At 37.9% G+C, this 141,765-nt stretch overlaps 1 protein-coding gene and 1 pseudogene across 1 annotated transcript; both read left to right on the top strand.

Annotated features, from left to right (window-relative positions):
* Positions 1–25,263: 25,263 nt before the first annotated feature.
* Positions 25,264–112,127, top strand: Slc13a1 (solute carrier family 13 member 1). Its single transcript, XM_045159972.1, has 15 exons — positions 25,264–25,391; positions 47,344–47,472; positions 54,825–54,961; positions 57,510–57,697; positions 58,358–58,415; positions 58,502–58,544; positions 79,161–79,312; positions 89,971–90,090; positions 94,120–94,218; positions 94,619–94,720; positions 97,904–98,010; positions 100,374–100,483; positions 105,487–105,648; positions 107,510–107,647; positions 109,218–112,127. Exons 1-15 carry the CDS (start codon positions 25,296–25,298, stop codon positions 109,353–109,355), a joined length of 1,779 nt encoding a protein of 592 aa, XP_045015907.1. The 5' UTR covers positions 25,264–25,295; the 3' UTR covers positions 109,356–112,127.
* Positions 112,128–114,526: 2,399 nt separating this feature from the next.
* Positions 114,527–116,901, top strand: LOC123464076 (annotated as a pseudogene).
* The last annotated feature ends 24,864 nt before the right edge of the window (positions 116,902–141,765 follow it).

Genomic DNA, 141,765 nt, shown 5'->3' with positions numbered 1-141,765 from the left:
AGTTGGTCTATGGTGGTCCTAGAATTTATTAACAACATTTAAGTAAATCTACTATGCTGTCTCTGTAATGGTGGAAAACAGAAAATGCAAGGTGCCATGAGGGCATTTACAAGTTCTCTGGTATCTATAATGGAAGGGAATTCTGGTTTAATTATTCTTTTTTATTTTATTTTATTTTATTCTCAATCTTTATTAACATTTTCCATGATTATAAAAAATATTCCATGGTAATACCTTCCCACCCCTCACTTCCCCTTTTGAAATTCCATTCTCCGTCATATCCCCTCCCCATCTCAATCAGTCTCTCTTTTATTTTGATGTCATGATCTTTTCCTCCTCTTATGATGGTCTTGTGTAGGTAGTGTCAGGCACTATGAGATCATGGATATCCAGGCCATTTTATGCCTGGAGGGAGCACATTAGGAGTTCTACACTTCTTCTTGGCTCTTAAATTCTTTCTGCCACCTCTTCCGCATTAGACCCTGAGCCTTGGAAGGTGTGATCGAGATGTTGCTCAGTACTCCAGTCTCTTCTTTCCAGCACTATGATACCTTCTGAGTCATTCCAAGGTCACTGCCATCTGAAAAGAGAAGATTCTCTACCAAAAGTGAGAGTAGCATTAATATAAAGGTCTAAATATTAAAAGAAGTGCTTACTAGGCAGTTTGATAAGCATAGTATATACATTTTCCAGATATCAGCAGATGTTACACCCCTAGGGCTCATGACTACCCCTGTTTTAATTTTTCAGTGTCAGGGATGTATTCCCTCCCATGGAGTGGGTCTCCAGTCCAATTTAAAGCTGTGTGAGGGCAGTTGGTTTCCACCATGACAGATGTGCCACTATTGCACCCGGTTGGCTCATTTGGCCTGGCCGGCCAATTATAAAGCTTGCAGTGTCCATTATTGTGTATCTTCACTGGTGGTATCTCTTTCTCCCATTGAACTACATGTCAAATGGCTTCTTCTAGCTTTCTGTCAGCTGGTCTACATGGAGGACATTATCAGCTCAGTTCCAGCAGGATTTCTCAGTGGCCTTGCAGCCCAAGAATGTGGAGTCTTCAGCAATAGGGTCTTACCATCTATTCCTGGTGGGAAACCAAGGGCCTTGGCAATGGCCTATAATGTTTTCAGGGCATCTGGGACCTCCATGCCCAACAACTCACTGGCGGTATCCCATCCCTGGCACTGAAAATTTTCTAACAACAACCTATGGCTCCCAAGTGTTCCATTGTCCGAAACTGGAGGATTCCATATGATTTATTTGCATCCTCTTAGATTTTGATTAGCTATCCCTCCACCTTTCCTTTACTCAAACTCTTTCCCTGACCTCACTTTGGGCCTTTTCACCCCCGTTAGGATACTTAATAGGTTGGTATTATATATATGCAAGTAGAAGAATAGATTACTGCGGTGAAATGGTTTAATTATTCTATTAAGAAGAAATATCCAGGCAAAGCAGGGAGAATGTTCTTACCATCACCAATACAAGGTATGAGGCAAGTGGTAGGTGTATTCATCAGTGTTTCCTCTATAGACTCATTGAGGCTTTCTATGGCCCAGACATAGTTGAAAGATCTGTTAGTTAGATCTCAAAAATTGACAGAAATCACCCTTGTTATTACAGAAACTATAATGGTTGACAGTGACATTACATCATTAAAAACAATTATTAAATTACAATTCTGAAAAGTGTTATAAAGCAGAAGTACCAGAGCTGAGGTTCTGATTGGATGAGACTCCACTCAAGTGCATTGGAAGGGTCATCTAAAGATTAATAGTTATGATGTAGCCAGCAGAGCTGGGGATGTTAGGTAGAGTGTTTCTGACAGAGAGAAATCTTGCAAAGCCTTGAAGCAGATTGTGTGGTTTCCAAAGAATCATGAGTTAAGAACAAGCCTTGGAAGGAGAGGGAATATTGAATTTCCTGATAGTGGTCAGATTACCTGGGATTTTAGGCTATTTTCAGTCCTCAGTGTGTCACATGTCTTGATCTTGTTGGCATTCATGACATATCTATGTACCTCTCAGAATTTAACACAGCATTTCCATCAGTATCTCAACATTTTCACTATGATCCTGTCTTTTAGACAATGGTTGATGATTGTTGTAGTTAAAGCTGTGTGCTACAGAAGTTGTTACAAGGAGTGGGGTAAGATGAACCTGACTATGTGAGATTTTGATCTTTTGGAACCTTTGTTTTGGAGGAATAGGTATGGTCTTGGTGCTTGCAACTAAAGATGCCTTCCAGAGTGGTAAGCCAAGTTTTATGATCTGTTCTGATGACAGTTTAATAATGCTAAACAGACAGTATTGAACTTTGAGGCTTGGCTTATGAACATTCTAAAGGGAAGGAAAGACTGCAGAGGACTTTGTTGGAACTGGGATACTGGCATAAAGGCTGGCTACATTCTGCTGCACAGGCCCAGAGAGTTTGATCAAGGTTAAATTTGTAATTGGCTGACATGCTTGGCTAAAGATAATTGGACGAAGAGATTTAAGATTTTTAAGTGGAAAACCTCAAGCAAGTTAAAATTATAGGCACTAAGACTGGTCTTAGCTTACTGAGCATGCTGTTGTCAAACACATTAGCAATCTTAAGGAAGATGGCCAAGCTGCTTTACATTAAAATAATGAAGAGGATGCCTGGGGAAAGACTATCATAGCAATACAAACTCTTTGGAAAGAGCTAACTGGAGAAGGAAACTGATTTTCAAGATTACCATTTATTTTGTCCCTGGATTAAGAATATGGCTGTCGGGCTGGAGAGATGGCTTAGTGGTTAAGCGCTTGCCTGTGAAGCCTAAGGACCCCGGTTCGAGGCTCGATTTCCCAGGACCCACGTTAGCCAGATGCACAAGGGGGCGCACACATCTGGAATTTGTCTGCAGCGGCTGGAAGCCCTGGCTCTCCCATTCTCTCTCTCTCTCTCTGTCTCTCTCTGCCTCTTTCTCCGTCTGTCGCTTTCAAATAAACAAATAAAAGTAAACCAAAAAAAATTAAAAAAAAAAAGAATATGGCTGTGTCCTGCACACCTGGTATTGGTTTCAGAAACATGAAAATGTGAGGAGTGGTCATGACTTGCACAGGGTTCCAGGAGCTACCTCTGAGATGCAACATGAGGCAGGGCATGATGCTCTGATAGGCTGATAGAGTCTTTGGAAGAAGGACTGTGGTTTCCATGAAGATATTTTGGATACACCAGGACTATGCCAGGGCTACCAAGGAGCATACTGTTGGCCTGGGATGGATGTGTTCCCTGGCTACTCTGCTGAGCTGGAGGGGCAAAATTGGAAAATCTGGAGACTGTCAGTCTTTGGTTACATTGAACTTAAACTGCAGAAGTTTAATGTTTTTTTAATGGTGGCTGAGTCTGCATTGTTTTAGTATCTCCTTGCTATGCATACCAGTTGAAAATGTTTACTCTGTTCCTTTATTTGTTGGAAGTATTTATCATGCTTGATTTCACAGGACTCACTATCTTAAATTGGTGAAGACTGTGGGGACCTTTGAAATTGGACTGAGTACAATGTGTGATGGTTATATATGTATTAGGGGCCAGAGGCAGAATATTGTAATGTAAATAGATGGCCCCCCAATATATTCAGTGTTTTATTAGTTTGCAGTTTACATCTGTAGCCACCTGGCTGGAGGCAGTGTCACTGAGAAGATGTTAAGGTGTGGTGGTGGGTTTGAAATTTCAATCTAAAGATGTGCAAAGTGTGCCTAGCTGGAGTTCCTGAAGTTGCTGTGCTGTGTGACCTTTGGCTTTTGGCTTTTAGGCTTGTGCTTCTCCACCCCCGCCCCCCCCCGTGTGTGTGTGTGTGTGTGTGTGTGTGTGTGCATGCATGCATATGTTTGGTCCTGCGAGAGCAGGCCAGATTCTTCTGCCATTATGGAACTTTCCCTGGATCTGTAAGCTTTAATAAATCCCTTCCTCCATAACTGTTCCTAGTCTGGAAGTTCATCTCAGTGAACCTAAAGCTGTATGCTACAAAGATGGTAACTGACTTGCCCAATTCACAGTTCATAATCAGTCGGCAGAGTGAATATCAGAACCAAAGTCTGAAGACTCCAATTCCAAGTCTCTTCTCAACATATCACAGTTAATATTTTGTTTATTAGATTATGCATTTTATATGCAGCTCCAAAAAGATTGCTCTGACAAACCTAGAATCACTAGTTTGTGCTTTATGACAGTATAAGGGTGTTGGAAGCACTTTGTGTTTGGTCATTTGTTGTTATAAACATGACAGAACCAAAAGATGAAGTGAAGACTTTTCAGCCTGTATAACAGCATCTAGGCAGAACTAACTGCTATATGAAAGGAATTTTAGTGTGGAGCTTGAGGACTCTTATTTCACACTAACTGCTTCTGAACAGATATGATGTCTCCACGCTGTAGACACAAATGTAAGGAAAGAGAGGCTTGTCAAAGCCCATATGCCACTAATGAAAACTACAGTGTTGTCTGGTCAAACAAAGATCCTAAGGAAGCCGGGGAGCTGTGAGGAAGCCATCAACATACACACAGCCTTTGCACTACTCCAGGGCCTATCTTTGTCCATGTTTCAAAGCTGACCCTGACAATCCAGGCTGCCCAGAGCCATAGAGATCTCTGGTTGGAATAGATCAGCTCTTATTGACACCCTCATGAAATTCATACAGTGCCTCCATGATGGAGATGGGATGAAAAGTAAATCATTCTGGTTTGAGCTTGGAGTCCACACTGGCTGATTTTAGTAGCTACTATGCCAAAATAATACAAAGGGAACTGCTCTATATGGATCTTCACAGGTACACAAACTGAACATTGAAATAAACAGACCACTAATTATTAAGTCAACCACAGATAGAACTGCCAGGAAAAGTACCATTTGATGACTTATTGAAATATTTTTATTTTAAATATTCTTTGTATAAATAACCTAAATTTGCAAAATTAAAATCCATATCTACTTCAAAGAAAAAGAGATTTGAGTTTACGTGACCATAACAATACCTTGAACACAACCCAAAGCTTCATGAATATATGAATATTTCAATTAGTCAGTGTTACTGAATGACAAAATAGGTAATGAACAGACTTCCAGATCACTAAATGCAAATCCAAAATACATATTTCCTCCTTCTGCCTTTCTTATCCTTTAACATAAACACTTCTTTTTCCTAGTTCTACTTAGGAATACTATTTTTTCTGTCCTTTAAGATAGAGCCCATGAGCCCATTTCCTTTCTGATCTCTTTTTCATTATGCTTGTTTTGTTCTTTGGGCTCTGTGGTGGTTTGATTCAGGTGTCCCCCATAAACTTAGGTGTTCTGAATGCTAGGTTCCCAGCTGATGGATATTTGGGAATTAATGCCTCTTGGAGGGAGTGTATTGTTGGGGGCGGGCTTATGGGCCTTATAGCCAGTTTCCCCATGCCAGTGTTTGGCACACCCTCCTGTTGCTGTGGTCCATCTTATGTTGGCCATGGGGTGATGTCCACCTTCTGCTCATGCCATCATTTTCCCCTGCCATCGTGAAGCTTCCCCTCAAGCCTGTAAGCTAAAATAAATCTTTTTCCCAGAAGCTGCTCTTGTTGAGTAATTTCTACCAGCAATGTGAACCGGACTGCAACAGTAAAGTGGTACCGAGGAGTGGGATTGCTACTAGACACCTGACTATGTGGCTTTGGCCTTTTGGAGATGATTTTCAAGAGGAATGTGGGAGGATTTGAAGCCTTGGCCTAAGAGATGCCTTACAGTGCTGTAAGTACAGCTTGATGGACTATTCTGGTCTGAGCTGAAAGACCTGAAGGCAGTAAGAACTATGGACTGTGAGGTTTGGCTTATGAGGGTGAGAAAAAGCTTTGCCTGGACTAGGCTAGCAGTTTGTGTGAGAAGCCTGCTCTTGTGCCCATGTCCTAAGTTGTGCAGGGTTGCTTTGCGTAGAAATGGACTGGTGTGAGCAGTGGGAGATGGCACAGAAAGAAAAATCTTTGGGTGAACTGCTGCCCGTTCAGCTGCAACTGAGAGATTACAACCTTTGAGACTGGGCTAGCTGACCTGAGCTGGGGCAACAAGAAAAATGTAGACTCTTTTGAAGGGGCCTGAGTGCTCAAGGAGTGTCCTATTCTTCAAAGTCTGCTTTATTCCCCCCTGGATTAAGAAATTGGCACCCTACCTGGTATCGTGGAGTATAATAAATGCTGGAAAGAGAGTCATTGAGTTTGCAACACGGTCTTGTGTTTTGGAAATGGCCATGGGCAGTGTGATGCGGGCTTGCTGGTTGCCTGCATAGAGACCCCATGGGGCCATGAGGATGAACTGTCGATTGCAGTGGAGACCCAGTGGAGATGCCAGGACCATGAGATGGCGGCCAAGGAGCTGCCGGCCCGATGAAGCTCCCAGGACTGTGAGTAGCCTAGCTGGAGGGGCGGAATTGGAATGCCAGAGACTTGTTGCTGGTTAGAATTATTGGAATTGAAGATTTGTCACTGGCTAGAGTTGCTGGACTTGAAGCTACAGAGTTTGATATTTGCCCTGGTTGTTTTAAATCTTGTATTGGTTGAATGTTTCTTTGCTATGCCCAATGCCATCTTTTGCAGCGTGAATATTTATTCTGTGTCATTATGGGTTTTTTGAGGTTATATTTTGGTATTATGGCTCACTTAAAAGATCTTGGATTATGGGAATGTATGAACATCATTGTGATTGATTAAAAACTATGGGGACTTTTAAAATGAGATGAATGCATTGCATTTTACATCATGTATGATGATTATCAGTTTATGGGGGCCGGGGGCGGAATGTGGTGGTTTGATTCAGGTGTCCCCCATAAACTTAGGTGTTCTGAATGCTAGGTTCCCAGCTGATGGATATTTGGGAATTAATGCCTCCTGGAGGGAATGTATTGTTGGGGGCGGGCTTATGGGCCTTATAGCCAGTTTCCCCATGCCACACACCCGCCTGTTGCTGTGGTCCATCTTATGTTGGCCAGGGGGTGATGTCCACCTTCTGCTCATGCCATTGTTTTCCCCTGCCATCGTGAAGCTTCCCCTCGAGCCTATAAGCCAAAATAAATCTTTTTCCCAGAAGCTGCTCTTGTTGGGTAATTTCTACCAGCAATGTGAACCGGACTGCAACAGGCTCCTAAAGGCTCAGGTTTTCAGCTTTGATTTCTCTTTTCCATCCCCACTGTTGGCATCAAGGTCCATGCATTGGCTGAACTACTTTCCAGTGCTTTGAACTCTTCTCAGAGGGGTCTTCTTCCTGTTTGTGATGAAGCCTATTGCCAAGTTCTATAGCCATAAGCTGTGACAGTCCAGCTTCCACAGGCCTCACTCCTACCATTATTTGGATCATTTACATCTTTCCATACTCAGTTTTCCTTGGGTGGAATTCTAAAATCTACCTTCTTTGGGTGTTCAGTAATAAGAAATTAGACGTAAGACCTGGGCTACAGTAATTATGTTCATTTATAAGCAGCTAGACTCAAAATGAGTAAATGAAGGAAAAAGGCTTCTCGTGGAATCCATTTGCTGTTGAATGTTAGGGCAGAATTCCAACAGTGGTCACTGTAGTACCCAGTGGCAGCAGCATCTTAGATGGCTGTCCTCTTTGAAATCTGTTCTGTGTGTGATTTGGGTGTCATTCTTTCAGTTAGCTTTGAATCAAGTTCTTCAGCTCTTCTGGGGGTAGGTTATCCATACATCACCCAAAGGCCTACCAGGGAGTTCACCTGCAACTTCTTGAATATAATTTAAGAATAACTCTGAAAGGTAAACCTGGCCTTTTTTTTCCTTTAGTTAATTCTTTCAAGCGTCTCTACTGCTTAACAATAAAGTTCAGATTAAAAAATATATTTTTACTTATTTATTTGCAAGTAGATAAGGATAGAAAGAATGGTTGTGCCAGGGCTGTCAGCCCTGTGGGGTGTCATTTTTGTTTTCCTGATTGTGTCTTTGTTTTATTTTTATTTTTATTTTAGAGCAAATGTGTATGTGAGAGAGAGAGAGAGGATTGGCATACCAGGGCCTCAGCCACTCCAATCGACCTACAGATGCTGTGCCACCTAGTGGGCATGTGCAACCTTGTGCTTGCCTCACCTTTGTGCATCTGGCTAACGTGGGTTATGGAGAGTTGAACATGGGCCCATAGGCTTTGCAGGCAAGAGCCTTAACTGCTTAGCCATCTCTCCAGCCCAATTTATTGAAGTTAGTTTTTGTATGCACTGTGAGTCAAGAGTTTCAAATTCAGCTTCTTACATGTGACTAACCAATTTTCACAGTACTACTTTTTTAAAAGACTATTCTTTTGTCCAGAGGATTGTCTAGATCCCATCTTAGAGTAGATTTACTTTTGCCCCAATTTTTCTTGCTTCTAGTCTTAACTAGTTGTTCCTGTAGCTCAAATCCAAAGGGCACCATCTCAGAACAAACAGATATTTACTGAAAACATGTAGTAATGAATTCAGTTCCAGGAATCATCTAATTCATTGTTTATGAAAATATTTTCTGGGAAAAGTGACTATAGCAGGTTACACATAATTAGGTTTCTGTTATATAGGCTGGAGTTCCTGGTGTCCTATCAGTGGCTTGTGCTAAACCTATTTTCATGTAGCAAATTTCTTAACTATTTGTTTTGATTGGCTTCAAAAATTTCTCTTAAAATTGTTCAGTTTTTCATTTTTAGGGGAAATATAGTCTTTAAGGTTATTTTTCAATAGTTTTCAGAACTGTGTTTATTTAATGAAATTATTCTGAATGTATAAAATATTTTTTGAATATATGTGAGTTCTGGAAAAGATAAGAGATGTCAACATATAAACCTTTGATTTTTAGAAGGGTAATGGTGAAGCCATTTGCATGTGAAGACACATATAATTTGGAATAACATAAAATAAAAATAAATGAGGAAACTCAAGGTAAAGGGGGAAAGGGCAGCATGGAATAAAGCCTATCATGAGATCAGCACTCAAATTCCTACAACTAGGTCCTGCCCCTGAAATAGAGGTGGACCACAGTCCTGGTTCACTGATTTTAGCCATGAGAAGCGATTTAATCCTGTTGTGGATCACAACAAAACCCAACAAAATGCCTGTTGGCCAAGCCAGGTTCCTTGTTCTGTGAATCCTAAGAGAGAGAGAAATTAGGGTAGAGTCTTACAATAGTACTCACATAAATACCCATGGTCTTCTCCCACATAAACTATTCTAAACAACTTATGTCTGTAGCTTACTTCAAATATCTGTGAGAACAGTTTTATTATCCTCTCCATGGAAAGAGAGGGAAACTGTGATACAGAGAAGTTAGTCCTCTTGGACTAGAAGTGAAGGCAGGATTTAGATACAGGAATTCTAGATTCAGAATCTTACATTCTTCAAATCCAATTGGAATTTATCCGAATCATTCAGAAAAGGCAGTTTTACTTAAACAAGAGAGGACTCTGTGGAGAAGTAGCTCTGTGCTGCCATGGCCTTATTGAAGAACATAACAAGGATTTTCATACTTTGATTTGAGAAAAAAACTACCTTTACAGTTATCAAAGTCACACTCAGAGTTGTAATCCAGGTAGGCCATTTGAAAACTACTCTACTGGAATGGGTATGTAACAAAGTAGCAGAGTACTTGCCTAGTATGTACAAAGTCTTAGGTTCAATCACCAATGCCATGAGAACAATAAAAGCCTTTCTACCAGAGTGAACATTCTATAATTTATAATGGATTCAAATTACCTCAAACACTTGCATTTAACAAGCCCTGTTTTCTTTCTTTTCTAACTCTGATTCATTAAGCCAGATAGGTTCATAGACTTACTTTTCCAACAAGGTCTGAATCTAATGCTGCTGGTCTTAGAATCATACTAGATGTAAGAGTTTAGCTTGACTACCATATTGATGGTATTAGAATCATCATGGAAACAAATATGTAGACATGTCTGTGAGGGAGTTCTTAGATTAGGCAAATTCAGTTAGGAAGACCCACCCTAACTGTGGACAGCACCATTCTGTGGGATGGGGTTCCAGACTGAGTGACAAAGAGAAAGAATGCTGAGTACTGGCATTCATCCCTCTGCTTCCTGACTGTGGTTGCCATGTGACCAGCCACCTTCCACTCCTGTCAGTATGTCTTGCCTACCATGATGAATAATATCCCCTGGAACTGCAAGCCAAAAACAAGCCTTTCTTCTCTAAGCTGCTTCTTGTCAGTTACTTGATCACAGTAACGGGAAAGGTAACTAATTACAACATGCCAACCATGCCAGCCTTTAGAAATCATTAATCATATTCCCAAAACACTTAATCCCCTCAAAGGGATTAAGTGTTAAGCCACAAATGCCAAGTTCAGTTTTTCCTTGAAATATCAAATTTATCTCTTGTGCCATTGGGACAAATACTACAAAAGAAAGGCTGTCCTGAGTGAGGCACATCATACATATGTCTTGTAGATACAACTATGAAATTTGCTTTCAAGCTGGGAGATTGAACTATGTGACTCAATTGATAACATGCTATATGGTCTTTTGGAAGTCACTGCCAACCCTAATCCATTTAGCAATGATTTCTTTCCAGCTGTCAACTGGACTCTCTCTAGAGATACTCCCATTGGTATTTTCCTTTTGTCCATTACAAACAGTTTTAAAGGATGAAAAGGAATTTTACACATAGACAAGAATTTTATACATGTTTGAAGAATTTTCCAAGTGAAATGAAAATCAAGTATAGAGGCGTGAAGGTTTAAGAGCTCATGGTTTGATTTTTTTTTCCCCTGAGGAATGAGGGCTTCTTTATAGAAAAGTACCAAGGAAGCACAAATGAAGCTTATTTAGGAAGAAGAGGCTGGAAATATAGGTTGGCATTAGATTCCACAATGACTTTTAAATTTTGTGCATGGACTGGATTCTCACCATGGAGGGTCTGTCTCCACAGGAAAATGATGCACTGGCTTTTGTTTGAGAAGATCCCTCTGGTGGCCTTGTGGAGCAGATAACATTATGGAGAGTACCAGTGAAGGAAATATATGAGTTAAGATTCTAGTTAACAATCAAGGATGGCAAGAACCTGAACAGAAACAATGATGAAGAAAATGGGGGAGACAAGTTGATTTTGAGAACAAAATCACCAGACTTTGAGGATGGGTGGAAGGAAGGTTGAGACTGAAAGGAGTCAATGCTATCTCTACACTTCTGGTTCAAAGGGCAGGGCACCTTCTTAGTTCTATGGAAGAGTGACCACATATTCTGGCTTGTCTGCAGATCTCATAATGTGGTGTGTGTGTGTGTGTACGTGCACACGCATGCCACGCACACATTTGGTCTGGCATGTGTTTGTACTCACATACCCTGAGCACACACAATGCAAACCCCAGAAGACGTAGGGAGTCCTCTATTAATCTTCTGCCTTGTTTCCCTGAGTCAAAATCTCTCACTGAACCTGGAGCTTCCTGTTCTCCTGGTTGTTTGTTTGTTTGTTTGTTTGTTTGGTTAGAATGGCTGACCAGGGAGCCCCAAGGATACTCTTATGTCCACTCACTCAGCGCTGGGGTTACAGACATGAGAAACCATGCCCAGCTTTTTACATGGGTGCTGGGGATCAAACTCAGGTCCTTATGCTTATGAAATGAGTATTTATCTCATCAGCCCAATCTCCTAACTGAAGGTGAAAAATCCCATGTTCCAGTAAGCCCTCAGCCCTGGGTAGACTACTATAGTTTGTCATTGTAGCCATGGCACTAATGTGTTGGTTCATGAGGTAACCAGTAATCACCTTCCTGGTTATTGAATAGCCATCTCACTCATTTTTGAAGTTTAAAAAAATAATTTACTGGCATTTAAACCTCATTTACTGATCCAAGAACAGATTACTCACCTGGCTAAGACAGCTGCTTGGCCTAAGTGCAATATCTGGAGGATACAGTAGTACCCCTTCTAGTAGCTGCAACTTACATTATGGTCAGAAAGACCAAATACAACAGTCTTCCCAGAAGCAACACAGGCTTTCTAGCTTTAAGTATTCTTGCATCTGGAGCCTGTGCTCTAAAACCGGATAGATGTCACTTGCTTTGGGGTACAACACGGCTGAATCTGACTTTGAGTGAGTGACTTCAATGGCTTATTAGTGAAAGTCAGTGACATGAGGGGCAAAAAGTGCTAGCCATAAGTCATTTGAATGTTCTTTCCTTGGATCTTTATAATCTCACATAGTGCCTTTTCTCTAAGGGAGAGTTGGAGTCAGGATCTGGGTCAGGGTCTTAGAAGAAAGATGGAGTGTGTTCTTCAGAGATGTAACCAGGATTGTGAAGACAATTAAAATTGAAACATTGGGTATATTTCCAATGAGAGAATAAGGGAAGCTTCATGTACATAAAGGTTGTCCCATAGAAGAGGAGCTCATCTTTCTATTCAGTGACTGTAAGAATCATTAAGATAGTAGTTAAAACTATAAAAATACAAATATTGGCTCACTGTTAGTGGAAAAACGAGATGGCCATAAAGTAAGAGGTGTTTAAATGTGGAAGGAGGAATGAGTGAAGTCTTCAAGAGTATGCTGGGAAAAAACAGGCTGTTTGGCATGGAAATTTCAAGGGGCCTAGAATACTACTCCAAACCAGAAGTCCTATAATTCTAAAAAAATCATACAAGAAACCACATTATGACAAAACTTGTATGATAACTTAAAATTAATTATTTTAGACAATATATAAATGAGAATTATTATGTAACCAAAATCAATTGCTCTTCAATAGCAATTGTCTTATATATGCTCTACAATTCACTCAGAGTCCGTTGCCATGTTCAGGTTGTCTTTATCTTGAGAAGAGAATAGCATCTTGTTTGTATCAATTCACTTGCAAGAAAGACTTATTTGAGTCTTTTTTATTAGCTTCTTGTTAACTGTGTGCTCTGTTGCTAAAACAAGATGCCCGAGGCACTATATAAAGCACTGCATAGAGAATAGGTTTGTTTTGGCTCATATCTTTGCAGGTAGGGTAGTTCAAGAGTATAGCACTGCCAAATGCTTGGATTCTGATGAAGACCTTGTGGTTTAAGGGCAGTCACTGAGTATGTGCTGAGGGTAGGTCACATGACCACAGAGAGGCAAAGGGAGGCTGACCTCTTGATGAGAAATCACTCTCATTGTATCCAATTCAATCACAAGATGCCTAACTCTCACAAAACCTGGGCCAATCTCAAGACTTCTAAATCCTATCTCTTGAGAAAGACATTAATTTATGAAGGAAGTACCCTTATGGCTTAATTATCTCTTTCTGGTTTCCAACTTTTCAAGGTCCTGCACCACCTCTCCATATTGTTTCATTAGAGACTAAGCTTCCAGCCTTCAAACTTTTCAGAGAAAAATTGTATCCAATCCACAACCACCTCACTTTGTTTGAAACCTCCCTGAATTCACACCGCTCCTCACTACTGTGGTTGTTCATCCATGCTGACAGTATAAACTCTGCTGGGTGTCCATGGCTTTTCCATTAATGTGGCCTAACTGTATGATGATGTCAGTTAAGAATAAAATGTTGTTCTGAAAGCATACCTCTTCCTAAGTCTATGATAAAGAAAGAGGTATTTGCCACCAACCCCATACAACCCAGGAAGGCAAGTGGTGAAGAACATAGAATGCTGTAACTATGCCAACAGAAAATTACTGCACAAGGGCAGCCTGGCTAGATCCATATTCACATTAATAGCATATTTCAAAATACTCTACACTTAGACACAAATAATTTCTGAAGGAGACAGGTCAGCTTGACAGAGAACTGGATTGTGTCAAGGCCATTTATGACATTTAAAATAAAAATCGCCATTAGGAACCATGTTAACATTTTATATTTTCATCATCATCCGGGACAAGAAATGTTTCAAATGGACAATATTTTTGGTTTTAAAATGTAGTGGGAGAAGTAGGAAGGAGTTTTCTTTCCTCTTTTACAGAAAGGGATACATAGACACATTTGACTATGAGCAATAACAATTTTGTAGCAGGACTGCAAACCCCATGGGGAAATGTTGACCTCAGACAATGTTTTAAACTTGTCTCTGTAGCTTTACTCAGAAGTTAGTGTTGACTGACTAAATACACCTGTGTACAAAAGCCTTCTGCCTTTAAGAGAGGGAGATATGAGTGCTCAGATCATTTGGGATTATATGATAGGTTCCTGGCATCCATTGCTTCACATCCGCAGCCTCCCTTGCAGAGACCTAGACGCACTGAAGTGTTCTGAGAGCACCACAAGCTCTATTTGCTTTTCCATCCATGTGAAGACTTAATAAAGTCTGAATTCAGGAGTCCTGTGTTCACTCCTTTATTAAAAAATATTTTATTTATTTATCTGAGATAAACAAAAGCAGAGAGAGTGAGGGACAGAGAATGGGCATGCCAGGGCCACTAGCCACTGCAATAAAAACAAATAAAACAAAACAAAATAACTCCAGAGAAACCTACAAGGTTTCCCAAAAGGAGACAGATTTCTCTCAGAGTAGTTGATGACCCACCAAAAGCTAGTGGTAAGACCCTGTTGCTGAAGACACCATATGCTGTTGGTATGGAACATGGAGTGACCTGGCTGGAATCTGGAAGAGAGTCAGTCCCCAGACAGTAAGCTCATCTAGTGCTAGAAGGTGCTACATGAGTGACTGGGAGAAAATGACCATCTGTCCAAGCAACTCGTGGTCTAATCTAGTCAGCAGCAAACAACCTGACATGATGCTCACACAAGTGCAATAGTGGCACACAGCCATGGTGGGAAACCAACTGCTCTTGATTTGGCTAACTGATCTGCTCTGTGGAACAGAACCCATAGCTGGAGCTGGGAAAGAAGTCAGAACCATATCCAAAAACAAGCCTGCTCTCCTTTATCAAGTTTATACCAATTGTGGGGTACAAAAGGGCCTACACCTATTAAATTCTCCCTAAGAAAACAATGGTTATCTCGTTTACTTGGCACTAACTTCACTCTCCATTGGAGAATTTGCTTCTCTTTTTCAGATGGATACAGATCCTAAGGAGAGAACCAGCACATCACACCTCAAAAGGGCTCCAGTTGAAACTAAGAATAATTAGGGAAATGAGCAAGAGTGCTGCTTTCTTGGTGAACCTGGTATGTGAAGAGACAGACACAGAGAACACTCAACTCCTACCAAACCAGATATCCAGAGACACAGAGACTCCTAAGACCTCATCACTGAAGCAGACCTAAAATGAACTCAACATGGCTCATGGAAATTTGCGGAAGAGGAGTTGGAAAGAATGTCAGAGACACACCTTGGGTCATTATGCACAGAGACATTGCCTCCTACCCATAACTGATAACTAACCCCACAATGAACAATCCATATTCCCAATGAGAGGGTCCCTGAGGAGGGGAGGATAGAGAGGAAGCTAACGATGGTATCAACATAACTGTATACATACTGTGTACATAACTAATTAAAAAATCTCAGGGCTGGAGAGAGGGCTTAGCAGTTATGCACTTGCCTGTGAAGCCTAAGGACCCCGGTTCGAGGCTTGGTTCCCCAGGTCCCACGTTAGCCAGATGCACAAGGGGGCGCACACATCTGGAGTTCGTTTGCAGAGGAAGCCCTGGCGTGCCCATTCGCTCTCTCTCCCTCTATCTGTCTTTCTCTCTCTGTCTGTCACTCTCAAATAAATAAATAAATAAATAATTTTTTAAAAATCTCAAAAAAAAAAAAAACCCTCCAGACACATGTGCCACATTATGCATCTGGATTTACATGGGTATTGGGGAATCAAACCTGGGTCCTTTGATTTTGTAGGCAAGAGCCATACCTGTTGGGTTCTCTCCATCCCTTGGGTTCACATCTAAAAGCAGCAGAAGGTTTCATTAGGACTAAAGGCATTTTGAGACAGGGTCAGAGTCTCTGCATGGAGGCCCTATATGTGTGTGTGTGTGTGTGTGTGTGTGTGTGTGTGTGTGTGTGTGTATTAGGCTATGGAGAGTATCCCTAGGTTGCAGTGGAGACTCCAGGATGTTGGAGATACTAGGACTGTGGGATGTCTGCTGGGAAAAATGTGGGCTTGAGGCAGAACCTACCAAGGAGAGGGGTTACAAGAAACACAGGTGGAAGGACAGAATCATCCAGGACTTCTGGAGCCCATATGATGCCATCAGAAGCCCCAGGTGACAGATATAAAGTGGTAGGACTTGGTATTCAACTTGCATGCATTGTCTTTCTTTGTTATTTCTTTTGGGAATGGGAATGTTTGCTCTGTGTCATTACATGTTAGAAGCATGTAACTTTTGTTTTGACTTCTTAGGATTCAAGAGTTTGGAGACTGCCTTGAGACTCAGATAAGACTTTGGACTTTTGAACAGTGCTGATGGACTTTTGAACTGATGGAGACTATGGGGACTTTTGAGGCTTGACAGCATGGGTTTTGCATCATGAGATGGCCTTGAGTCTATAGGGCCCAAGAGGGAAATGTGGTGGTTTCAATTAAATGTTCTCTATATACTCATGAGTTTTAAATACTTGGTTTCCAGATAGTGGCAATTTGAGCAGGTGGAGCCTTGCTGGAAGAGGTATATGAATGGGGATCAAACTTTAGGGTGATGTATCCTGATTGTAGGCCCAGTGTACAGACTCCTTTCTCCCTGCCGAGGTGAAGATGTGTCTTGTTCAGGCTTGTCATGCTTTCCTGGCCATGATGAAATTTTCTCTCAAAACTATAAACAGAGCTAAATCCTTTCCTTCCATAAGCTGTTGGGAATTTTGTGCAGCAGTGAGAAAGTAACTGCTACAGGGATGATGAAACAGAATATTATTTATTCCCTCTTCAGACTATGTGCTAACGTTCCAGGATGCTCCTCTCTCATCCTCCTTATATCTCCACACACCTCTTGTCATCTCTGAATTTCCCACTTTTCAACTTCATGAAAACCCATTATAAAATTATGTTAAAACTCAGTTCACAGAAACTACTCCCTCCTCACTGAAGCACAGGGTGTGGCCAGTTCAGCCTTGGCCCCAGGGCTGATATATTTTGGCGGCCACAGTTTTCACTGGAGTAGTTGCTCCTCTTTTGGAATTTGCTTCTCTTCTTGGTTCACAGAAGACTGGGTACTCATCTCTCAGGACACAGTTCAATTTTTATATCTCTGGTCAAACATTTACTTCATGTTACTAGAGGAATGATTGTTGAAGTCATGGTTAATAAATTATACCAATTGAAGTATTTGAGGACTTGTGTCTGAATATATAACCTCTAGGGTAGACACTATGTAATATTATACCCTAGATAATTATTTTACCCTTTATTTTAGTACATGAAAATAAAAATTAACATAGCTAATAGATATAGGCCTACAAATTTAACAACATTGTTTATTTATCTTTGAAATAAGGTTTCACTGTATTTTCTATGTTTTCCAGGCTAGCCTTGAACTCTCAATTCTTCTGCCTCATCCTTCTTAATAGCTGGGGTTATAGATACCCACTCTCTAGGTAACATACATTATCAATATGTTTCACTTTCATCAAGAGAATTCATCTTAAGGTGTTGATGGATGAGCTTACTAAAAGGAACTGAGAACTCTGAAAAAATATCAAGGTAAATGCCAAGGCTTCTAGATGCTGGTAAGAGAAAGAAAAGTCCTGAAGTGTTAATAGTATCTAAAAATGTTTTGGGGCTCAGCTTACATATAATACTTCCTTTCCCCATGTAGTGCTTACAAGTTTGGAATTTTTGAAAGCATTTATAATACATAAATAGGAACTCACTATGAGTAAATTTTAGATTTCAGTGCTGGTGGAGGTTTAGGAGAATACTTGCTGAGAACATGGGCTATATTCCTTGACCAATAGTCTCAGTGATGGCAACTGACAAACAATGATATGTATTTTGTACTTTTGAAAACTCTAGGAGTAAGGATAACCAAGTCTGGCACTGGTATATACCAGCCAGTGCCCATGGTTTTTAGTTTTAGGATTAAACCTTTTCCACCCTCCAGAATCCTTCTGCCACGGTGATTCCCTCTCCACCCCACCCTTGATTTGTTAAAGGTCATATCTTTTAGTTTGCCATGCATGAGGTTTGCTATCAAGGTTTCTATGGTACTGATTCATGATATCATTAGTTTTATATATTCTCCTTGCCACACTATTTTACTCCTAGCCCCCCACAAGACTATTCTACCTCTTGTGCTTTGTCCTTTACCTTGCTTCAAACAAAGTTCTCAAAACAATGCATGTCATTAACAAGGCACTTAACCTGCCAGAGCTAAATTGTAACACCCTATTGCTGAAGACACCACGGGCTATAAATATAGGACATCACACTGAACCTTAGAAGGTAGCCAGTTCCTTGATAGCCCCCTCTCATAGTGTTAGAAAGTGCTATGTGAGCTGCTGGGGGATAATGGTCACCAATAATATGAACAAGTAGGTGATCCTGCAAGCTATGTACTCAGACAAATAAGGTGCACATACCTGTGCAATAATGGTACATAGCCTATGCCAGTAATCAACTGTTCTCTGACTGGATATGAAGGCTGCTCAGTGAAAGAGAACTCATTTCTAATACAAGTCAGAATAAGGTTATAGACTCCAGAGAAGCTCCCTCTGGTCTTTGGCCAAAAAAAGTGGCTATGCCCATCAAAAAGTTCTCTTAAATAACTACGATTTATGCCATTTAATCCATGCCACTCTCAGTCTTGGTTAGAGAATCTGCTTTAATAGATAGCAGTGAAAACCAAGTTCCATCAACACAAGAAAAGATAGCCAACTGTGTAGCATGAGATAAACCAACTCTATTACATCTGCCAAATCCCAGGAGAGACACTACAGAGAAAGTAGCCATTTAAATAAGAGTACTGCTCTTACTGCTGGACTGACAACCAGCTCCAAGGAAAGGGTTATAGACACTGAGAACACTCTAAACTCATCAATGCAGAAATTCAGAGGTTGCAGAGATCTGAATACTAAAGTAAATTTATAACACTGGCAAGGCTCAGGGAACATTGTGGAATAAGGGATAGAAAGATTGTAAGAGCCAAAGGGTGGGAAGCAGTGTCCTGAGACATTACCATCCCATTGACAGACTGACTGATACATTCATGACTCCACAGTGAATACAAATAACCCCACTAAGGAAGGCCCTCAGTGGAATGGGGGTGAGGCAGAGGGGATATAAGAATATAACCCAATGGGAATATGACAAACATGTGATTTGTTCATACAGTAAAATTGATAACTTAATTAAAAACTATAATGAGGTTATGCATATGGCCCCATTTTACTCTCTTTTTATTAAAGTACATTTCATCTTTGTAAAAAGAACTCTAAAATGGAAAAACAACAAAATCAAAGTAAATGCATTTACTACCTTTTTATATATAAACACATAGCTGCATTCACAGATCATAAAAGCATAAGACTAATATGTGTTGTTTTTTTCCTACTAAAAGTTATATTGAATATACACAATGTTCTATCTAAAAGTTGTTGAAAATCCATATCTTTTTAAACTTGAATGCCCTTGCTAATAAACTGCTGCTGTTAGCCACAATATAAAAGAAGTGTGTCTACTTTACTTCTACCACTTAAAATCATAGGTGAGTTTAAGAACTCTATGGAATATTGATTTGTACCTTGCCTTTGCTAAGGACTTAGCAATGTGATAGAAATAAATGAATGTACCCTCTACTCTGAGATTTAACTTTTTTTTTTTTAATTTTTCAAGGTAGGGTCTCTCACTCTAGCTCAGGCTGATCTGGAATTCACTCTGTAGTCTCAGACTGGCCTCAAAATCAGTGTGTTCCTCCTACCTGTGCCTCCTGAGTGCTGAGATTAAAGGCATGTACCACCATGCCCATCTTGAGAATTAACAATTATTGTAGTAAGGTTCACATGGCTGTTAGAAATCACCCAACCAAGAGCAGCTTTTAGGAAAAAGGGGTTAATTTGCCTTTCAGACTTGAAGGGAAGCTCCATGATGGCATGAGAAGAGGGTGGCCAACATCAGGCGAACAACAGCAACAAGAGATTGTGCCAAACACTGGCACGGTGAAACTGTCTATAAGATCCATAAGCCCACTCCCAACAATCCAAGAGGCATTAATTCCCAAATCTCCATCAGCTAGGATCCTAGCATTCAGAACACCTAAGTTTATGGCAGAACACCTGAATCAAACCATCACATTCTTTCCCTAGCCCCCATGATCTGATAACCATACATGATATAAAATACAATGCATTCATCCAACTTTAAAGGCCCCATAATTTTTATGAACCACAATAATGTTCAAATATACCCATAATCCAAGGTCTTTTAACTGAGCCATAATACAAAAAAAAAAAAACCCTCCCCAAAACCCATAAAGGCACAGAATAAACATTCACACTCCAAAAGACAGTATTGACCATAGCAAAGAAATATTCAACTAGCACAAACTTTAAACAACCAGGAAAAACATCAAACTCTGTAGCTCCAAGCTCAACAACTCTTGTCAGTGACAAATCTCCAAGTCGTATAATTCTAACTAGCAACAAGTCTCTGGAATTCCAGTGCTTCCTCTCCAGTTAGGCTACACAAAGTACTGAAAAACTTCATCTGGGGCTGGCATCTTGCCTTAACAGCCATCTCATGATTCTGTCATCTCCCCTGGGTCGCTACTGCAAACCATGGTCCATCCTCACAGCTCCACTGGGTCTCCATGCAAGCATCTAGCAAACCTGCTTCACACTGCCCATAGCCATTTCCAAAACACAAGATCGTCTTGCAAATTCAATGACACTCTCTTTTCTGCATTTCTTACACTTCATAATACCAGTTAGGTTTCCAATTTGTTAATCCAGGGGGGAATAAAGCAGACTTGGAAGAACAGGACACTCCTTGAGCACTCAGGCCCCTTCAAAAGAGTCTACATTCTTCCTGTTGCCCCAATGCAGGTCAGCTGGCCCAGTCTCACAGGTTTGTAATTTCTCAATTGCAGCTGAATGGACAGCAGTTCAACCAAAGATTTCTTTTTTTTTTTTTTTTCTGTGCCATATCCCTCTGCTCATACCATTTCATTTCTATGCAAAGCAATCCTGCACAAATTCTCAGGACAGGGGCATAATAGCAAGCCTCTCACACAAGCTGCTTCTAGCCCAGTCTAAGCAAAGCTCTTTCTCACCCTCACAAGCCAAACCTCACAGTCCATAATTCTTACTGCATTCAGGTCCTTCAATGCTGACCAGAGTAGTCCATCAAGCTGTACTTACAGTACTGCAAGGTGTCTCTTAGGCCAAGGTTTCAAATCCTTTGACATTCCTCTTGAAAATCAGCTCCCAAAGGCCAAAGCCACACAGTCAGATGTGTAATAGCAAATGACAGCACTCCTCAGTACCAACTTTACTGTTGCAGTCAGGTTCACATTGCTGACAGAAATCATCTAACCAAGAGCAGCTTTTGGGGAGAAGGGGTTTATTTTGGCTTACAGGCTTGAAGGGAAGCTCCATGATGGCAGGAGAAAATGATAACATGAGCAGAGGTTGGACATTATCCCCTGACCAACATCAGGTGGACAACAGCAATAGGAGAGTGTGCCAAACACTGCCAAGGGGAAAATGGCTATAATACCCATATGCCCCCAACAATACACTGTCTCCAAGAGACATTAATTTCCAAATCTCCATCAGCTGGGTACCTAGCACTCATAATACCTAAGTTTATGGGGGACACCTAATTCAAATCACCACAGCAACTTATTGAGAATTTAAGACGTATACATTATTAAAATAGTGAATAATTTAAGTCATTCTACTTCTGGGCTAAAGTGTATCTTACAGGTACTGAAACAATGATTCTCAAAATTTAGGGTGGAAAATTATGTTGGGAGCAAACTAAACATTCTCTTATTGATCAAATAGAATGGTATTTACATTTTTGTTTATCATCCTAGAGTATTTTAGTGGGGTTGGTCCAAAAAGCACCAGGGGGTGAGCATGCCCATGGAAAGTTAGAGAGTGAGGCATAAACATTAGCTGTCAGGATTAATTTACAGAAATTGACTTACAAAGAGATTGAAGGTGAATTTGTAAGATCAAACTTCAAGGGTGGGTGGGGTTTAAAGAGAGAAGAGATGCCTATTTTTTTTAATTTTTTTTATTTATTTATTTGAGAGCCACAGACACAGAGAGAAAGACAGATAGGATGCCTATTATTGAAAGGCTTAAGGAAAGCCAATTTGACAGTGAATATGACATAAGAAAGACACAATCAGAAAGCAGGACTGAGAGAAACTAGTTTCTCCTCTATTCCTGTTGACTATCTGCAGAACTCAAGGACTGTGGGTTATTAAACTACTTACAAAAGATAAGGAGCCCTACTTTCATTCTGTGCTTGAAGTTGATTGTCAGGTCACCTATGTTCAGTCATAGTGCTTAGCAACAAACTGTGGCCTGTGAGCCTACCAAACCATGCTACATATCTAAGTGCAAGGTGTAGATTTGATGAACTGAATTAATAGGAGTACAGACATGTGACATAGTCTTATCTCAAGAAAGGGAAAAGACATTGCCTTAGGAGCCAGAAAAAATTGGAATATTTTACTTGACCTCTTTGAATTTTCCAAATATGTACAACATAAATAATAATGACCATACAATCAAACATAATTTGCATATGTTTGTGGTAGTAGTTGTTGAATCTAGGGCTTCACACTTGCTAGGCAAGTGCTCTACCATTGAGCTTTACTTCTTGCCCTCTTTTTGCTATTTAATTTTGAACTACCACTAAGTTGTCTTCAATTTACTTTGAGGCCCAAGCTGGCTTTGAACTTGCCTCCAAAATAATTGGCATTATAGGCATTATAGGCCTATATCACCTTCCTGACTAGTTTGCATTTTAAAGATTAACTGAAGTGGTGATTGTAAAATCCCTGGTGCATATTAAATACAGATATATATATATATATATATATATATATATATATATATATATATATGGCATATATATATATATATATGCAATATTTACCAGAGTTATAATTTCTAGATTTGGACATACATTTTAAGTGGACTAAGCAATATTCATACAATGTTATGGTGTTTATAAAATATAGCACAATTATGACATGTTTTTAAAGGGTTCTTGTTTCTCTGTACAAATAAGACGCAAATGTTGACACGTGGGGATAATTTATTTTTGACCTAGAGCTGGCTAACAAGTGATATAATTTCAAAGATGCCTTGAGATATGAAGAAACCCCAGTATCTCTTGAAGTTTCATTTCCTGGTGACTTCTAAGTGACATTCATATCTTAATCATTTTTGTTAAATGCGAATTAGTTTGTGAAACCTTTTCACTCTCTGACAACAAGAGGATGTTACTGAAAAAGAAGAGAATGGTGCTATGGGTGATGTAAAGAGAAGGGAGCCATTTTGCAATTATGAACTGAGACCTTATTTATAGATACCACAGTAGATAGAGGAGGCTTTAACTTTAGGATACAATAGACGGTCCTGGGAACCTTGCTCTGGTGAGAAGTGTACACCAGAAGAAAGATGGGGCACTGAAAAATGTTCAATGCTGTTTCTTACTTTAGCCTCTGGTTGACAAGCCACTGTTCCTTATACATACTTAGAGGCCCTTATCTCCTTTAAATGTCACACAAATGCCTTTTCGTTTTTCCTATCATCTCACAAAGTAAAATCTTCCAAGATGAAAAAGTGAAGTTCAAATAGTCTCTCCAGGTGGCTTACGGAAATCTGAGAACAGAAATGTTTTTTTTCAAAAATAGAAGGGAAAAAAAGCATGCAATGAACTATGCAAGGTGCTGGTAAGAAAAAAAATAGGCATTGTAACTCTTTTCAGCCACTCAGTACCTTCAGTCCATTTAACCATTATTATTGCTACCTACTTATTGTCACTTATTATTTAGAACTATTAGTTTCATACGGTAATTACCCTTTCTTTTTCTTTCATCTGTGAAATTTTGGACACAATATGCCTTTCTAAGTTGGAAGCTTATGTATTTCTGTTTACTATCATTTTTTTTACCACTACATGTAATTTGTCTAGAATTTGAGACTTTTAGAAGAAACAATACTTTCTTATTTACATTAATATGATTTGTTGAAAGGAATTTTTTACCTTTGAGAAAAAGAAAGCAGAGTTAGAGTGCAATGGAATTAGGAATGAAGTCTTAATGCTAACCACACATTACATAAGAGTGAAATTTTGTCAGGAGAAATTTGCTGGCTGGAGTTCTATTTGTTTGTACCTAGGGCTGAGTGCACAATAATTTCTTAGTTCTGATTTATTGGATAATTAATTCCCAAAGCAATGTGAACTAAACCATAGTCCCTAGCTGTGGGGAGTTTTAAAAACATCCTCCACATCACTGTTGACACACTTTCCATCATTACGCATGCTCATACATTCATGCGCATGCATGTGCACACATCCACACACATGCACACATACACAACCTGCACATAACTCTAGTCATTTATATTTGTGCAGTTTTCCTGATAACTTCATAGTCAATATGAGAACAATAGTAATAGAAACAAATAGTAAACAATTCAAGCCTATAAAGGTTTTTAAAGGCGAGGGCTCATGTAAGATTTATGGGTACTTTTGGTTTCCTTCTGAAATAGGAAATAGGATATAGGACATAGAACTTTGCTTTCAATTCATAGAGAAAACTTTCTTTCAGTTTTCCCGAATGATGGATGAACATAGGGTCTAAGAGTCCCTAGGGAAATCCATCAGCACCAAAACAAAAAAACAAAATAAACAAACAACAACAGCAGCAACCACAAAATGAACTATCTTCTCTCCGGTGCTCTGAAACTCCTGCTACTGGAGTTGCTATGTCAACGTAGACACTGGCAATACACTTCCATAGACAGAGCTGTGGAGACAGCATGGAGAAATACTCAAAGAGCCACAATACAGTGGTGGAAACTCCAGTTAGGGGAAACTAGGGGATGTCAAATGGGGCAGAGGAGATTCAGTGTGACCAAGCCCCACCAATTTCCCAATTCTGCCTTTTCCTGGACTTTCCAGGCTATAGTTCAGTTATTGTGCACAAATGAAAGAAGGAATGGAGGAGAACGTTTCACATACTCCGTGAGCAAATGGTCTTTGCTTCCTCTCAAGTACTCTTGAGTTTATCACTCTGTTTTAATTGTGATAGTAAAACAATAAAACCTGAGATTTAATTTTAACTACCTTGGCTGTGCCTCTTAAGGCAGTAAGTTAAGATGATGTGCTGGGAAAATATTAATCCAGCCTGGTTATTTAACATCTGCCTAAGCTGGAGGAAGACGCTGCTGAGGGCACCTGCTCAGAACAATGAAACTCAGTTATGTTTTGGTTTATCGTCGCTTTCTGCTTGTGATTTTAAGTGTACTGGTTTTCCTGCCACTCCCTCTTGTCCTACATAGCAAGGTAGGTGAACTGGGGAACAGACCCATACAATTCTTGTTCTCTCTTAGTTGCCCTTTAGGGTTGCAATCTCATGGTCTGGTTCATAGCTGAATGAATGGCTAATGCACCGTGCTTGACATGAATTCCTTATGTTCTTCTACTTCCTTCATTTTTAATGGTTAGTGTTTTTTGATTATTGGTAGAATTAACTAAAATAATTGATCATAGTCAATCAGTTTTTTTTTTTCTCTACCTGTCAACTATCTGAGAAGAAGAAAAGAAACATACCTCTTTAGATCTGGTCATTCAAGTTATGAATCTCCAGGGAGCACACTGGTGACAGTTCCTTCCCTTGAAAACAGGCAGCTATGTTTCCCTGCATGAAAGGGGTAGAGGAACAGCCAGGAGCCAAGGGTCCAGAGGAGACTCTTTGACTGTCAGCTCTGTAACTTAAAGCCAGTCATAGAATTTCTTAGAAATGTAACCTCCTCCTGGAAGAAGTTATTGAAAGCATGGAGTCATTTTCTTTGGCTAATTGGAAAACATAAGAACTCATTATACCAAGTTTTGATCACCTAAGTTTTTCATGTGCTTGGGTATGCTCAAGAGCATTTTCATTTTTTTATTTTTAGAAGTGGTCATGATTTTAAGTCAAGAATATTGAGGTCAATACATTTTTTATCTCTTAGTGAAATGATGTGATTTAGCCAAAACTTAAGTGATAACCTTCTCTGTGTCAGGCACAAGTGTCACCTGGTAGTAAGAGCAAACACTAGAGATGGGCTTTCTATTTCAGATGGCAGACACATGACTTACCAGCTATGTGACCAGGACCAGGGATGTAACCTCCTTGTGCTTCTGTTTTCTCATGACATGGGGACCATTGTAGGTTTACTGTGAGGATTAATTGAGTAAACACCAGGCAGTCAATGAGGCCATGCAAGTCTCATCAGCTGTGTTGCTTGCACAGCTGAGGCAGGACTCACCACCCCATGAAGCACAATTCCTTCCTGTCACAGAAGAGAGATCCACCAATACACTTCTCTAACAAGTACTACTTAATTAATAAATTACAAATCACATTAATTATATGCTGCAACCTCCAGCTTCCCTCAGAAGTGTTTGCTATTTCTCACAGGATCTCTGTAGGAAATTCAAACAAGGTAATAAAAAGTTCTTTTGCATTCTGGGCTGGAGAGATGGCTTAGCAGTTAAGGCACTTGGCTGAAAAGATAAAGGACCATGGTTTTACAGGACCCATGTAACCCGGGTGCACAAGGTAGCACATGCATCTGGAGTTCATTTGCAGAGGTGCCCATTCTATCTCTCTCTCTCTCTCTGCCATTTTCTCTCAAATAAATTAATAATATTTATTTTTTAAAAAGTTCTTTTGCATTCTGCCAAGGTCTCCTCCACCTGTAACACTGGTGGAGGGAGTGGACCTGCTATACGGCTGCGGCTCATCTTCTGCCAGGTGTAATCTTTCAGTTGTATCTCTAAAGTTTGAAGACACTCATACCCATAAGAACAGGCAGCAGGTAGCCATGGGAGCCAGCCCGGATAACAAAGTTGAGTCAAAGACACAGTACCCCAATCTAGAAAGTGGTGATCCTTTCATTCTTAGCGCTCTTCATGAGTCATGACACTAGATGGCTATCTTATCTTAGTGTCTTCCAGTTGGAAGAGCACTTTGAGGACCTGCCACTCCGTCTAATGTGTATGATAGCCTTCTCTTTCTAAGCCCTCTTGGACTTATGTGTCACCTCACTGTGGCTGAATCTTCCAGTGAGCACATCTCAGTTCATACCTGGATGCCTGGAATATTTTAATATTTTTGTATTAGCACTTTACAGCAGAGAACACAGGAAATTAAAGCAGGCAAGGCAATCTTGTACCATGACTACATATCATCTGAGCTGCTCCTTTGACGAACAAATGCATCAGACTCTAATCATTATCCATAGCTTTTAGAGGAAATAAACAGAAAAATTGCTTTGGAAGAAAACAAGAATATAAATAACAGGCAATAATGGGTGCATATGATGCACTAACTGAAATGTATATTATTGCTAAGAAATGTAACCATTAATTCTTTTTTACCTCAACATGCTATGACAAATGTGTATTAGGTCTGTACATTAGCTTGGGTACAGTAAGTACAAATCCAGGAGCTCAATACCAAGTTGTACCTATGAATGGATATATTTCTCATTTGTTTCCATCTAATTAACAACTCCTTTGTTAAAACTCAATGTTAATGAGAACTTTTCCTAGTATGTTATTACATGATTTCATTTTTGCCCATTTTGCATATTTGATCATTCAACCAACAACTAACTAAGCATAAAGGATACTATTTAAACTCTTCTTTACAGTGTAAATAGGGGAGAAGATACAAAATTTCAGAGGCTTACTTTGAAATGACTGCAAGTTGATTAGTTAGCTTTTAGGTTACTGAATTAAGGGATCCTATGCTGACATTCACAGCAATATTAAATAATTTAAGCAAAACAAAAAGGCAAGTCTTTTAAAAAAACACAATAAACTTGCATGATATAGAACTGACAAATAGTGAACTATTGACTGATAATTTCATTTTCCTACTGCTTATTGAGTTGTTCCAGATGGGCCTTAACTCACTCCTATTTTAATTCAATCTCCATCAAACAAGAAGTCACAACAAAGAAATATCCTAAGAGGAATTTCAAAGTAATGTTGAAAGGGAAGGAGAAAGGACTTACTTTACAGCACACTCCTCTCTTCTAGGCATTCTGCCAAGTGCTAAACACAAAGCATCATATTTAACCTTCTGACAAGCCAGCCCCTGATTAGTGATGTGCGCGCATTCTCATTTTGCATTTGCTCAGAGACACTAACAACAACAAACGCTGTAGAGACTTACAACGAACTTGGATTTTGTTGGAAAGTAGAATTCATGTTTATCAGTCCCTTTGTTTTAGACTTTTCTGTATTTTGTATTTTGGAAGGTTGAGTCCCTGTGGTTTATCATCAACACAGGCTGCTCTCTTCTTGATATAGCTCCAAACAAGTAAAAGGGCAAAGGAGGCCCATCCTCACTATTTCCTCAGCTGGCATCATGCTACTCTTTGATGCTTTTAAAGCAAGAAGTTGATGCAGTGCTGAACCCTGGGAATGGGTTTTTAAGAACTGAAACAATGAAGGCCACTCAGAAGAATTGCGTTGCTGAGTGTCACCTGGTCCTCATGACACAAGCCAGTCCCTGTCAATGTGTCAGAAAGTGGTAATCCTTTCATTCTTAGTGCTCTTCATGAGTCATGACACTGGATGACTATCTTATCTTAATGTCTTCCAGTTGGAAGAGCACTTGGGACAATGGTTTTCAACAAAATGGTATTATGTAGCAAAGAAGACTGTGCCTCACATTAGACACTTAGGACTTAAGTCAATCAGAATCTCAAATTTAATCCTTGAACACTGAGCACTTATTATTAATTCATTCAAAAATTTTAGTGTAGAAATAGAGATAAAAATTAGCTAAGGATCTCACTATAATCTCACTTTCCAGATATCTGTTTTCTAGGTCTGAAATTAGCAATATTATTTGAAAGATCTGTGTCTTCATAGCTTCCACCCTGTTATGAAATATATTCACAATACACTAGTGTTACGATCCTTTTGATAAAGAAGTTGACCCCTAGACACAAAAGTACTCTCAGTTCTTCCCTACTTAGTTGTTAACAATCAGGAAACATATTTATAATATTTACTTGAATGAAATTATCACAGTAATATTGTTTCAATTTGAAGAGGATATTTCTTAAAAACCTACTAATACTGTTCTAAGGTACATACCATAGTTTCATTTGTATCCTCTATGTAACATGTTTGTGTTCTTAAGACTGTTTCTAGAATTTTGTTAATTTTCACTCTGTTCTGTACATTTTATTTTTATACTTATTTTTACACTGCTTGACTTTTGTTTCTATTTATATTCATAAAACAAAAAGATAAAGAGGACCAGATTTGTTTGATGAATAGCATGATGAAAAAAACTAAACAACCACCTATTATGTTATTGGCTGTATTTCTTCCAGATATGTCTCATACCATCTAGTTGACTAACTAAGTAGGAAAACTTTCTTCAAAGTTAGACATAGAAACAACACCACAGGACCTATAGCCGAATTCTCTCATTGATGGGTTATAAAACCAAGACCATGCTTCAGTTGTCTCTTAGTTACTTTTGGTTTTCTGTAGAAAATATTTGACATGACAATAGACTCCAAGAGAGAAGAGAGTGTGAGTGTGAATACAGAAGTGCACCAGAGCCATGGTGGGGAACACATTTGAAAAGGCTAAGTGTACTTCTGCAGGGGTCATACATAACCCTCCTCCAGGATACAGTCCCATGAAACATCATTAATTTCAAAGCTAGAACATATATTATCATTATATGAAATAAATAATGCATAATGAAAGATTTCAGGTGCTAAATTAAAGAAAAAAATAATACACAGGTGAGGGAAGTATGGTGGTAATAAACTAAACTTTATGGCGATACTGGATCTAGTTGTGGAAGGCAGTAAATCCAAAAGTCTGTCAAAGAAAATTAAATGAGTGGGACAGAATTTACAAACTAAGAATGCAAGAAGAGGGATGGAAAAATTCTGTTTAAATTTTTTTGTTCATTTTTATTTATTTATTTGAGAGCAACAGACAGAGAGAGAAAGAGGCAGTTAGAGAGAGAGAGAATGGACGTGCCAGGGCCTCCAGCCACTGCAAACGAACTCCAGGTGCATGCGCCCCCTTGTGCATCTGGCTAATGTGGGTCCTGGGGAATCGAGCCTCAAACTGGGGTTCTTTGGCTTCACAGGCAAGTGCTTAACCACTAAGCAATCTCTCTAGCCCGAGGGATGGGATAAATTCTAAGAAAAAGAAACTAGAACTTATAAAGTGACAAATCAAATACTAAATATATTAATGGACATAATTAATATGGTATTAAAATTTTTCATTTGAAGATATTTTAGGAGTTTAATATACAGGAGAAAAGGCTGTAACATGAAGAAGGTGACTATATAGACACAGAACAGAAAAGAAATTATGGATAGATATGAGAAAGCAAATAAAAAGAAAGAAGGGCTGGAAAAATTGCTCAGTGGTTAAAGGTGTTTGCATGCACAGCCTGATGGCCTGGGTTTGGTTCCCCAGTACCTATGTAAAACCAGATGCAAAAAGTAACACAGGCATCTGGAGTTTATTTGCAGCAGCAATAAACCCTGGTATATATTTTCTCTTTGTCTCACTCTCTTTCTCCTTGCAAGTAAATAAAGTTTTTTTTTTAAGAAGTGAAGGAAATAATCATAAATTATGCATAAATAATGTGGAAGATGAAAAAACAACAAATATATATTTCATACATTTTATTTCATGAATATTTTGTGCAAAGTGTTGGGTCTAAGTTAGCTGTATGGTATATGAAGTTAGTAATGCATATGCTTTCAAGTAGCTTGCAGGTTTGTTGAAACATCAAGATATATGACAAACAATGCAAATAAATCTCATATAAATATGTGGCCAATGACTGAAACAATCATCTGTATATGGATGTGTAATTCAAGATGAACAAACCACAAGGAGTCATCATACTCTGGCCCTGCCACTCGCTCATGTACATCCCACTTGACCATGATCAATTTGCTTTGTCTTAAACAAGAGTCCTTCCTTTTATCCCATTCACAGTCCTGTGAGTCTTCTCTGATACTTCAACTTTTCAACAACCACCAGCATTCAGATTATGTATTCTCATCATGTAGTCCTCCTACGTCTTCCTTCCCTTTCCCATCCTCACTGACACCACTTTTTTAAGTCTGTATCCACCTTTATTTTTTTTTTCATACATCTTCTCTTCACATCCTCACTTCTAAAACTCCCTCAAGAGTGCTAGTTTCACAATGCTAACTGGTCCATTTGTGACCTTATGCAAGCGTCTTTGATGACAGTCTTACCCACAGAGGGAAATGATCTTTTAAAAAGATGCATACGCTCATGAATATTTACAATTTTCTTATTTGTTCTAACAACCTCCTACAAGCCCTTAACATCTGTCTTCTCATATTCGCTTTTTCTCCTTCAGCAGTTCTTCAATACTTGCATTCCCTAGATTACCCATGACTACTCCTGCCCCTTTGCCTTTCACATGCTGTCATGAGCATTTTCAAAGAGGTCTTCTCACTGGACCCTGTCCTACTTGGAAAGGGAGTCTTAGACCTTGGAGTGAGCTGAGAACCACCCTTATTGCTCTCATTTGTATTACCACATATATTCCATCCATTACCATGTGCCTTCCATCCATTATAGTGTGAGCTCCGTATGTTACAATATGGATAACATCTGGCTGTTATCTTTGCCTTCCTCTCTAGACCATAAAGAGCTTAAGAGCATGACACAAGACTCCATCAGCTACAGACACAGGACTTACCACATAGATGGTCCATAACTATGCTAAGTGTAGGCATGGATGGTCTCAGCTGGAAGATATGAGTTTTAAGCTAGGAAGGACAAGAAAGTGATGAAATGTAAGGGCCTTCAATACACAGGAAAGAATGGTTAAAAGACAGAACAAGAACAAAAGTGTAACAGGGGAATGTCTTTCTTACAAAGCTTATTTTTCTTTTCTTAATTTTTTTATGTTTTTATTAATTAGTTTTGTACTCAGCAAATACAGTCAGTTTGGTACCATTATTAGGCTCATCCGTGATCTACCCCTTCCCCTTGGCCCCTCCTTGTTGAGGTATACGGGTCATGCATTGTGGAGTTAGACCAGTTATTGGTACGATAAATGTCTCTGCATATCATGACCCAACATGTGGCTGTGACATTCTTTCTACACCCTCTTCTGCAAAATTTCCCTGAGTCATGTTGGGTTCATTTTTGGTCTGCTTCAGTGATGAGGTGTTGGGGGCCTCTGGGTCTCTGTCTGATTTGGTAGGAGTTGATTTTTCTCTGTGTTGATCCATCACCCTTGTGCTGGTATCTGGTTCACCAGGAAAACAGCACCTTTGCTTGTTTTGCCAATTGTTCTTAGTTTCAGCTGGGGCCCTTTTGAGGTATGATGGGGTGGCTCTCTCCTTAGGATCTACATCTATCTGAAAAAGAGAGGCAGATTCTCCAACAGAGAGTAAGTTAGCACCAGGACAAATGAGATAACACTTACTTTTTTTTTATAGAGGATTGAATAGGTGTAGGCCATCTTGTAGCTCATGATTGATGGTAGCTTGATAATGGAGAGTGGGCTTATGTTTGGATATGGTTCTGACTTGTTTCCCAGCTCCAGCTATGGGTCCCACACCACTGAGGGGATCAGTTAGCCGAATCAAGAGCAGTTGGTGGGGCTGGAGAGATGGCTTAGCAGTTAAGCGCTTGCCTGTGAAGCCTAAGGACTCCGGTTCAAGGCTCGGTTCCCCAAGTCCCACGTTAGCCAGATGCACAAGGGGGCGCACGCGTCTGGAGTTTGTTTGCAGAGGCTGGAAGCCCTGGCACGCCCATTCTCTCTCTCTCCCTCTATCTGTCTTTCTCTCTGTGTCTGTCACTCTCAAATAAATAAATAAATAAATATTTTTTTAAATGATCTTGAATGGTGTTAGGGTTATATATTTAAAGGATGTGCTCATTTTTGCCTTACTCCATTGCTTCTGCATTTGGACTCACAAAGTGCTCATTGAGATGTCCTTCTCAGCCTGTAACCATTGTCTGGACTCATGATGAACCCATGATGCATCAAGGGACACATTTCCATTGCTTTAAGCTGCCAAGATCATGGGAAACTTGTCACAATTTAGCCTAATCTGTCTTGTGTACTCTAGTAGATTCTGATGTTCTCCAAGTGAGTCTGACATGCTACAAACTGGTCCATTTCCTAATCATAAAATTAACAAGACTCTCTTTTAAAAATTTTTCAGATGTTGTCTATAGATTAGTTGCTTGAGATTCTTATGTAAAATCCCAGGTTCTGGGCAGTGAAGCAAACTCCCACAGTGATTCCAAAGTTAATTCGTGAATGACACCTTGATTGCATCCAAATACATAGGATGGAGAACTAGGTAGTCTCTATGAGTATTTCCAATTCATGTGTGTGTGTCTGTGTGGTAAGCTATATAGCTCAGGTGCTTCCTAGTTGTAATGGTTATTAAATGGGAAGCTAATTAAAATCCCTGTTACAGCTGGAAGGCACGTAGTTCAGTGGATAAAAGCCCTGTGTGCAAGTATGAGTACCTGAAAGGATCTGAGTCCCCCCAAGTACCCATATAAAAAGCTGGCATGGTCATGTATGCCTATAACCCCAATCCTGTGGGGCATAGAGAGAAGAATCTCTAGGGCTACTTAGTCAGTCTAACTGGAAAAAAAAAAAAAAAAGCTGGTTCTGGGTACAGTGAGAGACTGTCACAAGGAAATAACATGGAAAGGCAATACAGGAGATCATCCAACATGCTCCTCTGTCCTACACACTCATGTGCACATAGTACATGCATATATCTGTACACAAAAAGTTGCATGCATGATACATACATACCCATACCGCACTTACTATACAAACACACCAAATGAAAAAAAAAAAATCCTGGCATAGTACAGGCATCAATTGTCTGTCCTTGCTATCCATTTTAAAGTCTAAACACTTTTAAGAAATAGTAGTTATTTCTCCTTGATGTTGCAGTTGAGCCCCATACTTCTCATTGCCTAAGATGCAAACCTTTCAAAACATTTTAAACTAGGGCATAAGTATGGATTGAGCCTGAGAAATCATGGCTGCAGTGAGGTAGGTGTATCACAAACCACCTAAAGCTCTCTCAGGCTCTGTCAGGTTATAATAGTATTTTCCTCATAGCATGCAGACTTAGAATGCATTATTTTTCTCCTTTCTTATTTGCTTTATGTTCTTCTTAGAAAATCAATTGTAGTGAGTGAAACCTGTGATTGGTCCTACTTTCCTCATGCTAGGCTGAAGAGAGAGCATACCTACTTATGTACCAATTCATCAACCAAATTGCTCCCTAATATCAGTCAGTATGTGTCATTTAAAAGAGGAAAAATGAAAAAAATAATTCAAAGAAAATTTATATTTCAATTCTATCGGGAACTATAAATTAAAAGAGAACTAAGGTGATTTTAAAATATTTCAGCCACACTTCCCAAGATAATTTAACAAAACTTAGCAAGAGAAATGAATTCATTATTCCAATGGCCAAATCATCCCTGCACTTACCTTGGCTGCTCTTTGTCGAGGTGGTTATGACAAGGTATGCTTAAGTTATGATATGCTTAAGTTGGGGCTTGAAGTTTGGAAGAATATCAGCTGTACAGGTTAACATTTTAGTTAGAATTCTCTTGGTAGGCAAGATGAGGACTCTGAGAAAAGGATGTAAAATATTCTCTCACTGGAGTGAGAGTCAAGATATCCAGTCTAGGCAAGCAGAGGAGGACAAAGAAGAGGGGACAAAGTGCAGAGAAAGGGATGACTGTGCTAAGGGATCCTGCATTTAGGGTGGAGACTGAGTGTTCAGTATAGGAACCAAGGCAAATGACTAAACATAATGGTAGAAAAAACATAAGTGAGAGAATGAACATGTGGTCAAAAGTGTCCCCTAGTAAGTATGGTGTCACATCCTGTTAACTACCAGAAACTAAAGGCCGATACGGGGGTACGTAGATGTCTTGAATCCATGAAAGACAAAAGGAGAAAGTCTGACCATACCTCATGTTCTGTAGGAATCAGATGCCATCTGGCATCCTGCACTACATACAGCAAGACTCCCAGTTCCCTAACACAGTCATATGATGATATCTTGTCATCCTGGCAGGCCAGGAGCCTCAACTGCCAAGATGAGACCCATTGTGGACAGAGAACTAAGGGCTAGTGAAGGTGTCTATCTGTAAATCTGTTAGAGGTAAAAACCTTGAGCATAGAAAGGGAACACACAAAAATAATACAAGTACCATTCAGGATAGATCTATAAATAAAATCTAAATGCAATAGGATAATTAAGAAAGACACAAGGGCTGGGGAAATGGCTTAGCGGTTAAGCACTTGCCTGTGAAGCCTAAGGACCCCAGTTCAAGGCTCCGTTCCCCAGGTCCCACGTTAGCCAAATGCACAAGGGGGCGGACGCGTCTGGAGTTCGTTTGCAGTGGCTGGAGGCTCTGGTGTGCCCATTCTCTCTCTCTCTCTCTCTCTCTCTCCCTCTTTCTCTATCAGTTTCAAATAAATAAATAAACAAAAAAATGTTCTTTAAAGGCCACAAATACCAATACAGATGAATCATTGTAAATGGAATGAAAATAATCTTAAATGAGGAAAGGAAAAGGGAATTCACAAAAGGAAAGATGAGCAGGAGACTAGCGACATGGCCCAGGTACAGTCAGGCAAGCAACTGACTCAAGGTGTCCTTCCAGAGCCCATTCTTAACCGGTGGCCTTTTTTTTCCTTTTCTTATACGTGGGCTAACAAGAGTCAGTTACTAGGTTTTGCTTTCATACAAGGAGCAAGTTATTCTTTTAAGGGTACAGTTTCTTTTATCCTTGAGAGTCTGCCAGAGCTTAAAACTGTGCCCTGTGGTCTGCAAAATATTAAGGAATACATCTTCTTTATAGGAGGAGGTTCTGAGCAAAAGAGTGTTGAATGCCCTTGAGGCTATGGGCTCCAACTTGGAGAAAAGCCAGAGAAAAAAAAAGGCTTCCTCAACATGGGTGATGATCTGGGTAATATTGGTGTTTGCTTAAAATCATAGACCACCTGAGGTTCTGATGTGCATAATCTACCCAGTAAACAGCAGGAGGCATTGATCAGGGAACAAAAATGCTCTCTAGGATGTCAATGAAAACAATGAGATTGTCTAAGACCACAGCCAGTGGAAGGCAGTGAGGATCTCCAGGGCCTTTGTTTTTCAACAATAGCTGATAAGATATATCCTGGGCCATGGATGTTTTGGCTTGAAATTTCTGATTTTTCTGACATAAGAAACATCTACTGCCCCAAACATTAGAGTCTCCAAAGTGGCCACCACAATTGCCCTTGGCCCCCTTACTCAGACGATGTGGAAGAGTGAGGAGCCTGGAACACTACTTGCCTGCAAGGAAGTTCCAGCTGTGGCTAAGGTAAAGAAAAATTGCTAAAAACAGACCAACATGACCGGTTGGGGCCAATCTAGTGAGAAGCGTGTCAGCAGCCAGACTAGAGGATACAGATGGAATTAAGGGGTCCTGAAGGTACAATTTCCTGCGATAGTAAGATAGGAAGGTGGGCATCCTCAGAACAATCTATTGGAGAGGGGCTAAGCTATGTAGTTGGTAGAGAGGGAAAAGTAGAACCAGCGTCCAGCTGAGTAGTAAGAGGAGAGGAGAGTGAGGCTGGGCACTGGATCTGAGGCAGACATCGATAGTAAAGGAAGACTGGTTAACAAGTAAGTACCCAGGTGTTTTGGTTGAGATACAGTTTGAGTGTCTACTCAGGGCTCTTATGTTGGCAGATTGGCCTCCATGTGATCTTAAGGGTTGAAAGGCTGTTTAAGAAGTGAAGACTAGTATTAGATAACTAGGTAACTGAGGGTAGAACCATCTGAAGCGACCAATAGGATTCTCATGAGGCCTCAATCAAGCCCCGTGAGAGAAAGTTGCTATAGAAAGAGCAAGCCCGGGGCCTCCCTGGTCTGGGAATTCCTATTTGGCCATATGATTCCTCTTAGAGGCACACTTTCTCCCTTGGGATGCCACCTATAATGAGACCCCCACCAGAGGCAAAAGAGGGACTTTTACCTATCAAAACTGTGGACTATATGCACCTCTTTCTTTTATCTGTTACACAGCATTAGACCTTTCATTAAACAATGGATTACTAACACACTAGGGTGTGGGCTAGTGTCAGAAGTCCAAGAAGACCCAGAATGAACTTGTGAGTCTTATTTTTACTTAGAGTAAAAGCCTAAGACTATCAAGACACGTTTGAAAAAATATATAAGATTAATGACTTTCTAAATAGATCACAAACCAAATTTTAAAGGGCACAGAAATTAAATGAATGAAAATTATGCAAGAAGTAGCAACAGGAAAGGGGGTAAGATTGTTTTACATTGTTGTGCCAACATAAATTAGTACAACCATCTTTTTAGAAAAATATTAACAGCTAGTAAAGTTTAAATGAACTCTCTCATTCAGAAGTTTTGCTTGTTTTCTACACTGGGATAGAAAATCTTTTTCTATATCCATGTACTGCTTAGGTATTATGTTCATAGCCTGATAACATCGAAAATTCAAAGAAGGCTGCCATCCTCATATTCATAAAAAGTAATTTTAGATTTTCTTTAAAAGATATAATAATAGTTATGCATATTACAGCATAAATGCATTTGAAACATACAATATTGAATTTAAAAACAGCTCAAAATCATACCCAGATGAAACATTGTTTTGTTTTAAAATCATATGTTATTTAAAAATATTAACATCTAAATGTAGCAAAATACAAAAACCATGGATGGGAAATATAAACCACATTCTAGATAGTAGTTAATTTGAGGAATAGGAAAATGAAAATAATATGAGGGGATGGCAATCACTAATTTTTCACCAGGTTGTTCTATTTCTTTAAAAAATATTTGTATAAGTGTGAAAAAATGTACATTTCTTAAAATATAAGCAAATGCCTATCATATTATTTTCTGTTATAAATATTTTGTAGTTTTAAAAAAAATTTTTTATTAGTTTTCTATTCAGCAAATACAGGCAGTTTGGTACCATTATTAGGCTCATCCGTGACCTACCCCCTTCCCAATGCCCCTCCTTGTTGATGTATGAGTCATGCATTGTGGAGTTAGACCACGGTTATTGGTACGATAAATGTCTCTGCATATCATGACCCAACATGTGGCTGTGACATTCTTTCTGCCCCCTCTTCTGTAAAATTTCCCTGAGCTATGTTGGGTTCCTTTTTGGTCTGCTTCAGTGATGAGGTGTTGGGGGCCTCTGAGGCTCTGGCTCTCTGATTTGGTAGGAGTTGATTTTTCTCTGTATTGGTCTCCTTCCCCCTTGTGCTGGTATCTGGTTCATCAGGAAAACAGCACCCTTGCTTGTTTTGCCAATTTTCCTTAGTTTCAGTTGTGGCTTTTTTGAGGTATGATGGGGTGGCTCTCTCCTTAGGATCTGCATCTATCTGAAAAAGAGAAGTAGAATCTCCAATGGAGAGTGAGTTAGCACCAGGACAAATGAGATAACCTTTACATTTTTAGTAGAGAGTTTAATAGGTGTAGGCCCTCTTGTACCCCATGATTGATGGTAGCTTGATATTGGAGAGTGGTCTTATGTTTGGATATGGTTCTGACTTGTTTCCCAGCTCCAGCTATGGGTCCTGCACCACTGAGGGAATCAGTTAGCCAAATCAAGAGCAATTGGTTCTACACCATGGCTGTGTGCCACTATTGCACTTGTGTGGACATCACAATAGGTTATTTGTTGCTAAGTAGGTTAGACCATGAGTTGCTTGGACAGATATTGGTCATTTCCCCCAGTAGCCCATGTAGCACCTTCTGGCACTAGACAAGCTGACTGTCTGGGGACTGACTCTCTCCTGGCCTCCAGCCATGCCATTCCATTTTACATGTCAGCTGTATATGGAGTCTTCAGCAATAGGGTCTTACCACTGACCTTTGGTGGGTCATCAAGTACTCTGACAGAAATCTGTCATTCTTTTAGGAAACCTTGTAGGTTTCTCTGATCAAAAGCTCATTGTGGATGATAGCCCCATGCTGGTACTGGGAGTTACAGGTCAATGCCCACTAAGAAAATGAGGAAAAAGATAACTAATATACAAGAGTTAGAGAGGAGAAAGAGAGAGAGAGAGAGAGGGAGGGAGGGGAGGGAGGGGGATGGAGGGGGAGAGAGAGGGAAGGAAAATGTAGAAGATTTAGTTTAGACTTGTTCCTACCCTCTCCAGTGTCTTGTGGTTCATGTGTTTCCTGTAAGGGCCTAGTGAAGGTTCAGCCATTTGGTCTGCCTTTTAGGAAGTAGAAGTTTATGGCACCATTGCCATTTGGGTCTAGATTAGTGTTTCCCACCCCTTTGATGCCCTCCCCTCTCTCCCCCTTCATCCTAGTATCTAGTCCATGAGATGCTTGCTGGGTATGAAAGGTATCTTGGGTATATTAAGGTTACGTGCTATAGATGACTGAGACTATGTGGCGATTTTTTTCTGTGATTGGGTAAGGTCACTGAGAATCATCTGTTCTAGGCTCAACGATTTTTCCTCAAATTTTTTTGTGTCATTTTTTCTTACTGCTGTATATAATCCCATTGTGTAGATATACCACATCTTTGTTATCCATTCTTCTAGTGATGGACATCTGGATTGATTCCAGCTCTTAGCTATTATGAATTGTGCTGCTACAAACATGGTTGAGCAAATCTCTCTGGCCTGTGCTTTGAAGGTTTTAGGGTAGATGCCCAGCAAGGCAATAACTTGGTCTGTTGGTATCTCTATAGTCAGCTTTTTCAGGAGTCTCCATATTGCTTTCCAAAGTGGTTGTACCATCCTACATTCCCACCAACAGTATATGAGTGTTCCTACTTCTCCACATTCTCACCAGCATTTATTTTCATTTGATTTTTTGATGTTTGATATCCTTATTGGGGTAAGGTGGAATCTCATAGTTGTTTTAATTTGCATTTCTCTGATGATCAGGGATGATGAACATTTTCTTAAGTGTGTGTTTGTCATTTGTGTTTCTTCCTCTGTGAACTGCCTGTTCAGCTCTTTGCCCCATTTTGTGAGTGTGGTGTTTGACTTCTTACTGTTTAGATTTTTGAGTTCTTTGTAGATTCTAGAGATTAGGCCTCTATCAGTTGGATAACCACAAATATTTTCTCCCATTCTGTGGATAATCTATTGGCTTTGCTTATTGTGTGCTTGTCTGTAAAGAAACTCTTCAGCTTCATGTGATCCCATTGGTTGAGTGACTGTTAAAGATCTTGAGCTACTGGGGTTTTATTTAGGAAGTCTTGTTCCATTCCTATATCATGGAAAGTACTTCCTAAATTTTCTTCCAGTAGTAGTCGAGTTTCTGGTCTTATATTGAGGTCTTTGATCCATTTGGATTTGAGTGTAGTGTATGGGGAAATGTGTGGATCAAGTTTCAGTTTCTTGTATGTGGTTATCCAGTTTGTCCAGCACCATTTGTTGAAGATGATGTCTTTTTTCCAGCCTATACTTTTCGGGCCTTTGTCGAATATCAAGTAGCTATAGTTGCTTGACCCAAAGTCTGGGTCCTCAAGTCTATTCCATGTGTCTATACTCCAATTTTTATGCCAGTACCATGCTGTTTTTATTACTATGGCTTTGTAATATAGCTTTAGATCTGATTTGGTGATGCCACCAGAGGTATTTCTTTTGCTGAGGATATGTTTGGATATGCGAGGCCTTCTGCCTTTCCATATGAAATTTGAGATCATTTTTTCTATCTCTGTGAAGAACACTGAAGGGATTTTAATTGGATTTGTGTTAAATCTATATATTGGCTTGGGTAGGATTGTCATCTTCACAATGTTAATTCTACATATCCAGGAGCATGGGAGGTCTTTCCATTTTCTCAAGTCCTCCTCAGTTTCTTTTTTGAGTGTTTTTGTTTTCTTTGTATGGATCTTTCACTTCCTTGGTTAACATTATTCCAAGGTATTTTTGTTGTTGTTGTTGCTATTGAAAATGGGACTATGTCTCCTATTTCTTTCTCTGTATCTTTGTCATTTGCATATAGAAATGCTGCCGATTTTGTGCATTGATTTTGTGTCCTACTACTTTGCTATAGGAGCTAATCACGTTCAGGAGTTTTGAGATGGAGTCTATCGGGTCTCTTACATATACAATCATATCATCAGCAAATAGAGCTAACTGATTTTCTTGATGATTCTTGGAATTCATCCTTGCATTTCTTTATGTCTTCATTTAGTGTGGCCAGCTGATTTTTAAGGTCCTCTTTTTTTTTCACTCTCCCTCAAATCTCTTAATTCTCTTTGTACTCCTTCCAATGTCTTATCAATTTTTTCTAGCTTAGTGATGGTAGCATCCACACAATTATCGGTCCTTTGTTGCTTTCCTGCAAGTTCTAGCAGTAGGTTGGTCAGGGTTGCATTGCTCATAGCTTCCATTTGATGTTCTGATCCTAATGACTCTTCTATGTTTTGGTTAGATGTATTCCTGTAGGACTGGGCTATCTACCTGGATTTTCTTGCATTTGATTTTTCATGGTATTTCTTTTGTGCTGTGTTCCACCCATGACAGTGTATGGCCAGGTAGGTGAGTGGATCAGCCTAGACTCTAGTGCAATGGGAAACTGAGACAGCCTGGGGCAGTTGCCAAGCAACCTGGGCTTTGGCTCTCACTTGCCAAAGCCGCCTATCTACTGCCTGACAGGGTCGCCAAAGTTGCCTGAATTCTCAAGCCCTAATGCTGCCAAAGCTGCCTGCCTTACGCTTGGAGGGGGACTGAGGTACCAAGCCCTGAAGCTGCCCAAACTGGCTGGGAACACTGGGACCTGGAAACAATCTTTGCTCCCCAGCCATAGAGGAGTGGGGGATGGCACCTGAGCTTCCACTAGTGAGAGACTCAGTCTGGGCTTGTGTAGCCCTTGCTGTGAGACTGGGCCTGCTGAAGTGCGATCAGAGTGCAGAGGCACCTGCGGCCGCAGGCGCACAATCGGAGCACAGTACAGTGCGATTGGAGCACAGCAGCAGCTGGCCCAGGGGGCTCACGATTGGAGCACAGCAGTGGCTGGCCCAGCAGGCATGCAATGGGAGCACAGAGGTGGCTGTTTGGAGGAGGGGGGTGCACCCGCCCAAGAGGGGATCCACGATTCCCTGTTTTTCCCCCACTCTGTGCCCTCCCACTGACAAGAAGACCCAGAAAACCCTTAATGTCTTGCCTTTCTTTTCCAGTCATTTTTCAGGGCAGCTAGGCGGTGGCCATCTTGGCCAGAAGTCATATTTTGTAGTTTTGATAGCTCCTTTAAAACACAGTCACTGAGATTTTATTTAAATACTTTGTTTTTTTGTTGTTGATTTGAGTTAGGGTCTCACTCTAGCTCAGGCTGACCTGGAATTCACTATATAGTCCTCTCGAGGGCTAGGATTAAAGGCGTGCACCACCACGCCTGGCTACTTTGATATCATGTAAAGGAACAAGATCTGTCCACAATAACTTCATCACAGTATGAATGGGAAAGCAGTTTCTTGCAGCAGGAAAGGTGGGGAAGGCTAGAATGGGACCAGGAGGCACAGTGCCCAGGCAGAGCAACTCTCCAGGACGCACAGACGTCATTCCTCTCATGATCTGATGAAATACATGGCAGCTATCTTCCTTACCACCATCTCTGCCTGGCTGAGTATAGTTCCTGAATTTCATGATGGAACTTTTTGGAAAATGTGGGGCATCTAGAGACTTTTGAACACATAACAGATATTTTTATTTTTCAGGATGTTCCTGAGATTTATTCTCCTTTTATCCTCCTACTCCCACTCCTCTTTGACTTTTTTTTTCTTGTCCCATATTTACTATTTTGAGAAGGAATCAGGACATTAAAAAGTGGAGGATTTTTTTTTTTAGGTCTTTGATGATGATAATTCCAAATATGGTTTTATCCTATTTCCCTTCATAACATATAAATACAATAAAAATAGACAATACCCTCTTTTCTGGTATTCTTTTCAATAGTTTATAATACTAATGTATTTTGATATCCATAGAGCAAAATTTGATAATAACAGTAATATCACAAGCACACTTATAAAATAATACCATAATAACACTATATTATGGCGTTTTGAACATACAAATTCCCTCTATAGCCCCATGTGTTTGTGATTAACCTTCCAAATTATTCCCCAACTGGTGGACCCTTTGGGAGGTGGAGCCTTGATGGAGACAGGTGCATCACTGGGGATGGGCCATGAGGTTCACTAGTTCATCCCATGGGTTCTCAGAGCTAATACACTCAGATAGCACCAGCCCTGCTGCTGATGTATGAAGATGTGAGCCACTTGCTATGTTTGAAACATGCCCCAGGAAACTATAAGCCTGAAATAAATGCTTTACTCCCATAAGATTCTTCTGGTTGGGTGTTTTGTCACAGCATCAAGAAGGTAACTGCTAAAATGATCATAAGAAGAATAACACAACAATAATGTTCACACATGAACATGATAAGAGGCTGTCTTGTTCTTTTGTGCTGATGGTAGTGATGTTCACCATAGGGAATGGTGGTTGACCTTGTGTGGTTGTTTTATCAGTAGGTCAGTTGAGACAGTGGAGAAAGAGTATGTTTAAAAATGCAAAAGAGGTCAGTCAGAGCAAAGGCAGCATAGCTTGACATAATGGGTAATTCTATGAATTTCCAGTAACAGAGTGATACTGTTTTATTCTTTGCCTTGGCATGAGTTTTAGGTATGAAATATCCAGGATTGGATTTCAGCTGTAGCAAAGTTAGGCAACTTCTAGGTGTCCCCTCACCAAATGAGACAGTTTACCAAAAGTCACTCACCTTCATATTAGTATTTTGGAATAGATTAGAAGAATGAAATTATCATTTCCTTTATTTTTGTACTTCTCAAATTTAATGGAAATATTCTTTTCTTCATTTCATTGAACTTTGATTTCAAAAGAATAATCCTGTATATTTCAATGAGATAATCTTTTAAAGAATACTTTCAAATATGAATGGGTTGATCTTGATTTGCTGAATGTCTGAATTGAAAAATAATCATGTATATTTCAATGAGAAAATGTTTTAAAGAATACTTTCAAATATGAATGGGTTGATCATGATTTACTGAATGTCTGGGTAGCATTGAATTGTAAAGATGCATTCTGGCTCAAAACCCTAAGAAGTATCACAGAGTAGAGAGAAAGGGAATCAGAGAGCACATATTCTTGTGATGGACCCATTAATAGAATGAATATATAATTTATCAGCCAAAGAAAACACTTTTGAGAACAGATGGAGCTGTCAGCCAAAGGGAACAGCAGGTATAAACCAGCACTGCTGAGGAAATTGGAGTAGTTGACCATCCTACACATTAAAGAAAATTCAAGTGACTCAAAACTTCATAGGCTCCCATAAAAAGACCCCAAATAGCCAAACTACTCCTGGGCAGGAAGAAGAAAGCCAATCACCCTATTTGACTTCTCAACATGTATATAGCATCAAGGACACAGAGCAGTGCATTGGAATAGAGACCACAGACATAAATACTGCTTTTGTAACAAGCTGATTTTCACCAACGATATCAAGAACATATAATGAGTAAAGGATGCAAAAAGAATAAAATTAGGCCAATATCTTGTATCACACATGAAAATTGACTCAAATGGACCAGACACTTAAAGTTAAGACCTGAAACTCTGAAACTGCTATAAGAAAAACAACTAGGTATTAGAATTATCCATATGTGGACCAGATTCCACAGCCACAAAAAAAATAATTAATAAAACATAGACAAATGAGATTATATAAAAATTTTAAAATTACATAGCAAAGAAAAAATTTAAGAGAGATGAGACAGATACAGCCAGAATCTAGCTCTTAAGGAAATCAGGAGGCACACTGCCACACAGTGTGACTGAACAGTATAAATTAAATTTCACTGAAAGTGTAGAAATAGAGGTCAGAGTTAAGTATTAGAAAGGTGTGTGAAGAAGATTTTGGTTGGTTTATTTGAGACACAGTCTTACATTGTAGCCCTGGCTGACTTGGCACTCACTGTATAGCCCAGGTTGGTTTCAAACTCATGATAATCCTGCCTACACCTCCCTATTGATGGGATTTCAGGTATGTGCCACCATAGCTGGTCAAGAATTTTCTTCACAAATAGAATTGATTTCAACAAGGATTATAGCTTTCTTATTGTAGCATGAAGAAGACTGAAGCAAAATGAGTATCCTGAATTGCCAATACACCCAAAAGTCAAGGAGTCTTATCATTTTAAATCAAGGCTGGGCTTCTTAAAATATGAAAGTTACACATTCAAATCAATAACTAGGAATGAGACAAGGAGAGAAAAGAGGGTAGTGGAAGAGAAATACAATCAAATTATATAGTATTTTCATGTATTAAAATTCTCGATTGAAACAAATATGAATGTTATCCAGTCATCATTTAGTACTTGAAATTTTTCATGTTATTCCATCATCAAAGATGTCCATTCTGAGCAAATTAGTACTGTGAATGTGAGAATTAGATCTTTATGGCAGGGTCTTAAGAAGAGATGAGAATTATTAGCTACAACCACATATTCTGCATCATTATGATGATGATGATGTGGACCATTACAGATAGCCACTCTGTTATATAGGTTTTTCCAAGAGAATGACAGAATCATAGTGGATTCATAGACAATATTTTGACTTGGGGCCAGGCTTGCTTAAAGTCCAGGAGCTGGGTGAAGGCGGAGCAGAGTTGAGGTGTCAAGTGACAGAGGAGTAAATGGGACCAGGAGATTGGTTGTGACAAATGAGCACCACAGTAAAAGGGTCCATTTTATCTTTAAAACCTAGGTTCTTGCAAGTATGACAGAAAACATAAAGTTGTAAAATAGGAAATTTAGGGCCATCCTTGGGTTCATAATACAAGAAAATGTCCAGCCTTCATTTTACACTGGCACATTAAATTAAACGAGTACCCACAAATTCTCTAAGGCAGTTTAGGAAGACTGTCAAAGCTCGGTGTTGTTTTGCTGTTTTATTGTTTGTCAAAACAACAGAGGCAGAAGCTGTAAAAACTGTCAGCATCTTTCTTCTTTATCCTTAAAATATTACACAATAAAGATATGACACTGTCTGGTTTATTAATAATCTCTTCAAAATCCACTGAAAAAGTTGGGATACTGGAAAGTGAATGCCAAGCCTGATGTCAGTGAATCAGAGACAGGAGAGGTAGGTGCTATATAAACCTCAGGTAAAGTCCTCAGAAAACCCTCATGGCAATTTTGATAAATTTTCCAATGTAATTCAGAATTCTCAGACAGTAAGTATACACACACACTCACACACACACACACACACACACACACACACACACACACACACACAATATATATATACATGTGTATATGTGTGTGTGTGTGTACATACACATACATACAGAGAAAATTTGCATTTAGCATATTTAAGGTGATTTTATACCAAAATTATGCAAATCACATAAGATGATACTGCATCCTTTTCCTATAAATTCTCTAAAACAAGAACTGATAGTTTCATAGTAATAGAATAGATTTCACTGAGTCACATTCCTATGGAGTTTTCCTGGGTCTTCCATTGTAACGCAGTTCTTTCTCAACAAGATGGGCAGATACCTCTTTACCTCCATGTCTGGGTCACTTGGAAGCTAAACTCAGACTCATCTGCATTACCTTATTTACCATCCTGCTTCCTCTGAGATAAAGTACAGCATAAATTTTCCCCTAAGTTGATTTCCTACTTATAGTTAGAAATAAAATAAAAAGGAACTGGCAGAGTCATGTCCTTCCCAAGCAGGTACCAAAAAATGCAGTCAAAAAGCAAGTGCACTGCAGAGAAAAATCCACTGCTTGCTTGTTTCTGCATTCCAACAGCACTTGGGGATGCATGTGAGAGACTGGACGAAAGTGAATACAAACATCCATTCTAATTGAGCACAGAAACTTTATTATATGGTATTCAATTTTGATGCAAATATGAAAGCAAATAACTATATTTTTTTAGATTTTAGTTTTTCATATTTATTAAGTTTGGCTCTTAGAACCCCTAAAAATGAAAATGACTAAATGACTATTGGCTAGCAATGCCAAGATACAAAACTCTCCTGAGTGTTCTGTCTCTCCCTCCCTCCTTCCCTCCCTCTCTCCCTCCATTCGGCAAATCTGATCATGATTTGAGTGATAAGTTATTGTTATTTCACCTTGTGTCTTGCCTCTGCAGGAAGCAGAATGTGCCTACATCCTCTTTATCGTTGCCATATTTTGGATCACAGAAGCATTGCCTCTGTCAGTAACAGCTTTGCTGCCTGGCTTAATGTTCCCCCTATTTGGGATCATGCCTTCCACACAGGTAATTTCACCTGCAAATGCTAATATCATTTGATTGCTTGTTTTGTGCTGTGACTTCTTTTGAGAACAGGTGATTTTCAAAGGAGCAATAATCCTGTGAGAAAGTTTCTTTATGAAGCCCTTTCATTGTTTTCTCCCCGCCCCCACCTTCTCTCTCGCATTCTGCACATGTCCACCTTCAAGGAACAAACAGATTGCAACATCTTGAGTCATATACCTGTGGGAAAAATGAGTGTCCATCTCCTATGGCTAACCTGCAGCTAGCTGGCAGCTCCTTGCCCCTCCCCAGCCCCTGCCCAGAAAAACGGGGCAACCATTCACATCATACATAAATTTTTACTACTCACCCGCATTTGGTCTCACAGCACTGAAAAAAAAAAAAAACAAAACAAAACATTTTGCTTTTAATGAAGAAAATGATTTGCTGTTTTCTTTTCCAGAATCCTGGCATTTTGAAAGATAAAGCCAAATTAACTTTCATATGTATTTCTATTTGGTTCTTGCTGAGAGGCATTTGTTCATGCTGGGAGCTGTTTCTTACCTTTATACAATCTAAGGGCACCCATCTGAAGAAAATGGATTCAGTTCCCCCTTAAAAGCATGAAACACACTGAAACCAGCATATCTCCATTGCTGTCTCCAGCCATGCAGCAAACAACTACCTAAACCATTTCTCAGGAAAGATGTCAAGTGCAAGTTGCCAGTCAGTTCAATTTATCACTTTTGAACTTTTGTTTTCTGACAGAGTCTACACTGGTCTCTTGAGGCTCACATGTCTTTTGGATGGATGGAAATTTTTCTTTGTAACTCTTCCTGATTATTATCCTTCATATGGGAGGAATTGTTTCTTACTTTATTTTAATGTAGTCTTTCCCCCATATTGTAGTCTAAATCCTTTGTTATTTCTGTTCCTCTCTGGTTCCCCTGCATTTCTAACTTTAACCCAAATGTAAGTGTCATTGATGTTCAAGAGACTATGTTCAAAACCGTCTTTCAGTTCCTCTTATCCACAAATAAAGGTTTGGTTTCCAAGGAATCTGAGACTGAAAACCCAAATTTCTTAACATGCACAGCATGCTTTTTGTTGTCTATGGGATTGACCAGTGACCACAGATTTGTAGGTATTCAGAGTGGCCATGCACTAGGTATGCTAGTACCTGCCTAGGATGTTTTATTTCCAAAGGTCCAAGATCAACAGGCCATCAAGCTTAAACTTAAAGGAAGTTCTGGATGATGTCTCACAAGGGGCAGGGATCCCTTCCACAACATCTTACATAGATGAGATTAATCCATACTTAAAAATTTTCTGGGCTGTGGGCCTCTGAAACCCTCAAGAGATAACTTTAACTTTCCAGCTTTGTTTAGTCTGAGTCTGAAATTTAGTCACATTGATTTATAACTCTTCTACCTGTCATCTAATTATCTGAAATAATCTTTGTTTTTCATGAGAGTGTTACCTTTTTTAATTAAAGTGAATCCCACCTTCAGCCTTTATGAATTCTAGACTTCAGCTATCTTCTTCAAACCTGAAACCTCCAACCTTACGACCATCACCAAACCATTTTATTTTTATTCTCAGAACTCTAGGTTGTCAACAACAATTAAAATTAAGTTAGTTAATAAAGTCTGGTACCTTGTAAGCATTCAAGATATGTGGACAATGATACTATTTGACATCTAGAGAAACATTCTGAATATTTTAAAGGCACTCTAGCATCAGTCTGCTTTAATGCTTTATGTGAATCTCTTCAACCAATAAAGCTGCAATGGAGCCTAAAAGAAGTCAAAGCCATTGGGACTATTAGTGGACATGGGGCATCTCATGATCTTTTTCCAGACACAGCAACTGACCTTTAACTTATAAATAGTTGACCAAACCTACAGGGTATCATAGACAGAAATTTAGTCAAAACATCTGAGCTTCATAAATGATATTCACCCTAACACCTTGTATAATCCTTCTCCTTCACTAAATAACTCTACTGACCATCTGTGCATGAAACACAATGAAGCTCCTACATCCCATGGGTTATAACAATTAATTTATATGTGTCACATGTCATTATTAATACCAACAGTTCTGAGAGTTAAAGTCCTCATCCAAAATAAGATGCCTAAACACTTCTCTCTTTGGCTACCACAGTTCTAACTTTACTTTGCATATTTATTAAGTCAATGTTGCATTCCATAATCTTGCTATGTGCATTATTGTACTTGAAAAGTATGCATAAATACTGGGTTTTACATCATTTCAATTAAATCTGAAGTATTAAGCAATTAGAATGTGACAAAATTGTTATCGAAAGCAGTTATCAATTTACTATTATTGAAAAATTCATATATATATAAATTACATATATGTACAAAGGTATACATATGTGTATATATATATGCATGTTACATTGTAGTTATTTAGTAATATAATAAATAAGTGGTAGGCTCTGCCAAGTACTTGGGAAAATATCTATGAATAAAAACAGACAAAAAATTTTGGTAACATGGAAAGAATGCCAAGTGTTGGTGGGAATCAGAGGGTAGCAGTTGTCTACTCTGGTAGGAATTGGTGGGGTAGATCAACCTGTTTACCTGAACACAGACCCCCTGGAGATAAGGAAGTCAGCCATTTGAACATCTGGGAAATACCCACTGCAGAAAGAGGAAACAAAGGCATTATGGTCGTTCCATGCCTGCAGAGAAGCTAGAGCAGAGGGAGTGAACAGAGAATGACTACAGTTAATGTCAGGGAGGGAATGAAAAGGGGTTGGACCATTAGGACCAAAGGTCATTATAACTTTTTAACACTTAATGAAATAGGATCTCCTGGTGAATTTTGAGCAAGAGCATGACATGATTGACTCAAGTATCATTTGAGCTGCAATATTGAGAAACAAGGCAGAATGAAGGAGGTGGATGTGTGTTTCAGTTACTTTCTTGTTGCTGTGAAAAAATACCTGATTTTCAGCAGTATATTAAAGGAAAGGAGTTTCAGTCAGCTTATACTTAAAGATGATAGAGTCTATCATGGCCAGGAAAGCAGGAACAGGAGGTTGCAGCAGAGACAGAGAGAGAGAGAGAGAGAGAGAGAGAGAGAGAGAGAGAGAGAGTTTGAGAGAGAGAGGAGCACAAATGGAGCCAGACAGTAATACTTCCAGACCTGCCCCAAATGGCACACTTCCTCCAGCAAGTTCTACCTCCCTAAGGTTCCACAAGCTTCTCAAAAAGCTGGGGACTAAGTTTTCAAACACATTAGTGTATGGAAGACTTTTTTACATCCAGTCCACCCACAGTAGGATATTCCAAGCCAAGGAAAAGATGGTGACAATTCAGACCAGATATGCTAATACACATATTGCCTATATTGTTGATAAATTTTAAAGGAAAAAACTCTTGGTTTATTGAATATGGAATATAATTAGAAGAAGATAGTCAAAGATGTCTCCTAGTTTTGTAACCTGCCAATTTAAAAAATATAGTTGCATCTAGTGAAATGGTAATAATTACAAGTACAACAGTCTTACTGTAGAAGAACTGAGGCCTGGAGATCAGTGCTGGACATGTGAATTTCCTGTTAGGCATCGATACTGCATATGCAGGTGGATATGGCTCATCAACAGTACAGAGTTCACTAGAAGTGGCTGATCTGGAGACATTAGACCTGTCAGTTATCAGCATACAGATGGTACTTAAGGCAAGACTTGAGTGAGTAGGAGGTAAATAAAGATAGAGGACCACAAAGGACAAAGAACATAGTCCTGGGTAGCTGCAAAGTCAAAAGGTCAGTGAGGATAGGTGTGGTGGCTCACATGTGTAACCACAACACTCTGGAGGTTGAGACAGAGCGGTTATGCAAGTTTGAGACTAACCTGAGCTATAAACTGAGTTCAAGAGCATCCTGAGCTACATAGAAAAACCCTTTCCCAAAACTTCAAAAAATTAGTTTAGGGAGAAAATAAAGGTCTAGGCAAGAAGATAAAGAAGAAAAAGTTATTGAGGTAGGAGGACAATAAGGAAGGTGTGAGGGCTTGGAATCCAAGTGAGGCAAATATTTTAAGACTGAAGCAATGACCAGGCTTGTCAAATCTTCTGATAGGTCAGTTTTTATGAAGACTAGAAATTTGGTTGTTGCATTTATCAAAAGAACTTAAGAAAATAGTTTCTTTTAAAAAATATGGGCTTAAAAGTCATATACATTATAACTAATAAAGTACTTCTTAAGAAATGTTCAAATTTAATTTGCAAGCTTAATATGAGGAACTATGCAGTTTTTATGACTTTTAATTGATTTGTGCAAAGGTTGCTCCATGGGCAAACTAGAAAGCTGAGAAGGAGCCCAGGTACTCTGATTATAACATTCTGTACTTTTAGATAAAATTCCATTTGGGGTCAGAAATATGACTTGATCTTGCAAATCAATTTCAAATCTCATTAATCTTACCTGACATATCTACTTTCCTCTTCAAATAGTTATGTTTATCAATGTCACCTCTTTTAGAGTAATGGAGTCTCATGTATCCCAGGGTGTCCTTGAACTCTCATTGTAGCCAAGAATGTCCTTAAATGTCAGATCCTATTCCTTCTACTTGATAAGAGCTAGGATTACAGATGTGTACCATCATCTCTAGTTTGTGTAGGGCTGGCATCAAACTTCTGGATTCATGAAAGCTAGGCAAGCAGTGTGACACCGAGTCTACAGCTCCAGGTCCTAAACAGAACCTTCTTCTATGATCTCTTGGAAAAGTAAGTTGCAAACAATATTCTTCCTCAAATATGCTTACTTTCACAAAAAATAAAGAATGTAGAACAAGCCAGGTGTGGTGGCACACACCTTTAATCCCAGCATTCGGGAGGCAGAGATAGGAGAATCACTGTGAGTTCACGGCCACCCTGAGACTCCATAGTGAATTCCAGGTCAGCCTGGGCTAGAGTGAGACCCTACCTTGAAAAACCACCCCCCCCCAAAAAAAAAGAATGTAGAACATATAACAAGTGAAGAATATACTGTCTTTGGCTCTTGCATGCCATAACAGAGTTGAGTGACTGTGACAGATAACAGGCAGCCCACAATGTTTTCTGTAACATTTACTATCCAGTCCTGTAAGGAAGGGTGATAATTTCTTATCTACTAAAGAAGCAATACATGGTACTGAACTTACTCTTTTGTTAAATCATTATCCTCTTGTCTTCTGAAGATATCTTCTAAGATTTACAATATTTGCCTAAAACTTCCCATGGCACTAATATTTATGTACTATGATTGTTTTCCTATGTGATGTGTAATGCTGCCATATAGTTCCAGAGTTAGCTAACCCTTCCATATTTTATACCCTTATGTCTTCTCTGAAGCAATATTCTTTTAGTTAGGGGCTATTACTAAGTAAAATAAAGACTGCCTAACATGAGTAGTGGCTTACCACAACTGTTGATCAGATAATCAAGAAGGTGGCAAAGTGACTAACTTGCAGAAAATATATACAGCATGGATAAAATGAATGAAAGGATGATTGACATCCTGGGATAGATGGAGCAGGACAATGTGTGATATCATTAAGTGACCCTGAGAAGTGCATAATGTTAAAACTAAGAAATGTTTATGGGTAAAAACTTCCATGTAATCTTTTCAGAATGTAGTTGACTATGAGTAACTAAAAACTTAGAAAGTAAAATCATGAATGCAAGGGCCTACTTGCATGCTTGCTTCTGAGTGTTCCTTTGCATTTTTTACAGTAATTCTATTCTCATTATCTCATTTACTTCTAAGGCTACTGATAGAATAAAGCCAGTGTCTTAATTCATCCAGGCTGCTAAGACAAAACACTGTAAGTTGGAAATCTATTGCCAATAGCATTTTTGATGCATGGCCAGATGCATTTTCAATGTTATAAATTAATGAATAAAATAATATATACAATTTTTTTACCCAATTGCCAAATATCAGGAAAAACATATACTTTAAGGCATCAAAAAGCAAACATTATAATTACATGTAGAGAAGGTGTTTACCTGTCTGTTTTTAATTTCTAAGGAAATTATAACTAACCAACATTTTCCATTTGCTGGAACCAAATAAAACATAGGTAGGACTTAAAATAGAGAAGTCATGATCAGAATTCATTTTCATGGCATTGGAAGATTTTTGTTCCAATACTTCTATTTCTTCTCATAGGTATGATTGGGGTTAGAAGGAGATTTCCTCGAAGAATGCCCTCCTTTTAGCACAAGCTTGTGATTAAGTTTGGCCAAGTGTTTCCCAAAGTCAGTTCTCTTGAATACTTGTCACATGAGGTGCTTCATACACACAGAATAACAAATAAGTTGTTATGGTTAAATAAATCTAAAACATACACTATATGCTAGCCCACTCTTTGAAAATCATTATTCACTATTATTAAAAGAACATATAAAGGCCTATAGGAAAAAAAATACATTATATGAAAATAAAATTTTAACTTAATTGCGCCCACAATTCTCATAAAACAAAAAAAATTACCATTTTAGGATGTTGTAGGAAATTACTGCTGCAAAAGATTGCTGAAAGAATCTGGAAGGTTTACTAATCACTGAATGATAATGAAGAGTTCACAATGTTGACCTTTATTTAAGAACATTCATTTTATAATAAGAGCTTTGAAGGTAGAAACATTTAGCTATGAAGGGGAGAAGCTGCAGTTTGGGTCAAATAAGTGGTGATGAAGCAGTGTTTTTGCCCTGGTGGTGAGGCAGATGTTGTAAGGTTGGGGCTTGATTCAGAATTTTGCTCACATCATGGTCATGCTACTCTACCACAGGAACATTACAAGAGTTTCAGTTCACAGATGGAGAAATGGAGTCATAGGATCACTTACATGAAGTTACTTGTATATGAAAAATGTAGTGTTGTTAGTATACTTATTCCCCTGTGTTTATTTAAATAGTAGTATTCCTGGGTAAAAAATATCGAACATATGTAAATTTGTATCCAAACATAACTGCATGATTCTTGACACAATGGAAGAATATGTAGTCAAAGTTCAAAATTAAGAATAAGGCTGAAGAGATGGCTTAGCAGCTAATGTGCTTGCCTGCAAAGTCAAAGAGCCCAGGCTGAATTCCCCAGTATCTATGTATGTAAGTCAGATGCACAAGGTGATACATGTATCTGGAGTTCATTTGCAGTGGCCAGAGGCCCTGGTATACCCATTTTCTCTCCCTATCTGCATCTTTCTCTCTCTCTCTCTCTCTCTCTCTCCCTTTCTCAAATAGATAAATAAATAAATAAAATATTTTAAAAAGCAAGAATATCTTAATAATGCCTTTGTAGTACAATGTTATTCCCTAGCACCACAGTTTATAATCATGGTTTTAATGTAATTTCAGGTGGCATCAGCTTATTTCAAAGATTTTCACCTACTGCTAATTGGAGTGATCTGTTTAGCAACATCAATAGAAAAATGGAATTTGCACAAGAGGATTGCTCTGCGGATGGTAATGATGGTGGGTGTGAACCCAGTATGGTAAGTGTTGTGCTGGCTGTAGCCAGTTTGCATTCTAAACAGACCTTTTTGGTGTGTGCAGAGCTGGTAACCATATAACTAGCACACAACGAGGGATTTGCTCGAATAACAATAAAATTCGTGACTTTTTTTCCATCTGAAATTTTGAAAATGTTAAAAAGTCTGCTTGAGTAGTAGGAGGAAAAACAATCACTTTCCTTTCACTGCACACCTAATTACAGGGAGATCTGAATAAATGTTCACAATTCTTTCACCTCTAATGCACCACTGGAGTCAAAGATGAGAGAAGCTTTGAAACTCATCACATGAGATTGATAGACTGCAGAGTAGATATCATTCGTTCCTTGTTTATTTGGCTGATTCAAATATTCAAATATGCAAGGCTTGTTCAAGAGCATCCTATATCAACAGGAAGGATGTTATAAACCAAAGACGAAGACGTTCCTGACAAAATATAAATGTGTACAGAACAAATTCAAGGTGAAGATTTTTTTCTTTTTAAATCAACTGCTGCAAAGTGACATAATCAATTAAGAACTTTCATGTATATGAGCAATTACTCATTTCACTGCATTTCCCTGCAGTGAAATGATTTTTTTTCCATTAAATTAATTAGCTATTTGGGTCTATTCCGCCTCTTGTTAAGACCATGACTATAAGCTAAGGACAATTTCCAGTGGCATCATCATTTTCATGATGATATTTTGCTTTAAAGTCATAGGTGGGTTTCCCCTTATCTTTCTTTGGAAAAATAAGAAAAAATTTTTGCCTTCTGTTACATAATTCATTCAAGGGAAGAGCATATTATGTGTTTACCATTTGTGGGACAAATTGCCTTGCTAAATACTAATACTGTGTGTGTGTTCGTGTGTGTATGTCTGTGTGAGTGTGAATTCAAATGCATTTGAATATATATAACACATATGAGAGGAATTTGAAAAAATGTTACTTGAAAAATTTATAGCATAAATATACTTAAAATATTTCACCGTTTAAAAGAAATAATGCCTCATGCCTCTTGGTTGTTATAAGAATGCATCTTCTCTGGCCATCTGGGCATTGCTTTATAAGTGGGAACTATACATTGTGCAGCAAAACAGGTGTCCTGTCCATTAGGTCACTATATCGCTTTTCAATTTAAGGCATTTTCATGAAGAGAAGCTTTATCTGATCCAAATCTTTTTGTATCAAATATTTCACAATGTACAAATGAAATAAGTAAAATGTTTTCTTTTTTAAATTAAGAATCTTGGTGCTTGGGAAATGGCTAAATGGGTAAAGTGTTCACTGTTCAAGTTGGAGTACCTAAGTTGGATCCCCAGAACTTATGTTAAAAAAATAAAAAATAAAAAGTTGTAAGCTATAATGAGCTTCTGTAATATTAGTACAATGATATAGTCTGTGAGATGGGAGTGAAGACAAGAGAATTTCCTTGAAGCTTAGGAGCTCATAGTGAAGGCAGAGAGGTACAGCAAAACAAGAATTCAGAGTAAGAAACCCTGCCTCAGCTGAGTTGGTTAGGTGAGGACTGACTGGAAGTTGTCCTCTGACCTCCATACGTGCACACTATGGAATATGTACCCACACATGAACATGCACACCTACATGCAGACAAATTTAATAATAAATAGTAAAAGAAAATAAAGAAGTGATATTTCTTTTTCAAGCAGATTTATGAGTGTTATTATATTTTGTTTCATAGATAGAAAATGTTCACCATGTGGTACAGAATTGTTATTTTAAATCTATTTAACAAAAGAGATGGGGACTTGTTGAAATGGCACTACATGGAACGAAGTGCTTCTGAATGATTTTCAGGGTCACCTACTCAGATCACATGTTTTGTTTTTTTTTTTCTTTAGTGTGATTTTGAAACTTTATAGAGATGGTCAAATATCCTAGAGTCTTAGATACGTTATTTTAAGGATGAATGACTCTATTCATAAGAGAAGACAATGTAATGAATCCAATTCTGACAGTAAGAAGGATGTCAGGTTGAGGAGAGCATAAATTAAAAAAAAAAAGCTATAGAAAATTCTGAAAACTCATTTTAGCATGTAATGTTAACCATTTCTCCACCCACCATATATTGAACCAGAAGAGTGAACAAATGAAAGGAAGATTGATAAATACTAGTGTCCTTTTTTTTTGTCTTCTTGGCACACATGCTGTACACACAGAAATATGATCAAAAGATAAATTAAAAACACAGGACTCTGATTTCAAAAGTTGGCTCCTTTTTCATTTGACTCATCTCAAAGAAAATGGCCCTCCATAAGAGGTACTCAAGTATTAGAGTCACTTTGCATATATCCCATCTTGCAATTGAGTGAAAGTTTAATCATTTACTTGGGAGCCAAATTCCTGAAGAACTCTACTCTTACAAATGCTACTTGGGTTTCTACCTGGCTATACCATCTGGGGAGAAATATAACCTTCAATGTTTTGAAAAACAGAATTCCCAACTCACAAGCAATATACCTTACAGTAAGTAATAGAGAGCTCCATGAATTGGAGAGCATATCTCACAAAGATCCTCTCATTTCAGGCTGACTTTGGGGTTCATGAGTAGCACTGCCTTCTTATCTATGTGGCTTAGCAACACCTCTACCGCTGCCATGGTGATGCCCATCGTGGAGGCTGTGGCACAGCAGATCATCAATGCTGAAGCAGAGGCTGAGGCCACTCAGATGACTTATCTCAATGAATCTGCCATCCACGGACTGGAAGCTGATGGTATCATGTGTTGATATGGCCACAGTGGGGTCTGGTCATTTGGGCAATAAGTATAAAGTCAAGAATGCTGGGGTACATTTTTAAGTTAACTATATATGCATGAGATGCGTAAAACTTTCTCATTATCTATACAAACATTTTATTTTAAATTAACTACTGAGTTTGTATTCTCTGGCAAAAAGGAAAAGGATGAATTTTGTGCCCTCCAGCCAGTCCTACAGAATAGTTCTGTGTCTTTTTCAGTAGATGCCCAAGTTACTCTTTGCTATCCTGAAAGGCTTTCTTGCATAATATGAGAAATTTCTAATTCCTAAGACCTATTTAGGCTCAACATGAAATTTCAGTATGGTTATTTCTGGCTCTGATGAACTTTTCTGATACAATGATAAAAATGTTGACCAGATATTTGTATTTGTAAATACAAATATCTGCATATATATATATATATATATATATATATATATATATATATATATGTGACAGATTATGCCATTTTATCCCTTTGTTGCAGCTTCTGTTATCCTGAGGGCCCTCTTCAGAGGATATATGTTTTATTTTCTCATAATGCTTCTGTCCTTTCTTGTATGCAGATACACATACATGTAAACTAAATACTGACCCCTAATTTAAATTGTTTTTCTTTTATTTACAATTTTTCAGAAACTGCTATTGGACCAGAAACAAATGAGAAGACAGAGAAAATGAAACCAATTCCAGGGTAAAGAATACTGAAATTTTAATAAGGACTACCAAATTACATTTTTACAAAAGTATAAACTGCATCAATTTATGTTTCAATCACAGTAATGATGCAGTGGAGACTTCCAGCAAGATGGACACAGAAAAGGTATGGTAAATCTGATTCTTTCTAAACAATTATAGATTAAATGATATTAGAGCTGCAGCTGGATGCATATGCACTTAAAGTGTTTTGCTCGCATTTTCATTAAAAAACTACTTTACAATGCTAAGTCAAAGTGTTGTCTAATGATATGATAACTGTTTTGCATAGATATCCAGACAGAAACCATTTAAGGCTCTGAAATTTATCATCATTATAAGTTTTTCTTTTATTGGAATTATGGTGGTGACAGCCAATAGTATTTAATGCAATGCAGTCTACTCTCAGAATATTGATTCAGTGTCTTACTCAAATCTTGGCTGAGAATATAGCGTGGTCTTCATTAGGAACATCCTTACTTCTTCCAGGTTATGAACTCAGCAACATACCTCAAGTAATTACAAGTGATCGTGTAACTTTGGCATTTTCCATTGCCACTAAAAAAATTCAGTGCAGCATTCATAAGTTGCATCTGTCAAATCCAAGTGAAAAAAGATGTTGTAGCTATTCCACATATTAAAAGAAGGGAAGGAGAACTTTGTAAACTATTCCATATAATTAATTTCTTCAAAATAAATCAATATACAACACCATCCTAGCTGTATTGGAGCGATATAATTCACAGCCCCTGAAAATAATTCTGCATAGAAATAGGCCTACAGTAACCATGGCATTAAGAGGAGGAGACTGAAGCACATGTTCTTTCCTCAGGCTATCATACATTAGCATGCAACTCAATGGGAAGAGGAACATTCTTGTTGTTTATAGAAATCTTCAAGGAAAGAGCAATTTCTATGTGAAGAGAAAATAAATACAAAATAAGTTTTAAGACATTGGCTAGGTCTTCATAAAGGATTGCTGGAGACAAATCTCATATGTAAATATGAAAACTTTTGGCTGTAGGGCTATAAATAATTCTTTGAAACAAACTAAAAATCAATAGAAAGATAGGTATATTACAGAAAATATGTTAGAAAATGGACTTTACAAACTCTTTTGAAAGTTATCAAGCCTAAATAGAACGATTATACATGTATGCCGTAACTTGTTTCTAGATGTCTTTAGAAACCAACTTTTTTTCTGGCACAATACCTAAGTTTGATTTTATATCCAATTGTACCCTAATGTTGTAGGGCTATTGATGGAAAGGGCTATCTTTATTGCAAGCACCTCAGAATCTACTGGGGAATAAAGACTTAAAATCTGACATAAGTGGTATAACAAAGGTATGCACAGAGGCCAAACCTTCCAGGAACCGGCACATTTAGTTTAATTAAAGCACAATGAAGGGAGGGACCATAAGACCAAGAAGTTTGAGCCATGAAAGAAGGCAGAGTGTGCAAGAAAGGAACATGTCTACTTTACACTGTTTTAGATCGCAGCACTTCTTTTTTTTTTTTTTTAATTTTTTATTTATTTATTTGAGAGCGACAGACACAGAGAGAAAGACAGATAGAGGGAGAGAGAGAGAATGGGCGCGCCAGGGCTTCCAGCCTCTGCAAACGAACTCCAGATGCGTGTGCCCCCTTGTGCATCTGGCTAACGTGGGACCTGGGGAACCGAGCCTCGAACTGGGGTCCTTAGGCTTCACAAGCAAGTGCTTAACCGCTAAGCCAGCTCTTCAGCCCAAGATCCCAGCACTTCTATTGCCTGACACAGAGTTGATATTCAATAGATAAAGATTTGCATCTATCAATTAATGAATTGTGAATGTACAGAGTGAAAAAAAGGAAAACAATTCTAATCAGAAGACTCACTTCTGCAAAGATCAGGACACATTTGCAGGGTGGGTGTGAGAGATGAGTGGCTGTTGTGAGTGAAATGGTTGGATTGTTTCAAGCGAGATCAGAGGTAGCTCTTTGGGCTATGCAAACAGATGTGGAGTGTATCTTCTGGGAGGAGGGATCCTTGAGCTTGTGTGCAGCCTGGTCAGTAGTTCTTTGGAGATGCTTTTCCTCTGTCACCAACTTGAAGGCCCAGGGTTTAGGGACCTGACTCAGATTTTTGACTAATCAGACAATGGACATATGAGAAAACTGTAGGAAATGTCTTCACTGCTCTAAACTAGGTAAAGATTGATGAAGAGGTACTAGGTTGGGATGGGAAAAAGGTAAGAAGAGCTTTCTCATGGTTAAAAGTAAGGTAACTGGGGTGCATTATAGTAGGAAAGACTGATATATGAGTATAGGAAAGAAAAGCAAGACTTTGTATGCTAATTCTATGGTCTTTTCACAACCCAGTGCTAAAAGGAATGGTTTTGGAAAAGGAGATTACACAAAAGTCTTACTTTATGGATTTTACATTTAACATATATTTTGAATTGTTTAAATTATTTTTTATGAGAGAGAGAGTGGGCAAGTGGGAGAGCAAGAGAGTTGGACAGAGAGATAGAAAGAGAGAGAGAGAATTGGCATGCCAGGACCTCCAGCCACTGCAATTGAACTCCAAATGCGTGAGATATCTTGTGCACATGTGCAACCTGTGTGTCTGGCTTATGTGAGACCTGGAAAGTTGAACTTAGCAGACAAGCACATGAATGGCCAAGCTATCTCTCCAGCTCATTATATATTTTGATTTTTTAACAATTATATCTCTCTTTTCTGGAATAAACATATCATATGGGTTTTTCTACAACTATAGTAACATGCACCTGCTCTATCAGGTTTACCTAGATGGTCCAACACTGACTGTGTGGAATAAACTATTCCTACTTTAAAACCTATTCCTGCTTTAAAATAGAAGATGCACTTAAATTCATAATGGTTGCTCTTCTACTCTCTTCTTGAAGTATGAGGGACGTTCTATTAATTGAAACAAATTCAGTATTTTATCTACATGTTATAAAAGATAAAAGTATGCCTTTCTTTTGGGGAAGTGTGGGTTAAAGTAAATAAAGATTTTTTTTTTGTTTTTTTAAAAAAAGGCTTACATTTGGTATGGTGGCTCATATCTCTAATCCCAGCACTGGGGAGGCTGAGGCAAGAAGACCACTGTGATTCTGAGGCCAGTCTGAGCTACAGTGAATTTTGGTTGCATGTGGCAAGAAAACTTCTGTGAGCTTGAGGCCAGTTCAAATTTTAGGATGGTCTGTGCTATACATTGTTATTATAACAGACCCTGTCCCAAATTAAAATAAAAAATTAGAAAAGCTTAGTTTTTTTCACAAATTTGCATCATTGTTTCATGTTTCTACACAAAACAATTAAATTTGATATCTAGTAAAATTTATACTGTTTGACCAATTAAAGAACCACTTGTTTAGTACAAAAGTAAGAAGTTTCATATTTCTCTTCAAAGGCAATAACATGGAGACTGATTCAGTTTATTGTGTAATATATAGATGCTCACCATTAAGTAGAAGGAAAATTAAGAATTATAGCTCAATAAATTCTGTAGTTACAGTAATAATAATGTTGATTTAGAACTATACATTTAACATATGCATCTTGTCAATGAAGCAGAGTTTAACATTTCTACTTTATATATATATTTTTTATTTAGTAGAAATTTTGTATGGATGCTTCGTGTGTTGGTGCCATCATTTCTCTCCTCCCTGCCCCCACTTCACTGAGTGCCCTCCTTAGTGGGATTGCTCCTATTCAACATGGGGTATGGGTTATGAGTTGTGAGAGCAATAGTCAGTCATTGTGTGGGGGGGGGGGCAATGTCTTTCACCCTGTGGCTCTTACCTTCTTTCCACCCCCTTTTCTGCAAAATTCCCTGAGCCTTGATGGGTGTGCTTTAAGTCTACTTTAATGTTGAGCTCTCGGCAGCTTCTGGATTTCTGCTTTGGTGTGTTTTGAGTATCCTTGGTGCTTGTCTCCATGGTATAGATTGTCAGGCTTACCAAGTTGAGTACTCTTGTTCAACTTGCCAGTGTTTCAATGGTTTCACTTGGGCCCTGGCTGCTGTGTGAGGAGTGGTTTGTTTCCTGCCAGGGAGTTAGCCTTCTGTTTTTGTCTTATTGATAGAAGTTGGTTGTCCTCAGTCCTTGCTGCTTTTTGAGAAAGAATAACAGATTCTCCAATGGACAGTGACATCAGGATAGCTTATAGGGAATAAGCATTGTTAATTGAGAGATTTAAATGGTTAGAGCCTCACTTTTAGCCAAAGACTAGTGGGAGCTCCTCATTGGAATCCATAATCTTGGTCTCCCTAGGATTTGGATTTGGGTCCCAGTTCCAGATATGGATTCCTTTCCACTGAGTGGATCTCTTAGCCAATCAGAGAGCCACTGGCTACACACCTAGGCTTTGTGCCAGTATTGCACAAGTGTGTACATTTTGTCAGGCTGGGTGCTGTCATATAACAGGGTCCCCTGCTTGCTCACAATATTGTTGGCCATTTTCCCCCAGAAGCTCATGTAGGACTTTTCAGCACTACACAGTCTAACCATCTTAGAACTGACTTTCTTCCAGATTCAGCTGGATCTCTTGATGTTCTGCATTGGCAGCATGTAGTATCTTCAGCAATTGGATCTTACCTTTGAAAGAAGCTTATGGTGTTCTTGGGGCATCATATATCTCTATGATCAACTGCTCAATGTGGGCTGTAACCAATTCCTGGTACTGGGGGTTATAAGCCAAAGCCAAATGTTTTAGGATTAGACTTCATTTCACCCTCTCCAAGACACCATTTACCAAATGATTCCCCATACTACTATTGAGGGTTAAACCTTTCAGTCTGCTATCCAAGAGGAAGGTTTCTAAGGGATAAATTCATATTGAATTTTATTTTGTATATATCTCCTCCTTCCCTCCTGTTCCCATTCCCCAAACCTATCTGTCCCTCAAGTTGTTTGTCCTGGTATGCTTGCAACTCAAGCTATTAGAGAACACATGGTGTTTGTCTTTCTGTGCTTGTGTGAGTTTGCTTAGTATGATCTGTTCTAAATTATCAATTTTCCTACGAATTTCATTATATCCTTTTTTCATACTGCTGGGTAGAATTCCATTGTTTATATGTAGCACATCTTCATTATCCAGTCATTAACTGATGGGCATCTGTGTTGATTCCAGTTCTTAGCTATTATGAATTGAACAGCTATAAACATGGTTGAGCAAATATCTCTGCAAGGAAGAGTGTAGTCTTTAGGGTAGATACCCAGTACCGGAATGGCTGGGTCAGTTGGTAGGTCTATTTTAATCTTTTTCAGGAGTTTTGAGTTTCCATATTTATTTCCATAGTGGTTGTACAAGTTTGCACTCCTACCAGAAGTGAATGAAGATTCTTATTTCCCTGAATTCTTGCCAATATTTATTGTCCTTTTATTTGCTTATTTTATTTTTATTTATTTATTTTTCCATTTTGGTTTTTTTGAGGTGGGATCTTTCTCTAGCCCAGGCTGACCCAGAATTCACAAGGTAGTCTCAGGCCGGCCTCAAGCTCACATCAATCCTCCTACCTTAGCCTTCCAAGTGCTGGAATTAAAGGTGTGAACCACCATGCTTGGCACTGATTTTTTGATTGCCATCATGGCTGTGGTAACATGGAAGCTCATAATTGTTTTAATTTACATTTCTCTATGGTAAAGGGTGCTAAATGTATTTTTACGTGAATATTAGCTATTTGTATTTCTTCCTCTGAGAATTCTCTATTCTGTTCTTTGCCCTAATTTTTGAGTGGATTTTGTAATGTTTTGGTTTTTTTTGGTTTTGCTTTTTTTTTTTTTTTTTTTGGAGTTCTTTGTAGATTTGAAATATTAGGCCTCTGTCAGTGGTATAACTGGAAAACATTTTATCCCATTCATAGGTAGTCTTTTGGCTCTGTTTATGGTATGTTTGTCCGTCCAAAAGCTTTCTAGCTTCAGAAAAATCCCACTGGTTGAGTGACTCTTTAATTTCCTGGGCTACTGGGATATTTTTCAGGAAGTCTTTCCCCTCACCTATATCATGGAGAGTTCTAATATTTTTTGTCCAGTAGTTTGAGAGTTTTAGTTCTCATATTGAGACCTTTAATCCATTTGGTGTTGATTTTTGTGCGTGGTGAGAAGAGTGGGTATAGCTTCATTTTTCTATATGTGATTATCCAATTTGTCCAGCACCATTTGTCGAATATGCTGCCTTTTCTTTAGTGGACATTGTTGTTTCCTTTCTCAAAGATCAAGTAGCTGTAGTCAGTTGAACTAAGGGCTGGGTCTTCAGTTCTGTTCCATTGCTCTATCTGTCTGTTTTTATGCCAGTGCCATGCTACTATTGCCTCTATGGCTTTGTAGTATAACTTTAGGTCAGGTACAGAGATGCCTCCAGAGGTATTTCTTATGCTGAGGATACTTTTGGATATCCAGGAACTTTTGAGAACATTTTTTCTGTCTCTGTGAAGAATGTTGCTGGAATTTTTATTGGCATTACATTGAATCTGTACATTGCTTTTAGTAGAATTACCATTTTAACACAGTTAATTCTACCTATCCAGAAGCATGGAAAGTCCTTCCATCTTCTCATCTCCTCCTCAGTTTCTCTATGGATTGTTTTGGTGTTTGTATTATATAGGTCTTTCACTTCTGTAGTTAGTGTTATTCTAAGGCATTTAACAATTCTATTTAATTCTGATTACTATATCTCATATCCCTTCTCCTAATTCTCTGACCCAACCCTATCTTCTTCTATTTTTTTTTTTTTTTTTTTTTTGGTTTTTTGAGGTAGGGTCTCACTCTGGTCCAGGCTGACCTGGAATTAACTCTGTCATCTCAGGGTGGCCTTGAACTCATGGCAATCCTCCTACCTTTGCCTCCCGAGTGCTGGGATTAATGGCGTGCGCCACCACGCCTGGCCCAACCCTATCTTTTCTAAAGAGTGTATCACCTTCATATAAACTATATATAACTAGATTAATTGCTTATTTTGTCTATTGTCTATTTTCTCCATTAAAATATAGGATCTATGGAGGCATATTTTTGTCCTTTTACAACAATATCTCTCAAATACCTCAAACAATGACAACTATCAAATAAGAACTTGGTAAACACTTCCTGTATGAATGACTAATGTCAGTACTATTTTCTCAGGTAATGATGATTGGATTTACTCATGCTGCATATAAACTATAATAGATGAAGGTTTAATGATAAACCTATAGGTCAGATTAATTTTATGCTAGGTGAAAAAAATTCTTACTCATAGAAATGCAAAGTCTCATACAGATGAGAATACCATTATTCACCTGCTGTAGGTGAAATCCTTGTCCCTAGGATTTTACGAATTGAATTAGTAGTATGCATTCCTCAGACTCATTTCCCAACTTTATTCCTAAACAGAAATGTTACATGTTTTCTTTTTTCCCATGACCCACCAGATTCTTCTCTCATGATAGGATAAGGAATAAGCATTAACAGACTGCCTACTGGGTTGAATATGAAAGTCATGGTTAAGTCCACAGACCATTAATCCTACACTATTTTATTTAAAAAATATATTTTTATTATTATTTATTAGAGTGAGTGAGAGAGAGAGAGGGAGAGAATGGGCTCCCCAGGGTCCCTAGCCACTGCAAATGACCTCCACATGCAATATCTTGTGCACCTGGAGAATTGAACTTGGGTCCTTAGGCTTTGCAGGCAAGTATTTTAGCTGTTATGCCATCTCTCCAGTCCAAATCCTGCACTAATTTATAAACATACTTTCAGCATTTTTAGAGAAGAAAGAGAACCAAGAAAAGAAATGTTTATGCCAAAAGGGCACTTGCACCATGAAAATTATTTTGTCAGTTTCTATAGGAAGGTTAGGAGACCAAGCATCATTCATAAAATCTTCCTAAGGAATGAATTGTCCATATTCAAAAATCAAATTATAAAGATCAACAAAAGCATCATGAAGCTACTGGTCTATGTCTCCTGTGATCTCTATATTCAAGATACACTCCAGAGTTCTACACATACATGTTTAAAACTATATTCATCTTCAAGTGAAATAAATTGGAGGGTCACTACATTTTAATGAAAAATCTGAAATAATTATTTTTATTCATTTCATGTAATCTATGGTTCCTCAAAGGGAAAAGATCAAGGGAAAATATCTTTGAAAAAATTGCATTTTGCTCTTAATTAGGTGGTGTTTAGTCTAAGGGAGAAAAAATCTTTATTGAAAATCAAATTTAGGAAGATAACATTTTTCATATTGCCACAACTCAAAGAGTCTGGGAAGCATGGTAATAAACATGGTTTTTAATCTTAGGAAATACCACAGCAACTCTGCCAAGAATAGTGATAGCAATTCTTGAACATCTGGCCCCTTGACTAAACATGAAACTAATTTAAGCTTAAATTATAGCAGTTTTCCAGAAAAAAAAAGTGTCTTCTAGATTATTCTCCCCTATTATTCTTAGATTATTCTTAGACTGGGTGAAATCCCATGGATCAATACAACTCTAGTACTATTCAGTCCTCATTAGGCACTATTTAACTATCTCCTTTTATTTATTCAAATCTTATGGTTTAAAGACAATGCTTATAGAAAAAAATGAGTAAGGAAAGAGAGAGGGGGAAGGGAGGGGCAGAGAGATAGGTGAGAGAAAGAGAGAGAGAGAGAGAGAGAGAGAGAGAGAGGGAGAGAGAGAGAACCAAATACCCTTTAGGAATCAGGGCAGCAATCTATAACCTCACTCTTGGTTTTGATCTTGAGTGAAGTCAAAGAACAAGGTCCATTGGTGTCTATATTTCATTGTGTTACTAAAAATGCAGTCGTCCACTTTATATTTTTGAAATATTGAGCAAGGGACAACAAACTTAACCATACTGGGAGCATCTGCAGTTGTATCACACTTGATACTAAACCTCTCACTGTATCTTACTTAAGGGCTACATGTCATATCTTGAGAGCAGCATCAATATGTTTCTGTGAATCTTCTAGTAGTATTTCCTAAGAAATGAATACATTTATTTTTGTCCTCAAATTGTTTTCTAGATATTTTTATAAAATGCTTCATATTGTTGTACATTTTAAAATGTAACTGAACATTTTAAAAAAACAACAAAGTGGCATATATTATACGTCAGTTTTATAACTAAAGCACATTCTAGAAATGTTCATAAGTCTTTATCATACTCCATTTTCTATCCTCACACCCCTGCACTCTTAATAATATAGTCCTAAATTTTGTGGTAACTTCCCTCTTGTTTCCTGTTTTCATGCCTGTACTGCTTAGAGGATGAGTTTGAATAGAACGACAAATTTCAAAAGTTTCAACAAGATGGAGCCGGGCGTGGTGGCGCACGCCTTTAATCCCAGCACTCGGGAGGCAGAGGTGGGAGGATTGTGAGTTCGAGGCCATCCTGAGACTCCATAGTGAATTCCAGGTCAGCCTGGGCTACAGTGACACCCTACCTCGAAAAAAAAAAAAAAAAAAAAAAGTTTCAACAAGATGGAAGTAGCCTTGATGGTTATTCCATACTCAGGGAGGCCCTTTCTTTTCATGTCACCTCTTGTACCCTCAATGCTGGAGTTTCTGGTCCAAGATGGCTGCCGTTTCTCCTTCCATTCTGTACTATAGCTAGAAAGACCATGAAAGAAGAAAATAGAAGGCATATGAACTTAGAATTTATTAATCTCCTGGTTTTAGAATTACTCAGATTTTTTTCTTTTTAATTGGTTGTAATTTACTAATGTATGCAGAAGTGTGTAGTTATTTATAACACATTTTCTTCTTAACTAATTCTATCCTGCTTATATCTCTTCTCTTTTATAATATTTTTGGCTTATACATCTAAATTTCTTAGTTGAATTTTTTTCCCCAAAAAATATGTCAACTGTATTGGTCATATAAATCTGCTCAAGGAACTAAAATATTTTAGAGATTGCCTTTGGTGTTAAAATTCAGTTTTTGTTTAATAAAAAAGACTTTAAAATTTTTTTAAAATAAGATCATTTACTCGCACGCGCGCGCGTGTCCATCCATTGCAGGGCCTCTTGCCATTGCAAATGAATATCAGATGCTTGACCTTTTGTGTGTGTGTGTCCAGATTACATATGTGGCATGGAATATTGATATTGGGCCACAGACTTGCTTGTAAGCAAGTACCTTTAAAAGTTGAGCCATCTTCCCAACCCCTACAATTCTTGAAATATATTTATATGACTATGATATCCTATGCATTTCTTTTCTTAAAAATATATTTCTGTCTTTTGACATTTGTTTATTCTTATAAGTCAGCTACCTTATCAGTCAAATTAACATTCCTTTGTTAGCATTATTTTCTCATTTGTTACTTTAAAGATGTGTGTGTGTGTGAGGGGGCGGGCTTAGTGGTTAAGAGTTTCATTTGATATGTTTAAGAGTGTATTTAGCCGGGTGTGGTGGCGCACGCCTTTAATCCCAGCACTCGGGAGGCCGAGGTAGGAGGATTGCCATGAGCTCAAGGCCACCCTGAGATGATAGAGTTAATTCCAGGTCAGCCTGAACCAGAGTGAGACCCTACCTCGATAAACCAAAAAAAAAAAAAAAAAAAAAAGAGTGTATTTATACTGAATCTGTGTATGTCTCAAAACTTCTTAAGAACTCTCAGCTGTCGTTTCTCAATACTCAACTGCTTCATCATAGTGTTTCTTTCTCTAGTTTGCTCTCTCCCTCTCCTCTCTTTACTGATCTCTAATTAAATACACTAAGCATTCTTACTTTATCTCTAAATAATTAACATTTCTTTTGTTTCTTTAGCATGATGGATTAATATTCTCTTTCAGCTATTTGTTTGGTTTTACCTATTCACTGAGCTTAGCATTCTATTGTTTATTTTGAAGATCTGCTCAATAGCATTTATAATTTTTCTCTGTACTGATATCTTCACATCATTCTATTTATCATCGACAAATTTACTTGTACCCTAGGTATAATAACTTCAATATCTTTGTTGACCTGGCTCTTTTACCATTTTTTGTGTTTTGAAGTTTCCCATTTTCCATTTTGTTATCTTTTTTTGCGTGTGTACATTTCATGCTTTCAAACTTTAGATGTTACTTTCCTTTGAAATTTGTATAGCTTTATCTCTGTTCTGAGTTGCAAATGCTTGTAAAAGTTTTTTTATTACCATGTTTTAACACACAATGAATGCCATTTTATGCTTTTAAATTTCTCATGTTTCTAGAAACATTATTTTCTCCCTACCACACCAAGTACATCATCATTATGAATTTTTTTGTATGATTCCCCACATACAGTTAGCCCTGCCATTATTTTCCTTTCCATTTCCACAAAATTCTCTTTGTAACAAGACAAACTAAAGTCTGTGTCAAAACCAGACTTGTCACTCATTTACCTTAAGCCCACTTGTACTGTATTTGGATGTCAATACAGTTCCTACTTTTCTTATCACCATGGTGACACAATTTTTTTCTCGTTGTGTATGGGGGGTTGGTGTGTGTGCATATGTGTGTATGTGTGTGTGCACATGTAAGGGTGGAGGTACTTATGCCACAACATGTATGTGGAAGCGTGAGGACAACTTCGGATGTCAGTCCTTGCCTTGCATCTTATTAGAGATAGGGTCCTTCATTTTCCTGTTAGCCATGGCATTCAACAGATGAATTGCCCCCCAAGCTTCTAGAAGATTCTCCTGATTCTGTATCCCTTCTTGCTCTGGGAATGCTGGGATTAGAGAGGCTCACACTATCATATCATATCCAGCTTTACATAGCATCTGGGGACCCAAGCCCAGGTACTGTGCTTTGCCTGGAAAGCACTTTCTCCACTGAGCCATCTCCCAAGCCCATGATATATTTCTAAAAAGAGTTTTACTATTTTAATTAAAAAATATTTAATAAACATTAAGTTGTAATGCTATGGAGATAAACCTTTGTTTCTACATATTACTTTAATCAGTTCTGACCAGTGTAGAATGACTTTTTTTTTCCAATTTTACATGTATTTCTTACTCAATTTTGCTCTTTGCTAATACATTGTAAAAGCAATATCTAAGTATTTAGCATTTAGGATAATATAATTCTGTAAATAAACCCTGTGTCCTGAAAAATCATGATTTTCAACCTTGTTAAAAAAAAATTCTTTTTACTCTGAAGATCCTTCATGTCCTGAATGATTAATTTTAAATATCTTTCTGTTCATACCATTATTACTGTGTATGTTGATATCCCCATGCACAATATGAAACCCAGTTCTTTGTGAACTTCAGCAGATAGAAATCTTGTTTCAAAGAGTGTTCTTGATAATTTCAATTTTATTGCCACCCTCTGAGATTTCCTGGTTAACTCTGATCAGATCTTCAGGAAGAGTTCACATCAGAAGTGAAGAGAAGCACCCTATCTTACAGCTTCTTGTACTTCACTTACGTATTCGTTCTATTCTGTGACTTCTCCACATAAATAATTTCTTTATCATTGAAATCACTGAAAACCATATTGATTTCCTGGTTAACTCTGATCAGATCTTCAGGAAGAGTTCACATCAGAAGTGAAGAGAAGCACCCTATCTTACAGCTTCTTGTACTTCACTTACGTATTCGTTCTATTCTGTGACTTCTCCACATAAATAATTTCTTTATCATTGAAATCACTGAAAACCATACATACATTATGGGATGATAGTTTAATTAAAATTAAATGATATTATCTGTTATCTATGTAACTTCAATATTCTGACAAATCAGAGATCTCTATACCACTGTGAACTATGGAGTTTCAACTCTCTCTTTCCCTTTATTACTTTTAGCATCAATAACATGAGGGCTATAAGACAGCAATATTCATATTATTTATTAGTGAGTGATAATTAACTTTTTTGAAGGGAGGTGGCCATTGAACCTAGGCGATCATGCATTCTAGTCATCCAGTCTTCTTCTAAGCCCTGTTAACTTTTTATTTTGACACAGGATCTCATTAAGTTTCCCAGACTGCCATTGAACTCACTCTGTAGACTAGCCTTGAATTTTCACTACTCCTGCCAAGGTTTCCTGAGGAACTAGAGTTACAGGCTAGCAACACTTTCCTTATTGTTGTTGTTTTAAATTGAAAATATGTGTATCCTATTTGCCATTACATTCCCAAGTTAAACCAGGTCCATTTACCTCCATTTTGAATCTTCATTAAAATGAGAATGAGCAGGCATTCTAAGTCATAATTCCAATTTTATAAATATAAAAAGAGGAGATGAAGACAAACTATATTGAAAGATGGAAAGTGAATGGATGGATCAGTGATCCATGGAAAATCAAACTTAAATCAACACTGAAGACAATAAATCAATGTCAACAGCAGCCATCTTCAAAGCATTTTAGATGTTACAAAAAGACAGAAAAAATGTTTATGAAGCAGATCCCAAACATCTCCCCAACTCCACCCCCTCCACAAACAAAAGTGTAATCTTAGACACAAGGGAGGGTGTTATGGCTAAAATAAGGGACAAAGTGAAAGCTCATGTGCTCAATTTTGAGAACTTGCTGTATGCTAATGCCCTCCAGGAGTCAACAGAGAGGGGAGTGTAAAGGTCTTCCCTGGGAATGCAGTCAGCCCGAGAGAATCAACAGCTACATGTTGATATGAGAATTTTTTTAACACAGGCCAGTCAGATAAGGCTGCAGTGATGCTCACAGTCAACTCCCAAAGCACATGTGTACAACTTCTAAGCAACTTTCCACTGCCTTAAATGTAAGCAGACAATCAAAGATGCCTGGGGATCTGAAGAAAGCCCGAGGCATGAAGAATAAGCCTCCAAAACAAATAGAAAATAGTGACTTACAGGAAACATTCTATGCAAGAATAAAAATATTAGAAAAAAGTCATTAATATGTTCAGAGGGTTAAACAAATTGTATTCATAAAGTAGGAATAACATTCTGTAGAAGAATAAAGAAGGCAGATATATAAAACAGAGAAGTCCATATTGAAAAATAAATACAAAATGTAAAGATTTCAAAAATATTATCAATAAAAAATTCAGTAGATGAAACCTCAAAAAACAAGGTAAGAAAATAATAGAAGTTTCAGGAAAAGCATAGCAAAAAGAGAGGGAAGAACACATTTCAAAATTCAAGAAATTTTCCATAGTGGAAGAATCTGGCTGTCATTATTAGAAGCCCACTGGAAGTTAGTGGGTTAAACATGCCAAAAGAGGCGGAGACTTCAGAATACAAGGGCAGAAAGAGGACCCTGGAAACTTTCAGCTTTCAGAAAGAGTGATGTGGGACAAGTCATTCCTTTAAAGGGATGAAAACATACAAATGGCTGAATGCTTCTTTTCAGCTATACTGGATATTCTTGGATAATAGAAAAAAAGTGTCTTCAAAATTCTGAGTAATGTTTTTTCCAACCTATCACTAATATCCAGATGAAATTGAAATGAAATAAGTGGGTGCACTTATATCTAGTTAACTCTGTGCAGTTCTAAGGGAAAAAATAACCAGATTTAAAAGATCCTGAAAGACAGGGCACCCATAAAATAAAATTGGAGTGTATTTGATGTGGTTAAGGTATCCCACCACTTGATAAAATGAAAGAAGATTAAAGCAAGGTAATATTTAGTATTGGTTTTGTGGAATGTCTATAAAAATAAAAACTAAGCTAGAGAAGGGAAAGAGAATGACTGTGTGAAGACAGATAGATAGATAGATAGATAGATAGATAGATAGATAGATAGATGATAGATAGATAGATAGATAGATAGATAGATAGATAGATAGATATTAGATATAGGGGCTTCTTACCCAGCTGTTTAGTGAAAGCTGTATACAACACACCAAAACATTGAACTCTGCTATAAAGAAAACTGGGGGCGTGGTGGCGCACGCCTTTAATCCCAGCACTAGGGAGGCAGAGGTAGGAGGATCGCTGTGAGTTCGAGGCCACCCTGAGGCTACATAGTGAATTTCAGGTCAGCCTGAGCCAGAGTGAGACCCTACCTCAAAAAACCAAAAAAATAATAATAATAATAATAAAAGAAAAGAAAAAAAAACAAAAGAATAAAAAAAAGAAAAAAATTAAAAAAAAGAAAAAAATTAAAAAAAAAACTGTAATATTGCCATTATGTCAGGATGGGTGTTTTCATTGTGTTCTGTGAGAATGTGAGCAGTGAAGAAGGGTAAATACTAGTTATCTAATATGGTAGAAACGTAATTGAAATGCCTACATCTTGGAAATAAAGATAGGGCATCAGCTGGGCATGGGTGTACAGACCTACTATCCCAGTTTCTTGGGAGGGTGAGATGTGATGATTACAAGTTCAAATCCTTCCTGGTGACTACAGAATGAGTTCAAAGCTAGCCTGGGTAGCCTAGGTAACTTAATGAGATCCTATCTCAAAATAGAAAGTAAAAAAGATGGAAATACATACATTGTGAGGCCTTCAGCTCAATTTCAGGTACTGGAAAGAAAGAATATATGGTACCCTATAAATACCAAAGTCAATGGAAATAAATATCTAAAATATCTGCCATATTTTAAACTATTTTTTCAAACAAACAAACAAAAAACTGGTTAGCAGGAGCTAATATCTTTTATAACCATCATTTCAAATGAGTCAAGTATAAGGAGAAAATTTGATATGTTAAAACAACATGTATTCCACTGAATTAATTTTCCATAGCCCATTAGAGAGCACCATTTTCCTCTTGATGATTCATACGTGCATTTCAGCATTCACAGCTGGAAACGGGTAACTTGACTCTAAAATCTTCAATGTCTACCACCAGGTGGCCACAATGAGTTACGTCTGAGCCAGCAGGTTCCTGTTCTGACATGTCTGTGATGATATCATAGGCTTCTGTGTTTGGTCATGCCTTAGCAGTTACTCCAAAGAAGCTGTGGAAGGATACCAGAAAGATCTTAGGTGACATATGTGTATATAAATGTGTGGAATCAATCATGTATGACCGTTATAATTGGAACAGAGTGAAAAAGGTGCTGTCAGCTTTAATTGTAAAAAAAAAAAAAAAAAGCAGCATGGAATGTAATAAAATGTAAACTCTTAGATGTAGGCTAAAAACAAATATAAATAAAAATCTGAAAAAGAGGGTGATGGCAAGGGGAAAATCATTAAGAGAGAGCACAGATTCATAGGTTGGGGCTTCAGTCACATTTTAGAGTAATTTTTTTCTGAAAAATTAGATGTTTATGCCACATCATCTCTATCTCTATATCACTATATCTATATCTTCTTTCTATCTACCTCTATCTATATAATCTATATATCTTCTACTCTAATAAGCTTATTTTTCTTTTACATGTTACAAGCACCTTTTCTAGGATTGTAGAGATACAAAAGTCATCAAGAAGACGATAGATACTTATACTGCATGATCAAGAAACAACCATTGTGCATATTCTAGTATACCCTTTCAGCCTTATTTCAGCCTCATATATATGTGGATATATTTTGGGGTTTGAAAACATACAGCATCCTGCATATTTCATAGAAGTCTCCTTAAACATTTTAACTCAAGATCTCTCCCATTTATAATGTTCCATGACAATATTTTGGTCACTCTTGCTCAACAGTCCCCAGCCTAATATTTCTGGATGCCTTTTTCTTTTTTCTTTGCTTTGGAATTTTCATTTTCTTGTCAACACAACTCCACTCCAACTTTTATTATAACACACACAATTACACACACACACACACACACACACAATCTTCCACTTATATTCAAACACATGTGACTCAGGGTCATGGACTTAGTGTCTACTTCAAAAGAGTTATTCCAGCTTACAAGAGTAAAGCCCTTGGTCTTAGGTTGAAACTATTGTCTGGACAAGAAGCCAAAGATTAATTTGCTATGAAACTTCACTTTTTCTTACAATTACTATATCAACACTTGGCTCAGTTAGTGGCTCATTTAGGATTTTTTTTTTTCAAGAGATGTATTTTTCTGCACAGAGTCCTTGTCTATAATTCTCAGCTTTTTCCCCTTAACTCAGGGTAATTGGGACAGCCAAACCACTCCCATGAACTCCCCAAGATGACAATGTATCCATGTTTGGAGCATGTGTTTATTAGATATGTTAAAAAAAATGTACAGCTCCCATTTTGCTTTCAAAACCTTTCCACTTACTTTTTAAAACTTTTTAAAAATTGATTTTATTTGAGTGAAAGAGAAAGAGAGGGAGAGGGAAGAAGAAACAGACACATAATGAGTTTGAGTGTGCCAGGGCTTCCTGCCACTGCAAACAAACTCCAGATGCATATGCCACTTAGTGCATCTGATTTTCCATGGGACTGGGGAATCCAACTCAGGTCCTTAGGCTTTGCAGACAAGCGCCTCCCCACTAAGAAACATCTCTGGACCTCCACTTAACTTTTAATTGATATTAGATATATTGATATTACTATCTACTATAGAATCTGAATTGAACCTAAGTTTAAATATCTGTCTAAATGATCCATATTCACCTAAATATCAATGTATGTTATAACATTCATTATGTAGGAAAACATATGACATATCAATATGGAGTTATTGTCTTTCTTATTATTTACCAATGTATTTTAATCATTGTTTAAATAATATGCATATATTTTCAGCCAAGCTTTTATATGAAATTCAATTGTTCTTTATACATTTTAATGTGTTGATAAGAAATTATATACACATTACATTTTTTAAAATCTTTTGATATTAATTTAATAATATCAAATTATGCATAACGTTCTAGCTGTGTTTGATGTCTTTCCTATAGTAAAAGTATTTAACATGTAAGCCCTAACTTTCAGTTGTCACTTAGGTTTATTCATAAGAATTTCCTAATACAGGGCTGGAGGGATGGCTTAGCAGTTAAGGCACTTGCCTGCAAAGCCAAAAGACCCAGGTTTGATTCCCCAGGACCCACGTTAGCCAGATGCACAAGGGGGCACATTCACATTCATCTGGAGTTCACTTGTAGTGGCTGGAGCCCCCCCCCACCGTTAAATTAATTAATTAATTAATTTAAAAAAAGAATTTCCTAATACATTTTGACATTATATTTATATACTTTTTAAATTTTTCAATGGCAACTTTTACCATGTAAGAAATACAAACCATTTTTACACATAAAATGTAAAGCAAATGGAGACATTTGGAAAGTTATTTCTTTTGGGTGAAGGATAGATACCTATGGGGGCTGACCTTTAAGTTAATTAAAAAAGTAAAAGGTAAATTACAATTCAAAGCACCCTACCCTGCCGTGCTAAATGCCATTTCCACACCCATGATGACTTTTAAGGAGCAGTCATTTTTCCTCATTATGATTTTGCAAAAATACTTTGCTCTGCCAATGTCATGGACAGCATGCTTATCTGTATGTAATGGAGCAACATTCCTATCATCCTCCAAGAAATAGAGACTTTGGTACCTTATTGGTAGGAGTGTAAGTCAGTGTGGTGCACCCATTATGAAAAATGCTATAAAGACACCTTAGTAAATGTATAATGAACTATCACATTATACAGCAATGCCGCTTCTGGTGATGTATCAAAAGAAATGAAATCAGCATTGCTGATGCATATCTGTCCCCTGTGTTCACTGCAGCACTTTCCCAGCAGACATGACACAGAAGCTGCCTGCTTACGGATGAGTGCGCGGGTAAAGAATGTGCTCCGAGCTGCCATGAGAGCCTCCTTTGCATCTCCTCGCACCCATTCTTGGCTACTTCAGACCTGCCCTCCCCAATGCAGCTTTAAAACATATCTAACTGTATTTAAAATATACACGAACACAAAGTGACAAAAGATAACAAGCATTTATATATTTCTTCACTGTATCTGGATTGTGTTTAAGGTTGTAGGCTGTATAGGACTGGTCTGAAATAGCCAAGAATGGGTGCAAAGTGTCTCAAAGATGTTATGTAACCTAGACTAGGGATCATGTTAATTTAGACTAAGGCAATAGCAGTGGAGATGAAGGAAACTAAATATGGTCTCACTATATTTATTTAGATTAAATTGACAGAAATCAGCAAGAAGAGGAAAAAATATTTTAAGGAGGCCAAACTACACAGCATAGCAGCTGAGCTTGGAGTATGTTGACTCTAGATCAGGAGAGTATGGTTTCAAAATTCAAGTCTATATTTTTAGGTTCTGTGACCCTAGGCCACTTATTCATGTTCTCTGTCACATTGTGCTGTAAATTAACTTCATTGTGCTGCAAAAAGAAATGAATTAAAACTTTTTTATTTTAGATTAGCACTTACTACACACAACATATGCTAACTACTATTATGGTAATAGTATCATTTTAGCTTATATAAGTAGTCTTAGAAGATTGGGTTTAAGGCAGAAAACAATGAGTTGGTGCAGGGAGTTGGATTAGAGTTTCCTTTAAAGCATTCATTTTATGGCAGAGAGATTGCTTAGTGGTTAAGGCACTTGCCTGCAAAGCCTAAGGACCCAGGTTCAATTCCTCAGTATCCACATAAGCCAGGTGTACAAGGTGGTGCATGTGCCTGGAGTTCATTCACAGTGGCTGGAGGCACTGTTGTACCCATTCTCTTCTCTATCTGCTTCTTTCTCTCCCTCCCTCTCTCTCTCAATTAAATAAATGATGAATAGAATGTTTTAACAAAAACAAAGGACATTCACATTATGTTAACAGGCAACTTGATATATAGGTCTAATAAAAGGAATATGGGGTGAAGACAAATTTGGTAATTCATTAGGGCAACAAAAGTATGAGATTTTTCTTTTGTTAAATTTTTTTTGTTTATTTTTATTTATTTGAGAGCGATAGACAGAGAAAGAGGCAAACAGACAGAGAGAGAGAATGGGCATGCCAGGACCTCCAGCCACTGCAAATGAACTCCAGATGCATACACCCCCTTGTGCATCTGGCTAACATGGATCCTGGGGAATCAAGCCTTGAGCAGAGGTCCTTAGGCTTCACAGGCAAGTGCCTAACACCAAGCCATCTCTCCAGCCCAATTTTTCTTAAGTAGAGAAATATTCAAGTAAGTCAGAAGAGACAAGGATTGATGACCGAGTTTAAAGCACAGTATTGATAAAGTTTAAATAAAAACAAAAACTTGGCAAAGAAGACAAAAGAAGTCAGAATCCCATAACAGACAATAGGTAGGATATCATGGAAACCAAAGTTGAGCCTGTGGATTTTACGAGGCTTAGCACCATGGAGGAATTCACTCACCATGCATTGCAGTGTTAGCACACACACACACAAAAAAAGATAGAATGGGAGTCATGGAAAGAGATGAAGGAAAGATTGAAGCAGAGTCAGGAAAGAAGGATTATGAAATAAATTACAATTATGTTTCTAAAGTATCTGAACGGTTGAAGATAAGTTTTTTATCATCACATTCCAATAGATAGAAAGTTAATGAGTTATTAGTTAGCTCATCATACCATAACAAAATATTATAAAAATTCATTTACCTGATCTGGAGAACAGAAATGTAGGATCAGTGTCTAGCAGGGCTGAGGTCTGCTGAGGGCTTCCTCCTAGGGTTTCCTATGACCACATTCTTACTGCATCTTCAGGGAGTACAGGAAGAAATCAAGCTCTCAAATATCTCCTCTTATTAGCAAATTTATTTCACCAGACCTGGGATGCATCTGCATGACCTCATCTAACTCTAATCTTCCAAAGGACCCTTCTCCATATGCCATCACAGCTATGAAATAGCAGAGGTGAGATACATATGCCTTGCTTGTTTTGACCACAAATGGAGATTTTCTCATAGAATATTTTCTTGTTGAACAGAACTCAGTCACAGGAACAAAATATCGAACAGTGAAGGACCACATGATGTGTAAACTTATGTGTTTATCTGTTGCTTACTCTTCTACAATTGGTGGACTGACGACAATCACTGGAACCTCCACCAACTTGATCTTCAATGAACATTTCAATTCGTAAGTGAGGTCATTAGACTGATTGTTTAACAAATTTGCTATGCTTGACTAACTTGCCTGTGAATCCTACCAGGTCTTCTCTTGGTTCAGAAATCTTTATTTGGAGTGAGGTTTAAATATGCAGAGCCTAGTGAATTACCATGTGCTTGAAAACTTTCCCAGCCACCTGACCCTCTTATCAGATAGAGAATATACTTTTCATTACAAACAATCCTGCAAATGATGGCTAGCATTATTTGCAAGGAAGAATTTACAGTTTGGGAACTGGCATTTGAACTTAATGAACAAAGGTACTAATTACCAAAGGCTTCCTTTGGCTTCACAATTCAAAGTAATTTGGAAAAATAGCTAGCTTCCAAAAATGGAAGTAATAGAGAATTCTGCATGTATAATTCTAAATAAAAATTTGCAATTTTGATGCCAGCCTATTACATAAAAAATTAGGAATGTGTAGATTCCAACTATGACAGTTTTGACTAGAAAATTCTACAATTTTAATTGCTTATTTTATAAATCCTAACTAAAAATGTATACTATGTTAAAGACAAAATTTTTCCTATGTAATAATTCCATTGGTAGGCTTAACTAGATAATTTAATGTGTAAATGATGTTAAAATATTTTACATTATGTAAGGACTATTGAAACAACAGTTTAGAAGGCTATATTTGCCTTTGAAAGCTCAGACTGATTGTGTAGCCAATGTCTATTTCAAGTAGTACAAATACATCACACACTTGTCAGCATACTAAGAAAATGAACAGCCTCAAAAAAGACCAGGAACAGGAAGTAGTCTCTTTTTTTACATAAAAATTAATGTTCAGAAGTGGGAAAGTTACACTCTAGAAATCGTAACCCCAGACTCTGAAGTTTCTAAAATTATTTTTAAAGCTCTGTGCATTCGTAGTTTCTCCAAGAAACCCATTGCTCTAAAAATGCCATTCTCCATTCTACAACAAATGGAATCTTGTGTACCAAGAACACAAACAGAAATTTGGATGTAGTACTCAGGAAATCAATGTGTGATACATATGTATAATTTGTTTGAGAGAAAAAGGGAGAGAGTGAGAGAGAGAATGGGTGTGCCAGGGCCTTTAACCACTGCAACTGAACTCTGGACACATCTGCCACCTTATGCATCTGGCTTATGTGGATCCTGCAGAATTGAACAAGGGTTCTTTGGCTTTGCAGGTAAGCACCTTATCTACTAAACCATCTCTGCAGCCCTGTATTTGTTATTTTTATGAATGTATATCTGTCATGTAAGTTTCAACAGCAAATTTAGGAGCAAAGTTTTGACAGATATTTGAACCTATAAATGTAAGACTTCTGAAATTCATAGTGTTGAGAGAATATAATCCCATGTTTACCAAATTCAAGGTAAGAAATGAACTGATCTTTCTGAAAGCTAGACTTATATGCTTGATCAAGAAATCTCCAGAAAGATATTCCCTATCAATCTGCTCTTTATAGTCATTGTGATAATGTTCTTGACAAAATTCATTCTATTTCACCCTTACTAGTATCAGAAAACTCCTGTTTTTTATAATCATGGAAAATGCTAATAAAAATTAAAAATTAAAAAAAAACTCCTGGTTAGCTATATCCCTCCAGTAATATAGCTTCATACCAAATCCCTACTGAGTCTGCCTGAAGTTTCTGTGTTCCTGAAAAGTAGATAAACCACAGTTTTGGCTTTAATTTAGTTTTTCTCTTAACTCTATGAATTCATGTATCTACATATAGTAGCTGATTGAGAACTTTTAACAATTTAAACAACATTTTTCAATAACTGTCAGAATTAATTATCTAGTTGTCTTAATCATGGAAACCTTAAAAAATCCTTTAAAATTACTTAAAATGAAGCCGGGCGTGGTGGTACATACCTTTAATCCCAGCACTCAGGAGGCAGAGGGAGGAGGATCACCATGAGTTCAAGGCCACCCTAAGATTACATAGTGAATTCCAGGTCAGCCTGGGCCAGAGTGAGACCCTACCTCAAAAAACAAACAATAACAACAACAACAACAACAAATATATATATATATATATATATATATATATATATATATATATATATATATATATGAAAGAAAGAAAGAAAGAAAGAAAGAAAGAAAGAAAGAAAGAAAGAAAAATTTACTTAAAATGTAAAAACTTGAAATTTTGTGATTTTTGCCAGAAGGTTGCTAGCACAGTAAGAATTATATAGAAATGATGATTAAGAAAAAGTCAGAGTCCCATTTTGTTAGCAAAATCTGGTATAGAATAGGCACCTTACTTTAAAGATATAATTCATATCCTTAAATAAACTAGATGCCTATTAAACTTTTTTCTAAAAGCCTAATCTTGAAGATTTCAACAACCCAAAGCAACAACAGGACAGGGCACATTCAATTTCCCAGGAAAGATGTTAGAAGCTTTAAACTGTCCAAAACAGTATGTTCCTTCTTCCAAATGTTCAGAGCTAGAGAGATATTGCCACTTGCTTATGAATTCACTAACATAATATTATCTTTTTTATTGAAAATGCTTTCCACATTTTTGAACAATAACAATCATTTTGTACGATTTCATTTGCGATCTATTCTCATGCTGGAGGGTGTGTGAAACTTGACTTTTAAGAATTTCTTACCGCTAGTATTTAAAGAAAGGTGCTGTCTTACAAATGTGCTATGGGGTAAAAACAGACTGTATAATAAATTTTGAAATACCTATTGAGCTATATGTGATTTTGTTGGACAGATTTAGAGATAATAAATGGCTATTGTGTCCTTAAAGGCAGTGTCTATATAATATATGTGTATGTATTTTATTCTTTTTAAAATAATTTTACTTATTTGTTTGAGAGAATGAGAGAAAGAGAGAGAGAATGGGCGCACCAAAGCCTCCAGCCACTGCAAACAAACTCCAGATGCATGCACCCCTGTGCATCTGGTTTATGTGGGTCCTGGAGAGTCAAACCAGGATCCTTTGACTTTTTAGTAAAACACCTTAACTGCTAAGCCATCTCTTCAGCCCTATTTTATTCTTTTTTTACACAAGAAAACATGAGCAAATAATCCTGAGTAACCTAAAATATATTCAGTGTATGTAAAGAAAAACAATCAATCAATCAACCCACAAACATTCCTTGGGGGTTAGTGACATGCAATACACTGTCTTGAGGCCTACTAAAGAGTACAGAAAACACCTGAAAGAAGATTCTATCAGGCTGATATGGGAAGCATTAAAAATTGAAAAACATAGTATTTGTTTTAACAAGACATTTATTGAGCTCTTTCCAGATAATTTATATGCATAAATTTAATTTATAGTGTACATATATCCTTTAAATCTTTACTGTGGAGGTAATATATAATAGGGATTCAAAGACTAGGCTCTGGGGTTAAAAAAAAAAAGTCTGAGTTCAAACTCAAAGCTCTTCCATTCACCAGCTTTGTACCTTTGAACAAATTACTTATGCTCTTTAAGCCTGTTGTCTTTCCAGAAGTAGGAGGAATGTAAGATCGTCTTTCTTTGCCAGAGCTTCTCCATGTCGTATAAAACAAATGGCACTTAGAATAGTGGGCACAACTTCTGTATATGCTCAGTACACGCTGTTGTCTACTACTATGAGAGCCGAGAAAGCCGAGCTTTGATTAAGTAATTTGAGGACCAAGCCAAAGTCAGTCAGACTCCAACATGTTGGCTCCTTGAAAAGTTACTTCCAGAGAAAAATAACTGAGGGTATGACTTTAAAAGGGCTTTAGTTTTATGCAACAGAAAATTTGCTAGAGAGAATTTGTTCATGTGATTGAGGTAAACAGTATGTACATGAATGAGTACAGATAATTCACAAAAATCCCCGGGGTAAGATTCTTTTGCTTTTTTTTTTTTTTTTTTTTTTTTTTTAACGATAAAGGCCAGAGCAGTCTGTATGCTTTGCACAGTTCAGAGTAGCGGTGGGCACACTGGGGGACACTGAGAGCCTGAGGACAGGAAATGGAGTGTATTACCAATGGGAAGACAAGAGGTGATGGGTGATTTCTGGGTTGACTGAAGGATTTAGATTCAAGAGGCTGCGTACTCAGAGTTCACTATAATTACCTGTGAGCATTTTAAGGCAAGGAGGGATTAGGGCAACTCTGGTTATGTTTGGGCATATAGCAATGGTGCCTTGAACTTCTAGAAAAGGCATGTGAAGGGATATATCCACTGGAGAAATTAACAAATTTAATCTGGACACAATGACATAGCCTATTGCTGACCTCTTCACCTGGAAATCTCCAGCAGGTTTTTTGCAAGTGCATTCTTTGAGTTAATTATAAATTGATGGCCTATATTTATCAATAGAAGATTAATTTCTTAAGTATGGAAATGATCTCAGAGAGAAAAACATTAGAAGAATCCAAGCTTGAATAGACTCAGGAAATATTAGCAAGAAAAGTAAGGAAGGTCAATCAAAGTAGGAGGAGAATCAGACACATGTGAAATTTTAAAATCCAAAAGATGTCCATTTCCAAAATGAAGGATGAGTCAGTGATGCCAAAAGAGTATAGTCAAGTAGGAAGATGGCTGGGAAAGGCTTCTCCTCCATGTCCTAGGAATGGGGTGGGCTCACTCACATATCAGGCAGTGGGTACGTTCCAGACTGAACTGGATGGAGTGAGTATGTACAAGGGGAGATGGGCAAAAAGTGTGAAAGACTCAAGTTTGACAAAGACCAAGTAAAATCTGACTATAGGTAGCATGAGGGTTCTTCTAGAAGAGAGGTAAGAGATCAGCTTTGTTTTGCCTCAGAAGAAGGAAACTGAAGTCCTGGGAAAAGGTAGAGGGGAATGGAGAGAGTGAGGTAAGGGAGAGAAATCCTCAGTAAACACTGCTTGACATGAAGTGTGCCCAAGACACAAAGTACATGAAGTATTTACTCTTTTGGAAGTTGTCTAAACAATGGAATCATCTTTGTATCACAATGAATTCATGAAAGGAACTCTACTACCAGGGACAATTACTACTTTCACAATGGGGAAATTTCAAAGCATCAACATCATGTAACAAGTACAATAATTGTTAGCCAAACATCCACAGAAAGAAAGAATGGGAGATGGGGCTGGGGAGATGACTCAGTGGACACAGCACTGGTGCACACCTAATACCAGAGTTCAGATCCCTACACCCCACATAAAAAGCCAGTAACCCTAGCATATGTATCACAAGACAGTAATAGGGAGACACAGAGAAGAGAACTTCCTGGAAACTCATGTACCAGATGGTTTATAAATCAGAATGGTGAATAAGTAGAAACCCCGACTCAAACAAGGTAGAAGGTGAGAATCAACCTGAAAGTTACCTTTTGACTTCTACACCTATGCATGGCATTCTCTAGCCATCCTCCTTCTCTTCCCTCTACACACACACCAAAACGGGAAGAACACCATAAGTAAAATTCCATATCTGGCTTGTTATCAACATACATTATTCAGTTTCTGTTAACCTGTAGATATAGAAAGCAGGTTGGGAGAATGCTGTATGAACATGATTGCTCTCTGTCTTGATAAATACTAGCATTTTTAGATTATTGTTGATGATCAGAAACTGATTTGGTAAGTGAAACTATGGCCATGTGATGGCCTACTGTAGCCTAAAGTCATAGTAGACCAGGGATAGTATAAAGCAATGAGTTCACGCTGACCTGTCTTCAAAGCTCATCTGCCTCTGCTCCTCTCTTTGCTCACTAACGAGGAAGAAAGTATACTACACAATACTCACCTTCAACAATTACCATGATTTTCCCTTTGGAAATGAATGAGCACACCTAGTTTTTCAGAAATAATTTTCCTGGCAAACACATAGAAGAAATGTATATATCACAGAATTTGAATCAAACACTGGTTCAGATTTCAAGTCTGCCCTACCTTAGCTTCACTTTTATGAACAAGAATTTCATATTTTGTGAGATGTGGCAGAACTATAACATTATCAAAATGATTAAAAGACCTAGTACAGACAGATAGCTCTGCATAAATCCTGGCTTATAGTAACTTGGCCACAATGCTGTTGTTTATCTGTCTTGTCTAGTACTGCAGGAAATGTAATCCTGGTTCATGAATAACAAGCAGTCAACATTTTTAAACTTTTTCTTTAGAAAAGCCTTTGGAAGTACACAAATCCCAAACTGGAAAGTGGCTTTTATTCCCCGAAATAATTTACAGAGCCATTAATCACTAGGACTGTAATCAGTATGGACACCAGCTCATTATGATTTTTAATAACCAAATCCTGTAACAAGGTTGTAAATTTCCATAAGTACATCTATTCTTCTCAGGGCATTTCTGTGTATTTCATTGGTGTTACAATTGTTCATCTTTCGTCGTTGGTCATAAGAACTGCAATAACCTTGTAACTTCCTAATTTTCTGCATTTATGCACACATATACTATAGATCCAAACATGCCTGTTTTAGTACAATCATTTCTATATCTAATTTTAAATGCCCTTAACAGCCTAAAGGCTATATTGTAGTTTATAAGTCTCTCTCTCTCCCTCTCTCTCTCTCTCTCTCTCTCTCTCTCTCTACACACACACACACACACACACACACACGGAATTTTCAATTTTCAGCTGACAGCTAGAGTTGAAGACAGTCCTTTAATGAAAAGAAGTGGTGTTTCTTGTGTGTCTGTGTGTGGGATATGTATGGAGTCTGTGCTGTGTGAGCATGCATGGAGATTCAGAGGAGAAAATTCTTCCTTATTTCCTTGAGACAGAAGCTCTCACTGAACATGAAGGTCATGCCATTTCTTTACTTTTTCTTCAGTCAGATTGGTTGACCAGGGAGTCTCAGCAATCCTCCTGTCTCTATTCCCTTCCACACCATGGATACAGGCATGCACAGCCATACTCAACTTTTTATGAGGGTACTGGTAATTGAACATGGGTCCTCATGCTTGCAAAATAAACATTCTTATCTATACAACTCAAGAGGTAGTATTTTAAGCTAATAGTCCTCATAGATTTTACAAAATCACTGTTGACTTTACAACCTTAACCAATGTATGTAACTCAGTTTCTTGCCTGTGAAATGGAAATATGATGATGTCCTCAGGAGGGTTTCATTGGAACACAAGTGCTTAGCTCACTTGCTCATTTACGCACTGGTCTCTGATCTCGAAACCATAGGGGTCCCCACTGTGGACACACCAGTCTTCACAGTGAGATCTCCACAGAATCCCTCACTGACCACTCCAACTCCATGATTTAAAGTATCTTCTATGTGCTAATAACTACCAATATTGTATCTCTCTTACTTTCCTTCTCTCTCAATTCTAGATTTACGTATCTGCCTATCCTACATGATTCCTGGAAAACTAAAAGACATGGTCTGCCAGCATGCCCATGGGGTGCTCCTGACAAGCTGCCTTTGACTTGCCTGTTCTCTAGCCACTGCACCCCTCAGACTTCTCGAAGTCAACCTATGCTCCCTTTTCCCCGTTTCTCAGATTTTCATTCCATGTACATATAAAAATATTGCCTTCTCTTTATCATAACCACCACCAATGGAAAATCTTAATTCACACATAAACACTGTACATACGCATAGGGTGCCAGGTATTGCTTCACAAGCTAGATACATGGTGCGGCACTCAATTACACTAAACATCTCAAGCCTTTAACACTTCTTTATACTGAAGCACATAGAATCATTATTTTTAGCTTGTCATATTGTTATACAATGGAACACTATAGTTTATTGTTTATATCCAATTGTAGTTTAGCACCCACTGAACAAAGTTTCCCCATCATTTATACTATCCCCAGATTCTGAGAGCCACTATTCTTTTAGATTTTTTAATTTATTTATGAAAGAGAGAGAGAGAGAGAGAATGAGAATGGGCTCATCAGGGCCTCTAGCCACTTCAAATGAACTCCAGATGCATGCGCCACTACCTTGTGCATCTGGCTTATTTGGCTCCTAAGGAATCGAACCTTGGTCCTCTGGCTTTGCAAACAAGTGCTTTAACTGTGAACCCATTCCTCCAGTCCCCCTTTTTTTAAGAGCCAATGATCTACTTGCAAATTCTCTAAGTTATACTTTTTCAGATTCCACCCATGAGTATGACCATAATTTGTCTATCCATGCATGGCTTACTTAACTTAATATTTTGTCATGTGGGTTCATCTATTGGCAGGATGTCATCTTTTCTATGACTGAAGAGTATCTGATGTGAAGATATACCACATTTTCTTTATTCCTCACTTGATAGACATGAATGTGTTATAAACATGGAGGTGTGAACATTTCTTTGACATACTTTTTAATTTCCACTGAATATATAACCAGTAGTAAGATTCCTGGATATTATAGAACTTATATTTTAAAGTTTTTGGCACCCTCCATAATGTGTTTTGCAAGTTACATTCTAACCAAGAGTGTGCAAGGGTTCTATTTTTACCTCATCCTTGCCAACAGTTACCTTTTGTCTTTTCATTCTTGCTAATTATATATAACTTTAAATATCACATTCTCTTACTACACTATATAAAAGTTCTCCCTTTCCCAATCACTTCTCATTGAGTTATTGTTTTACTTTCTATTTTAATAGCAGCTTGCTCCCATGTTGCCTCTGTGTCTACATTAATGTAAATGTCACAGCATCCTGGACTCAACTCATCTCATTTGCCACGGTGTCCCCAGTTACCAGGAAAGTACCTGTCACTATCACACTTTCAGGCAGCATACCAAAAATACAGGTAGCTACCCCAAACATACTTCTTGTTAAAAGGATTTTTATCATATTCAAATTTCTCAACACAGTTTCTGGTAGAAAAGTTCAATGTTTACTTTAAGCATGTTTATAGTCATTTCATTTGCAAAATGTTGCTAGTGGGAGGGGGAAAGATTGTCACAGCAAAATTAATCCTTTATAGGCAATTATTCTGAATATTCAATCTAGGTATGTGTTAAGGCTTTGGCCATAAAGGCCACAGTCCTATGTGGTTGTTTCTGTACTTTCTCATTACTCAGGAGAAAACCTTAGCCATGCAAACTCTAACTTTTCAAGCTCCCAATTCTTCTAAAGGAATGATCACTATAGGCAAAAGTTCTGAAAAGCTCCTCTGCAGTCAGGCACAGTCTTGTGGTGCTCTCTCCAGAGGGTATGGCCAGTGAAGCAATCAGACTTAAGAAATGGGCTATAGATGGTGAGAAGTGAAATGAGGCTTGGGGGCGTTGCTCTGAACTTGTTCTGCACTGTGTCCAAGTGTGTATGGTACATTGGACAGAATCACAAGTCTCATAAAGAGATGAAAAATTCAGCTTACATCTATCCTCATGTGTTTTATTTTCCAACTAATGACGATAGTTACTTTTCAAAAATGATCAAGTTTAATAGAATCTCATGGACATTACAAAATATTTTTTCCATTCATCTGATCCCATATTTTTAGTTATTAATATTATCATTTGCCATTTTTAAACTGTATAAATAGGTAAACTAATCCTTGAATTTCTTCAAGGTAGAGAAAAATTATCATCAGGCTGACAAGGCTAACTTTAGGGCCCAGGATTTAGTAACTTTTACTGAGATTTATTTTTGTTTATTTATTAGAGACAGAGAGAGGGGGAGAGAGACAAATGGAGATGGAATGGGCACGCCAGGACCTCTAGCCACTGCAAATGAAACCCAGATGCATGCGCCACCATATGCATCTGGCTTATATGGGACCTGGGTCCTTAGGCTGTGCAGGCATGCACCTTGAATCCTAAGCCATCTGTCCAGCCCAAGAATTAGTAACTTTTTTTAAGCTCAACACAAATTACAGATAAGTTTACAAACTTAGAGTTTTGAGCTTCTAATATGATTTTAATCTTAGTGTCACATTGAAACTATCTTAAAGGAGAAGAATTTAAGGTATGTAAATTCATCTCATATATGTAATATGGAACATTTCATTTATTTATATGACTTTTTAAAGACATGATCTCACTATATAACATAGACCAGTATGCACTGGAACTCAGGACAGTTTTTCCTCAGCCTCTCAAATGTTAGGATTATAAGCATGCCCTCCATGCCTGCTTATATGATCTTTCTCTTTTTATATCTTCATTTATTTATTTGTAAGGGGAATAGTTGTGCCAGCACCCCCAGCCTTGGTAAACAAGCTCCAGATGCATGCAGCACTATGCATATAGCTGGGGAATTAAACCCAGGTCATTAGGCTTTGCAGGCAAGTGCCTTGACCACCGAGTCATCTCTCCAGCCTGCACAATCTTTCTTAAGCTACAAATTACAAGGTGTAATTTAAATAGAACACGAATTACAAAGCTATATTTCTGTAACTTTTCCATGCATATTATTTCTTGTGCATTGAATGAACATCTGGTGCAGTGCCAGGTTTCTCACAGGTACTTCCTTAGAAATTGGATACGAGGGACAAAACATAAAATCTAGCCATTATCACTTCTGTAGGATGCAGTAATAATTATGTACTTACAGTGTCAAAATAGAAGACAAGGAGTAATCCTAGTTAGTCTATGTACCTATGAGTGTATCTCAGGACTACTTTCTTGTCCAGAAGCACAGGAGAGAAGGTGTGGAGTGCTCTCCCCAGGGACCATCTGCACGGATGTTAAGTGCCCCTCCTCCCTAAGCATGTCTCCCTGTTTTCACACAGACGTTACCCTGATTGTCGTTGCCTCAACTTTGGATCTTGGTTTTTGTTTTCCTTCCCGTTGGCTATTATTCTTCTCTTCTTGTCCTGGATCTGGCTTCAGTGGCTTTTCCTAGGATTCAAGTAAGTCAACATTTCATGTTTGCGTGATTAATAAAGTTCTCCCTGTTCTACATTCTCATTTCTGTATTCAGCGCTCTCCTCCTAGGCCTCGCGTGCAGGGGCTCAGGTTACTCTGACCCACAAAGCATGAAAACATTTTAAGAACAAACTAGAATCTCCTGGTGGCACTGGAAAAGAGTCTATAAAATGTCAATCCATCCAGGTCCCTTTGGAATCCTAAACCAATAAGGTGGTAGTGGGTCAATAGGGCACAAGGAACTGATCAGTGTGTTGTTTTCCTGTCCAACTATCAGAGCAGAGTTGTTAGAATTTTGCCCCTCCCCTTGATTCCAGGTGGAGATATCTCTCTTTGGATTATCAAGTTACTTTCAACTATGACAGGCAGGATTTCATGCTCACACTAGCTATGAAATTGGTAAACACCTTTGGAATGTAGACTAAACTAAAGATCTGAGAATGTTCTCTGTGAAATGGGAAGGGGTGGCAAAACACTGTGGCCTCTAACAAGATAGGTGAATGATCTTTACACACACACTCTGCACATTCCCAGTTCCAGTATCTTCCACTGTAAACAAAAGAATTTACCCATAAGGTTGGTAAGATCACTTCTTACACTATCGTGTCAACATATGTGGTCCAACTTGAACACAGAAACTAAAGTGAAATGCTGATTAATAAAAACTACTGTTAAATTATGTATTCAAAGAACATCTCAGCCAGGCATGGTGATGCACGCCTTTAATCCCAGCACTGGGGAGGCAGAGGTAGGAGGATCACTGTGAGCTTGAGGCCACCCTAAGACTTCGTAGTGAATTCATTCCAGATCAGCCTGGGCTGGAAAGAGACCCTATCTTGAAAAACTAAAAAAAGAAGAAAAAAATCAAAATCAAAGAACATTTCAATTAGTACTTTGGCTAGGATGAGGTTAGTAGTTTATAAGGCACTGGTTAGGTATATGAATTAGATGACATTGAGCACTAAAAATTATGAAGGGCTGGCTCCCATTGAAAATCTAAAATGTGATTTGTATTTTCAGTTCATTCAGTAATACTTTGAAAGGAAAGTACAAATGGCTCTAGAGCAAATCTTGGACTATTTTTTTTTACTGAATATTAAATACTTGAAATTTATACTTTTATGTAAATAACTTCAAGAACCTGTGAATAAAATAGCACATTTTCACCAAGACATTAGGGCTGAATTAATCCATTTGTACTACATTTACAAAGCCTAACATCATAGTAAGGGTAATATCTTGCCCCATGGCCATATGTTCCAAGCCTGGTAAAGTAAGGACTGACTCTTTCCCTCTCAATTTTTTCTTCCTGATTTTCTCCAGAACTGTCCAATTGTGTTAGTAGGGGGAAGGTATTCTGATGGTTAAAAAGAAATATTCTATCCAGATTGTGGGAGCAGCGTGTGGCAGTGCTCCTGCTGAAGCAAATGTGTGGAATGTCACTGACTTCAGCAGGTGGCCTTCAATCCTACAGGCCAGCTGCGTACTAAATGCCCCTCCCAGGAAATCCAATTCTAGCCCTTGTGGGCTGATTCAACTGTGCAGGTAGCCAAGGATGGAAACACGGGACAGCAATCCCAAGTCAATGCAGGCTGTATCCACTCACTAGTCCACAGTTTTGTTCATTCCTTACTTCTACACATAAAAATTGTGTAACATATGTAAACAACCATAGTCATTTCAAATATATACATATACATATATATATATATACATTATATATACATGTATATATACATATATATATATACATGTATATATGACACGATAATGTCAGAAGTGATCTTACCAACCTTATGGGTAAATTCTTTTGTTTACATTTTGTTTACATTTCAAATATATACATATACATATATATATGTGTGTGTGTGTGTGTGTGTGTGTGTGTGTATAAAATCTTACCATTTAGAAAGGAAAAATTAAAAAGATAAAGGCAGACATCCTGAAATGTGTTCTCAATGAAGGGGTTTAAAAACATGAAGCAATTGCATGCAGTAGAGAAAGTTCATAAATCATCATCATTGGCATGTTTAAAATGTCTTCTTGCTGCCCACCATGGGTTAGACTGCACAGTTCCATGTTCTAGATAATTTTTCAGTGTCCTTTTCAGCCTGCCAGGGTATTCACCCCCAGAAGTTCAGATTGACAAACAGAAATTATCAGCCACTCCCCCGACAGGCTGTGATACATTGTGATTAGCGTGCTGGCTGTTCAGAGTTAGCTCACCCATTATAAATGACCCCAACATGCCTGGCGAGAGCAGCTCATCTGTCAGCGCCTCCAAGCATTTGTTCGTGGAGAGGTTGATGTGCTGTCATGTGCTTCCTCAGTTCCTTTGTGAAAGCATTAACCTTCATTTGCAGCAAATCCAATCTGATTGGACTTAACCATTCATTGCCTGTGACCAAAGTGACAAAATAGGCATTCTGTTCACAGGGTGTAAAATGGTTTCTAAGGGGATCTAATATTTTTCTTAGACTATACTTTTCTCTTCTGCAGGTAGTTCTTAGGGTGCAAAATTTATGTGGTGATTAGGGATAATTTTTTTTTCTTTTTTTTTTAATGGGAAAGAGAAAGAGAGAGAGAGAGAGAATGGGCACGCCAGGGCCTCCAGCCACTGCAAACGAACTCCAGACGCATGCGCCCCCTTGTGCATCTCGCTAATATGGGTCTTGGAGAATTGAGCCTTGAATCGGGGTCCTTAGGCTTCACAGGCAGGCGCTTAACCACTAAGCCATCTCTCCAGCCCGTGGGATAAATTTTTGAGACCAGCATGACTCAGTAATTTAACTGGGGCTATAGTTTAATTATCCCTTCTCTGGTCATAAGTGTAACACTATCCATCCAGTTATGTTAGAAGTAATTGTGCATGCATAAATATCTAGGAATGGATGGTTTAAAATTTGATAAAATTCTGTTTCTTCCAAGAGAATCACAGTCTGAACAAGGTTTTATAGGAGAATTGTATTAAATAATTTAAAAGAAAGCATAAAATGTGTGTTTCTTGGTAACTGCCTTCTTACCATTCCAGACTTCCTTCATACTATCTTGTACTGTATGTATGATTATTGCAGCAATTTTGCATAAAACTTTCCATTTTTCTACTCATATATATATATGGAGAGAGAGAGAGAGAGAGAGCTACTCATAAACATTTCAAGGATAATCCATAAGAATATAGCCACTTCCCACCTGTTTCTTGGAAGTTTTTAAAGATTACCTGTAGAGCAATACATACCAAAAACTGTTCAAAGTTTATAAGATCTTGGACTTTGAGATTAAAAAAAAAATTAGACAGGGAAAGATGCCACTAAAGAAGCAGCTGAAAGCAAGAAAGAGTGTCAGTTACTACAGAAAACAAATAAATGTTATCTACCAACTCTGTCCTTTTAGGGATTAGTGAAGGAGTAATTTACAGGAGAAATGTGGTAGATGTTAGTTTTGCTTCGGAGGGCAGACTCAGTTGGACTTAAGCTAACATCTTCATAGAAACAGATGGATCTGACAACTGTCTTATTAATTTTCCAAAGTTCCTATTGAGTGGATGAGTTGAGTATTTACTATATATGCCAATGTTAAGCCATACTATACTAAATAAAACATCTATGATACTGTGAGAATGTATCTAACTGGTGGCATACAATTTATATGGGTATACTTACGAGCAAACAAGATGCACAATAAATATATTTTAAATCTAATAAATATATGGAGAGGGAGAATATTTTAGTAGCACAAAAGGCTTGGGAAGGAAGAGATGGCAAGAAAATGTCATGGACAATGCAGCGAAACTTGCGCATTAAAAAGTGAACAAGTGAGACAAAAACAGGAAATAAGGAAAAGATATTAAAAGAATGAGAGAGAGACTGAGATATAATATCAGCACAATGCACAGATTCATGTAGTACAGAGGGAGTAACATTTTACAAAGCTTTCATAAGAAATTGCTTCCATTAAGGTGGCTTGTGGTAAAACAAAGCTGTGCTTAACTATAAGGTTTTATTTTTTTCCAGTTTTAAGGAGATGTTCAAATGTGGCAAAACCAAAACAGTTAAAGAAAAAGCATGTGCTGATGTGATTAAGCAAGAATATGAAAAATTGGGGCCAATGAGGTAAGACACATACACACACACACACACACACACACACAACATACACTTGCACAGAAACATGTTGCATTTATTTATTTCAAGGCAAATAAGCACATAATTATCAGTAAGGTATTTATATCACTTGAAGAATATCATATAATTGGCTAAGTTTTGGGAATGACTCAATGTGACAAAAAACATACTACTATCCCCCTAAAATTTGCCAGTCAGAATAATAAGAAACTGAGAGAACTCAAGAAGGAAAATAGATCTTTTTCTAAGTGCATTCATGCTCTTGAAATAGAGATATTCAGGTCCCTCAGTGACTAATGCTCTGTTAAGATTTCTCATGGCAATACTTCAGCATTGTTGCAAATGTCATAAGAAAATAAGGAATGACAGTAATATGATTTTTCCCCAGGTATCAAGAAATTGTGACTTTGGTCATCTTCATTACAATGGCCTTGCTATGGTTCAGCAGGGATCCTGGGTTTATTCCTGGTTGGACTCAACTTTTTTCAGAGTAAGTATTTTATGTAATGTTTGTAGGCCTTCCTGCTTTCTGTCCTAACCACTTCCTATAACTTTGAAAAAAAAAAAAAAAAACATGCACAGGAATATTTTCATCATTTCTTTGAAAATGTGTTTATAGTTCTTATCTTTTTAGGACAAAGAAAATGTACGAGGAATTATTGTAAATGAAGACCACAGAAAGCTAGGAAGAGGATCCTGCCACCAAAAACTAGGTCCCATTAGATACTGCCATAGCTAGCCTGACAATATTGGAAATGAAAGTCCAGCTGTATGGTAATGGAAAGTACAGATGCTGGAGCCACACTGCTGGGGTTCCAGTCTTGGCTCTTGTGGTTACTGTAGGCAAGTCAGTGAGCTCTTCCTTCTTGATCTGAAATAGGTACTAATAGTAGAGGTGATAGCAGCATTGCATAGTGCTATCCTTTACCTAGAAAAGTGATACGTACACATTGATTAGGTAAAATAAATTCCACATGATGCCCCTGAATAGTCTGATCCATCTGTGATCATATTCTCTGATTTTTACCATTTCCTACTTACACAGAAAATTATTTTGGGGGTCCAATATTTTCTTTCTCTCCATTTACATATGTTTTATTGAACAGTTCACTACAAAATCAGGATAACTTCATGGATAAAGAAAGCCTCGATAAGTAATAAGGATGAGTTTAGAGCAGATGCTGAAAGCCAGTCACAGTTATTTTAACTATCAGTTTTATGGACAGTAGCAGCCATTGCTGAGCCGTGTGAAGCGAGGAGGAAGATCATGGCACACTTTTCTAAATTAAGGACCACTCTACATGTCAATTTAATTGGCTTTTAAGATTTGTGTTTCCAGTCATCTTTCACTGATGAAATCTAATGCCTACATCCATATTTTTGTTTCTGTTATTGTTTGTTTGCTTTTCTTTAGATGTAGGGTTTCACTCTCAGGCTGACCCGTAATTCACTATGTAGTCTCAGGGTGGTCTTGAATTAATGGTGATCTTCCTACCTCTGCCTCTCAAGTACTGGGATTAAAGGCATGTGCCACCATGCCTGGCTCTAAATCCAGATTTTTAAACTTGGATTTTTTGTTTTAGCAAGAATCTACATAATTTGGGGGCAGAAATTTAAAAAAAATGATTTATATGCATACTGGCCACATGGAATATAGAGCTCTTCCTTCCCTCAAGTGAAACTTTCTGGTTTTATAGACATTGTCACTATTGTTTTTACAGATGAAAAGAGGCAGCTTTTCATGATCCAGCAGTGCAGTAAGGCAACAGTTCTAAAAGATCAGCCTCAGCCTTTAGTTTCCTTCAGGCATAAAGCATTCCATTTTGAGAGTTCTAAACAAAAGAATCATCTATTTATTCAAAGCAAGCCATTGTTTAACAGTACACAAATACTTTGTGCTTTTTCTAGTAAAATCTAAACCAAAATAAAAAAAAAAAAAATCATCCCACCTTCCTTTAAAATCTGTCTCTGTAAACACGACTGTGTGAAGAACTAAATGGAATCAAACAATGGCTAATAAAAAACAAGCCACTCTCCAAATACGAAATTCAAAATGATCAGCATAGAATATTTATTCTTTCTGGAAGAATAATGTAATTCAGGAGATGCTTTGTTTGCAGCAGGAAATTGGGATATTTGTTATGGCAGGTGTGACTGTCCCCTAGCATTATAAGAGATAGCAGTAGACCGGGAACAATAGTCTGAGAGGGGCTGGGTCTTCAAAACGCAAATTAAATGGGTGAACCCAAAGCAAATAAAATTTGTGCAGGCTTAATATCTAATAGCACTGAGATCCTAATCCATATGGAACTGATACTCAAAGCCATAATGAAATTATACTAGTTCATAAAGACTTATGAACTATTTTTTCAACATTTATGCCTTGATTTGTTAAAAGCATATAATCTATAAAAATATATGTATGATATACAGGTTGTCATCATTTAGAATTTCTAAAGCTAGAGTGATATAGTAAGATTTATGGCTACCTCCTAATGTTTCCATTCCATCTGTTTGAATCTGGATTGAGTTCAATGTGTCTCTTCATATAAAACAAAATCCAGTTACATGGTGCCTGGCCCAGTTTGGCAAAATCTCATCCAAAAAATTAATAATAAATAAATAAATTAAATTAAATAACATGGAAACAGTGCAGTTATACCAGTCAAGTTTGTAGAATGATTTATGTTGTGGTAGGTTTTTAGTCAACAATTAAATAAAGTCTCTCTTTAAAGAAGATATACTGCTTTCAAAACTGTTAGATTGAGAAATGTAATTTATTTCCCTGGTTGTTTGGATTCATTCAAATAAGTTTCAAAAGTAGAGACATTTATATTAAAAATGAGTATTACTGAGTTATACGATGTGAAAGTCATCCTTAGGGTGAACATATTTTTCATTCTACAAAAATGCACTTAGTTGATATTGCTGACTTTGAAAGCCATATTCTAATTATTCATGCTGCACTTACTTGTATCCAATCTCCAGGTGCTTCTTAACTGCTGAAGCTTCTGGGAACCTATCTTTTTGCTGGAATGATATGGCAGTTCTTAGCCCCCATCTGTTCCTGAATCATTCTTAATTTGTACAGCAATCATTTATGAGCATCTCAGAAGCCATTTCAATAATTAATAATCTTGACTAAGTTTTACAGAGTCCAAAGTATTACCTGAGTTGGTTTTATGTGTATGGTATGGCAAGGACTTATACCTGTAGAAGCAGCTGCTTCATCTTAGAAAACAAACCAATCTGTTTCCACAGTTCACAGAACACTTTGAGGTCACTCTAGCGACATTGTCTTGATGTAATTCAATAGGAGCATGTTATAAATCATTTAATTACATTGTTCAACCTCAATCCTCTGACAGAATAATTAAAAGAAATATTTCAAAGAGGAAATTGGTTAACAAATCTGAAAGTTTACCTGAAATTAAAAAGTGTCCTGTTGGCCTGCAACACCATCTGTATATGCAACATTGAAAACAGGAAGATATTAGGATAAAGGAATGCAGTTTAATTGGTTTAATTGGAAATCTATACAGCAGATTGTCCAAGTAAATAACTTATACTCTGCCACCATAACACAATGACTATTAATATAATTAATTGATATCTTAGTTCACATATGTTCTTAGTGCTATTTTTAATATATACATCTGTTGCTCTCTTGCAGATACCCTGGATTTGTTACAGATTCAACTGTTGCCTTAATTACTGGACTCCTTTTCTTTTTAATCCCAGCTAAAATATTGACCAAAACTACATCGACAGGAGAAATTGGTTAAGTATCATGTATAACTCTGATTGAATTTGACAGAAGACTAAAACAATAATAAACAAAAATTCCCTTTTTACAGTAACACTTAGAAATGAAAAAAAAAAAAATAACAACCATGCTGACTCTGGCTTAGCATACCCCACTGACACTCTGCATCCCACATAATCCCTCCAGCATATGTCTTCACCCACAGGAAGGATCTTGCAATAGATTTCTTTACACATCATTGTGAGGGCACTTCTAGGAGTGATAGGAGTTGACTTGTGATCATTCTACCTCCCCTGCTTAAATCATAGTATTAGCTCCTAAGTACACAAGACCTTAGGCATCATTGGTTCATGTTGAGCCTTTGGTAATAATTTCTGAAGATAAGAAAGGGTAAATTTCATCAGAAAGAGCTTATATAGCCTCATAGCAGTCCTAGAGGAAAAGCAAGTCAGCCCCACATAGCTGTAACATAGGTCACAATTGAAGAAAGGTATTCAATTCAAGTGTTCTCTGTACTTAAATAGGGAGAGAGAAGTGTGCACAACTGTCTGAGCACATGTTCTCCCAAAACACGTCTTACATGGGATTCATTCATGTTTGTGCTCTATACTAACAGCATGTCTTCAGGAGTTCCTTCCTATGTTATCTATGTGACACCAATGGTTTATACTCATTTACAAACAGGCTAGTAGAGTTTTCTTGAATAGGATTTGTGTGCAGTTGGACTGGAACAATTGACCTATTACATGAGATTTTCAAGGCATGATACAAGTGAGCGGTATTGTATAATAATGAAGATTTTTTGTTCTTTACTTGTGTGTGACAGATTCTGTGAGCACTGGTTCCTATGAGATCCTCAACATTGTAGCTATTGCTCTCAAAGCCCTAATGTCCAGCAGTGGCCAGTAATGAGGAATCAGCAGTTAGCTTTGACTTCTCTGTTCCTGAATCTGAATTTCCTCTCTCAGAAAGTGACACAGCTCTACCCATTGCCCTTGACATTCATTTCTTAACACATTTTCTCCCTCATACATCCATGCATCCATTGTTTTAAAATGACAGAGATGGCCTAATATTAATCTATTAAATTCTAAGTTGTACATTTCAAAGATGTTTGCATTTTGATATTATTGTGGTCTTAACCCAAGTAATCTTGGTAGCAAAATTTCAGTCATCAGTTAAAAGTTTGCTTTGGATTTAGGAAAAGGAGATTTTTTAAAAGACTTAATTATAACTTCATTATCTTATCAAATAGAAGAATTTCACTTATACACAAGAGTTAAATGAAAATAAGGTGATTTCAAATGAACATACTTAGCAACCAGTCAATGGAGAGATATTGGGAGAAATCTTGATAATTGCTTTTCATGAACATGATCATTCTTGAGAGTGACAGTTTTATGTTTGAATCTGAACTCTGAATTATCTTTTGTTAATTTTATGCATTTTTATTTATTTATTTGAGAGCAACAGACAGAGATAGAAAGAGGCAGATAGAGAGAGAGAAAGAGAATGGGTGTGCCAGGGCCTCCAGCCACTGCAAACAAACTCCAGATGTGTGTGCCCCCTTGTGCATCTGGCTAACATGGATCCTAGGGAATTGAGCCTCAAGCCAGGGTCCTTAGGGTTCACAGGCAAGTGCTTAACCACTAAGCCATCTATCCAACCGATAATTTTTTTTTAAAAGATTTTATTTATTTATTTGAGAGAGATAGAGAGAGGGAGGGGAAGAGAAAGAATGAGTATGTGTGTGCCAGGGTCTCTAGCTACTGCAAATAAATTTCAAACTTTATGAATCTGGCTTTATGTAGGTACTGAGGAATCGAACACAGGCCATCAATCTCTGCAAGCAAAGGCCTATAATCACTGAATCTTTTCTCCAGTTCCCTGGATTATCTTTAAACTAGCATCTTGTTTTCCCTTATGATGTCAAAAATTATGAAATATTTAAATCAACATTAGTAAATAATAATTAATTTTTACAATAATGCTATTGTGGAACCAAAAGTATATTATTAACATTTTATACAACAAGTTAAATATAGTGCTTTGCACTGTATTCCTTACAGTAGGAGAGTAAATTATAGAGTAGTAGAATAAATAAATTAGTTAATGCATCAAATTACCAATAATAATAATACAATTATCTAAATATGTTTCAAAATATTATCCTAAGGATTTTTCTAAGTTATAGAAGATTTTCATCATTATTATATTCCACTTAAGCTTAGTAGAACCTCAAAATTATTTTTTAATCTCCTTTTTAAAAACAAGTTATGAATATTTTAAACTTCTAGCAAGATATTTTGGATGGTGATAAAAATGTCATGATGTCATATTTTAAGCAATATTTTCCTGTTGGACTTTTGTTTTGCAGTTGCTTTTGATTACTCTCCACTGATTACTTGGAAAGAATTTCAGTCATTCATGCCCTGGGATATAGCCATTCTTGTTGGTGGTGGCTTTGCCCTGGCAGATGGCTGTCAGGTAATACTCAGTGTATACAATATTAGTGATGGTTTATACTGTTGTACATAAGAATACAGAGACAGAGCTTGAGAGTTTGTTTAGTGGTTAAGGCACTTGCCTGTGCAGCTTAAGAACCCAGGTTTGATTCTCCAGGTCCCATGTAAGCCAGACACACATGATGGCACATGCCTCTGGAGTTTGTTTGCAATGGCTACAGGCCCTGGCATGCCCATTGTCTCTTTTTCTTTCCCTCTCTTTGTCTTTAATAAATAAATTAAACTAAATTTAAAAAAAAAGAATATAGAGACAGTTAAACTTTGGTATGTACCTCTTTATCCTATTGTTTTGATAGAGATTTCAATAGCTATGCAATGAGTATACCACACAGATGAGGTGATGATTTTTAGTGATTTTAAAAAGTTTTCATTGACAACCTCTATACACATAGACAATATAACATGAAGAGTCTTTAAAGGCTGAATGCATAAACATAAATTTTATGGTGGTGTAGCATGCCAAAATAAATAATGCAAAAAGGAATAAAATTCTTAATTCATGAAATAGTATTCGAAGTGTAGCTTCATAAGGCAAAGGCTTGTAGAGAAAATAATCTATAAATTGATGCCTAATGGACCATGACCTGTGTTTGTTCATTTGTACCTTTACCTTATCTCATAAGGAATTTGAGTGGCTCTTGGGTTTCAGTGTGCCATGATTTTAATGTTGGCAAAAAAGGAGAATTAAGAAAAAACAATATTAACATTAATGCATTAAATCAATGTCTAGTGAATGAAGTGCAGAGCAAATTTAATATATCTATTATGGCCATTTTAGGAGAAAGTAAAAACTCCATGAGGCAGACAATTGGCTAGTTCTTTGACATCCAGTTGACATCAAGCAGTCATCCTGGAAGGCTCTTGTCCTTTGTCATTTCCATGGTCATTACAGGTTTGCTAGAAGAAAATTATCTTCTCTAAAACCCCCATCAAGTATGTTACTCTTAGTCTACTGAAACACAACTCATTTCTGGATTTTATAGTTTTTTGTGAAGTGTTAAAAGCTTATTGCTGTTCCATTTCCTTATCAATTATCCAATCCAGAGAGTGGGAGGAGAAGTATTATATCATTTTCTTTGTCTTCTAAGAAGTTAAGACTTTCAGACTTCTCAAGACAAATCACTGTCTCTTCTCTCATCTTAACCTGTTGGCAAACTGTTTTCTGCTTCTACCTTTATTGCCAATTTTCTGCATAGTATTTATATACTGAGCTTTAGCAAGAGGATTTAGTAATAGCTGTAAGTCTTAGAAATTGTCTCAATTCTGAAAGCCTTCTACAAGACTATTTTAGATTTAGATTTAGCTTGCCTCATAGACCATCCAAACAGAAATGGGACAATAGCAATTTTCTTTTCCATTTCAGCAGTAGTGAGATCTGAATTCTCAGAGAAAGTAACTTCCATTTCTATAACTGCTGATGTGAAGTGTGAGGAAATCAGAAAGTCTGGCACTGGTACAAATTTTGCTCATCTCTCTTCCTTAGAATATCTGTCTAGACTGTACCCTAGACACAGTGGCTTTGAAAGCATCGACCAGACCTTAGAACAGCAAAATCTGAGGAAATGAAAAGTGTGGATTGAATCTGATGCACTTGGCTGTATCAGTGGAAGAGTTAGGAAAATCTTGGAGGGATATCTAATTTGTTATAACAGTCCTGATAATCTTAATCAGCATTTTGTAAGACTGCCCAGAAAATCCTACCTCTAAATGGCCAATTTTAGGTTAAGAGCTTTACAAAATATGACTGTGAGAAAATATGCCTTTGGAAACTGATTTTAAAAATATTTTGAGATAATTGGGTAAAAGTTTGTACAACATTATAATTTGTCTGACAATTATCCCAAACCAGATTAATATAGAAGAGTGATATCAGTTACATATAACTTACTTCATGCTCTTAATGCTCTCTTTAATGTCCCAAATTTGATTCAACATGGTTGATGTCTCATAAGACAGTAGACATTGTTCAATTCTTATCACTAATTACTTCATTTTTCAACACATTCTACCAAAGTTTCTCTCTAAGGTAAAACTTCAGAACTAAACACTTTTTTCAACCACTAAACTGACCAGAGAAGAACAAAATAGGTATCAATCTGCAAAGATTAAAATAAAACACTATATGCCAAGACAAGTGAGGGGTAATTGACCTCATATAAATATAAGAAACTGCGAAAGATGAAATATATAGGCCAGTAAATTGGAAGAATAAATAAGAAATAAGGTGCTATAACCATAAGATTCTACAAGGGCTCATGAACTGGAATCAGAGATGCTATCATAAGTACTATGAAAGCCAAAACTGAGTATTATGGATTATTTAAAAAGCGGATAAAGGGCTTTGGTCCACTCAAAGACTGTTTCCTGTTCTGCGTAGCAGGGAAGTTGTTCCTTCTCTTTCCTGAAGTTTATAAGAAAACTGAACTTATGAGTTATTGGTTTATGGCTCAGCCTCTAGCAATAAAGTCTTCCCTTCAATTATCCTTACCTGGCACGAGGAGCTTCTAATCATTATAATATGATATCTCATGGAAAATGAATAGGTAGTCAAGAATTACCAAACTATTGGAAAAGTCTCACATATGATAACCAAGGAGAGAAAAATAAAATAATATAAACACAAAACAAAAGTAAAAACAGAAAGAGTCAGGCATGGTGGTGCACACCTTTAATCTCAGCAATTGGGAGGCAGAGGAAGGAGGATTGCCATGAGTTCGAGGCCACCTGAGGCTACATAGTAAATTCCAGACCAGCTTGGGCTAGAGTGAGACCCTACCTCAAAAAACAAACAACAGCCGGGCGTGGTGGTGCACGCCTTTAATCCCAGCACTGGGGAGGCAGAGGTAGGAGGATTGCCATGAGTTCAAGGCCACCCTGAGACTACAGAGTTAATTCCAGGTCAGCCTGGACCAGAGTGAGACCCTACCTCAAAAACACCAAAACAAACAAACAAACAGCAAAAAAAAAAAAAAAAAAAAAAACAGAAAAAAGAAAAGAAAATTTATGAAGCAAAAGAAGTTTTAGAATTCATTGATGCTTCAAAAATGATCTTGGAAATATTAAATTATTAAAGGAATGACAAATATTAAATAAATACATGAAACTAAACAACATTGTTTTACAGAAGAAATATGCATAAAAGAGTCAATAAAGATTATGAATATGCTAGCAAAATTTAAAAATGTAGCTTTCATAAAAGGTGAAGTATGAGCATATCCCAGAAATAAAACAAAACCATAAAGGAAATAAATATTTAAAAAGAGTTGAGAAAACCAGAATACTAATCAAAAAATGCCTACAAATATTTTCAGAAAAGAAATACTTTTTAAGATTTTATTTTTATTTGTTTATTAGAAACAGAGAGAAAGGGAGGGAGAGAGAGAGAGAGAGAGCGAGAATGGGCACACCAGGGCCTCCAGCCACTGCAACCAAACCCCAGATGTGTGCACCCCCTTGTGCATCTGGCTTACATGGGACCTGGAGAATCAAACCTGGGTCCTTACGCTTCACAGGTATGCGCCTTAACCACTAAGCCATCTCTCCAGTCCCCAGAAAACAATTTTAAATAGATAGTAAGGATGTGACTTTAAAATCATATTAATATTTTCTTAGAAATGAAGTCTATGAGATTCTACATAGAGAGCTACTGAGAGCTCAGTACCAATACAGGCCATGTAGAATTGCAGAACTTTGACATGTGATAGGGACACAATGGCCTCCACATGGTGCAATTCTTTCTACCTCAATCATATTTATATGTTCTGTGATGAACTGTACCTCATACAGTAGTCTTTATCCTTCTAAAAGCTGAAGATAATAATAATTGCAGTAGTAGTAGTAGTAGTAGCAGCCACAGCTGGGACCCCCATCTTTAATGTTTGTACTAACTGTTGAGCTAAAAGTTAAAATGCTGTAGTAGCAAAATAATGTGACAAGAAAGTAAAAAGCGTTTTTAGACAGAAAATGGAAACACCTCCTAAATCTCATCCTCCATCTTCCAGTTCTCAGGAAGTTATCAAGAGTGGGCTCCCCAAGTCAGTGAGGTAAAGGATTATCACAAAGAGAGATGGAAATTCAGAACCACAAAGAGGGTCCCCAGAACAACAATAGTTGAGTGAGTAGATTTAGTAGATCTAGTTCAGATGGAGCAGGAGGAATGAATATCTCAGGATAGATCTTCATTTTCTTGAAGAAACCCAGATGAAAACCCCTATCACTTGGAGTGTTTGCCTGTTTGTTTACAAGGGCTTCAGTTATTTTGGAGAGTGTGATGAGTGAGTGACAGATATTTAGAAAGCTAAGCAAATAGGATTGTGGCAATTATTTCTTGGGACAACAAAGAAGAAAAGTAAATATAATCATAGAATGCCAAGTGACTTTGCTATGAATAATATTTATATGATCCTAGTGATAAACATTAAATATTTATTTAACTAAAAGTGTTGGTAATGGGTATTGGGAAATGGTAGGATAGGAGATACATGTATGGTAGATGGCTTAAGAAAACTAAGTCCTGATATTACATATTAGAAAGTCAAAGAATAATGTATCAATTTGAGAATTTAGAAAAAGCATAATTGTTAAATTATTCTGAAAGATAATTATACTAATATCTAAATATAACCACATATAGTTAATATGAGTAAATTGTTCCCTGTGGGTAATATAATGAAGGAGTTAGGAGAGTGAACCAGAAGAGCTATTCTTTTCTTAAAGTCCTACATGACTTAAGACATCCACATATGGTAATCACATAAAATTAAAGTTCCAGCTTCCTAAAGCATGTTGATATTGTTGAAATAGAGGGGTATAGTTCTTCCACACTAAGGCCACCAGATTTACCAAACCACAAAATATGGGAAATTATATTTCAGAAACTACGAATTATTCATGATTTTATGTGTTTAAACAGTAACTGATTAAAATGATTATTAGTGAATAAGTGTCAAAATTCTGTTTTTGTAGGTATCAGGACTGTCTATCTGGATAGGAAATAAATTATCTCCCTTAGGTTCCCTGCCATTGTGGCTCATCATCCTGATATCCTCTTTGATTGTCACATCTCTGACAGAGGTAGCCAGCAACCCAGCTACCATCACCATCCTTCTCCCTATATTGTCTCCATTGGTGAGTATCCCTATATCCCATATAAGCTCTCTTCATCCAAAGAGTAATGTTTTCTGAACATTGGAGTGCTAACTCTCATCATCTAGTATAGGATTGCTTTTGGTCTACATGTGCCTCCTATAAGCAACTTATATGGCCTTTGAGTGACAGAGAAAGAGGCTGATAGAGAGAAAGAGAGAGAATGGGTGTGCCAGGGCTTCCAGCCACTGCAAACGAACTCCAGATGCATGCGCCCCTTTGTGCATCTGGCTAACGTGGGTCCTGGGGAATCGAGCCTCAAACCGGGGTCCTTAGACTTCACAGGCAAGCGCTTAACTGCTAAGCCATCTCTCCAGCCCATATGGCCTTTTTGTGTGTGTGTGTTAATACTTTTGCAAGTGACCCTGACTCAAGAGAACTACTTTTCATGTTCACATAGCATAACCTTCAGTACATATATTATCTTCTCTTTGATCACACTTTTTTGTTAATTTTTGATAATAAATGGAAAGGTTGATTTCAGATCCAAGACGGGACTCAGCATTTCATGGAAGTCTTAGTATCTATATCTTGAACACTGTCACTTCTCCCTTGAGACCTTTGTCCTGAATTTCTGAGAACTGCTTCCTGAAGACCTGTGCAGATGAGTGAGAAAGTAGGCTTAACCTTGAAGCTGAACTATCTTGAGCATAGTTCTCTACTGCACAGGGAAGAATAAGCAGTAAGCAATAGGCTTGCTAAGAGAGGGAAATTCTTCCTTTTCCCCACCTAGCCAGCAATTCTAAGAAACAGGTTTAAGTCAAATGTTTCTTGACATAGATGGAGTAGTTGGTGAGAAAAAAGCAGTTCAAGAAAGAAGATTCTGCAGCTGCTGATTTAAATTAGAAAAGAAAATGTGGGGCTGGAGAGATGGCTTAGTGGTTAAGCACTTGCCTGTGAAGCCTAAGGACCCCGGTTTGAGGCTCGGTTCCCCAGGACCCACGTTAGCCAGATGCACAAGGGGGCGCACACATTTGGAAATCATCTGCAGTGGCTGGAAGCCCTGGCGAGCCCATTCTCTCTCTCTGTGTCTCTTTCTCTGTCTGTCACTCTCAAATAAATAAATAAAAATAAACCAAAAAAAATTTTTAAAAAAGAAAAGAAAAAGAAAATGTGGTCTGTTTGTAGTCAAGCAATTATTGGTAAAATATTTGGCTCTTGTTTTTCTTCTTTTATTTCTTGCAATGATACAGCTAGGAAATTATGTGATGAATTCAATATAGCAGCAAGGTGTCTTCTGTAATGATCTCTGTGAAGTTCTTAAATTTGTCATAGAAGCAGTAGAGTGAGTGATATATATTCAGAAGCTTAGAGTACAGGAACCTGACACCTTCCTTGTTCTTACCTGTTCTGCAGAAGCATACCTGGCCAGGGTACTTTGGCCTTCACTGCCCTCATCTGTTATTTGGGGTGATAATAGCCATTTTGTAACATTGTAAAAAATTAAATATATACATATGTGCAAAGATATTTTGGCTATTCTACCACATATATATATATATATATATATATATATATATATATATATATATATATATGTATATTAGCACAGTACCATAGTATGTAATGAATAACTGCTGTCTTATTTCATTTCTGGAATAAATGTTTTTGTTTTTGTTTTTGTTTTCTATAAGGCTTATATAGACATCAATAGCCATATAAATAACAATAAGGACACTTTTTTAAAAACTACTGTTAAGTTTATGCAATCACTTGTGCATATAATTTTATGTCATCAGGCTTCAACCTGACTTTGAAAAAATATATAATAAATTTGTTCACCTGTATGTCTGATGCCCACCCTCAACATTTTACTTTACCTTCTTTTAATCTTATATGACAGGCCGAAGCCATTCATGTGAACCCCCTTCGTATTTTGTTGCCTTCCACCCTCTGTACTTCATTTGCATTCCTTTTACCTGTTGCAAATCCACCCAATGCTATTGTATTTTCATACGGCCATCTGAAAGTCATTGACATGGTAAGTTTGTTGAGAGAAGGCTATGAGAGCCAGTATGTACTTCCCACCATGTGATACCTCCATTCTCATACCCTAATCAACCACCAAGAAATGGAATTGGATCTCTGTTTTGGAAGATGTGTATGAGACTGGTCATACAATTATGTTTATGAATTGAATATGCCATCAGAATTTTTAGTCAAAAATACAGATAATGGATGAATAAGCATTGGTCTAAGAGAAAGAAGAGTGTAGCATTGCTCATGACAACAGCTTAAACTTATGTCAAGATCCGAATACAACCTAACCAAGGTAAACAGAAGAACAGAGTTAGTAAAAAAAAAAAAAAAAAAAAAAAAAATTTAGCAATCCAAGCAGAGCTATGGCTTGCTATGGCAACTATTTATGCAAAATTATCTCTGATGAAAGGATTGGGCTCCATGCCTAAGAAAATGTGCTTTATTTGAATACTGCCATGAGTGAGAAATAAAGAAAAATTCACACATGATAGAAAATTTCTTCCAAGTATAAAAATAATGGTGGTTAAGAACTGACTTGAGCATATTGTAGTCCTAACCCAATCTCATCCCTAACTTCCAAACCAATCCAAACAAGAATGTAATCAAAGTAAATTCAATGAGTTTGCTATGCAAATGAAATTGCAAGTCCCAGCTCCTCTTCCCACCCAGATTGTTGTTCCCAAATCTCTGCCACATTAAAATTCTGGAAATGTTTCTATATCCCTCTGGCAAAAAAGCATGTGTTTAATACAATATACATTATACATGTGTACTTAAAAAGAGAATTGTGAAATAAGTGAGTGGCTTGTGTGGATAAAGACAAGGACCGCTATTATTATCATTTCTTGATACCTACCCCCTCCTTGTTTTAGAAGTCCATGTACTAATACAAAGAATTCAAGATTGGAAAAGTAAATAAGGGACCATATAGTTAATATTTCAGGCTATATAAGCCATAGATAGTTATTTTTCCTACTATATCATAAAAGCAAGTAAAGACAAGATGTAAGTAAATGTGCACCATTATGGTAAAAAAAAAAAAAAACTGTAATAACAAAACAGAGTAACAGAAGTTAAGTTAATTCTCCTTTTGTATAGAATGCAATTTTGAGGTTGATGCATACCATAATTTTCACATGATATTTTTAAAAATGGGAACACTAAGAAAGATGAATAAAAGCAGTAGTAGGGAATTTAAATGAAAGAATAAATTAATATTGAGTGAACATGGAGAATGAAGTCATATAGACTGCTAAACTTATCTACTGAAATACAAGACTGAAGAAAACGCAAATTTCATTTTGACATGTAAGGGCAGATTTTAAGGGACTTTGTCTCATTAGAATGACTCAAGCACATTACCAAGAGAAACCTCTGAAACTATACAGATGATAGTGAGAGACCAATTCTCTGTGGACATGAGGGGAGAAAAGCCTCTGGCTTATGAATAACAATTTATGCTAATCATAAGATGAATGCAAATCGGGGAGTATGTCTTACGTAACAGTGTTCTGATTAGTCTGTAGAATTTCTCTTGGGGAGACTGATATTGGTCCTCTTTCTTGTTCAAGGTTAAAGCTGGACTTGGTGTAAACATTTTGGGTGTTGCCGTGGTGATGCTCGCCATCTTCACCTGGATTGAACCCATGTTTGACCTCTCCACCTATCCTCACTGGGCTCCTGAAATTGTTAATCAGACAATGCCTTAACACACACAAAATTTCTAACAATTTCATGGTGACTTTTGAAGATCACTCAGAATTCACTTTAAGATGAGGCTGTTTATAACTTAAATTAGTCATGTAGCCACTGAATTACAGAAAACACCCCAAACCTGTCATGTCACACGGAGTCCATATTTCCTTTGAAATGCAACCAAAAATTTTCCACATGCTTTTGACGAGAAGCCTAGAGTAGGGATTTTGACCTTGGATAATTTATAAAGACCTTCAAAGAATTTAGGCCACTTGCTTCGTCATATAGTTGCAGTTCAGTGTCACATTTCCAACATTAATTTATTAGCTCAGAACCTTCCTGTGAAAATAGAAACAGAAAATAAAATGTGCAAGTTAATGAGGGACTTGGATAAATCATCTGTATAACCTTCTGTAAGGGAATTTGCTGAAAAACAAAAAAATGGTCAACTGGTGGGACAGAAAGCAAGTTTAATTTAAAGGCAATATGTATTTGCTCACTTAAAAAGGTCAATTGTATCATTATTAAGATATATACATATGTGTATAGACACATACACACATATATAGTATAAATCTAATTCAAAGTAGTATTTATTCCAAAATTATGGATGAGCCCATTCAATAAGAAAAAAAACACATAAGAAGGATTAATTTCTACTTATCCATACAAATAGACTAGTCTTTCATACTTTTATAATCCCTATACTGAGAAATATATTTTATATACCTATGGATAAGCTGTCTATGATCTTTACTGATTACACAGTATAGTTAGAAAAGTTAAGCATCTAAATTATTACCAAACTTATGTAATGTACAACTTTGAATGGTTATTCTAGAAAAGCATAATGTGTGATAAAAGGAGACAAAAATTTCAAGGAGTTATTATCACTGTCTATGGAAATAAAAAAAAATCCATAGTTCTGTTATATCAAAATTGAAGTGAAAGCCAGGTGTGGTGGCACACGCCTTTAATCCCAGCACTCAGGAGGCAGAGGTAGGAGGATTGCCATGAGTTCAAGGCCAGCCTGAGACTACATAGTGAAGTCCAGGTCAGCCTGGACTAGAGTAATACCCTACCTTGAAAAAATAATTGGTGTGAAACGCAAAGAGGGTATAAACGAATGAAAAGTTCAAATTATACAGACTCACAAAAAAGAAAAGAAAAAAATTATCATCAAAGATATAAGAAAAACAAACCAAAACATCCATTCAAGATTGAAAAGAGTAAGGTCTATTGGCATTCCAAAATTAGACTGGCAAAATTTACAATCACAAACAAAGTAAGGGCTGGAGAGATGGCTTAGTAGTTAAGGTGCTTACCCAAAAAGCATAAGGACTCAGATTTGATTTCCCAGGACCCACATAAGCCAGATACACAAGAGGGAACACACATCTGGATTTCATTTGCAGCAGCTGTAGGCCCTGGCGTGCCCATTCTCTCCCTCTCTCTCTCCCTCATTTATCTGTCCCTTTCTATCTCAAATAAATAAATAAAATATTTTAAAATGATGTGTACCATCAGGAAAAGATAAAGATGTTATATCATGAAATTTGCATAGTAAAAATATGACGGATGACAAGATTAAACAAAAATACCTTTACAATTTTTAATCTTCATAAGCACCTTCCTAGATGTTAGAAATATGGCTTGGTATTTTCCTAATGAGATTATCTAAATTTTTTCCTTAAATTAACTTCAGACTTCTTAATCATTTTTTCAAAGGAAAACTTGTTCATTTAAAATTTAATGTATAATACCTCTACATTGTGAAACTTACCTGTGTTCATCTTATGCATTAATTGCTTTCTGTACTATATGCTACACAAATACTTATGATGTCACACATTGATTACATTTCTAGTCATTCAGTTTATCACTGCTGAATGATATTATATGATGGTTACATTTTCATTATGAAAAATAGTATAACTTTTCATATTATGAGCAGTTAAGTTTTAGTCTCAAGGAAATGATATCAACATTTCAGCTTGAATAATTTTAATGTATTGCTTCCTGCAGCTTCCAGCTAAATGAGGAAAGTGATACTTAGTGAAAATCTGTTTAATTGAGCCGTCTAGTTCTCTTGCTATATCTTTATGTCTTGTTGATATATCACAACTGACTTACTCCTCATATTTATCCCCTTCACCTCAGAGTTTTCAGGCACTGCACTTCCGAGAGTTACACAATGCGCCTTTGAAAGTTTCTAAAAGACAATCTTACACAGATGATGAAACAAATCTTTGTCCTCCCACTCCATGGTAGACAGTGATTCTGCTATTATCCTGAACATTGCTTAAAGGTTAACTAGAAATCCTTGTCACTTTAAATTCCAGTATCTTACTTAGGAGCAGAACTTGTCTGGATAATTGTGCCAATTTCTCTAACTGCTTGTTCACTGTTAACTGGCAAATATGTGTCCTTCACTCACTGTCTCAAGAATTCAGACTTCCTTTCTCTCTGATACATGTTCTTGGTATCATCTCTCAACTTAATAACTGCACCCATGTTCTTTGCTTTTCAACCTGGGAGATGGGAAAGTTACACTTGAAAGCCAAAGCTACTAATTAACAAGACTGAGACAATTCACAAAACTTATCATGCCTCCCTGACTGCATCCCAACATGATTCGTGTATGTATTTCTCTATTTTTACCACAGAAAAATATTTTATTATAACCTTTGTGATGATTTTTTTCTGAAAATGTACTGTTTCTTTGAGAACTATTACCTTTACTTGAATATGCAGGTTTTATGAAATTAAATGTTCCCACTCCCTTACTTGATGGAACTTGGATTATACTAGGAATGAAAGAATGAAAACCAAGCAAGAGGACCAGATTTTACTATTGGAACATAATCTTAAAAGGAAATTATTCACTTGTTCTTTACTCCAGGGCAGCCCTAGCCATCTTATTCCTAGATGAATAGCTTCAATTCAGCTACATAAGTTATGAACAATGCAAGTTTCTAAAACATAAAACACAGGTAGCAATGGTTGCAGTAGCATATAGACAGAAATTAAAAGAATTTTCCAAATATGAGAACCTTTATTTGTCTGGAAACAAGACATAGGTATGTAAGGATATGTTTTTCTCTGTGAGGAGGGTGTTATTCATTTGTTTGCTTTGCTTTACTTTTTTTCTTTTTCTTTCTTTTTTTTTTTTTTTTGCGGTAGTCAGCTCCTAAATCAGATACTCAGGCGTGCTAATAGTTAGGCACTCAACCATTAATACACATTCTCAGTACAAGACATAGATATTACTAGAAGAAAGAAGATGGTGAGGAGGAAGAGGAAGTAAGGAAGAAAGTTCTTTCTTCATTGATGGCATAATGGTATAAATAAAAGAGAAAAAAGTCTTTGGAGGCCAAATAATAGAAATTTTGTTCAATGCATATCTGTTTGCCAGAAACCAATAGGAATTCTCAACGCAGAAAGATAAAGCATAGAAATCATGGTGAAGAATCCATCATTTAAACAAGAACTGAAGGCAATGACCACTAGTCCCTACATGTCTTAAAGCTCCTTCTTAATAAGAACAAGGGGATAGAGTTTAGTTGCAAAGCTAAGATCTATTACATATAGGGGTAGACTAGGGGCTGCGTTAGTTACTTTGTTACTATTTTGTTGGTGGTGGTGTGACAAAATACTTGAAAAGCTTGAGAAAAGCAATAGGGAGGAAGGGTTTATTTTGGCTCCCAGTTCATCATGAGCAGAAGGGCACAGAGGCAGTGGGAAGGGCTCTGGTCTGCAGTGGGGAAACAGAGAACATGGTCTGATCTGCATAGCTTTCTCCTTTCTGTTCAGTGCAGGACCCCAGCCACTGTGATGGTGCCATGAACAGTTAAGATGGGTAGTCACACCTCAATTTATTTAATCTAGAAACTTCATCAGCAACAGACATGCCCATGGATTTATCTCCTAGGTGATCCTGTCAAGCTGACAATATTAATTATCACATTGGCCAAGAGTTAGATCCCACAGGCCAATGCCCACTTGTAAATTTGTTTTTTGTGGGTTTTTTTTCATATTTTTACTATTAGATGTAGACATGTTGTATATGTAAACATCACATGTTGATATCATCCTTTCCCTCCTCCCTGCCCCTTTCTTGAAGAGGCCTTCCTCATTGGTAATACAACCCTATGGGGATTGTGGGTCATGCATTATGGGGGAGAGGCAATGTCTGTGCAAAATGTCCCAACTTGTGGTTCTAACAATCTTTCTGCCTCCTCTTCCACAAAATTCCCTGGACCATGCTGAGAGTATTTTAAGTCTATTTCAGTGATGGGCACTTAGGAGCATATGTAGATGTCTGGTTTGGTAGGTGTTCAGCGTCCTCAGTATCTTTCTCCATCACCCTTGTACTGATATCAGCTTAACTAAGAGAGCAGCATTCCTGCTCATTTCCCCAATTCCTCTGCAGTTTCAGCTGGGGCCAGGGTGGAGTGTGCTGCATCATTTATCTCCTAAAGTCCAGTTCCTATATGAAAAAGAAAAGTAGATTCTCCTATGGAGACTCAAATCAGAGCCAGTTAAATGGAATAACCATTATTAGTTTAGAGAGAATTATAAGGGTTTAGACACTTTTATAGTGTAAGGTTACTGGGAGCTTGACAATAGAAAGCAGAATCATTATCTGGATATTATTCTGACTTGTTTTCCAGATCTAGGTATGGTTTTCCTTACACTGAGTGGATCTTTTAGCCAATCCAAGAGGAGTTGGTTACCCACCATAGCTGTGTGCCACTATTGCACTTGTGTGAGCATCACAGCAGGTTGTTTGCTTCTGAGTCACTAAGACTTTGAGTTGCTTAAACAGATGTTGGCCACTTTCCCCTGGTAGCTCATGTAGTGCCTTCCAGAACTAGATGGGCTAAGTATCTCAGGATTTTCTCTCCTCTGGATTCCAATCAGTTCTCTCCATGGTGCAAGCCAATAGTGATTGGTGTCTTCAGCAGTAGGGTCTTACCATTAACTTCTGGTGGGTAATCAAGCGCTCTGACAGAAGTCTGTCTTGTTTGTTTTGGAAGATCTAGTAGGTCTCTCTGATCAACAGCTCATTGTGGATGTAGACCACATACTGGTACAGGGAATTACAGGCCAGAGCCAAGGGAAAAGAAAAGAAAGAAAAAGCCAAAGAAGAAGAGAAACAGGAGAAATTTGAGGTTAGGTTTCATCTCACTCTCTCCAGGTCCCTTTGATTCAGATGCTGCCTCTAAGGTTTGCTTGAGGGTTCCACCCTTCAGTCTGATTTCCAGGATATAGGACTTTATGATACCAGTTCAATTTTGGGTTCAGACTTTGTGTCGCCCCCTCCCTCTCCCTTCCCCCAAGCCCTACCCACCCTGTTTTTCAAGCCTTGAGATGTTATTCAGTTATGTCAGCAACTTGGGTTGATCCAGGTTAGGGACTGCAGATGAGTGAGATCATGATATGATTGAGTTTCTGTGATTGTGAGTTCACTTAAAATAATCTGTTCTGGAGCCAGCCTGGCCTGGCCTGGCCTGGCTGAGGGGAGGTGGCGGTGGGCAGGTGCGATGGTGGAGGCCGGGCCACAGGCACTGCCACCCCAGGGAACCCCAAGTCGGCACAAGAAGAGCCTAGGACTTCTCAATACCAAGTTCGTGTGGCTCTTGCAGGAGGCCAAGGACGGTGTGCTTGACCTCAAGCTAGCAGCTGACACCTTAGCTGTGTGCCAGAAAGGCATATTTACGACATTACCAATGTGTTGGAAGGTATTGATCTGATCAAGAAAAAATCCAAGAACAGCATCCAGTGGAAGGGTGTGGGACCAGGCTGAAATACCCGGGAGATTGCTGACAAGCTGACTGAGCTCAAGGCAGAGATGGAGGAGCCACAGCAGCGGGAACAAGAACTTGATCAGCACAAGGTATGGGTGCAGCAGAGCACCTGGAATGTCACAGAGGACATGCAGAACAGCTGCTTGGCCTATATGACTCATGAGGACATCTGCAGATGCTTTGCTGGAGACACCCCCTGGCCATCCGGGCCCCATCGTGCACCAGCCTAGAGGTGCCCATCCCAGAGCGTATCAATGGGCAGAAGAAATACCAGACTCACCTGAAGAGTGTGGGTGGCCCCATCGAGGTGCCGCTGCTGGTGAACAACCAGGCTTGGAGTCCGCCACCTGTGGCTGTGCCTGTCCCGCCCCCTGAGGATCTGCTCCAGAGTCCACCTGCTGTTTCTAACCCTCCACCCCTGCCCAATCTCACATTAGCCCAGCCCCAAGAAGCCTCCCGTCCAAGCAATCCTCAGCTAACCACCCCCAGCCCCGTTCCTGGCAACACTGAAGTCCTAGGGGTGGCCAGCCCAGCAGCTGAGATTGCAGTGAGTAGTGACCTTGGAACCGAAATCAAGGACAGTGGTGAGCTCAGCTCACTCCCGCTGAGCCTGACAGCACTGGACACCTGGCCGCTGCAGTCTTCTGCCCGGTTAGACAGCAGCAACAGCAGCAGCAGCAGCAGCAGCAGCAGCAGCTCATCTGGACCCAATCCTTCTACCTCCTTTGAGCCTATCAAGACTGACCCGACGGGCGTTCTGGAACTCCCAAAGGAGCTGCCAGAAATCTTTGACCCCACACTAGAGTGTATGAGCTCAGAGTTGCTGGAGGAGTTGATGTCCTCAGAAGTGTTTGCCCCCCTACTCCGACTTTCTCCACCCCCCGGAGACCACGATTACATCTACAACCTGGATGAGAGTGAAGGTGTCTGCGATCTCTTTGATGTGCCTGTTCTCAACCTCTGACAGGAACATGCCCTATGCGGCTGGGACCCCAGACTATCTGGGCTGGGAGCTAACTGGTGACCTCCCCCACTGCACCCCTCACAGCTTGAGAACATCAGACTCCTGGCTGTGCCACCCTGTCTCCCACTGGCACTTGAAGTGTGCTGGCACAGCAGGGGGAAGGGCAAAGTCTCCACAGGGAGCCAAAGTGTTTGCCGGTCCTCTTTGGGAGCCTCCCCCAGCCAGGCTTAGCTGCCACCGAGAGGCACAGACCTGCCATCCCCCATAGGGCAACTTGTCCAGCCAACTGCCCTGCTCCTGGCATCCACTCTTTCCCTAAGGAGGAAGAAGTGGGGTAGAGCTGGGCGCTTGCCAGCTACCACTGTAGCTTCCTTCCTCACCCAGCTTACCCTATGGCAACTGGACCTCTCATGTGCTCCTCTACTGCTGGGCCCTGAGCCCTGAAGATCCTGCTCATGGCGGGATGGGGGGGGGGCACTAATAAGAAGGAACTGAGGCCTCTAACTAGGAATCTGTGTGGGTTGGTCCCAGAAGATAGGCCCAACCTCCTGATGCCCCTATTCATCCTCATATAGAGCCATTTGCAGAGATTTAGAAAGATTTACAGTAACGAATGTATTCCTATATAATGATTATTTTTATACTTTTTGCAGCAAAAGGAAATTGTAATATTTGTACAGCATTCAAGTGAATAAAGACCGTGCCTAAGGCTAATAATAATAATAATAATAATCTGTTCCAAGTTCAACCATTTTTCTTCAAATTTCAATGTGTTGTTTTTTTCTTACTGCTGAGCAGAAATCCATCATGTACATATACCACATATTGTTTATCCATTCATCTAATGATGGTCACCTAGGTTGATTCCAATTTTTAGCTCTTATGAATTGAGCAGCTATAAACATGGTTGAACAAATATTTCTGAACTGAGATGTGGAGCTTTTAGGTAAATGCCCAGTCAGGGAATAACAGGGTCTGCTGTTAACTCTATATTCATCCTTTCCAGGAGTCTCTAAATTGATTTCCATAGTGGTTGTATCAGCTTACATTCTCACCAACAGTGAATGAGTGTTCCTATTTCCCCACAGGCTCACCAACATTTGTTTTCATCTGATTTTTTAATGTTTGCTATCCTTACTGGGGTAAGATGGAATCCCATTGTTTTAATTTGAATTTCCTTAATGGCTAGGGATGTTGAACCTTTTCTTAAGTGTGTGCTAGCCATTGTAATTCTTCCTCTGAGGATTCTCTATTTAATTCTCTGCCCCACTTATGGAGTCGGTTGTTTGATTTTTTATTCTTAGACACATACCACCTACCCAAACAAAACTCAGAGCAGATCAATCTTCTAAACAAGCCTATCACATCCATGGAGATTGCAAAGGTAACCAAAAACCTCCACAAAAAGAAAAGTCCTTGACCAGATGGCTTCACAGCTGAATTCTACCTAACCTTCATAGAAGAACTAAAATCAATCTTTCTCAAACTATTTCATATAACTGGAGACCAGGGAATCCTCCCTGACTCCTTTTTTGAAGCTAGCATCACCCTAATCCCTAATACCAAACCCAGACAGAGATGCACCAAGGAAAGAAAATTATAGGCCTATATCCCTAATGAACCTAAATGAAAAGATAGATCCTGAACAAAATCCTTACAAAATGAATTCAGCAGCATACCACTTGAGAGCCTGAAGCAGTAAGATCACAAGTTCATGGCCAGCTTCAGCTAGAAAATAAGACCCTCCTCAAGAAACCAAGGACTGAAGATATAGTCTAAGTTAGAATGCTTGCTTCATATACACACAATCTTGGGTTTGAACCCTAACAACTTAAAAAATAGGAGAAAAACAATATATGAAATATTACTGAGAAACTTTTAGTATTAATAAAAAACAGCCAAAATTGTTCTGAGTTCATAATGAATACAAAGCATATAAAAAAATATACATGCAATTACATAATGGTTAGTCATAGAACACCAAGGAGAAAAAAAGATCATAATAAAGGATCATCTATATAAGGAACTGCAATTGGAATGAGGTTTCATTCAACAGAGCATTCTAAAAACCCATGAAAGCCTTCAAGTCTGAATCAGAGAATTGCCAACCCAGAATTATATATCCAGAGAATCAATTTTGAGAATGAAAAGCAAATAAAGAAATTTCAAACTAATACAAAATGAATTTACCTCCCAAGGATTTTCTAGTACATATATTAAAAGAAGAATAAAAATAACCAAAAAGAAAAAAATGTAACCTAGTAAGAAAAGGTGACTGAACAAAGTGGTAAACATGTAGAAAAAATGCCAGAAAACTAGAAATTAATAATGCATGAGTTCTAACAACAATTAATTAATTCTAAAATCGTTGCCTTAATTAGAAGGGCAGAAATCCTACTTTATTTTGGGAGGTACAACTTACATGCTAGCAGTTGTTAAAACGTTTATATTGATAATTTTTCTACATACACATATATATTTTTATTATAAACCTCACCTGTTTGACAATATACTCTCATAGATTGTCATATAAATTAAAAAATCTTCCCACAGTAGTAATAGGAATTCAGGATGATTGAATAAAACAAAATTCAACAATAAAAAGGAATAAAGGACAAGAAACATATAGAATCAGAAAAATGAGGACAAAATACAAAAAGAAATGGCAACATGCCTATTATCAAAGTAAATGTAGACAAGTTGACCTTTAAAATTAAAGATTAGCAGAGTAGATTTATTTAAAAGCAAGGTATAGGTTATTTATATGATATATACTTAAAATACAAAGAAAAAGAGAATTTTGAAATACAAGTTGTTTTTCATTAATATGCCCATATGTTTGGTTTTTAATAAAAAGTAGAAACATGTGTTTCATAAATTGATATTATTTATTTGATTTTTATTTCTTTATTTATATGTGTGTGTGTATGTGTGCGTGTGTGTGTTGGTTTTCCAGGACTTCTTGCCACTGAAAATGAATGCCAAACTCATGTGCCACTTTTAAAAAGTATTTTATTTATTTATTTATTTTTGCAACTTTAAATGTTTATTATTATTATATTAACAAGATATTTCATCCAGGTGTGGTGGCACACACCTTTAATCCCAGCACTTGGGAGACAGAAATAAAAGGATCACTCGAGACCAACCTGAGACTGCATAGTGAATTCCAGGTTAGCCTGGGCTAGAGCAATACCCTACCTTGAAAAACCAAAACAAACAAACAAACAAGGAGTTTTATACTGATATATTATGTGTTGGTACCCTCTTTCCCCTCGTCTCTGCCCCCATTCCACTGGGAACGTTCCTCAATTGGGTTGCAGGTATTCTCCATGGGGTTGCCGTTTATGCATTGTAGGAGCAGTAGTCAGTTATTTTGGGTTGGGGGAATGTCTCTGGGAATGATGTCTCAACCTGTGGCTCTTTCAATCTTCCCTCCCTTCCACTAAATTCTATGAGCTGTGGTGGGTGAGTTTTAAGTCTGCCTCAGTGATGAGCTCTTAGGAGTCTCTGGATCTTTGCTTTGGTAGGTGTTGAGTATTGTCAAGGTCTTCTCCTTCACCATGGCACTGATTATCAGGTTCAGCATGGACGCATCAGTCTTGCTCATCTCCCCATCCTCTTTGGATTCAGCTGGGGCTTGGCTAAAGTGCAAGGGGTAGTATATCTCCTTGGGTCTCAGTACCTTCTGAAAAAGAACAGATTATCCAGTGGAGAGTGATGTCATAATAGTTTAAATAGGATAAGCATTGTAAATCTAGGGAGAATTTGATGTATCAAACCCCTCTTTTAGCCAAAGACTAGTGAGTGCTTGACACTGGAGAATATATTTTTTGTCTCCATAGGATTCTGATCTGGCTCCCAATTCCAGACATGGGTTCCTTTACATGGATCCAATCTCTTAGCCAAATAGAAAGCTACTTACTGAGTCTATATGCCACTGTTGCACTGATGTTTATATCCTGTCAGGGTGTTTGCTTCTGATTAGCTTAGACCTCTAGTTGCTCAGACAATTTTTGAGCTTTTCCCCCCAATAAGTCATGTAGCACTTTCCAAACATGGCTGGAATTCAGAAGAAAGCCAATCCCCAGTCAGTTATTTACTTATTTGACAGAAAGACAGAGGAGAGAGTGGGAGGAGAATGGATGTGTTAGGACATCCAGCCACTGAAAATGAACTCCAGGCACTTGCACCACATTGTGCATCTGGCTTACATCTGGGAATCAAACCTGGGTCTTTGGCTTTGCAGGCAAGTGCCCTAACCACTAAGTAATCCCTCCAGCCCCTCAGGTGCTACTTTTTTGCAACTATCTTTACCTGGACATTAGGGAATCGAACCCAGGCAAACAGATTTTGCATGCTACCATGTTTAAGTGGTGGACCATATCTCCAGCCCAAGAGTTGTTTTCATATTTCTTCTTAAATTTATTATCAGCAATTGTACATGGTAGTTTGATTCAAGTGTCCACAATAAACTTAGGTATTCTGTATGCTAGGTTGCCAGCTGATGGAGATTTGGGATTTAACGCCTCCTGTAGGCAGTGTATGGTTGGAGCAGACTTATGGGTATTATAGCCAATTTCCCCTTGCCAGTGTGTGGAACACTCTCCTGCCACTGTTTTGATGTTGGCCAGGAGAGTGATGCCTACTCGATGTTCATGTCATCATTTTCTCCTGTGATCATGGAGCTTCTCCTCAAGTCTGTAAGACAAAATAAATGCCTTTTTTTTCCCAAAAGCTGCTCCTAATTAGGTGATTTATGTCAGCAATGTGGACCTGACTACAACAGTAAAGTTGGTACTGAGGAGTAGTGTCATTTGCTGCTAGAAATCTCATTGTGTGGGTTTGGCCTTTTGGAGCTGATTTTCAAGAGGAATGTGGAAGGATTTGAAACCTTGACCTAAGAGGTGCCTTGCAGTGCTGTAACTTCAGCTTGATGGACTATTCTTGTCAGAGTTGAAAGACCTGAATGTACTAAGAACTAAGGACTCTGAGGTTTGGCTTGTGAGGGTGAGAAAGAGCTTTGCCTGGACTAGGCTAGAAGCAGTTTGTGTGAGACGCTTGCTGTTATGGCTGTGTCCTGAGAAGTTGTGCAGGGTTGCTTTTCATTAAAACAGAGTGATGTGAAGATAAGAATATGGCACAGAAAGAAATCTTTGGGCCAAAACTACTGCCAATTTAGCTGCAATTATATGAGCAATTACAGCCTTTGTGATTGGGCCAGCTGACTTGCACTGGGGCAACAGAAAGAATGCAATCTTTTCAAGGGGCCTGAGTTCTGAAGGAGTGTTCTATTCTTCAAAGTCTGCTTTATTCCCCTCTGGACTAACAAATCGGCACCCAACCTGGTATTGTGTACTATAAGAAATGTAGGAAAGAGAGGGTCATTGAATTTGCAACACAGTCTTGTGTTTTGGAAATGACCATGGGCGGTATGTAGCAGGTTTGCTGGATGCCTGCATGGAGACCCAGTGGAGTCATGAATATGGACCACTAGTTTCAGTAGAGATCCAGTGAAGATGCCAGGACCACAAGATGGCTGCTAAGGAAAGCTACCAGCCCCAGATGAAGTTTTCCAGGACTGAGAGTAGCCTAGCTAGAGGAGTGGAATTGGAACTCCAGAGGCTAGTTGCTGACTAGAATAATCAGACATGGAGGAAAAGTTGTTGGATTTGGAGCTACAGAGTTTGATGCTTGCCCTGGCCTGGTTGTTTTAAATATTGTATTGGTTGAATATTTATTTGCCATGTCTATTGCCATCTTTTGCAGTGTGTGTTTATTCTGTACCATTATGGGTTTCAGGGGCATTTTTTTTTCATATTATGGCTCAGTTAAAAGACCTTGATTATGGGTATATTTGAACATCATTAGATTGATTAAAAAATATGGGGACTTTTAAAGTTGGACTCAATGCACTGTATTTTATATCGTGTATGGATATCAATTTATGGAGGCCAGGGGCAGAAGTGGTGGTTTGATTCAGGTGTCCCTATAAACTTAGTTGTTCTGAATGCTAGGTTCCCAGCTGATGGAGAGTTGGGAAGTAACATCTCCTGGAGTATGGAGAGTATTGTTGGGTGCAGGCTTATGTGTATTATAGCCAGTTTCCCCTTGTTTTCACACTTTCCTGCCACTGTTGTCCATCTGTCAAGTTCTCACTAGTCCTTGTCTAAAAGAGGAGTTACATACATCAAATTCTCCCTAGATTAATAATAATGCTTATTCCATTTAAACTATACTGACTTCACTCTCCATTGGAGAATTTATTCTTCTTCTTTGGAAGGTAGTGAGACCCAAACTACCCCCTCACACTTCAGCCAAGCCACAGAAGAAACCACAGAGGAATTGGAGAGATGAGCAAGAGTGCTACTTCCATGTTTAACCTGATTATCAGTGCCAGGGTGAAGGAGTCAGACCCTGAGGATGCTCAACACTTACCAAAGTAGAGATACACAGTTCCTAAGAACTCATTACTGAAGTAGGCTTAATACTAACCCACCACGACTCAGGGAATTTGGGGGAAGAGAGGGTGAAAAGAATTTAAGATCCACAGGTGAAGATATCATTCCCAGAGGCATTCCGGCCCCTGAGAAACAACTGACTGCTGCTCTCACAATGCATAACACATAACCTCATAAGGAATACCACTGAGAAGGGTCCCCAGCAGAATGGGGGCAGGGCAAGAGAAGAGGGTACCAATACATGATATATCCATGAAAATTATGTTGCTAATATTAATAATACATCCAAAAATCTTTATTTCTTTCAGTTCTATATCTTCTGCCAAGCACATCAGTCCATTATTTTTAGATTCAACCAAGATCAAACATTCTCAGCATGGGCAGCATAATTCAGCCAGTCTTTATTCTGGTGTCTCAGTTCTAACAAAGTTCTCTGCTGTCTTTCCTTCCCCTTGAAAGTACATAAGCAAATCCTCCAAGAATTATTCTCTCTGCATTTAGCATTTCCAAACTCTCATCAGAATAGCCAGTAGAACTTGGCTGACCACACTGGAAGGCATCTTCAGTCGCCAGTACCATGTCCATACCCATTCCTCCAAGACAAAAGATCCAGATTCATCATGCATCAAAACCCCACTCTTAGTTCCAAAGTTCTGTAGTAGATGGCTCCATGTTGCTGAGATGAAAATCCAACCAGACACAGTTTTGGGAAGAATGGGATTTATTTCAAGCTTACAGATCTGGGAGATGTTCTACCTATGGTGGAAGAATCTGGCTTCCATTCACAAATCCAAGCAAATTAAAAAATAAAAAACCAGCCAGCAGACACCAGAAGAAGCACACACAGAACCAGCAGCAAGCAGGACCCTTCTAAAGCTCAGAAAGTTCTGCATACTCTTGGGGTAGAAATAAGATCCTTCCCTAAATGCACTTAGGGCTGAATGCAAAAAATCACCCCCAATGACACCTCCTTCAGCCAGGTGGCTGGAGAACAAAGTTACAAGCTTTAATAAAATAGTTGAGTCTATGGGGAACATACATTTGAACTAACACAACATCATATTCCTGAAAATATAGAATTGCATGATGATGCTGCATGTTAAATTCTCCTTCACCCTGGTACTTCTGGAAGGAGATAGCCTAGTATTAGACATTCCTGAAGCATAGGGAAATACAAGTTAAAGAGCTATGCATTCATTTAAAACAGGGAAAAGGACAATAAAATAAGTCAGAGAAAGTAATAAATCTTTAAGGTACAGAAACCACTAAGCTAGAAAACATTTATAGAGATCAAGAGAGTCAAAAGTATACTTTTGAAAAAAACTAATAAACTTGGAAAATAAAAAACCTTAGCAAAACTGATACAGATATGTGAGAAAGCAAAAGTGGCCTTTGTGAATGAGAAAGGGAAATAGTGAAGAGTGAGGGATAGCAAAAGTAATCCAAAAATACCAGTGGTTTTACTTTATTAAAGCAAAAGATATTATGAAGTGGAAAAAAATCCTAAATATATACATTCAACAACTGGCTCCAGTAAAAATTATAAGCATATGTTCTTATAAACATTTGAAAAGTTAAATAGGTATTGGAGTTCATCTCATAAACAAAAGATTAAATCTAAAGAAGATTATCAGGAATTTAAATCTTTTAGAACAGAATGCTCAATAATTATAAGTTATTTCAGATAACAGGGATAGGAGACCGTTCAATCCCTAATTAGTTTGAGTAGCCCTATTAGCAGAAGCAGATAACTATGGTATTAGGAAGAAGAATTATAGATTAATGTTTACTATGAAGTATAGTTTTAAAATATTTTTATGATTAGTAATTAGTTAAGCAAATCTTTTATACAGAATAAATTTCATGCATATTACTCACTTAAAGTTTAGTACTGAAAATTAAGTCAACAGGATTCATAAATTCAACAATTTTAGGAAGATAATACAATATATGCAGAAAATACTCAATTTCAAAGCATTTAAAAATAGTTCAGTAGATCATTTATAAAGTTAAACTTCCAGTGAAACAACATCAGTAGCACAAAACAGTATCATCAAAAACCCTGCAATATATATCACATTTAATGGTATAGGTACCTGTTGAATATCTAGTATCCATTACAGAAAAAAAAAAAATACGATTTATGTTACCAGTGAGATTAGGTTAAACCTTCCCTTTTGGAGTGATTAAACATAAATGCATGTTATCACCACCTGAGCCAACCAGTTAACCAGAAGCCCTAAATAATAGAGTAAATCAAGAAAAGCAGAACTCAGAACACAATCAGGACATCTCATTTCTCACGTAGTATGATTTTCTGCAGAAAATTTCACAAGTATTACTTTAATGAAGTTTTTATATGCACAATCAATATACAAAATTTTAATTGCATCCCTAAAAAATTGTGGATAATTAGTAGATAATGAAAAATTTAAATATTTTATTGTGCTTTGGAATAAATTTAACAAAATCTAAAAATGACTTCTACATTGATATATATAATCATTTTCATGAAAAGGTCAATTTCATTCACATTTATTTGTAAATTCAAAGAAATTCCAATCAAAATCTCAAGAACTGATTTGCAAAATATATGTGTATATATATACATATATATATATGCAATACATATATATATGCACATATAGCAGAAATTAATTTAAAAATATTTATGGAGAAGGGTCCAAAATATCCCCAACTCTACTAAAGAAGAATTTTAATCTATTTTCTTTGCCCTGAAAATGATAGCATCTTCAGAAATTATAAGTTAACTTTCAAGTAGTACTGAACAGATTCTCCTTTGATATATTTTCTAATGGGCCATAAATATTCTAATATCCTCTCAGAAGTTATATTGTCAGCCTCCTTCTCTGCATATTTAGCTCAAGTGCCTCCTCTCCATTCTGTGGGAAAGAAGAGTTCTATATCTATAGAAATACCTGTCCCTTTATCTTTACCTACAGGTAATTGTTGACTTATTTATCTTCTGTATCTTCAGAAAAAAACCCTAAAATTTATGAGAATTTATACATCACTACAAGGAAGTTTACACTTCTCAAGAAAACATAAATGAAGACTTTTTTGTACTTTTTTATCGACAAATTCCATAACTGTAAACAATATCACTTGGTAATTACCTCCCTCCCCCACTTTCCCCTTTGAACCTCCACTCTCCACCATATCCCCTCCCCCTCTCAATCAGTCTTTCTTTTATTTTGATGTCATGATCTTTTCCTCCTATTGTGATGATCTTGTGTACTTAGTGTCAGGCACTGTGAGGTTATGGATATACAGGACATTTTGTGTCTGGAGGAGCAGTTGTAAGGAGTCCTACCCTTCCTTTGGCTCTTACATTCTTTCTGCTACCTCTTCTGCAATGGACCCTGAGGCTTGGAAGGAATGATAGAGATATTTCAGTGCTAAGCACTCCTTTCTCACTTCTTCTCAGAACCATGGTGCCTTCTGAGTCATCCCAAGATCACTGCCATCTGAAAAGAGAAGCCTCTCTAACCAAAAAGGAGAGTAGTATTAATATATATGAGTATGAACATTAAGAGAAGTACTTACTGGGAAGTTTGGTGAACATAGTATATGCATTTAACCAGACACTTCAGAGGTTATATCCCTAGAGCTCATGACTACCCCTGTTGTAGGTTTTCAGTATCAGGGATATATTCCCTCCAATGGAGTGGGCCTCCAGTCCAGGTAGAAAGTGGTTGGTTTCTCCCATAGCAGACATGCCACTATTGCACCTGTTGGCTCATTTGGCCTGGCTGGCCAAATTTAAGGCTTGTAGTGTCCACTGTTGATCATCTCCACTGGCGATTTCTCTCTCTCCCACTGAACTGCATGCAGCATAGCTTTTTCCAGCTTTCTGTCATCTGGTCTACATGGAGGAGGTTTTTAGCTCAGCTCCAGCAGCATTTCTCAGTGACCTTGCAGGCCAAGTATGTGGAGTCTTCAGCAATAGGGTCTTACCATCTATTCCTGGTGGGAAACCAAGATCCTTGGCAATGGCCTGTAATGTTTTGGAGGTATCAAGGACCTCCCTGGTGGGCAGGTATCCTATCCCTCACACTGAAAATTTTCTAGTAACAATCTATGACTCCTGAGTGTTCTATTGTCCAAAAATGTAGGTTTCCATGTGACATTTTTTATGTAAATAAAGACTTACTCACATATGTCTGTGTTCTGCTTTTCATATTTGTCAAGAGTTGATTCCTCAGGGAATCATGGGTAATGTCTCATAACTCTTACGCTGTCCCATTTAGTTGAACACATTTTGTAACCTCATCATAAAAATATTTGCTTCTCTAAATTTTAACTATTTTGATAGTTCCTCAAGTAATGATTATTTGTGTGTTTTTTGTTTTTATTTTATTGTGTTTTATTAGTTTTTATTTCTCTGTTTATATTTATATTTTACTTTGTTAGTTCTACAAATGATGATTTGTCTTCTCAAAGTTTTAAGTCAGTGCCATCCATATGTCAAATTCTATTATGTTCAATTGCTTCCTTAATTTTTGTCTACATATAGGAAGACTTACAAGTTCTTATTTTCTGACACAACCTCTTTATTTTTGTTCTTTCACAGAAGAAAATGCAATAGTAAATCAAGAACAATTGTGAACTTTGGCATGGTGGTGCATGCCTGTAATACCAGCAGTTTAGAGGCTGAAGCAAGAAGTTCATGAATTCTAGACCAGCCCAGTATATATAATAGATCTTGTGTCAAAATTCAAAAGGAGGAGAGTGTGGGGGAGAGAAAAACAACCAGCAGACTTTGAGCCCTCTTTCATAAATTGTCAGGGTTTTTATGAGTTGATGGATAATATTTTATCTCCACCTCCATTTTCATACCCAACACTACTACAGAGAGTAAAACTGAATCTATGCTTAGGTGAAGTGTGCCTCCTCAGTCTTGCAGCAGTTGTTCATAGCCTGTGCACCTTCACTCACTGCACTTGCTGTCCAAACCAGTGTTGGTAAACTGTATCTACTTACACATGAAAACCCTTCCCTTAACCTGTTTCAGATATAGCCGAGCAGATGTGCTGAGGTCTTCATTCAAGACTCTGGTTCAATTTCAAAGAACTCTATGACATAGTAACTATGTATGAAATGTAGGTCAGGTTTATTCTAAAATCCTGATCAAATGCCATAATAAACCTGTTATTTGTTGAGTAGTAGCCTCTTGTTTATTGAGCATTAATATGCTACTTAATTAATAATCAAACTTTCATATATATAGTAGAAACTGTCCATTATAAATTGCTTTGGTAATGCTCTTCAACTTAATAAAACCACTATCTGTTGCTTGGTATAAATTAAATCTTAGTCTTCACTTTCATTTAGAACAGTTAACCTAACTGAGTCAAATTCAACTTACGCACTTCAGTATTTAGTGATTTCAGTCTGACTTAGTCAACTTAGATTTTTGTTTTTATATTACACTCTCTTATTAACTTCTTGTAATTTTAATCTGAGTTCTGTTGGCTCTATATATGCAGTTTTCAATGGATAGGGTGTTTCTGGTCTTTGTGGTAAGAAAGCAGTCCTGATGTTTTTTACTGAAATGTATAGTTCTGCTAAGATTCTGAGAGATGCATGATTCCAGTGAGATCTGTCACTCACCAGTGCTCCCTGGCTCCTGCAATTCAGTCCTGAGATCAACATATCTTCATCATCACCAGAACATTATTAATACTTCCTTAGGGATGTGAGACACTTTGGATGCTCTCTCTCTGAGATACCAAACGTCCTCAGAGGATGGTTTGTCTTGGACTCACCTGTGCCTAGGCAGTGGTCTTAGGCTATATTACTGCAAGACTCCATATTAAATGCAAGAGAGAGGAAGCCTGGTGCTTGCATTTTAAATTGAAAGATTCAACTTATTCATGAGTCTATGGAAAAATAAGGATTATATATCATGGTCACAAAACAAAATAAATCAGTTCTGCTTAAATGCTTAAATGGTGACCAAAATCTTTTTTTTTTTTTGTCTATGGTACTAGTTATAAGCATAAAATATAGAGGCTGAGTGCTAGGTCTGAACCTTGCTCTGCTACACATTTCCCAGATGTCCTTGGTTGTATGATTTGACCTTTGCATAGACCAGTTTCCTCAACTTAGATAATATAAGACAATTTATCTCTGATAAGGGTTAATGAATTAATAGATTGAAACCCTTATAGCAGTGACTGCTGGATATAACAAAACTCAGTACTAGATAGTATGCTTACTATATTACTCCTCCTCCTCCTTTCCACAGAAAAAATTGCTCACACATAGACACTAAACAGGATAACCTTAAAAATAATGTTATCTAGAACCCTCATCAAAATCCCAAGAAGCCAATTGTATTTAACTCAGAAAGATTTCTCATCATTCATAATCCCTTTGTAGAGAAAATAAGATGGAAATGATTGAGCATAGTATAAAAACGTGAATCTTCCATTTACAAAGAAATCACAGGAAAATTAAGATTCCACATAATACTAACATCATGTCCAAGATCTTACTGGAAGAGTGATATGTTGTACTAGAATGATCTTCTCACTCAGTTAGCCAATATCCATCATTAGTTTTCCCTTGGGGATTTTCAGGTAATCCTAAATTCCCCATGCTGTTGGAGGCCCTATGATCATTGTGTCATGATGAATCTGGGCAGCTGTTCTCACCTTGCTTAGCTGAACCTGTCCCTGACTTCCCTTCTGCAGCATGTCTGTCTGGGACATTGAATCAGACTCTGCTTTTGTGCTTATTGTTCTGTAAAAAGTATGCATTGAAAAATCACCAAAATATCAAAAATGTCACATACCCTCTCCTTTGTGCAAAGAATATTGAAGTGCCTCTGTATCCATGTGAAATAGCAAGTATTTCCACTGTTTCCTTTTATCTTAACAATACACAAAGCATAAGGGTTGTACATATGAATGAGGCACCACATAATATTCAACACATGTATGCATGGAATAATGTTTCAGTCAGGTTAAACATATTTATCACTTCAAACAGCCATCATTGCTGCTTGGTAAGACCTTTCCCAATCCCACCTTCTAGCTTTAAGAAACATACAGGATATAAACCAGGTGTGGTAGCACACACCTTTAATCCCAGCACTCGGGAGGCAGAGGTAGGAGGATCGCCATGAGTTCAAGGCCACCCTAAGACTCCTTAGGGAATTCCAGGTCAGCCTGGGCTAGAGTGAGACCCTACCTCAAAAAAAAAAAAAAAAAGAAAGAAAAAAGAAAAAAAGAAAAGAAAAGAAAAGAAAAGAAAAATGAAACATACAGGATATGGTTGTCATTGATAGTCACCACACTTTGCAATAGTTCTCCAGAAACTATAGATGAGGTTTACTTATAACTTAGTATTCATTGGTAAACATTCCCACATCCACCCCATTGTCCCCAGCCTCTGGGAACTATTATTCTATGTTTAACATCAGTGAGAACACTTTTCACATTTTACCCATATGATTGAAATCATAGAGCAATTTTCTTTCTGTGCCTGGTATTTCACTTAACACATGATCTCCAGATTAATTCACATTATGACAAATTTTATTGTTTATGGCCAACTGGCACTCTGTTACACCTGTGTACCTTGTTTTCTTTATTCATTGTGGATTATGAATAGAGCTGCAGTGAACATAGAGAACAGATGTCTGATATCCTTGCATTTCCATTGCTCATGCCCAGTAGTAGATTACTGGATTATATAGCATTTCTCTTACTCATATTTTTTGAGGCTACTCCCTATTTTTTTCCACAATGGCTGTGCTCTTATATTACCATCAACAGTGTCCAAGGTTTCTCTTTTCTCCACATGATTACCAGTGTCTGTTTCCTAAGCTCTTTTTTTTTTAATTTTTTTTGTTTATTTTAAGTTATTTGTTTGAGAGGAACATACAGAGAAAGAGACAGATAGACAGAGACAGAGAGAAAGAGAGAGAGAGAGAGAGAGAGAATGGTCCCGCCAGGGCCTCTAGCCACTGCAAACGAACTCCAGTCGCATGCGCCCTCTTGTGCATCTGGCTAACGGGTCCTGGGGAATCGAGCCTCGAACCGAGGTCCTTAGGCTTCACAGGCAAGCGCTTAACCACTAAGCCATCTCTCCAGCCCCTAAGCTCTTTTTTATTTTAGTTATTCTTACTGTATAGATGTGATACCTGGTGGCTTTGATTTGCATTTCCATGAAAACTGGTGAGGTTGAGAATTTTTCATGAACATATTTCTATGATCTCTCTTGAGAAATGTCCACTTAGATTTAGTGACCTTTTTTTTTTTTAAATTTAATTTATTAGTTTTCATTTCAGTGAATACAGGCAGTTTGGTACCATTATTTAGGCTCATCTGTGATCTACCCCCTCCCATTAGACCCTCCTTGTTAATGAAAATGGGTCGTGCATTGTGGAGTTAGCCCCCAGTTATTAGTATGATAAATGTCTCTGCAAATCATGACCCAACATGTAACTCTGACATTCTTTCCGCCCCCTCTTCCGCAAGATTTCCCTGAGCCATGTTGGGTTCATTTTTGGTCTGCTTCAGTGCTGAGGTGTTGGGGGCCTCTGAGGCTTTGGCTCTCTGATTTGGTAGGAGTTGATTTTTCTCTGCGTTGATCTCCTTCCCCTTTGTGCTGGTATCCGGTTCACAGGAAAACAAGATCTAGTGACCTTTTAATGCAAATGTATTTGTGTGCCATGCATGCATGTATATGTGCATATTCACATATGAGTAGACACGTGTGTGTGTGTGTGTGTGTGTGTGTGTGTGTGTTTAGGTGCATGTGTGCATGTGGAAGTCAGTGTTGAAGTCAAATGTCTCCCTGATTGCTGTCTACCTTATTTATCGAGACAAGGATTCTCACTTGAACCCTAAACTCATGGATTCAGCTAGTCTAGCTAGCCAGCTTGCCCTGGGGATCTCTGTTTCTGTCTCCTCATCACCGGGTTTACTGTAAGGCCATTTCACTTATTCAACATTTACATGGGTGCTAAGAAGCCAAACAAGAGTTCAAAAATCAAGCTAGTGTGACAAGTGCTTGTCAAAGTAAGTCATTTCTCAAGCTCCATTTTTTTAAATTAATTAATTATTTATTTATTTGAGAGCAACAGACACAGAAAGAAAGACAGATAGAGGGAGAGAGAGAGAGAATGGGCGCGCCAGGGCCTCCAGCCACTGCAAACGAACTCCAGACGCGTGTGCCCCCTTGTGCATCGGGCTAACGTGGGTCCTGGGGAGTCGAGCCTTGAACTGGGGTCCTTAGGCTTCACAGGCAAGCGCTGAACCACTAAGTCATCTCTCCAGCCCCCAAGCTCCATTTTTAATCAAGTTATTATTATATTTTTGCATGAAAATTTTTGAGTTCATTATATATGCTGAATATTAACCCCTTGTCATATGTATAGTTTACAAATATTTTCTTGAACTCCATAGGTTGTCTCTGCCCTCTGTTAGTGTACCTTTTCTATACAGAAGCTTTTGTAGCTTTATATGCTCCCATTTGTCCATTTCTTATTGCGTTTCCGATGCTTTTGAGACCATATCCAAAAAATGGTTATCCATTCCAATGTCCAGAAGCAATTCCCACTTTCTTCTAGAAGTTTTATAGCTTCAGGTACTGTGAGGGCTCTTAATACATTTTGGTTTTATCTTCATTTGAATGTGATTGCTTCTGAATTCTTTATTCTGTTTCATTGGTCTAAGTGTGGGTTCTTATGCCAATTTGGTAGTCTTGAGTACAATATGTTTCTTGCTTTGCTATTTTTGTTCAAAATGGCTTTGGCAATTTGTATTGTTCCATATAAATTTTAGAATCCTTTCTTTGTTTTGCAAAGGTTATCATTGATAGTTTGTGAGGGATTATATTGAAGTTATAGGTCACTTTGGTTAGTTTGGACATTTTATTATTATTGAGTTTACATGTACACATGATGTTCTGCTGTATTTGTCTTTTTCAATTTCATTAATGCTTAATAATTTTCATCAGAATTATCTTTAACCGTCTTGTTAAATTTACTCCAATTTATTTTATGATTTTCTGGCTATTATGAATATAAATTATTTCTTACTATTTTGAAAAATTTAACTGGCCTATAAAAATGTTACTAATTTTTGGATGCTGATTGGGGCTTTCTACAAGGAAGGTAATATCACCTGGAGGTGGTGACTGTTTGACTTCTTTTCTAATTTGAATTTCTTTTATTTACTTATTTTGACTGATTGCTCTGTTTAGGAATTTCAGTGCTATGCTAAATAACAGCTTTGACAGTGGTGGTCTTTGTCTTGTTCCAGATCATACAAAATTCAGAGCTTTTCCTCATTCAATATAATGTTAGCTGTTGAATGAATAAAAAGTGGTTTTTAGTCTGTAGAGGTATGCTCCTTGTTTCCCTACACCTTTCAGGGCTTTTTATCAAGAAGAGGGGACCAATTGCATCAAAGACTTCTTGCTGTATCAACATTTTGACAATGTGGCTTCTCTTCTTTACTGATGATATAGTACATATTACTTATTGATTAGCAGATAACAAGTCATTCTTGCTGCCATGAGATCAAATCCCCTTGATGATGATAAATGTTCCTTTTAATGTAACACTAGATTCCGTTTGCTTATATTCTGAAGGAGAGTTCTTTGATTTCTTCTTGTTGTTGCTGAGGGTTCTTGAGGACTATTGATCTTTAGTTTTCATTTTCTTTTCATATTTCATATTTTTTTCTTCTTGCCTCCCTTCTTTTCTGCATTCTTATCTGGTTTTATAATTGGGGCTATGCTTACCTTATAGAATGTTTTCAGAAGAATTCCTCCACCCACCCCCCCTTTTTTGGAGTAAATTAAGAAAAGTTGACCATAAATTGTGTTTAAATGTGTGGAAGAATTCACCACTAATCTTCTGGTTCTGTGTTGGGAGCTATGAATCAAACTTCGGCCATGTTAACAGAAACCACCATATAGCAAGTCAAGTTTCTACTTCCTCACCTAATATTCAACTACCAGGGGATCGTACACTTGGCTGAATACTCCCCCATGCTGCTGGTAGCTGATGAAGAAACAAAGGCATTGCAGCCCACCACTGAATAGCAGGCCTCCCCCTCTTTTGTATAAAAGAAGGGAGGAGATGTTGGGAGCCATAGAGCAAAAGCCTCTCCATTTTGCCTGGGCCTGCTCATAAGCTGACTCATTACTCAGAAAGCTGATCCATCCAGCTTTCTGTTAGGTACTTCTGGATCATCAGTCAGCAGACTGCTTACAGAATCATACCTTTTTCAAAAGCCCAGGTTCTGGTCAGTATGTGAAGCCTGGTATAGTCAGGATGTTAAGCCATTAAGGCAAGATTAGATGGACACTTAATTACATCCCCTCTAGGTTTCCTGACAATTCCAAAGCCCTGAATCACGTCAGCCAACTTATTCCCCCCGTTTTTCTTCCCCTATATAACCACTGTGTAAAAAATAAAGACTCTGAGGCCTTGACAAATATCTAGCATGGTCTCCTTCTTGTGTCTGTTTGCCTTTTCTCACCCAGGTTAGCTTCTCCTTGTGTCCTTGTTCAACTCCCCACTGGCCAGGGCAGTTCTGATCAGATGGGAGGGTTTTAATTGATGATTCAGTCTCATTATTTGTCATGTTGTGTTCAGGCTTTCTACTTCTTTACAATTTAGTCATAATAAGGTATTGTGCCTAGGAACTTGTCCCTTTGTTCTAGATTGTCAAATTTCTTGGCATATAATTGTGTGCAAAATTTGACAAAGATCATTTGAATTTATGGAACATTTCTTTTTTTCCTCTCTGACAGTGACTCTGCATTCTCCTTTTCTTAATGCAGTCATGTGTTTGTTTAACTGATTTATCTGTTTGAAGAAACAGATCTGTGTTTTACTGATCTTTGGTATTTTTAGTCTCCATTTCACTTATTTCTGCTATGATCTTGGTTTCTTTCCTTCTATTAATTTTGTCTTTTTCTTCTAGCTTTGTAATTCTTTGAAATGCAGCTATACTATGTTTTATGTTGGCATTGATTGTTATAAGATTCCCTCTTCATGCTGCTTTTTCTAAATCCCATAGGTTTTAATATTTTGTAATTGTAGCATATCCCATAAGTTTCTGTATGTCCATTTTTATTTTTTCAATACATTTCAATTTCTATCTTTATTTCTTCTTTGAAAGATTGATTATTCAAAAGTGTTGTTTAATTCTTGTATGTTTTTATAGTTTCAATTTTTTTTCTCATTATTGACTTTTACTTTTACTACAGTGTAGCCAGAAAATACACCTACTATGAATTCAATTTTTTCCAGGTAGGGTCTCACTCAAGCATAGGATGACCAGGAATTCACGCTGTAGTCTCAGGGTGGACTCAAACTCACAGCCATTCTCCTACCTCTGCATTATGAATCCCGGGATTAAAGGTATGAAATTTGTTTTGTGACCTATTATGTGATCATTTCTAAAGAATGTTCTATGTGCTGAGAAGAATATGTATGCAGCTCTTCTTGGATGGTGTTTCAATCAGGTTCATATTGCTGGCAGAAATCACCTGACCAAGAGTAGCTTATGTGGAAAAAAAAACAGGTTTCTTTTGGCTTACAGACTCGAGGGAAAGCTCCATGATAGCTTTGTAAAAAGACAGTATAAGCATAGAGTGGACATCACCTCCTGGGTAACATCAGGTAGACAACAGCAACAGGAGAGTGTGCCAAACACTGGCAAGAGGAAACTGGCTATAATACCCATAAGCCTGCCCCTGAAAATACACTGCCTCCAGGAGGCATTAATTAACAAATCTCCATCAGTTGGGCACCATCACTTGGGTACCTAGCTTTCAGAACACCTAAGTTTATGAGGGACACCCAAATCAACCACCATATTCCGCCCTTGGCCCCCATGAACTGATAACCATACATGATTTAAAATGTAATGCATTCAGTCTAAATTTAAAAGACTTCATCCTTTTTTTTTTTTTATCAATCTTAATGATGTTGAAATATTTCCAAAGTCCAAGATCTTTTAACTGAGCCATCATAACAACAACAAAAAAACCTCAAAAAGCCCATAATGGTACAGAATTAACACTCATACTGAAAAAGATGGCATTGGGCAGAGCAAAGAAATATTCAACCAATACAAAATTTAAACGAGGCAAACATCAATCTCTGTAGCTTGAAGTCCACCAACTCTAGTCAGTGACAAATCTCCAAGTCTAATAATTCCCACCAATAATGAGTCTACAGTTTCAGTTCCTCCCCTCCAGCTAGGCTACTCACAGTCCTGGAAAACCATCCATGGCCAGCAGCTCTCCAGAGCAGCCATATCATGGTCCCAGCATCTCCACTGGGTCTTCACTGCACCCCATGGTCCATCACAGCTCCATCAGGTCTCCATGCAGGCAACCAGCAAGCCTGCTACACACTGCCCATGGCTGTTTCCAAAACACAAGACCATGTGGCAAATTCAAGGACCCTCTTTCCTATACTTCTTATACTCTATAATACCAAGTGGGATGCCAATTTGTTAAGCCAGGGAGAATTAAAGCAGACTTTGAAGAACAGGACGCTCTGTCAGTATTCAGGCACCTCCAAAAGACTATTCTTTCTGTTGTCCCAGTGCAGGTCAGCTGGCCCAATCTCAATGGTTGTAATCTCTCAACTTCACATGAACAGGCAGCACTTTTGGACTACAGATTCCATTTTTTTTTTCTGTGCTATATCCCTTTGCTCACACCAATCCATTTCTAAGTAATGCAACCTTGTGCAGATTCTCAGGACAGAGGCATAACAGCAAGCTTCTCACACAAGCTTCTTCTAGCCCAGTCCAAGCAAAGCTCTTTCTCACTCTCATAAGCCAAACCTCATACTTCATAGTTCTTATTGTGTTCAGGTCTTTCAGCTCTAATCAGAATGGCCCATGAAGCTGTACTTACGGCACAGCAAGGTATCTAGCTCTTATGGCAAGGTTTCAAATCTTTCCACATTCTTCTTCTTCTTTTTTTTTTTTGTTTTTATTTATTTATTTGAGAGCGACAGACATAGAGAGAAAGACAGATAGAGGGAGAGAGAGAGAATGGGCGCGCCAGGGCTTCCAGCCACTGCAAATGAACTCCAGACGCGTGCGCCCCCTTGTGCATCTGGCTAACGTGGGACCTGGGGAACCGAGCCTCGAACCGGGGTCCTTAGGCTTCACAGGCAAGCGCTTAACCGCTAAGCCATCACTCCAGCCCTCCACATTCTTCTTGAAAATCAGCACCAAAAGCCAAAGCCACAGAGTCAGGTTTCTCCTTATACTCTTCAGTGCCAGCTTTACTGTTGCAGTCAAGTTCACATTGCTGTCAGAAATCACCCAGCCAAGAGCAGCTTGTGGGGAGAAAAATAGGTTTATTTTGGTTTTCAGATTCGAGGAGAACTGTTTGCTTTTATTCTTTGTTTTCTGTCAGCTAAATCTCTCAAAATATTCATTTTGTACAATTTCTACTATTTTCCTTTTGGTTGAATAATTTTTCTCCAGTGACTAATCTGTTTCTAATTCTATTTAATTTTGGAGTTATTAATGTTTAGCTTTAGAAATTTGATTGGGGCCACTTGAGCCAGAGGTCTGTACAGTGAGGCAAATTCAAGGTCAATATGTCCACTAGGTGACGGAAGCATCTGGAGTTCAAATGCAGTGGTTGAAGCCCTGGCCTGCCCATTGTCTGTCTCCCTCTTTCTCTCTATTTCTCTAAAAAAATATATATAATAATAATAATAATAAATTTTTAAAAAGGTTTAAGAGGACTTTTTAAAGAAGGAATTTTGATTGGGAGCAGCTTGGAGAGACGGCTTAGCAATTAAGGTGCTTGCCTGCATAGCCTAATAACCCCAGTTTGGTTCCAGAGTACTCAAGTCAATCCAGAAACACAAAGTAGCACATGCATCTGGAGTTTGTTTACAGTGGCTACAGGCCCTGGCATATCCATTCTCTCTCAGTCTGTCTCTCTTATTCTACCTCTCTGGTTGCAAATAAATAAATGCTATTTTTAAAAATAAGAAATTTGAGGGCTGAGGATATAGCCAAGGTGGTGCAGTGCTTGCCTGGTATGCATGAAGTACTGTACTAACTCTAACTGCACATTAGGCAGGTAGAGGCAGGAGGATCTGAAGTTCAAGGTCATTCTTGGCTACATAAGGGAAGAAGGAAAGGTTAGGGAAAGATGAAGGGAGAAAGAGAGAAAGTTGATTTATTTTTACTCTATACTTATTTTTGAAGTATTGTATGTAGGTATGTATGTATGTATGTATGTATTTGACAGAGAAAGAGAGAGAGAGAGAGAGAGAGAGAGAGAGAATGAGCATGCCAGGACCTCCAACCACTGCAAACAAATTCCAGATGCATGCATCCCCCTGTGCTTCTGGCTAATGTGGGTCCTGGGGAATTGAACCGGGTCCTTTTGCTTTGTAGGCAAATGCCTTAATGGCTAAGCCATCCCTCCAGCCCTACATTTATTTTTTAATTAATTTGCATGTGTGTGTGTGTGTGTGTGTGTGTGTGTGTGTGTGTGTGTTTTCTAGGATCTCTTGCCTCTGCAATCGGATGCCTGTTTGGCTTTATGTAGGTGGCTGGCAAATTGAACCCATGCCAGCAAGCAACTGTAACCACTGAGCAATCTTCCCTGGCCCCCAAATTTAATTTTTATTAGACAGAATATAAAAAGCAAATTTCATTATGATGTTTTCAAATAATTTATTTTGTTTCCTGTCCCTCTCCCTCCCCAGCTTAGCCTTCTTTCTGCTTTCAAACAGCTTGTGTCCTTTTGCCTTTGTTTGTTTGAGGTAGGAGCTGATTCTTGCATAAGCAAACCTGGAGCTCTCTCTATAGCCCAGGATGGACTTGAACTCAAAGAAATTCTCCTACCTCAGCATTCTAATGCTGGGATTAGGGCATGTGCCACCATGCCTAACTTTCTCCTATACTTTTCCTGTCTCTACTTATTAGGCTCTTTCTGAGTACTCTACCAAGTGAAAACATTTAATACATTTTTAAATGGTTGTTTTAAAAATATTTTTGTCTATAAATTCTTTCACCTGTGTCATTTCAGCCCCTATTGTTATACATTGATTGTCACTATAATTACCTCCTAGATAATTATTTTGTAAATGAAGTTTAGATGCTAATTTTGATCTTTCTATATGACTATGAATACTCCTGAGTATTACTCTGAATATTTTTAAGTTATTTAAAAACACAATGATCATTTTGTGATTTGTCCTGATTTGTGCACTAGTTACTTTTAAATTGCTGTGGCCAAAACACCTGACACAACTCAAGGAAATGCTGGCACAGTGTGAGAGGGTTTGGTCCTTGGTTGCTTGGCTCCATATGCTTGAGTGAAAGACAAATTTAATGAGAACATGGAGCAGATCAGTGCTCTTCGCTTCAAGGCCAACCAAGGAAGGACACAGAGAGCTTACAGAAAGGGAGTAGGGACAATATGACCCCAACGACCCCTAGTGACTTTCTCCAGCTAAATTACACTTTTAAAGTTTCCATAACCCGGGCTGGAGAGATGGCTTAGCGGTTAAGCGCTTGCCTGTGAAGCCTAAGGACCCGGGTTCGAGGCTTGGTTCCCCAGGTCCCATGTTAGCCAGATGCACAAGGGGGTGCAAGCGTCTGGAGTTCATTTGCAGAGGCTGGAAGCCCTGGCGCGCCCATTCTCTCTCTCCCTCTAACTCTCTTTCTCTCTGTGTATGTCGCTCTCAAATAAATAAATAAATAAATAAATGAGACAATCTTGAGTCTCAGATGAGATCTTGGGCTTTGAACTTTAAAAAAAAAAAAAGTTTCCATAACCTCCTAAACTAGCCCCATTGGCTAAGGAGCAAGTATTAAAATTTTGAGCCTGTGGACTACATTTCAGATTCAATTCATAACCATTGAGTAGGATTAAAGTAATCTTGACTACATTCTCCTAACTACTGAGGCAACCCCCTTCTGGATATTGTACCTGATTCTTCATTAATGTGGCATTTTCTACTGTGGCTGGCAAGTAATTTCCAACTCTGTGTGAGTCCTTAGAATCACCTCACGTGTTTGAATGAGTCTTTCTGTACTGCAAGGTATCCCCTGGAAGATCTGTGTTGATCAGCAGTCAGCAGATTATAGGACAGCAGGGAAATGGGACGCCTCAGATTTCTAGAGAACTCACTGTCTGTCTGTGCATTGCTCTCCTCTCTTTTCTCTCTTTGTAAACGTTTACACCTCTTCCTGTTCAGACTCCCAGCTCCACACTGAAGGGTCTGCCTGGGCTCCTCTTGATAAGCTGCTGCCCAGACCCTCTCCCCATGCAATAATAAAACACACTCATCCTATGTTGCCAGGATTTTAAAGTCTGAGGATCATTTTGTTTCCATATTATCTGTCCTTTTTCTTAGTTATCTCAGACAGAAGATTTAATCTTATTCCTAATTGTAGATCTTGGCAAGCACAGATGTTTCTAGAATAGCCTAATTTAATTGTGATCAATTTCATGTTTTCCTGGGAAGCTGGGAATCAGGACAAGTTGAGTTAATGGCATAATTGTGAAATTTCCCTTTTTAGTTACTAGTGTACAATAAACTTTCAGTAATGGACCTATTTTGGTGGCAATAAGAAGTAGAATGTGTTACTTTGTGAGTGAAACTGTGAAACTTTTTTGGTTTGAGATTTATGCCACACTTATCACCAATAGCAAGAGGGAAATAAATACCTGGTGAATATTTAAATGTGAAACTGAGGACTGTGACCAGAGCTATATTTTTAAAATAAAGCACAATGCTCTATAAGATGCAGTGAGTCCAGATCACGCTAAAATGCTTATGAAAGTTCTTGTGCGTTTTTCTACAACTGCAGTACTATTATAGCTAACTAATATTTACACCTTGACTATTTTATTTAGTAGATTTTTTTCAAATTTATTAAATGTATTTAGTGTATAAGAAACTGCATACATGCCGTTTGGTAAGTTTGAGCAGACATACAACTTGTGTTACCATCACCATAATCCAAGGAGTAAACATGCCCATCCCCTCTCAATGTCTCTTTGAATTGTTGCTGGCGGTTTTTGTACTATTTGTCAGGGTTTCCCATCCATCTCCTACAAAAAAGATTTTTTTTTTTTCTAGTCAACACTGGGGATACTGGGAGTGATAAGTCCTGCCCTCAAGGAATCTGCTAGGTTTTATAGACATAAGGGTACCATCCTTCACTCTCAACTGAATCAGTGGTCATCTTCACACTACCAGAGCCAGATCTGCTATGAAAGCTAGGACTTGACATTCTTTTGTTATTGTAACTGTAGTCAGATTCTATTTACAATCTCATGGTACATAATTGTACATTGAGTTTAAGTTAGCTTATTGTACTATACATATAAAGACTAGTGTTATTTATATTTACTTCTCCATTTCATTAAGTCCAAAAATGTAAGTTTTAAAAGTATAAGTAAACCTACAACTACTAGTTAATATAATAAACTATTGTATCTTATGAAACCGCCTCAGAGTTCCACATAGTGAAACAGTTTTGTAGGAGGTGCTACATGTCCATTAAAAACTCTCAAATGAGCTAAACAGACACTTTACATTTATGTTTTCAAGCGCCAAAGAGAGTCATAAATGAATAGTATATCTACTTCAAGGCTACATGGTATGGTAAAGAGATAGGCACATATAGATATAGATAGGCATAGATTATATAGAAGAGAAACCTAGAAGATATATGTGTGTGTGTGTGTGTGTGTGTGTGTGTGTGTGTATTCATTGACTTTTAGCCAAGCGATTAAGCCACATAATGTAGGAAAAATGCTTGTTTTCAACATGTAATGGGAGAAGTGGACATCTACAAACAAAAATATAAAGAAAGAAGAAAATCAACTCACATTTCATGTCTTCCATATAAAAGACTCAAAATGGATCATGGGCCTAAATTTAAAATGGGAAACAATGAGACAAAATTCATTTGGAGCTATGGAATACTAGTGTTCTTAAGCTTGACAACAAATGCACATTCCTTGAAAAAAATTATTAAACTAGTCTTTATCAAAATAAAGTCTTTGTCATCATAAGATTTCATTAAGAAAGTAAAAAGGCAAGCTCAAAGAAGGGATAAAATATTCTCAAGCTAAATATTTAACAAAAACTAATTTCTAAAAATATAAAGAAGTCTTAAAACTCAGGAAA

Source organism: Jaculus jaculus, chromosome 10 (assembly GCF_020740685.1).
Source record: "Jaculus jaculus isolate mJacJac1 chromosome 10, mJacJac1.mat.Y.cur, whole genome shotgun sequence".
In the NCBI taxonomy this organism is placed as follows: domain Eukaryota; kingdom Metazoa; phylum Chordata; class Mammalia; order Rodentia; family Dipodidae; genus Jaculus; species Jaculus jaculus.
The sequence above is the reverse complement of the archived record's forward strand: the minus strand, read 5'-3'. Positions and strand labels throughout refer to the sequence as shown.

Excerpts from the sequence above, each read along its gene's own strand:
- Slc13a1 (XM_045159972.1), top strand. The coding sequence starts at position 25,296 with ATGAAACTCAGTTATGTTTTGGTTTATCGTCGCTTTCTGCTTGTGATT. Across the intron at positions 94,219-94,618 it reads GAAAAATTGGGGCCAATGAG|GTATCAAGAAATTGTGACTT; the intron begins GTAAGACACATA and ends ATTTTTCCCCAG. Across the intron at positions 100,484-105,486 it reads CCCTGGCAGATGGCTGTCAG|GTATCAGGACTGTCTATCTG; the intron begins GTAATACTCAGT and ends CTGTTTTTGTAG.